Raw genomic sequence first — 109519 nt, forward strand, 5'->3', positions numbered from 1 at the left:
GTCTGGGTGACACTGACTTTCTTCAAAGGAAAAGACAGAGAAACAAACTGATTTAATGAAAGCCATGAAAGCTGCCTTTGCAAATCACGACTAGAGAAATGGAGGTATCAGTTTGGCAGAAAGCTAAATTTACTCCCAAGCTCCAAGATAAGTGACTTGTCTTTCTTTGAGAATTGCTTGTGCGCATGTATCGGTGTGTGCACCACTTCAAATGTTCATGAGACGGCATTTGTCACTGTGTGTTCCCTGCCCTGTCTCGCTGGGTAGTGGACACAGTGGAAGGGCTGCCACAGTCCATGTTTCACTTGAGGACAAGACTAAATATCCCAGTACAACACGCAAAACCAGACAGTGCATAAATTACTGATGTGCCCAATCTGCAGAAATCTACAAAGCAGCGTCCTTGAAACATTCTACATATTTTAACATTTTAATTAAATACGTGTTTTATACATTCATGCCATAAGTACTTTATGGTCACTGACTCTGCAATCTTCTGGACTTAAAACCTCTTAGAGGTACAATAGGGAATACCCTGCACATGGGAGAAGAGGACTCAATATCTTTCTGGTTTATTTTTAATTTTATAGACAGAGTAGATCAGGAATTCACAGACCAAATCATTAGGGCTTCAAATGGTTTAAATGCAAGCCACTTTGGCATTAGGAAAATACATAAGTACATACGCAGCATTTTCTGTTTTCAAGGTGCCACAAATGTTAATTAACAAATAAATCTTGCTTTCCTTAGCTAGAAAAGTCCCTCTGTCAGTCTTTGACTTTCCCCCAAAAGCCAACAGCAAAGGCCTTTATCATAACTGCTGGAGTAGCACTGAGCACAGATCATGTCTTGACTAACGGGATGTGATGCAATAAAAAGCTTTAGAGAGAATGAAACCATCTCTTAAAAGCAGTGCATTGAGAGGAGGCTGGTCTCCGTTACAGGAAATTATGCATCACTGTGCCCGTGCTCCCAGCAGGCAGGACCTTGTGAGCAGCTCTCTCTTCACCCCACCACAAACCCACCAGCTGAGAGCACTTTCCCGGCTGCTCACTGAAAAACTGTGTGTCACATGGGCCAAAAGTGATTTCAAGGCTTGGGCGCTCACCCCGCAGAAGGAAGGCTAGCGTGGATCTGTAGGTGGGAGCAGAAAGCTTTGTGTGCTGCTTATTTCATTGCCCCCAATCTGTTTACACAGGGTTATAAAGACATGAAGTGCCATAGGTGGCCCTTCCTTGGGGGATGTACAGCCTGGACGATTCATGGATAGAGCTGCCATGAGGGTAAGTTCTCAACAGAAAAGGAAAGATGCATTTTAACCAAAGAGGTTCAATACGTTTTAGCTTGTTTCGGCAATGTTACAGTTCCAAGGTTCCTGGGTTTCTAAACTATGTTTCATCCAGGAATTTGGAGGTAGCCCACGGGGAGAGCAAAGCAGAGGAATCGTGTCTTGAGAAGCAAAGAAAGCTGCAAGTCTCCTGATGTGGCAATGTATTGAAAGTACTAGAAGGAACAGGGGAGCACACAGAGGTGGGCATCAGGTACAAGCAAGAGAGGTCTGGCAAGGCGGTTGGAAGATGCAGCTATACAGAACTCAAAAGCAAGCTGCAGAGATGCATGACAAGGAATAGAGAAAATTATTTCAGTGGGACCAGTTTTGGTAAGACAGGATTGGCACACTGAAGGTGGGGCAGAGAAGAAAGAAGATGAAGAAACAGGTCACACTAAACTGGATCACAAGGTAACACGCCATAGGAAATTATTCTGGTTGCACTTTTATTTATATCTCCTTTATGATTCTCTGCTAACATGTCATATAGGTAAATCTTAACCTCGCTGGGGCTGAAGGCTTATTTTCCTAATTATCTCTGTTGGCTCTGCATCACTATAATTGAAGGGTTCTGCTCTTTTCACAGCATGAGCTCAACACCAAGTACAAATTGTTAAAGAGGAACTGATGTGCACACACATGCCAGGAGGATGACTTGACAGCTCATGGTGCAGCTCAGCCACTGGCACAAAACCACGACGCAGCAGCACAGCGAGCACACAAGCCATTTCTCTGATTATGTGGTTTCTTAATATAAATATCTCTAGAAGAAGAAAGATTAAAGTGTCTTTGGCATGACATTTCCTGAAATCCCCAGATCTCAAAGCACACTCCAGATGTGGTGGTAGATAGTCACAGTTAGAACTGGACACTGAGAAATTCAACAGTGTCTGTGCATCGATTTGTATCACTGCAAACTTTTCAGGAATGAGAAATGGGAAGAAGAGGGGATCAAAACACTATTGCCCATAGCATCAGCCAACAAATATGCTTCTTGATTTGACAGCTGCTTATCTGAGAAACCATATTAACACCTGTATGCTGCCTCATTGTATTGTGCAAAGCATTTCTAAGATTTAATTTCATGTACTATTCAGATTCATATCACTAACCTGCAATCATGCTGGTCAATAAGTTCTTTGATTTTCATGTTAACTTCCAGTATCCCACTAATTGGCTCTCCAGAGAATTGCAGTTAGCGCTCACTGTAGTGGAGGATTGAAGAACTGCAACTCTTGCAATCTTTTCACATCAAAATCACTTGAAAAAAATAAAATGTTTTAAGGACCTGAGACAAAGCACAAGATTCAAAGAACAAAATATTGACATTATTATAGACAGCATCCCCATTTTCAGCATCCTCATTTTCATTCTGACCGGTATGTTGCAATCAAACATAACATCTTGCATGTGCTGTACAACAAACATTTATTTTAAAGAAAAGTTCTACTGGTCAGGTAGGTACTACATTGAATTAAAACGTACCTCTCTGTTTCCTATACAATTTGAAATGAATAACCTAGGGAAAATAATTGCCTGACTGCTGAGAAATGATACATAAAGCACGGCCATAAATGAGTGTATGTTCTGTGTACGTATTTAAATGTTCCCTCGTTGCCCCTGATTACAGCTTGCCACATCAACAAAACATCTGGTCTGGTATTTTTCTTACATTGAAACCTCTTGGCCAAGCAGGAATTTTTATCTCAAAAGCAGCTGAAACCTTTGTTTACCATCTCATAGGACATGCTGTTAGACTCTCGTGCTGAAGATCTTTTTAATGACGTGCTTGATGGGACCAAACAGTGTACGTTCACCAGCTTTCACCTTCACTATTAATAACAGCACAGTTCCTATCTGAAATGTCTTCTATAATTGTGTAATTACACACCTCATTTATCCAATTGTTAAGCCAAGAGTCTGATTAAATATTAACAACTGCTTGGTTCTCCTAGTGCCATGAGTTGGAAAGCAACCCTGTAATCTCAGGTAACACATGATGGTAATTATCCTTCACAGTCACACTTAGCTGGAAATCCAGCACAATCAGAGCAGATAAGGTTGCCCAGCGGAAAACACATTACCTCTCTGTTCCTCCTTACCTTAATGCTGCCCGAGCCATGTACTTTCCACTATAGAAAAGCACAGACACTATGGAAAGTATGGACTTTCCACTGTAGAAAAGGAAACAGGTACCGAGCACTGCAGAGGAGGGCACTGGCTGGTTTTGCTCCTCTAGTCCCATGCTGCATGATGAGAAATTGCAGCCTGGCTTCCAAAATTATAACGTCAGTTTTTACTTCAAGTCAAAGAAGGGCCAGTTTGGTTTTGCCCAAACATCCCTTCCCATAGAAAGTGAGTGGGAGAGCGGGGCAGCTCGGTTTGCAGCCGGCAACACGAGAGCTGGGAACGATGCTCTTGTCATCTGGCCTCACATCAGAGGCCTCAGCTGAAATACATAAACCAGGACCAAACTGCACTTCTGCTGCACTCTGCATGGGAGTATCACCAGACTCCTAAAAATAAAATGTTGCAGAAGAGAGCATCAAAATGCTATAAACAACCCAAAGCGATGGCAAACAGATGTTGTGTTCAGCGGCAGCCCAGGCCCTCCAAGAAGCGCTGTGCAGCGCTGCCCACAGCCCTCACCGAAGACCTCGGGACCCCAGGGACCCTGAGCTGTGTGGGGAGACGACCAGGCACCCTCTGGCTCCACGAGCGGGACCACATCTGGGGGGATGTATGAATCAGAGACCCTGAGCCACAGGCATGGGGATACGTATGGGGGTGTGCATTGCGGAAACCCATCCGGCGGATCCCCCTTTCCCAGCTGCTGCAGCGGCATTAATAGAGGACCGCCTGGAGCAACGGGGCTTTCCCCCCGTTAACATCTTATTACGATGAAAGGAGCCGTTTATACTTCCCAGAGTTATTGCTTCCAGGCTGTCTGTAAACTCAGGTGAAACCTTGCATCTGGTTCAGGTTTTCAGCCTTTCCGTTGCCGTGGAGAGGAGGGGGACTATAATTCGTGTTGGGCTGGAGGCGGCCTGGGGCAGCGGCTTGCCACCCGCCGAGCTGGGGCCACCAAGCCACTGCCTGATGTCTGCTGTGCGCAGCTCCTCATCTCCCCTCTCCCGCAGAGCAGCACGGCATGGCACAGCCGGTGCTGGCACGCTGAAGTGTCCGGCACAGCCGTGCATGGGGCTGCGGGGGGGGCAGGTCAGGGTTTGCTCTGAGACCTCTCAGAGCATCAGAGTGGGCTGCTCCAGAGCAGGGGACACAGAGGGGCTTTGCAGCTGGTGGCAGGAGAAAGCCCACGAGAGAGCTCGCTCATCCATAATACGCTGTGGTTCAGCTCAGACTCTCAGCACAGCGCTGGCAGGTGATGAATTTGAAATAAGATTTGCAAGATCAGAGTCAGAAATCAATAAACTCCATCAGCTAGGATCTAGCAGCTGTCTGAAACAACAGGTTACAGCAGATGATGAATACTTTAAGGTGGGGGAAATTAATAAAAATAAGACCAAAATACAATCAGAAAGCATGCTTTACGGCTGCTAGCCCTATAGCAGAGCAAAACCCAAGAGAAATAACTACGTTCAGCTATATCCCTTAAAACACAACTAGAGCAACCTCTTCAAGGATGGATAGATAATACCTTCATCTGGTGGGCAGGTTATGCTGCATGGTACCAAATAGCTCCTCATTCAAGTTTTAGCTACCTGGTTTTGTGGGTCATAAAACTGAATTATCAATTGCTGTACTCTTTCTGAAATCCACTTAAAAAACCCCACATCCAATAATCTTTCCATGATACTTACACCAGTTGTGTAAATAAAGGCTTCGGTGAAATAGCATCATTACTCATGACTCTCAGCCCCAGCAGGGATTTTTTGGAAGCTGAGTAAATGCTTGAGCTCACCTCACCAGCATGCAGCTTGCAGGTGGGACATGCAATAGGACATGCTCCGGCCTGGGAAGCACGGGGGAACCCCCACGCAGTCTCTAGCGTATCAGCACGTGGCAGAGGGCTCCCTCTCCACCATTTTCCTTTCCAGCCAAAGCCACAAGAAATGGGACTTAAGCCAAAAGATGTTAAATACGGACAAGAAAGGCAGCAGAACACCATCAGCGTTTCTGGGAGGCAGGGATGGCCACTGAGGGGAAATCGGAGTAATCTCCATCCTCCAGGACCAGAGTGGGAGTTTCCCAACTCCTCCAGCATGGGCTGGGACGCAGCACTGGGACCTGCCGCTGCCAAACCAGGCTGGGTGGGGAAGCCACGGACTTCACTCTCACTGGAAGCATTGCCTCCAAGCCTGCGAGGGGGAGACCCAGCAGGCTGTGAGAAGAATTAATATGTCATGACTTTGTAACACCAGCCAGGTACCTGCGTGGCTGCATTTCCCCCCCCATGTTGCACAGGCCATGCACGGAGGGAAACCCTGCAGTCACCTGTGGACAGCAAATGTGGAGCTGCAAACTCATGTGCTTACTTCCCACCAGAGTCCCAGAGTGAGTCGGGGTGGATGGGCAAATGAAGTCTTTGTGGTCAATGGAGGAAAAGCATATGAGATACTGGCAAGGACACCTGTTTCCAGCTGTGCTCGATAGCTTTAATGGGCTCCTAATGACCAGAAAGATAATCTCAGGAAAGGAGGCACTGACGTGGCCACTGTTCCTGGAGAGATTTCTGGCTCATTACAATCTCTGTGTGTTACACTAAATAAACCACTTAAAATTATGTTGTTGCTATTTAAAGAGATTATAATAATTTATCACCACAAAACATCTAATAGGCCTCTGATGAAAAGTCAAAGACAATATACATAAAACTAGATTTTTGCAGCACATCACTTGCTATCTTCTGTATTGTTGCAAGAAGTTTCACTGAAAAATAAAACCACCTGGAGGAATAAATTTGTTCGGTTAAGGCTGACCTGAATACAAGGCTTTTTTTTTCCTTCCAGCCTTGCACAGATATTTTCCAAATAATTGTTTTCCAAAGCAGTATATCGATCTTCACCAATTACTGATACTGATGTTACTTGCCAAGAGCCTGCCCATCCTCCCGGTGATGCAGAGGATCTGAGAATGCTGCTCTGCAGCAAAATTGCCCATTTCCCCAGAAAGACGTGGCTAGCCATTCAGAAAGCCAAAGCACGGCTGAGGAGCCTTTCGGAGGAAGCACAGAAACACCACCCTGAGCGATAACTCGCGCTCCTGCTGCTGCCTTCACATCTGCACCACCAGTCCTAGCAAGGAGGCGATTCCAGCAAACGGAGACGTATGATCTCAGGGAGCCACCTGCAAAAGCCCACACAAAAGTGGTCCACAGAAACCTTCCGGCCTCGTAAACCTCTCATGGGCCCCCGAAGGCCATAAATTCTGCAGAGCCTCACAACTGTTTCAAAACACTTAATGTTTTCCTTCTGCTCTGCGGTTTCCCTGCCCACGGTGGGGATCTCTGCACCCACCTGATACTGCGCCCGGCTGAGTATTGCTCCATATGCCAAAAACCACTATGGAATTGAGCTAAATTGTCTTAGCTGATGTTCGTCTAGGTAAGATATTGATGCCACTCCCTTATGGTTTTACTTATTATAAAATAAAAAGGGGGGGGGGAGAGAAACTGAGGTAAGTATTTGAGTCAGATTTTTACTTTCTGATGGCAAGTTTTAAGAAATCAGTGAAACAAGTTAATGACATCAGCTGAACTGAAGAACTCGAGTGTAGGACAGGCATGACATTTCTCTCCATAAACATAAAAATGCTATTTAAAAACCAGCACCCCAAACAAGGAGAAAAAGCTTGTGAGGAAAACACCTTATCCTGTCATCTCCGAGAGGGTAGCAGGAGTAAGCACTGAATGAGTTACTGAAAACAAAACGGACCGGCAAAGCAAAGTTAATTCTTAGAGGTAAGAAGGTGTAGCGATGTGGAAACTACCAAATTACAAGCCCAAATGACAGACTCTGTAAAGGAAATTAAATGGGAATGCAGAGGTAAAACTGGAAGTGCCCATATCCCACCTGAAAAAGAGTTTGTTGCACAGAAACTGGCAATGGCCAGCCTGTCTCCACTGCAAAACATCTATCAAATGAAGAGCATCAATACGTGAGTTGTCAAAAATACATAATAAAGATGGGGAAAAAACAAACTCAACAATTATAGCCATTTCAGTGTGACCTCAATAGCGAACTATGATTTGGAAGCATTTATGTAGTCAAACGATAATGAAAGGCGTGAAGGTCTGTATATCCTCCCCCAAACTGCCTACCCTCAACCTTATTTCACGCCATTCTCCAGTAAGACAAGTGACCTTTCGCGCAGTGGGGTGCGCTGGGCATAACTACCTGTGCCTCAGTGAAGAGGTGCCATACAGAAACCAGTTATTGAACCAAGTGCTTTTGCCGTGGGCAGAAACTGGCCAAGAGGAAGACGTCTGTGGGCTGTGCTGAGATGGGGGCCGTCAGGTAAAGATGGGTACCACCATTTTTGAAGGCTCAGCATTTCATTTTATTTAAGGTTTTTTATTAACTGGGTAGGAGAATCCTAATGAAATCTGTGGATCTGGCAGTTAGTCGGTATTGTAAGTGTGATGGCAATATTGGAATATTATGTATGAGACTTAAATGACTTTGTAGGTTGGAATATTAGAAATGGATTAAATTTGATTGCACCAACTCCACATGATGCATCTGGAGACACCTAAGTGGAACTGTAGCTTTAGCATGGGGACTTGTTATTTGGTTTTGACAGAGAAAGAAGAGAACTATTAGCTCACGAGGCAATTACAAGCTACCAGAGCAATGAGGCAGTAAGGAAGGAGATCAAACTTTATGACCTGAGAAGTTTATTCCTATTACTCTGAGCCTCACCCACGATCACTCAGGCTTTCCTCTGCCAGGCGCTGAAACAGCCCCGTTTTTCCCCGCTGCCTGCGGCCCCCGCGGGAGCTGCCGTAACCCTCCCGCCCGGCAGCGGCAGAGCTGCGGGGGCTGTTTGCAGGGGAGCCGGTCTCTCCTCGAGCGCCAGGTCAGGGCACTCGCACCTAACGCGGAGACCGAGAGACAACAGAATAAAACCGCATGAACACTTGCGCTGTCTCCGAAGCTCGGCCGAGTCTGTAACCCACCCTCGCAGCACAGCAGTGAAAGCAATGGGCTGCTCTTCCCAACCTGCCACCGTCTCCAAAATCCTCCCCCCCTTAGCCAGCAACACCCCAGGGCTCAGGGGCAGAGGAGATGGCTGCGTGCTCCCGGCTCCTGCTCATTAACCATACCGCTTTGCGTGTTGAAATATCAAAGTGCAGCAAACTGAACTTCACATCGATTATTTTAACACTCAGCCTGCATCAGATTTCACCAGCAAAGCATTTCATATGGGATAAAAAGCATTCTGTTCCCAGCTACGAGTCACGTTTTTCTTATTCAGACACTGAAGGAGCCTGCAAGCGGCTCCGCTGGTGGTAACGCTGTCCCTGGGAAGGCTGCGGCTCCGCAGCGACGGGAAATGCTGAAGTGACAGCAGCAGGCTCAGCGCGCTTGTACCTCTCCCCTTCCCTGGGGAACACATCTCCCCAAAGGAAAAGGGATTCCACGCATGTCCATGGGTGCACTTCACGGTCAGCTTCACCACCTGGTAAAAAACCACCTGGGTTTTTCCTTGTTCATTTCCAATAGTTTTTTAAAGTTTCTTATACACTGAATGACTAAAAGGGATTTTGCTGGAAAGGACTGCTGCACACAGACGGGAGGGGGACACAGCTAGAAGCACAACAAAAAGTACTGTTTGCCACAGCACACCTGAAAACCAAACTGCTATTACATTTTGAAGTCTATTTGTCCAAGTATATTTCAATCTTTCTCTATTTGCAACCCCTGAAAATACTTCCAGACCTGCTTGTCTTAATTACTTTTCCCAGACAGTCCATAAAACACCAGTCAATAACCAATGCTACAGGTAGGAAAACTCTGCGAGGGAGAAAAACCCAAAGCAAACAATGTACTTTTTAAGTCTACGAAAAAGAAAGCAGTCTGTGGCCATCCATGGCCAGTCATTCTTCAATCAGTAATGTCTACTTAGCATTAGGTACTGCTATTCTTTTGCAGAGATTATCTGAGGCTACAGTGAAGAAAACAACAATAATGACAATAAAGAAAATGACAATAAGGGATTTTTCCTGCTTTCCACCCGAGCAGCCCAACCCCCGACGCAGTTGGCATAAGCACCTTAAGCCCGTGACTTGTGTACCTGTGCAGTCTTCGCACGGGGGATGCGACCATGTGCGAAAGAGCAAACAGGAGGGGAGGAAAAGCTCCCCAGTGAATTTAACCCAGGATGAGGAAACAAATACTCATTTTAATCCCTTGCAGTGACTTCAGCAGATATAAAAAAAAATATATACTTCTTCAGTTACCTTTATTTGCCTTTGTTCTTAACAAATATCCAGCTCTGGAAATACTTTCGAATTTCTTCAACTCCTCTCCAGCTTTTATTGCCCTGGTTCGGTACCTTCTGCAAACTGCAGTTTGGTAGGCAAATTCAGACCAATTTATTCTAACATGTATTGTAATTGCATACAAGCAATTAACCTCTTTCTCCATAACTACGTAAGTAAAACTACTCCTTGATTTTCCTCTGTCTCAGCTTAGGCTTCTTGACAGAACTTCACTCTTCAACCCATCATTACTAACACTTGCTGGATAATAACCTACCAGTGAGGACAGTCACTGAAGTCCAGGTAAGGTTCTTGTACTGGGATTTCTTGACCCGTCGTTCAGATCGCTGTCATCAACACAAGGAACAGGATTTTTCTTGTTATGCACACAATTTTCTCATTAATTAGAAGAGATAAGCTACGCTGCTCCATAATTCAAATTAATTCTCCCTTTTTATGCTAAGCTCATGTACACTGGCCCAGTGGCACAGCTGCTGGCTAACGGGCAACCACCACACCAGAAGGGGCCAGGTGTTGTCACAGACGTCGCATCACGGGCATCAGTCCTGCAGAGGCTTGCAACGAAAATACCATTAACTGCCAGAGAAATAAAGCGCCTAAAAATTAAGTCATCGCAGGATCTGCTGTAATCGCATGCCGGGTACCTGCTGCAGCGCGTCCCTCCGTAGGCAGCTCCTCCCAGAGGCCCCTCTGGCAGCACCACGGCCTCTGCCCACGCTGCGACCCGCCGCCGGCTGAACGGCGGAGTAACTGGAGTCCCGAGAGCTACAGCATTCCCGTTATTGGAGAAAGGCAGAGGCCGGGACACAGGACTCGACACGCCCGGCTCTGCGCTGGGCTTTCCTGGGAGCCCGCAAGCCGAGACGCATGGCGACCTTGGCCCCTCCTGAATGAATCTTGCTCCTGAGACACATTACCCTTTTGCGGTCTATGAAAATGTTTGCAATATATAATATTAATATTCCACCGCTTAAAATATGGAGCAGCTCAAAGTTCTCCCACCCAATTACAGTCCTGGCCATTAGTACGGCGAGCTATTAAAACCACGTTAAAGAAGGAAGGTGGCTGCATTTACCATGCTGCTTTATTTCTCAGAAGCTTGGCATTTAGAAATAAACTAATCATTTCAATTCGACAGCGAGCAAAGCAGTATTTGCTGTGTTGTCTGAAAGCCTTGAGAAGGATTTGGATACATTTAAAGGTTTATTAGAATAGTGACAGGGTTTGCCTGTACAGAGTAAGGATGCTGGATGGCTGTGCTGAATTGATACTGATGTGTATTAAATCTATCACTGATACAACGAGGGGCAGGAAACTTGAAAGGTGAATGGCAAGAGACTTAAGGCTTCATTATAATGGCTCTTACTAAAATTTTTTTTTGCTTTTTTAAACTGGAGACTTCTGTCACTGTAAAATGAAGATTCAATCGCTTTGCAGACTTAGCAGTGATTTAAAGTTCTGGTGTCTGTTCTCCACAGCAAAGCTCTACTATGGCGTTACACCAAAGAGAAGACTATTGCGAACAAATACCGCACAGAGAACTGAGCAACAATTCCTAGTGACAAACTTCGTACCTGCACCTCTCCCCTCAGGGAGAACTCCTCAATCCTCCAAAGCTAAAAGATCTATAATTCTCTTCCGGTTCGCAAGTTCTTCCTAGTTATATTGCTGTTTCATCCAAACAGCTGAACAGCAAGTCTGCTCTATCATGAATTTTATCTCAAAGAAGTTATTTACACTCAGACTGCATATATCAGAGATTTCTTGTTGATTTTGTTCTCGAGGCTCCATTACACTGTGTTTACAGTTCACTCTTTCTTTTCCATTTTTTTCAGCCTGGTGTTTTTCAAAACCACTGCCACATTTTAGGTACTCCAAAAAGATTTTGACTAAGAACAACCCCCTAAATTTTAAGTGAGAATGAATCCTAACAACATCATGAGCTACAAAGCCTTAAACCTGAGAACGCTTTCCCATGCCTCACAGCAGCCCTATTTCCTAGAACAAAACCTTATTCAATGCTGAGTAAACAATAACGCACTTCCCCCCTCTTAAATCTAACTCGTGGATTTATCATCTTACTTTCCTTGGACACAACTGCAAAAGGGGAATTATTTTTCACAGCTGACAGTGGGAATGTGGAGCCCAGGAGGCAGAGAGCCCCGGAGACCTGACAGGCTGCTTGAACCGTACCTGAAAAATGCGATTCATCTGAACGCAGCAGAGCCGGGGGGGGGGGGGGGGGGAAGGATGAGACTAATTGGTTCTGACTATAAAAGTCAGATCTCAGTTTTCTCTAGAGACGAGCATTGCAGGAAACACTATTAGTGAACCTAGATCCTTTTTAAAAGGGCTAATTCAAAAGCACAATAATTTAAGAATATGACACTGTTAGGAGATTTACATATAATACCTGATAGTAAAACTATCAAATGTTTGTCATTAAATGACACCGAATGAATAATTTGGGGGAAGAGTGTTAGCAATAGCCAAAGGGAGCGGTCTCCCATACAATAAAGCTTCAGAACAATTTGTTGAGCCCCGATTCAAACGCAGATCCTATTATGCACATAATGAAGACACGAGACAAAATCTCAAAGACTAAACGATGCCCACCATAAAGATATGGAATGATTTATTATCAAGTGCCGGACAAAATGAGTTTGGTGTCAAAATACCCTCTTGTGCTGCACATGATGCTGAATGCTTCTCAACGTGAACTCTCGGCTTGTGTTGAGCGGCGTCCCCAGGACGGCTGGCCGAGGCGCAGCCGGGAGCTCAGCCCACGCTTGAGGCGAGCAGGTAGGGAAACCGCACCGGATTTACCCCGCGTTGCTCTGCCCGCCTGTGGAGCTTTCAGACGGATCCTCTAAGGGCTTCAGGCGTCTCATTTTTTTCAATCTCTCACCTTACATAAGCACTTCATTTATCAGAAAGAAAGGGGAAAAATCCATTCTGCGTTGAAATAGACTGCCACCTGCATCGCTTCCTAATGTAAGCAAATCCCAGTGGAAAGGTTTAGCACCAGACGTTTCTGCTGGACCAATAAATCACTCTCAGAAATATCGTTTAAACCCTACATATGGTGCTAACCAGCAAGAGTAGCATGCTTTTTAAAAGAAATTCCAACAATTCAACAATTAATTCAATTTCCTGGAAGAACTCAGGTGCCCACTGTGTATTTCAGGATTCAGATCAGCCATAGATATATTAGCGATATAATAATGACACTGTTACTGAATTTTAATAAAAGAAAAATTACTGGAATACCTGTACAGTGTGACACTAACACACAAGTGAAAAATGTTCCACAGACTTAATCCTTTTAGAATGTTGTGTGTGATCCTGCGTGCATGCGTGTATAAAGACACTGGAAATGCTGCTCTTGAAAGACATGAGACTCTTAACCTGTGCAGACATCGCGGCTGTCTCCCGGCGTGCTGGTATCCCGTCCATTTATCAGCGCAGCTGTCTCACAAGGTAAAAATAAAATGGTGCTTTGAGTTTAACAGGAGGCAATCGACTTGGGAAGCATGGCTGGGCTCTGCCGTGCTGTCCTCAGGAGAGTCTAAAAAGTGGATTAGGAGAACAGCACATAAAAAAGCATGAAAAAACCACATTCTTCCCTGAAAAACTTCCTCTCCAATTATTCACAAAAGAGAATTAAAAATAAGTGAGCTTTCAAACAATCTGTACCACTTCTTTATAGTTCATTGCAATTGCTTTTAATTAACTCACACAATTTAAATGGCCCGCATTCTAGAGCCAGTTCCCTTTAAAAAACATCTTCTTGCAAACTTTGATTAGCTCCAGAGAAAAGACGGCAGATGACTTTAAATGGCATGAAGGTGGATTTATTGGCAAGAGTGTCAGGTTTGCACTTAGCAAGGAATTGGCAGATAGCAGGAAATGGCTGGACAGGATTCAAACACCAAGGACTCAGAGCTGAAAAAGGATTTATTTGAATAGCAAAGTATAGCAGTGTGTTTACTTCAGTTAAAATTAATAAAAGCTTTTAACTAAAAACATGAAGAAATTAAAACTTCCAGGGGAAAGCAACTGCATTGCTTCAAAGCTATGGTCACAGGGATATTTATTGCTTTCCTCCTTCACTGGGTCATTTATTGCTTCTAGCAATAGGAAGGTGTATCGATCTCCTTGATCAGGTCCACGTTCAAAAGTCAGATTAAACCCGAAGCTGCACAAAATTACTTAGCATACAGGAAATAAAATGCTTTATTTTTGTCCTAAGTCAACTGTAGACAAAAAGTAGTATATTCACTGCATATGAAAGGCACAGAGCCTGAAGTCCCAGAAAAAGCAGAGTAGTCAAAGGCGTGTAAGCTGCTTCGCGCAGGGAGCCAAGAGGCTTGGCCATGCTCTACAACACAGACACCAGGATTCTGTGCAAAAAGCAGTTCTCACAGCTGAAACCGTAACTTACTTTGGTTTGGGGGATTTTTTTTTGTCCCAAGTTTTGTGCTGTCTTTAGAAATATCATAAAACTACTTATGACAGTGCTTAAACTATCAGCTACCATACTGGGGTCTTGTTCATGGTCACGACTCCACCACTGGAGATGGACCAGCGGTAACAGCAACAGGAAAGGTTTCCAAAATGCCAGGCGTCGCTCTGCTCCCCGGCTGGTGCAATGCCCTGCTTTGGGCACAAGGCTGGCCTGGCTGACCTCCAGGGTCCCCCACAACCGATGTTTTTGTGAAACATTCTGCAAAACAGGGTTCACAACTACTCAATCCCAGGTATTTGGCTAGTGGCAAAGATGCCAGACACAATGCTGACTTTGTTGTATTAGACATTTATAAATTATGCTCAGCCACAACAGCTCACAGAAAATGCTGAAAAGATAGAGTGGCTAAGAAAAAGTAAACAGAAAAAGCAAAAGCAAAAAAGCAAAAAAAGGGAAGAGAGAAAAAGAGGGGAAAAAAATCTCAGTCACAGTGCTTCTGAATTGCTGCTTTACACCATCAGATCTGCATGAGACACTTCCATGGAACTTCCCTGATTCTAGTTTATGATTCTAACTTGGTGATGGGACATTGTGGTCTTTTCCAACAGCACATAACGACCTCAAATCACATTTAGCAGCTTCTTTTTCTTATAGCAACCATTCATTTTTTTTCCCTACTACTTACCAGTGTTGTATCTGCAGGAAACTGAGTGAGCCATTTTCCTATTTTGCTAAGTACTGATGCAGCATTTGATTTCACTTTTATGGACTAAAGCTAAAAGCAGCTTTCCTCAGAAAACTGAACGACTGCAAGTCAGGTCTGGTGGCAGCTGGTCTCAGCAGCCAGCACGTAGCTCACCTAACTTCAGGCAGGTAACTGAGACACAGAAAGAAAGAGAACATCACAAAGTCAGCTATGCCATTTGGAAGAGCTTGTGCCCAAGGAAGCTGATGTACCTCAAGTGGGAGCAGCCTCTGGAATGACGTAACCACAGGAAGGGAGAAGCTCAGACTAAGGCTATAGGACACTTCCACGTATACAGACCATCAAAGGCTAGTCATGCTAAAGCCTGGCCTTATATTCAATATATTGTGCCAACCTTCATCATCACTACTTCCTTCACATACTCCTTTTCCTCCACTGAACTATTCTTGAAGTCCCCTAGAAATTGTTTGAGTATCTACAGACCTTGGGCCATGATCTGGACTGGCACAACTGTAGAAATATTTAAGACAATTCAAGTCAAAGAGAAGGTATGGACATTTTTTAATTTTTACTTCCTTTGACCAATCTACATGACTCTGGATAAGAACAACCTGTTTGTACCTACCAGCACAAGACCTATCATCTATAAATTTCATCTACAGCCATGTAATTGTGCAGAGAAATCCACATATGAAGGACAGTTTGCTTACATTATCTCTTTCCAACAGAATTTTCTTTTCACTGGTTTTCATTTGTTATTCTAGATTAAATTGGGAATTACTGCAAAACAACCTCACAATAATGTTTCTGGGTTTGTCAGCAGCAGAAATCACAATTTATCCCATCATTCCTAATGCTTACACGGAAGAGTCAATAAAACGCAAAAAAAATGAACAGGAGAAAGCTTCCTTTGTACTCGACAGCACCAGACCTATCATATTTTAGAACACTACCAGTACTACTACATCAATAAAATTGTCAAACAAAGCACACATAGAGAAGTATGCTATTGTCATTTTTTTAAGATTTCTTGAAGTTTTGTCAATAAGGTATTAGAAATTCACTCAGGTCTGAAACCCAAGTTATTTTTACACTCAAATTTGCAGTTTCTGCTTTGGAACTGCAGAACAGTCAGCCACCTAAAGTCATATACCAGAGTCCAAATCTTGCATGTTGCCCCACACTGCGCATGTATACATACGTAAGGCCACCAAGACTATTTGGACTTCAAGGATGTCTCTGCCTGTGCGGAGAAAAGAAGTAAACACATTTTTTCCTGAAACTTGCTTGCAGGCTCAGGTCTTCTTCAGTATTCCTAACCAAGAAAAATTACAACAATTTAATAAAAAGTGGAGAAAATCCTACAATGTGACAGATCAGCTATAAAAGCACACACTGAAATGAGGACAACCTTTAAGCCATGAGAATTTTCTTCATGAGAGCAGATTTTTTTCTGTGTCGTACTCAGCACGCAGAGATTTTCATTTTCCAGAGCTGTAAGGAATTTGACAAGTAAACCTACTACAGTTAATAGCATTTTAATCTTTATGCATAATAATCACAAACCTACATTGTACAGGTTTGATAATAATAACTGACAGCTGAATTTGAAGTATACATTTCTTTCCAAAATAGATGCGCATGTAGGTGGATGTGTTGTAGAAATATAATATACTACATGGCTGAGCCTAGATAAGCTGGTGATTCTCAAACGTCAGCATCATCTGCACAAAGTTAGGGTTGAAATCTGCTCTCCTAAATACCTGTTCATCCTTCTTATGACACTTTCTCTAAAGAGCTCAGTGAATAGTAGATAAAATAAGTATCTAATGAGGTATGACAGAAACTCTGATGGAGCTAAACAGCAGACATCTAAATTCTAATACATAAATGAAGTAAAAAATTTACTGCCAGCAACTATGTCAAGTTAGCCATAGGAAACTGTAGGTCTGCAGCTGGAGAAGGGCAATACTCTGCAAGCCAGAGAACCGATGGAACTCCTCCAGCTTTGATTATTTATGGTGTGATGATGAAGGAACAACTTTCCATGTGAGGAACAGCTTTAAAGTTCAACAGTGAAGCTGAAACAGAGATTTAATGAAAAATCAGAGGAGAACAAAACTACAGCTACAAAAACAATAACATTCGTTTTAACAATTTAAAAATATAATTTATGTGCAAAACCAGATGTTAACTTGTCCAGCTTCAAGGTAAAGAGCAAACTGTATTCATAATAACCCTTCTGCTGAACAGCAAACATGCACCATTTAACGTTGCTGTAAATAGGGCTCACTTCATACCTCCAAATGTTATCAAAATGAATGCAAATGCAAAACAAACACATTTTAAACAAAGGACACATCTGTATTTAATGCAAAGCTGTTTTCAAAAATCCCAACCTTTCATAACCTACCATAATCGTAATAGCCTGAAACATAAGAATGCTTTCAGGCTCAGAAAAAAAGGCTTCTAATTTTAAACATTTACGAGGACACTGAGAAGTCGCTTAGAACCATACTTTAAAACGTGTTTTCAGGCTTCAAATTGCTGAAAGCTGAGACCCCTTTACCCATTTAGCCTGGACTAGAGAAAGAGAGAGAAGCACAAAAATATGATGAAAAGACTGTACGTGAAAATTTCCATTTAAAAAGAAATGAAACCCACTCCCTCGTCCCAAACCTCCTTCCTCCCATCGTCATTACAACCTCCCCCCCGCTTTTACACAAAATGAAAGGGAGTGACTCTTCTTGCCTGATAGCCACCACCAAACAACTCATCTACATCACTGATGTACCACCACTTTTAACAAATACTTTTTGAAGGACAACTCTGCCATCATTGGGGCTGTTCCTGAACAGGACAGACCCCGGGTCAGAGCTGCAGTCGTTTCAGCTCATTTCAAACTATACCACGGAATGGGTGATACTGCAAGAAACGTGATTTAATGTCCATTCTAAATAATGAACATGATCAAACCTTTTTAATGTTTTTGGTTTTTTCCCCCAACTCTTAAAATGCATGCTTTATGCTGGGAATGAACTGCCCTTTGATATATTATAACTATGTGAAGGAGGGACTGTTCTCACATTTCTGTTTCAGAGAAAACACCAAGCTGTTTGATTTTGAAAGTTTAAGGATTAAGATGGGGGGGAAAAATGCTTCTAAATGCAAACACACTCTAGTAAGTTAAATATAGTCTCAGTTTGATATGAAACACTGACTTTAAAATTAGCTATTCCTCTGCAAATACACCATGCATTCTCCTCCATCTACCCAGTGAAAATAAATATGAATATATTGCAGGCATTAAAAGATGGGTGTGCCATACCCAAAAGTAAGAACAAGTAGTATTTTTAAAGTAGTTCAGCATACAAAAATAATCTATGAAAGCAAAGCAACAACCACAAATACGTATTTATACCAACAGATAGTAGGAAGGAAGTTTTGAAAATCCACAGGGATTCTTCTGCCTTACCAGGCACCTGTACAGTTCTACGAGCATTTTCCTTTTGTCTTTTATTTTTCTTGGCTCCAGTCTTACAGTTCAACTCCAGGGCAAAGCACCATACAACAAGAAATTACATTCAAAACTATTAGCTCATCGAAACTGCCTTTACTTTCTAAAAACAAAACAAATACACAAAATATTGCAGCATCTTCTGGAATTCCACTCAGAAAACCCAACATTTTTAAATCTCTTCTCATGCTCTCATCACCACAGTTTTTGCAAAACAGTGAGAAGCCGCCCAGGACATTTTAGGAATGACTCCTTCATCATTGCAATCCCTCAATTACAGTTTGACCACAAAAAGAAATGGATATAGTGGTAGTGTAGAGACAGTATTGGTGTATTTTTCAGTTTGGCCTCTGACGTGCTCTGCCTTCTGTTGAACAGTGATATAGTGACTTCTTATGCTGCCTCCATTATTGCTCCCAAAATAATTCAGAGGTACATAAGGCTTTAAGTAGCAGCAGTTTAAACACCAATTTCAAACTAGATTAAATGGTTCAATGACCTTTTCATCAAAACTGAGCTCCAGAACTCGGTCTCCTTACAGCCTGAACTGACTTGCCCCCTTGAAGATGTGCTGAAATGGTCACTTACCATGCCAGCTCTGTAGCAGGGGCACAGCATGCACTCACTATTCCTGCATTACAGGCTGCTACAGCTCTGCATCCTGGTAAGGCAACTATTACTGGCTCCTGACACTGGAAGGTTACGGTGCTGCATGCAAATTTGTCTAGTAGAGTAAATCTTGCAACACAAGTGAAAAAAACTCATTACCTGTACCATAGACTTAGAAGTAAAGGAACAATTTCCCTTTAAAGTCACAGACTGGGTCAACTGCAGAGGTACAAAGCTATATACCGAGAGTGTTTAAGGCAGAGTGCTAACGGTGTTGGCAGCAGTAGTGCTGCTGTCACAGGAGGTGCAAGGAATATGCTAAAAGTTCACTGTGGATCATGCCATCTATGGCAGAGTATCAAACTTCCCAGGAGTAACAAACTCAGATTACTATTTTTAAAATAAACTTGTTGTTTGGTTGTTGGGGTTTTTTTTATAAAGCAGTCAAGCTTTGAGGGTTCCATCTTCACGGGTGGCAACTAACTCATCGTCAACCCAAAGACCTACAGGCAAAAAAATACAGGTAGATTTTTGGTTTTAAATAATCCAAAGAACCTTGCTGTTACCAGGACAGAATATAACACCTAAAAGACCTGTCAATAACAAACCTGCAAGCAATGAACAAGGTTGAAGACACTGAAATGAACAAGAATTAAAAGCTTTCAAATTATAGATTATAAAGCTCCTGAATGCAAGCTGCCTGTATGAACATTCTAATCATCCAGAGAACTGCATGGAATTATAGATATATCTACCATAAAATCTGGAAGCACAGTTGAGACTGAAATTACACTTTGTCTGGTTTGTCATTTCATTCAAGATTGAGATTACTTCATATAAACTGATTTATTTTTGTATGTATAGTATAATTTGAGAATCTATTTCCTTAACGTTAACCATTGGCATTGAGTATTAGTTCCTGCTAAGTTTCTTATGCATTAATTTTAAGTACAGTGTTTCATAACCAGCTTGCATGTACCCATGTGGAAAAATACCGGATGAATACATTTTCTATTTAACAAAATAAAGGTTAGCATAACTTAAAAAAACCTCCAACAAACCCACCAAACCTCTGAAGTGATACATCTCTTGAGTTAGTTTAGCAACATACCAAAAAAACATAAACAATTTGGTAATGTAGTTGATGTTTTTCACAGCATTGTAGAATTGAGCTTCAATATTCACCATTATTAGAAAGTTCAATAATTCCTTGTTTTGATAGCAAACTAAAAATTGTCCATAAAGTGGAAGGGTCTTCACAGTTATGATGACTCTGCCAATGATTACAAAGATCCTCCTTTCTTCCAAATAACTGTTTGCATAAAATGCAGTTATAGCCCGCTTTAGACCAAATTTCAATTTTTTTGCTTGGTGTACCAAAACCTACATTTTGCATCTCCTTGGCTGCTTCACCACTTCCTGACTGAGTCAGTTCACTTTTAGATAACATATCGACATTACTTTGATGGTGAAAATATACCTGTCTTTTCAGTTTTGGAAAAGTATAAAACTCCTCGTCATGGGCACTGCATTTTGCTAAATGTCTTCTCTCATTGCGCTGTTTCCAGAAGTGGGTTGCATGTTTGATCAGTTCTCCCTTAGCTCCTTTACTTCCTTGCAAAACCCCTTCCTTTACTCTTCCCTGGATCTCTTCTCCATGACAGCACAGTAAGTGAAACTTCATTTCACCAAAAGACTGTGCAATAAACTGGCATCGACCACATTTGATCTGTAATTTCACTTCTCCTGGGTTATGGAACAGGTCCTCAAAATTGCATTTATTTCCCCTGTTAAAAAAAAGAAATATGAACTATTTCAGTATTAGCCATGTACAGAATAGAGATGGCAACTTCTGTCCTTTTAAGTTCCAAGAAGAGATGACATTCATGAAACATTCTTTTAATTAAAAACAGGCACCATCGCTACAGTATCTAATTTATTTGGAACAGAAAAAAAAAAAGATAAATAATAATAAGGCTGATCAGGAAACAACTAAAACCAAATGTTACTCAACACTGCTGAGTTTAAGAATTGCCTCCAAAATTAGCCTTCCTAGAAATAATAGTTTAACAACACTAGTCTTTCAATAAAAGGTTAATATTGTTTTTTTAAGTTCCTGATTTAGTTAGGTCAATCCAAATACTCCTAGCTTTGTGCTAGAAAAGTGAAAATGAGTACTAGGTGTAGCATACTGCTAAGAGAAACTAACTTGTTTACACTGAGTGATTTAAGATCAATTTAAGGCAAAACCACATGTTCCACCTCCCACTCCAACATGGAAACTATGAAACTTCAAAGTTTTTTTTTCCCTAAAAGTTTGTAACAGTTTAAAAAAGTTTAAATACCTAATTTACAATTGGACAGCCCTCATTGATTTAGGACAGCTCTGTAGTATAAAGGCAACAGATACAGAGCTAGCAAGTCCCTGGTTTAAGTTAAGCCAATCAAAAGATCATCTCCACAGAAACCTTCTCACAATGTCTACAAAAAGGACTATGTAATACTGTGTAGTTACACACATTAGACATATCACCCAATAAAATAGAGAAACTAAATGATTCATTGTACGAAAGCTAGTAAGACTTAAAGAGAAGTGCTGGTGTTTCTCAGGTTCAATACCTTAAAAATTTTTAACTGATGCCCCAGAAAGTGGAGTGTAAAATGTGTAAAATTGAACTGTGGTGTTGTAGTGAGGAGTCAGGTTAAAGCCTTGAGCTTATTAAAGCGTATTTTAGTGAAAGTAAATGCAGAGTGGAAGAAACAAAAAAGCCAACATTTACACTGCATCAAGAAATTTCACCTCAAAATCCTAACACAGAGATAAAAGAATGTTCTACGCATCTTAAAATGGTAAATGTTAACTTTTCTACTTGGCTAAGCAATCGCATGAGCAGCAGTAACCAACACACAAGACAGATTAGCTCACAGCACTCCAGAGAAGGAAATGTGATAATGGTATTTAAGAGGGTAAACAAACTACAAGCTAATACTGAAATATGAATTGTTTTGCACTTACTGCAGTTGGTTCACTTATCTTCTGGGGAAAACCCAAAACGGGTAGTACACAGAAGACAGTGCAAATTAACAGAAAAAGCATTAGCCATGAGAAATCAACCGATCAAAACAGCTCTGAGGGCAGTATCTTGGGTATTACTAGAATATATGCAAAATTACTTTGGATATTCAAGTGTTGGTAATAATTTATATTCAATAAATCAGCTAAAATATACCGGATAGTCTAATGGATTGACTAGATTCTGTAACAAAGTATTTAAGCCATTAGGAATCTCATTGGTGGGGGGGGGGGAGATGAGGAAAAAGCAACAGTTTTCATAATGGTGATGTTTATAAACTTCCACTGACAACCCAAAATCCCATTTTCATTAGCATTTAATTAGTGAAAACACTCACCTCTCCGTTGCTTCTTCTCCTTCTTTTATATTCGTGTCCCTCTTCTTTAACGCATCTTGCAGCTGTTGCTCACTTGTAGAGGGCTCTGTGCTGATAACTACCCTGTGTACTTCTCTTAGGTGACCAAAATACACTTTTGCATGGCCAAAAACTTTAGCACAGAACTCACAACACACAAGTTTTTTGGGTTTGCCTTCATTGTGATGAAGTTTCATATGCGTGCTCAGGCTTCCAGAGTGAATATACGCTTTCCGGCAAATTCGACAGCTGTAAGGTCGTTTGTTTGTATGTGTGTTCATATGGTCCTGAAGATGGTGTTTAAATTGGAAGATATGGTTACAAATGTGACATTTATGCAATGGCTTAGGTACGGTTAAACATGCATTTCTACTTAAATCACTTGATTTAGCTGATGTAGCATCACTATGCTTGTAACTTAAATATTTATTGGGAAGTGAACTATTTAAAAAAGTATCTTGGTCTAAATGGTCAGAAGACGGTGTCTCTGCGACTGCTGCAGAAGTCAGTGGTGTAAAAGCCTGCACAACTACCACTGGTTTTGGTCTAATACTACGGTATTTTTTCACCGCCTCTGCTTTTTTGTTTTCAGGTGGCTGAAGATCAACTTTCGCCCTCTCTCTTCCTTCTCTAAACTTATTAATGATGCATTTCCTTCGCTTGGTCTGAAAAGCCAATAAATCATCTGGGGCTCTCCTTTTTCTGCCTCTTCTTTTAGAGGCTGCACTGTTCAATTTTTTAAGACTCTCAACATCCACTTTTTCTCGAATGGTTTGTTTGGGGACTTGTGTAAATGATACAGCTAATCGCTTATCGGATGCTTTAGTAGGAACATGAAAGGTTTTCGCCAAAGCTGGTATCTTTTCACATTCAGATCTTAGTGAAGGACCAGATACATTTGTAACATTAGTATTCTGCTTAGATTTACAGAACACCGGATTTTTCATCCTTGAGTAAGGCAAAATAGGAAGTTTTCCTTTTGGTGCTGATGGATTCATCTGTATTGTACTGCCAAAAACTGCTGGTGACAGGACCGCAACAGAATTTGCAGAATTTGTGGGTTTTTCCTTTAGTTTCTCAAATGTTATGAATGACTCTCTTGTGGTTTCTGATGCTGTCTTCACAGAGCGTAGACTTAGCTTCATGGGATTAATTGTATTTGCTGGCTTGGATGAAGAGTCTTTATCTACAGATGATCTAGAAACATTACCGTTAGCAATTCCAGTTTTGTTCACTAAAGGTGATCCAGATTCCACACACTTGCCTTTATTTACTAATGTGGCAACTGCAGTTTCAGCTGAGTCACGGTCTGTTAGCATCACTCGCTCTGCTGAGTCTGAACTAGAATGAGTTTCAGGGCAGTCTTCAGTTAAAGTAGTCATGGGGGAAGTCTGTGATGAGATCGATGCTTTGGTAGGAATCCTGTTATGTGCACCCAAACCAGAGATTTGTGCCATTTTTTTGTCACTCAGAAATTTATTTCTTACAGACTGGTACCTGGGGATAGGCAGCTTTAGGTTTTCAGAAGGGGCCGCATTTGACTGCTGGATTTGCTGTGTTAGCGCAGGGGCAACATACGGCAAGGCCACCAGAGAAAAAGTCCCCTCGTGACCAGCCACCTGCATGACTGCATAGTTTTGAGTTGGTACCACCAGTGGTTTAGAACCTGCAGCTGAAATCGGTGTATTTTGCTCAGGCAAAGATGACTGAAGACAAGAAACCACTCCGGATGTTAAAATTTTTGGTACCATTTTTGGAGCAATGGTCCTAAACTGACTTTTCTTCTGAAAACTTCGTATTATATCCGAAGGGGATTTGTGTTTATCTGTAATAATAACATAACAAACATGTAATATAATATATAGTATTTTTTTAAAAATTACTGTATCAAAAATAAAACTGCTTACAAAGGATATTATTACACAGAAACTTATTAAAAATATTTAGGTATTTAAATGACGACTAAATTAAGTTTAGAATTGCAAAAGTTTCATGGACAAAACAAAAATACTCTCTGAAACAATGTGCTTGAATACACATATGCAAAACCCCCCTCCTCTTAATCTAATCTTAAATGGGTGTTTCATTCTAGGTTAGAAACTACATGGCATTTCAGAACAAATACACTTATGAGCCTCTTCTGCCCTCGAAAAGCTGCACTAGCATGCTGGCAATATTCAGATGGAAGAACTAACAAGGACAGGATTTAAACTCCATGATGCAGAACTTTCCTTAGCACCTGCTCTGATCATATCTCTCAATCAGAGTCACGCTATCTTTCTGAGTTTCTGTAACATTTCGAATTTATGGGTTTTAGCAGATACAGACCAAAGATTACTTGATGAAGTCTTAAAAAAATTACCGCTATAAAATATGCAAATAACATGTAAGAAAATCAAAGAGGACTTGAGAGAAGATGTACTGTTGTTAAATACTATGTTATTCAAATGTTTTCTTGAAAGATGCAATTTATTAAGGTTGTATCACCGTTCCTTCCTGTTTCTACCTGCGTTGGGAAATGTCGCAAACATTTTCAGTAAAGAAGATGGTGAGGATAATTAAGTAAAACAAATAAAAGGGTAAAATGTGTAACATATAATCTGCATTGAGCAGCAGAGATATATGCTGACCTTTCAGACACTCCATAAAAAAAGATTTGATATACAGTTAACTGAAACACATTTCATGTACCAGCCTCATTATCCACTCTCAAATTCAAGTACTGATGCTTCCAGTTCTCAAAAACTGGGATAGAAAGAAAAAACTTTTTTCGTGAAGAAAAAAAAAATTCCCAACAATCTCAATCACTGAAAATTCAACTGCAAAGATCCCAAGAAAGGCAATTTGGGAAGGCAACAATGTAAGAAAAAATCATTTTGAGAGAGGAATCACATTTGAATATGTAAAAATATAATGTAAAAATAAATGGTGGGACCTTGAAAAATTGTCATAAGGTAATTCCATAGGGAAGTTTCCATTCCTTATCACTTTAAAGCCTTGTAATACAAACGCATTTATACATGGTTATGGACTTAAAGAGGTAACTGTGAATTACTACCAGCACTGGAAACTCTAGTAGTTTATCTTAATCCTGGATGTTCTTTTCAGACCTTACACACTTTGCAACATGCACTGTAAGTTACAGAGCTATCACATTTCATGACCAGAACTCCTGGACAGATATATGTGCATACTCATGGCATGCACATGTGCAGTAAATCTACTGCCTTCAGGACATGCTAGATTCACTGAGCAACCACATGTTAACTGTACATTCAGAGACAGTAGGTCTGATGCTTCTCAAAACGCTTTGACCTACAGCAGGTTCGCAGAGTATCTATGCAGGGCATAAAACTTTGATCCTTTTATTGCTATGTACAGCATCAAACCCCAAGTCTATTATGCACCTTCTTGATCCCCCAATTAAGTGAAACTACTCAGCACCACCATAACTTTCATTCTGCACAATATACGTAGAGATGTCCAGAATTTCTAGATATTCTGTACAGAGTGGACTACGGTACATGTGGAAATCCTGCCCAAAAATAGAGAGAGATCCCTATACATAGGGATTAAGTCCAGGCCTACAAAGTTTGTGCAGCCTGGAAAAAGTAGAAACACTGTAATTTTAAAATTAAGTTTCCCTACAGCCCTTTTTAGTCTCCAAAAGCTAGGAGCATGTACTATTTCTCACTAAGAACTTCCATTTTTGCCAATCTACAATCACTAAATATATAGAAAACGTTATCTTTTCAACCGCTAAGATTGCTAATACTACTCAGATTATTTTTTGTTTCCTGTTGCTGCTCTTGAAGAAATGCTTTTAAGAGCTTCTGAGAAGTACAATAAAATGATGTAAAATATTTTAATCATTAACCAAAGTAGCCCTGAACTTCAATGCTAATTACAGGTCAAATTGTACTGCTTAAATACAGTAGATGACAGAACAAGTCTATTTTGCTTTTAGGGGATAGAATCTGCTCTTATTTTCCAGATTATGCTTGCCATATACTGACATTGAAGACTTTTTCTTAATCAGCAGTTATTCAGCTTGCCACAATATTCAACATGAAGCAGTCTCCATTCTCTCTTCACGTTTGGCTTGCACCTCTCCCTTTTTATTTCAAAATCGCATTCATTGGTTTGCATAAAGTTTTTAGGAAAGCCAGCACTTCGGCAGACTGCTACCTGTGCTACTTTACACTTCAAGTTATAAGGCACCTGCTCTCCAACCAATGGTAAAAATGATGTGAGTTCAGGAAAAGATGGAAGTTTTGCTGTGGACATGCCATCTCTACAAAAGTGCAGAAATGGCAGCCAAAGCCCCTCAAGAGAATGTTTAATTTGATGTTAGGAGGAAATACTTGTAGAAATAGTGCATTACACTAGCTTTAAAAATAAGCATATGCTTCTCAAATACACTGACTTGCCTACTGCAAATTTAGGCAGCAAAATCACTTTTATTTAAATAAAGTCTCTCTACATATTTCCTCAGTACAAGAAAGTGCTATTCTGGAAGCCAAGACCTTCATGAATATCAACCACAAAATGCTCTTTGAAACAATGTCCACCTAGATCAACATTCTTCCTATGTAGTTAATAAAATGCTAAGCATTGATATAACTGAGAAATTATTTTTATACAAATGCTCTTTTTCTAACTAGTGTAATTTTATCATAAATATATCTTCCAGGCACCCCATGTTTGGTATCAGCCTTCAGTACAACTTTTTTTTTTTTTGGCCAAGTTTACATCAGACAGTTTAGCGCAGAAATATTCATTGCAGTGCCTCTGGTATGCAAAGGATACTCAGCTCTGTATTTCCCTCTCATCCAACACAGCTGCTGTAGTTAAGCAGCTTAGCCAGTGTCTAAATATAGAGATAGGCTAGATGCAGACTAGCTGTCTGATGATCTTTCAGACTCAGTTAAGATTTCGCTTGTGGACTGGGAAAGCTAATTGGAAGAACTGGTGGAAGATTATTTAGTATCTTGGATCAGGAAAAAGCAATCAGTTGATTCACAGACCAGAGGTCCTACAGACCCCACCGAGAGTGCCCATGTATCTTCAGTGACCAAAACTAGTTTCTCTTATACTTGCTGATGTTTTCAACAATTTCCTCTGTACACAATGATCGTTATAGTAATTCATGTCTTTGCCACCCCGACACTGAAGGACTTTAATATGCTCTGGCTGTCACTCTGCCAGAAGGCCACTCGGAAACTTAATATGCATCTTTCAGGGACATTCCACTTCTATTCCACACCACCTTCCAAATTATTTCTGTCTCTGATGCAGAAGACTCATTTTGACTTGTCAGTTGTGACCTGACAAAACACCTTCATTCTATGCAAACTCATGAAGTCTTGCATCTAAAAAGGGGACTTTTCAGTTAAGGGAGGCTCTGCAATGGCATTTTTGAGGATGGCCCTTGGTTTTAGACAACATTTTTTCTACAAGTTAGTCTACAAGTTCTTCAGTGGAAGGCAACAATTTTTATACTTTCTCCAAAATTTTCATCAAGAATAAAGAAAATGAATGAAAACATTAGATTTAATATCTGAAGCTCATTTTTAACTGCTGTGTTCTCGGTCTGTCAAATAGGCATGGAGTTGGGGCAACAGGTAGACACTTTTAAATAATTAAGCACAATGATAAATCAAATGCAATTCAATCCATTTAAAGTCTCTGTTAAAAGATTAATGGTTACCATGCTAGTATCTGCAAGTTATCAAATCACTTGAAAATTTGCAGGATGTCATAAGCTCTTCCCCCTTTTAAATAATCTTACAATTGTATAGGACTGTACAGTGATAGACCAATAAAACCAATGATGCATCAAAGTCTCTGATACAGTCATGATGGGAAGAGTCCTCTGGAGGAATGAGTCCTCTGCTGTTCATTCATGGTTCCCCTTGCTTCCTAAGTCACTCAGGTCTGGTCTACTACAGTCTGTTCTGCCTTCTTTCTGTACCTCCTTCAGTTTGTTCTCTATGTAAAGCATGTAACGTTGGTAAACACAGGCATTGCAGAAAACATGAGAAGATACTTCATTTTCCCCACTAATCTGGTCTGTCATGAACATTAAAATAAACCATCAAAATGCTAGAAACCACTGTGTAATAGTGTTAATTTTTTTAATAATCCTTGTAAGGCCACCTCACTTGTGCAGGTATGTATTTAATTTGTGTATGACTGGACAAGTGACAGAAAATAACAAAAAAAAAGGATCATCTTGTTTTGAAGGGAAAGGCAGAATACAGATGAAAAATATTAACGAAATATTTTATTAAATGCATGTTTATGTTGCTGAGTCTTTTGCTGACTTTGAAAGGAAGAATATCTGTTCTATGGGAAAGAAAAAAATGCACAACTTTCTAATAGACAATACTAGATTTATTTCTGTCAATGACAGTTAACCATTCATTTTGCCAAATCTCCATATACACTAAATACCTGTGGATACTGTCTTTCCAGCACAAGTTTCTTGTTTTTGCTGACCCAGCATACTTTGTTGGACACAATGTTTCTCTGCAGGATTAGCATGCAAAAAAACACCACCTGCAAAAGCGCTTCAGTCAGTTATAAATAGATCCCAGGACAAAAAAACCCCCACAAAACCAAAAACCACCAAACACCCAAACAATCCCCAAGCCCAACAAAAACCAGAAAAAGACAATATAAAACAACAATATAAGACATTAACTTCCAGTTAATGCATTAAGCTACTGTTTCTTGCTCTTTGCCATTTTTCTCTCCTCAAAAGATGTTTTAAAATGTAATACATTACACCCCAAATGCAAGGTGATAGCTTAATAACTGAGTAAAGCTGGTTAATGTGGTAAACAGATGGGATGCTTTAGCTTCAGTGTCATGGCAGACAGTCAACAGCACCAAAACAAAAAGCTCAGAAAAATGAAGGTTCAGTAGCTTCAGTGAGGCTTTTAAATACAGGGGCTAAATTCTATGCTGATTTACACTTTCTGGAATCTCATGTAAATCGATGGAACTGCAAATATTTTAGAAAATAGAATTTGGCCTTCTATGTTCAAAACTAGTTTTGCCACACACCTATATGAAGTAAGGTTGATCATAAAGCCTACAAATCAGGACTGCCCAACTCTATAACAATTAATTTGCAGTTGTTCCTATCTTTGCCTAATAATAAATATCTGGGTAAAATGCTGTTCTGGGTCAGATAATTTTCTAAAATTAATTCCAACAGAAAATGCCAGCCATCCCCAGGAATGTCTGCATTAAAAAAAAAAAAAAAAGAATCCAGTAACACATCTGTGCATTAAACAAAGACCTTGAGGTTTGACACAGGAATGTCTCTCGTCTTGTGAAAAGCTGCCCAAATTTCACAAAGTTGTAAGCTCTTGGCATGTGTTTAATAGATACTTTAAGGAGCTAACTTTTCCAATTATTACATTCTATTGAACATGCTCCTGCTTCAGGTTGGCCTGAATTTTTACTAAAACTATAGCTTTAGGTCCAAACACCCAAGCTGGAACAAGGGAATGGCCTCTCCTTCTCTCTCAACTGCTGAGCTGAGAGTGGGGGAGAGAAACTAGGGTAAGAACAGGGGAGGCAGGAAAAGGACAAGAGAACTAGAAATGAGACTTGGAAAGTGTCTAGGCCAAACAGTCAGGATGGGATATGGGAATTAAATGCAGAGTTAAGATGGGAAATGAACCAATTGCTATTGCATGTGATTTGAAAGAAGAAGCATTTAAGACACAGGGATAACCTCATATCTTGCATTTGTTACCTTATTAGTACCTGATTTTTTAAAGAGTAATATAATTATGTCTACATAGAAGCCCTTTTGTGCAATTTAAAATAGATTGGAAAAATAAAAAAATATAACTCGGTGTTCTAATGCAAGATTGGAAAATCACAGTATAGCATTCACACAAACGCTAATATACAGAATGTACAAATAAACTTAGAAAACATGTTCTGGTATACCACGGGTGGAATAGGATCAAAATAGTTTGTTAAAATTCTAAAAGGGAAAATTAGACCTCTTTAAAGCTATATATAATTAATTCTGAGTTGAGCATCAATGTGATTTGCCAGTTGTGCACTAAGCATTTTATCATTCAGAAAGGTCTTCTTTGCTTTAAAGTCTGTGCAAGTTTATTATTTTACGGGATTAGGATTATAGTGCATTTCAAGAAATTCTGTGAGCAGTGGGATACTTCCTGGATTCCTTGAACAGCCTCCAAAAGACTCTTCTTAGCAGGAGAGAGCATTACAACAACAAAGCTACACAAGCAAAATGTTTTTTTGACATTAACTGGACTCCATTAAAGCAGACGTTCAACCTTAACATTTCTAGTGACATTTTTCAGTGTGGGAATAAACTATTTGTGGCATAAACAGTCATTTTGGAGAGATAACTCATACAGTAATCCAAGATTATGGGTACACAGCTCATATTTAAGGAAGTTCTTCAGTTTCTTGTCTAGTTCAACCCTTCCCCCTCTCCGAAACATCCTGGTTGCACTATCAACCATACACTGATATATACCAAAGTTTATACAGATTCTCGGAAAATTAGTATCTAACATAACTTATGCAAAAAAACAACGAACCAACCAAAACCCCAAAAAAGGATGGAGGAAAAAATATTAATAATGTCTACTGTTAGATAACTCCACTTTCTCAATTTCCAGAATTGTTTTCCTCTGTTGTTTCAAAGTATACTTAGGAGTTGCTTCATTATCATGCTGTCATCTATCTGGACTTCTGTACAGCCTTTGACACAGTCCCCTACAACATCCTTCTCTCTAAATTGGAGAGAGAGATTTGATAGATGGGACTATCTGGTGGCTAAGGAATTGGCTGGATGGTCACATCCAGACAGTAGTGGTCAATGGCTCAATGTCTGGATGAAGATCAGTGACAAGCGGTGTCCCTTAGGGGCCTGTACCAGGACCAGTACTGTTTGATATCTTCATCAAAGACATAGTGGGATTGAGCGCACCCTCAGCAAATTTGCAGATGACCCCATGCTGAGTGGTGTGGTTGACACGTTTGAGGGATGGCATGCCATTCAGAAGGACCTGGACAAGCTCGAGAAGTCGGCCCCTGTGAACCTCATGAGGTTCAACAATGCCAAGTGCAAGGTCCTGCACATGGGTCAGGGCAAACCCTGGTATCAGTACAGGCTGGTGGATGAAGGAATTGAGAGCAGCCCTGCGGAGAAGGACTTGGGGATACTGGTAGATGAAAAGCTGGACATGAGCCAGCAACATGTGCTTGCAGCCCAGAAAGCCAACTACATCCTGGGCTGCACCAAAAGAGGTGTGACCAGCAGGTCAAGGGAGGTGATTCTGCCCCTCTACTCTGCTCTGGTGAGACATAATTTTGGATTTCTCATAGATTTAAATTTCTTGTCATAGGTTTTAAATAAACTCTGCAGCAGTACTGAACATTTACATCTCCATATTGTCCCAACACAAGTAACTTTTAAAATATGTACGAAAACCTATTTCGATAGGGAATAACAACTGGGCAACAGCTCTGAGGTAACCTTTTTGAGTTGTAATATCAAACGTATTAGCCACATGTGGGTAAATCAATATTCAAAAGCAACATCTTACATAAAATATGGGCAACACAAGGCTTAACACAACCTCCTATAAAAAAGCCATTTCTGTGCTACTGTAGAAAGGAAGAAAGTCTTGGAAGTCTTTCCTAAAAGTCAGAACATACATACCTAAGAGATTTTTAAACGCTCTTTTGCAATGAATTTAAAATACATTTATTAGCAGATCCACACGTTCTCTTAACACCTCTCATGCAGTGTTTGTGAACTTAAAAAGCTTTCCATTTTTTTGAAGGCACAGTCTTTCAAGTTATAAGCTACTCATTTCATATTAAGGTTAACATAATTAATAGGTTTTAAGCAGATCAAAATATTTTTGTATCAAGAAATGGAAACTGACATAAAGAGAGCTAGACATAAAGCATCTGTAATTATCAGTAACTTTTCCCACCTTTACAGCTGAAGAAATCACACACAAATTTTTCTCATTATGGCAGTAAGAGAATTTGAGAATAAGGTTTATGCAGATAAATCTATGGGCTCAAGATGGTGAAAACATTGGTTCTTTTATGTTTAAGCATGGAACTTCTGTCTGAGAGAAACTGTTAGATACATCATCAGACAGCGTGTTTCAGCTTCTACATGCATCTACTAATTTCAGCAACCAACCATGTCAAACTTGAAGTGGGCAATTATCTACAAACCACGTTGCTCCGACAGGACTCAATTGCATAGGAAGAAAATTTTTATATCACTGCAAATCCAGTGGTTTATCTTTGTCGGTTTTGCCCAGTCATTCTGTTCCGCAGAGGATACCATCCCTGGATATTTGCAAAGTAAGGCTTCAGTGACGCAGCCACTTGGGGGAACTAATTGTTCAGAAAACAGCTGAAGGGAGGTGATGCAAGCACTGGTCATAAACTCGTAACTTATAAACCTTCAATGGCACTGCAAATGTGAATTAGGTACTTTAGAAGATGGGGACAAATGGAAGATTCAAAAGAAAAGACTGCAATTGGATTTTTAAAAATTATTTTCTGGGAGAAGTGCCAGTTTAAATTTCTTTTAGTGAGCTTGAAGAAAGATATGGACCTAAACAGTAATTCAATCGCTGTAAAGTTGATGTCAACGTAAAGTCCTTTTTAAAAGGTCTATCAAGATCACATCGACCTAGACAAAATCTTGATACGCCTAACATAAGTGGTAATTAATAGACTTATTTTTTCGTTAAGTGCGGGAAACAATAATGACCAAGTCTGCTACAGAAATGAAGGCAGAATTCTTCAGAAACTATGCAGCACAAAAAGGTCAAGTAGAACCATTTTATGAATAAATCATGAAATATTTTTTGACTAGACTCTTGCTCCGCTTTCAAATAAGCTGAGAACAGAATCTATCTTTGTCTTACTGTAAGTTCAACCCTCCTTCCTTCCTTCCATGGGACAGAAAACACATATGTCTGATTGCAGTAAGGGAATTGTGCTTCTTGCAAAATTTATGTTTTGCAAATACTGATGTGCAAAAAGAGAGCACAACAGAAGAGCAAGACTGTTTTTCATATTATAGAGTATCACTTCTTTTGTGACAACCAGAGCACCTCTTTCTGAATAGATCCCACATGCAAGAGAAAACAATTAATTAATTCACCACTTTGGCTCAATAGAGCAAATATCTTTTACTTGAGGCATTAAAAGCATCGGTATGGTTACTTCTGTTCTACAAACCTCAGAAAATGCTCCCTCATTAAAGATGGATGGAGGACCAGAAGACTGTCACACCTGGCCTGGTCTATACTGTGTCTTCCACTAGGAACTATACACAGGGTTTATCATTCCTCAAAGAAAGGGCCAGAATATAGAACACATTGTTAAACTTAGATGGCTGTTGGAGAGTATTTTTCTCAGGGATTTTGTAAATAGCTCATTTCTTTTGAAAATCACCTAAGCAATCTAACTTTTGAATGGGGAATCTCTATCCAGGGTTTTTGTGTGCTCTAGCTGTCCCTCCTTTTCTTTCTTCATGACCCTAATTTCTTCAGGAAAAGACTATACAGCTCTGGGTGAGATATGCAAAACATTGGCACCTGTAGTCAACTCCACTAAGGATTAAAACAAAAATAAATATTAGAGGATCTCCACAGTACTTTAAACAGCTATGTATATTTTTTCAAAGATAGACACAGCACTATAAAGCATAGGGCAAGTAAAACATTTCAGAAAGACTATGGCCCTGGGTAGGAAGACATTAGTTTTCAGAACATGTAAAATTATCACTTGCTGCTGAACCTGATCACAGCTAGGCCTTTCTGACAGTAAGATGAAGCAGAAAATAATTTAAATTACAGTATCTGAATGCTTTTACCCGCCCTGTGCATAATTACAATTATTTGCAATGCTTATTGACATTGCTAAGCTTGCCCATGCTAGCCACTGTATTGTTTAAAGGCAGCACTGGTTCTCAAAAGAAGGTACTGGATGTTCTGTAAGGGAACTGATTGAATACACTGCTGATAAGTGATCATATATCAGCAAACACTTGTGATGGGTGCCCACGTACGAGGGAATTAAACCAGGAACGCAGTCAACAGGAATGTAGGGCGAAGATGATATCCTTCACTGGCCGTGCGCAGAAGTATCGTTATATTTCAAATTAAATTCACATGTATCTGGCCTGCTCCGGCAGACAAAGGAGCCCCTTGGCGCAGAGTCCAGCAGGGGGAGTCGGGCACCCATCACCGCCGCCTCTGGCCACCGCGGGCAAGCCCTGCTGCAGCCAGGAAGGCCACACCGGGGCACTTTCGGTTCCTTCGTCTACGTGCCAGCTCAGTTTAGACCTGCGACTCGCGTCAACTACCCTACAGAAAGGCTAAGGTACTGGTCTGATGATTTCACAACACTAAATACGACTTCTATTGAAAAATTCCCAAAGTCGTGAAATCTTTTACAGCACCGCACACACATTTGAACAACTTCACAAGTTACATTATTATTTCAAAATATTCTACCTTTGTAAACTTTACAGTCAATTCAATGTTTTGTATAAACTTGAGAACATCTTGAAGCAAAGCAGCTGAGCCTTCCTGTTAAAATTACTTCTATTAAACTATTTAGTATCTTCTATAACTGCACTACAATTTTTGTGCAAGGATTTTTTTTTTAAAAAATTACTGATACTGTGTTAATCTAGTTAATGTCCCAAATAACACATCCATGTTACTAAAAACGTCAGTATTAACAACAGATGTCCTTCTTTTGGTAGACATCTGAAAATGCAGCACTGTTACCAACATATTTTCCCATCCCAAGCAATACCCTGAAATCTTTGTCAAACTTTCTTGCTTTCATCATTGCTCAGCTCATCGCACAAACCATCTGCATAAATAAAGATGTAAGCATCTGCTGTATGGCAAACAGTCTCAGGGGCAGATGTTTTTATCCTTGCATTCATGTCACTGGCTTGGATACATTATTTGAACAGATGTACACAATCTGAAAGTGTCATGTCCCACAGTGAAATGTCTCCAACTGCTTTCTATCAAAGTACATAAATGCTATTTGCACCTGCATTTATGTTAATGATATAAAGGCAGCAGGGGTTCCAGCAAAGTGAGAGTTGATGCTAAGAAACACATTTACATGGCTAATTGAAGTTTGAGGTCTCCCAGCATCAAATGACCATACTTACATGGATACAAAATGTACTAAACTCTACAATGACTTTTTAAAAAACTGTTTTTTAAAAAAATAAAATAAAAATACCCAAGGATCAAAACTGTGATTTCAGTCTGTAATACTTTTCCAATGTATATTTTAAAGAGACAAAAATAAATCCCTAGATGAACCAAGACAGCCTTAGATTTTGCACAATAATTGTATAAGATACACAATTTTTTTCATGTTAAGAGTCGTTTAACAAAAACGTTTAATAAATCTGACAGTGCCACTCATCCAAAGGTATTTCAGTTCTCTAAGGCACACTGGTGTTTTATGTCATTATGGAGCACTAGAAAAAAACCCAGCACTTGCTCAACAGCAAATGCTAACATGAGTGTGAATGACAGAATATGATGTTTCAATGATAATTTCATAATTCCTAGGAAAAAATTTAAATCTTAGAAGTGAAATATTATTATTCAGAAAAGTGCATCTATTTGAAGATGGAGTTACAATTGCTTGTTATATAAATGATAATCACCTTTCTTATAAAATATTTTAAATTGAGAAAAATACAGATGCCCTGAAGGAGTAAGTATCAAATTACAGAACTTCTGCTATTACATGACAAATGGTAGCAGTGAAGGCTTTATGTTGTTACTCAAAGAACTTGCACTAACCTTTACTTCATACTCAACTGAAAAATAACAAGCACTTTCAAAGTATAAAAAGACTGACAAAAATGCTATACTGAATGTAACTGACGGATAGGTTCTACTTCCAATACCATTTATTTTCAAACCTTCTATTATTAAGAAATGTACCAATGTTATAGTTGTACATAAATCATTATAAATTGCTAATAGCCTCAACATTTTCTAAGTGCCGTGACACATTTAAGAAACAAAAGTAATGCTTGATACAAGAACAAAGAAGAGTGACAGTAAAAGAATAAATATATATACACACACACGGAAACTAGTGTATTTGTGGAATATCATGATTTCACACTGATATAGCTCTTGGTCAGGATCTGGTTATGATTTCTAACATAAACCCCCACTTCCAAATTTTACAACATGGCTCTTAAAATTCAAAAAAATCTCAAAGGAAATGCTTCACCAGTTTCAAATTTGCAAACAGCTTCACAGTCTGTATTCTCCTCCTGTGAGGAGGATACATTCAGAAGTGGCTTTAACATAAAGATAACACATTCAATTTGACTACAACAGTGGTCAAATTTCTATTATTTAAAGGAAAAAATAAATTAAGGCTTTTAAGTATTAGAATTAAGTATTTCAGTCATAAGCATGCAGACGTAGAGCATACTGCAGGGTGGATAGCTTTACACAACAGTGAGTACTGTCTCCCTTGAAAGAATAGTCCCATTAGACACAGAACTCATCAACTAAGATCAATTTGCATGACATCCTCTTGGAACAGTTTCCTCAGAATTATTACAGTATCATAAAAATACTCACTCTTCACAAAACAGGCAAAGTATAAACTTACATGACAGTAAAAGCTCAAGGCTTCAAGTTAAGTAATATATAGTGCTTTTCTTAATTAACATAAGTACTAACAATGGAAACTTAACTGACAACCTGCAATGGTTCTGAAAGGTCCGTTAGAGCTTATGTCATACCCATCAAACATTCACTCACATTTAAGAAGTATTATTAAAAATTACATTCAAGTTAAAAAATCACATTTAAACATTAGCATTGTGACACAGATCAAAAGGGAAAGGAAATTAAAGTTACGGCTGCACATTTAAAGGCTTGGGAATACACAACTGCAGCACAAATACCCTTACTAATAATGGAGAGAAAAATTCAAGATGCTAACACTACTGAAAACTAAATCAATGTAAGATGACTTCTGAAGAGACAAAACATAGAGGAAATATAGTTAAACACAAAAAATGTTAGTAAGGATAGGAATGTTGGAGAAAAGGCACTTAAAATCTAGAAGTCTAAATTTATATTTAAAAATATTGATTTTCTTGTTTGTGCCAGTCTTGTAGCATAACTTGTAAATAGATTTGACCCCCAATTATATGGGGATCAACTGTGACAATGATTTTGAGATATATGAAGATAAAAAAATTGCAATAAAGCCTGAATACTTATTTCTAGTGAATCAAATGAGAAGCCGATATATGTACTTGAGATTTCAACTATAGGTGGTAACAGTAATTAGCAATGTCCTAAAGAAGAAACCAATCTTAGCTATTGCTATTGTTTAAAGTGATAAATGCTGCAGTATAATGGCTTCTTTTTATTAAAACCATATTAGGGTAGCATAGTAGACAAGAGTTATACAGTGATTTATTAATGATGATGACATTTCTTCCACATTTTGAATCACAAGCATCTAATTTCTCAAAAAAAGTATAGAAAGTATACTGTACCTGCAGAAAATGTTAAAGGATTCTGCATTATGCCCTTTAATAGTTACAACAATGTTCCTGGAAAGAAGAAATACAGATACTTAGAAGCTCTGATAATTTTCCAATTTTCCATAAACTAAAAAAAAAAAAAAAAAAAAAGGACAATGGCAATAGTTTTCAAAAATTATATTTCAGAATGGATCCTTGTATGCCCATACCTCATGCAAAACACCACCGAAGTGTTAAACCAAGTCTTTCTCTGATCACACATACCCTTATATGCATATTTCAACACTGGGTACAACTAACTTAGACTTCTTGTAATTGAAAACACACGTTAAAGCCCGAGAAGACATGTCATGAATTCTAGTGTGACAATGCATTATGGAGAATCACAGACAATGCAGTGTTAAGTAATCATTTTCCTTCAAACATCTGACTGCATGGATCCCATATAACTGACTAACAAGCAGAATCTTCCATGGATGCTACAATGAAGATACTAGCTTGCATTTGTGGGGCCAACATTACACCGCCACCTCTCCTGAATTTGACATTGGTACTTATTGCAAAATCTGATGCATAACGTTTGACATAAAATAGCATTACATCAAGTAACTTAAGAGTTGGCTATTTCTTTCCAGTGCAGTCAGTGTGTTGCTTAAGCTTTGGTCAAGTGTGATTCAACAGTCAAGAAAGACATAGTGTAATATAATGACAATATAAAATTTTGTTATTATCCACTTGGATTTTCTTTATCATAAAATGATCTAGCTTTTCAAACAGCTGTGTAATAGTTCAGTTCGCCTGAACACCACTAACATGTTAAAAGTCACACAGGGTATAAAACTCTTGTTCTCCTGATGCAGTTGGAGGCTTTGGGAAGGTAACAGACAAGTCCGTTGATCAGCACAGATGGAACTCCAATGACTTGGGGGTTTACTTGGATCTAGGCTTTCATACCAGTGCATATCTATAACATTTCCCATGAGCAGAGCCAGCTGTGCAGATGTGGAGTTTGCTTACTTTCCTGGCCAATTTAACAGATGGTAGAATCTTACACAAAGAACATTCCAGATATGCACTCAAGAGCCCCCTTCTGGGAACATGAAGTACCAAAAGACTGGTTTTGGATAAATACAAAAGTAGTTAGGACAAATTCTGATGCAATTACCAACCACAAAAATAAGTCATGAGTATGTTTCTTTACTATCATGCAACTGACTCTCAAAAAGCAACGGAGAGGTTCCAGGAAGGAGATGATTCTGGGGGCAGCAGTAAAGTATAAAAGAGGCAAAACCAATTCCATTTCCGGGAAGTTCAATACCAAAGTGCAAAAGAAAATTGAGTGTGGCTGCTGTGAGGAGACCTCACACACTGCAAAGAGGTGAGGCTCTTTGGTACCTGTACCTTCTGTGCTGAGCCATATATAATAAGAAGCTCTTGTATGCAAACCAGCACCTCCTGGCACAGCTTTGCCGATGTGTATCAGCAGATCTCGGGCTGCCTCAAAGAGCCTCTGTCCGTGGTACTTAAGCAGTCAACCTCTGATCTGGCAGACCCAGTACACCAACGTATGTCGGCTCATCTAAACGTAGTTTTACGTTGTGGTAACATATAGACAACTCCCTCTTAATCTACAAGAATGGAACAGACCACAGTGATGTAATTTTGGAGTGGCACAACACTTCTAGGAACCAGTATGAATTTTCAACTTGTCACTGACAGTGTAAGACATCCTTCTTTAAGGCCGTATTGCTCAACAAAATCTTTTTACAGAAACAAAGTCTGAAGTTTTTCTTCCACTTTAGGATTTCCAACACTTGAAAACATATTGAAGTAGTTACAGCAATGCATATTCTTGTAAAAAACAATGTAAGAAATTATGTTCAAATGAAGGGTCTCAAAATTATTATTCAGAAGTCACATTTTTATAGGTTTTATGGTCCCTCCCAGTTGTAGGGAGCATTAAATAATTTAAAAGGGTGACCCACTTATGGTTACTACTTCCTCTTAGAATTATAGCAAACAAACCAGACTTCAGGATACAGATCAATAATTCTTAGAATACCATGTGGAAACACAAGCTCCACATCTTCTTCCAAGCATTCACAAACCCTAACAGTAGGACAGAAAATCAGACCATATAAATCCAAACATTTAGTACAGGCATCTCTGATCTTAATTCAACCCCAACTGCAGTAAGATAATGGTCCTGATATAGAAAATCCAGTGCTTATTTGACAGAGTAGTACATTGATCAGCTACTATCAATGAAAAAAAAGAAGTATAATTTCTCAAATTAAGTTTTCATCTTCTAGCCATTCATGAATTTTTTTTTACTGTTGTTATACCAAAGAACCTTTCACTGCCCTTTATTTTTGCAGATATTCATTCAAGTAACCTTCCTTTTTGGAAAAACTGAACAGCTCAAGATTTTGAAGTCAGGGCAAGCTTCTTATCATCCGTTCAATTTTCTCTATCCATCGTTATATGTAAGACTACATTAAAGCATGTTTTCTTTGAATACAAATTTAGTTTACAAAACAAACGACGTAACTATGTGTGTCTGTCCTGTCTGCATTTTACACTATTTTTAAATTTATCAACAGCGATACTGTCTTTTTGATCACTGCCTAGTGCTAGTCGTGGAACCAGTCCCACCACAACTTCACTACAAGTATAATGATTCACGTTCCTTTCTCACTGACAGTTTCTGACATCTCTCAGCCAACTTGTAACTTGTTTAACATATAGTTAATATCTACATATATTTGATGCATATCCTAGACATAAACTGCAGTCTTATCAAAAATTTCTGAAATTCTGAATCAATGCATAGCACAGAAGTTGAAATATATGACATCTGTACAGCTACCTACACCTGCCCCGAGCAGAATTGGGTTTTTTTTTTTCATTTGACTATAAATCTGGCTCAGTATGACTACTTCCCATAAAAAACCATGCTGATGTTCAAAAAAGAGCCAACCTTAGAAATAAAATTATTAACTAAATTTTGTACATGTTTTACACTCTTACATCCAGAACAAATTTTAGGTTGGACACCACTAATAGTTCAGTATGTCCTGTTGTTTTTATGAATACTGAGGAGGTAAACATTCTTAGAGTCATCGTTGGTTATATTTGAGTCCAATAATGGTTCATTTCAAATACAGGAGATGATATTGATTATTTCTATCTGGCATTATCATCAATTTTTCTCCACCTGAGAGCCTATCCCAATGATAAAATTTTTAAAATTCTATATAAACTTAAAATCTGTTTTGCTCAGGTTGCAACTCTGCCATAGGACAACAAATAAAATCATTCAAGTCATAGTACTTGAGAACTCAAAACAGTTCTCTTGAAATCTGCTGCTGACTGGTCAGAGATGAAAAGAAATCTATTACAACCATTTCAAGTGAAGTGGAGTTGATGCTGGACAGAATTAAAAAGTAAAATTTATCTTAATCTCACAAAATAAGGTCTATCATGCCTATACTACTCCTTAAGTTACCACAGAATAAAAGGATAAATGAATTTTCAACCAGAAGAAGCAAAAACATCAAATAAACTGGAAAAAAACTACACTGTAAATTGATCTTTAATAATCAAAGGAAGCAGAGCATCTACATGTAATAATTTTAAAGCAATTTTCACAGAAAGATATCCACTGGTCTTTTATATGAAATTGGTGTCCTGATAGACAGACTGAATCTGAGTATCAGGTGAACCCAATTAACCTAATTTGATGCTTGTCCATACTAAGACATTTATTTTAGATGTTACACAAAATCTTTTAGGATACTACACAGAAAACGATAAATAGGCTGTAAAGGTTATGACATTAATTTTACTGTCATTCTCATGCTTTAAGCAGGCATCAAAACTAAAAATCTCATCCTCTAGGAAGGAAGAACTATCTGAAAGTAATTATAGTACTCATTATCATAACAGTATTAAACTAAACCACAATGACCCTAACTGAATTTATTTTTGGTATCTTTTGTTAAAAGAACAAAGCTTCTCAATGACAACTGCACCTTCTAATGCAGTGAACATTATTTCGGGTACTGGAAGAAAGCATCAAATCAAATCTTATAATTTCATATTAAGCTTAATTATGAATTTTAATTTAAAGCTAGGCATGTAAAGAAGTGTTAGTTAACTATTATTATGTAATTTCATTTCAGAAGGAAAATACTCAGCCAGAAAGAAAAATTAAATATAGTACATTTTAGAAAAGACATTCTCCTAACAGAAGCCCATGAAATGTCAATTTATATTTCAAAAGCAATTCTGTTCACTTCATTTTTCACACCTGTTCTTTCACATACTGTGCCATCTTGTAAATGACAGTGCCATGCAACCACCATTTCCCAAAATTTATAAACTTTTCAACAGAAATGAAGTTCCCAAAAAGCATGAATGAATCGTATCAACATAACTTCCAGGAAAGTCAGCAAAATCCATTGGTATTTAAAGGCTGAGTTAAGACCTGAAACAAATGATTAAAATATTGAAGCTATGCAAAAATGCTGCGGAAGGTAAAAATGACAGACATAAAGATTGACTAGCGTAACACACACAAGCATTTGTTCAAGCAAGTGTATTTGCCAAAAGCCTGCAGTGCTTGGCTACTTTATAAAATCAAGCCCAAGGCATTAAGGTCAATTTGTTTTAAAAACAAAAAACCCTCCAAAACCCCAAACTCCAATAACTACGCAATAGCTGATTTGCATTTCTGAAAACGTGCAAAAATATTCTGCATTTCACTATCCAAATCTTCAGCTGCAGAAGTCCGATTTATTCAAAATTTTCTATTTAAAATCATATTTTCACACTAGGATTTCATCCTACATCAGTAGATCCTCATCCTCCTATTCTATATCCAGAGAGATACGCACGTAGTCATAAACAACAGCTTTCTTACAAGAGAAATTACACACTGCTTATGCTTCCCTACTTAGATAATTAATCAGGGAGAAATGTGTGTCCATGGCAGAATTCTTTTGGCTGAGCCCATTAGGTGACTTCAGCAGACAGCCAAAAAGAAACAGAAGCCTCATTGGAACTGGTCACTTTTGCCAGTACAAACCCAGCAAAACCTAAAACTCAAGCTATTTTTAAATTTTTGGTCATCCTATGAGATGGACCAGTCCGAGCGCATTTCCTGAACTTCAAGCCTTACATGCACTGAATGCCACAGGGGCAATCCTGGACAAAAATTCTTCCCTTCGCTCTTTGTTAGGTGATGTATAGAATGGTTGGCTGGCATGCCTACGCTATGCCCATCTGTCAGAGTGGAACTGTGCCTACATGACAGGTTCTAGGCTTCTTTCAATAACACGTTGCTGATAATAAAAGCTTGTTTATGAAACAACATAGAGCAACTTCAACATTTGACTTAAAACAAAAAGCAAGTAAAAAGTGATTGCTTTTCTTGAGGAGATAAATCTTTTGAAACCAGCTTCTAAGGTTTTTCAACTGTATGAATAAAAACTAGCACATACTCTGCAAGAAATGAGGATGTTCCACAAACTTTCTACTATTGCAGACAGTCCAGCATACAGTCTCAGTAATTCTTATTTTACACCTATAACTATCTCCAATAAAGCAAATTCAAGGACCCAAGAAAAAATTTATAAAAGCTAAGTTTCTCAAAAGGATGCTTGGGAGAAGAGAAGGCTAAAGAAGGAAGAATATCGATTCTTCATTTTATGAACTGTCTGAGTATTAAATAAATTGTAGTTTAACAGTTTTTACAGCTGTAAATAACCCCCACTATTTCCCATTTGAGACAACTCCATTCTGAAAAACTAAAAAAGAAAAGCAAGGAATACTACAGTTGCTATTATGCCTAATATTAGACAATTCATAGAATGCCAAAAAATAACATCTTTTTTTCCAAATTTCCAATTTAAAATGACAGATTGTCATTTTATGTTTTTCTTTAGTAAATGCCGTCTCAGTAGTACTACTTTGAATGCCATGAACTGGAGTCCTGTATAAGTTCCACATCTGTATTAGACATCTTTACCATTATTCTGTATTAAATGGTCAAAGCTTCTGATTTTAAAATACAGTCTTGGATCTTACTGTTGTGAAAGTAACTGTGAAATGAGGAATCAGTATAAATTGCTACATTTTGTTATTGATTCTGAGGGCAGCTGGAAACAATAGTTCTGGAAGATACAAACTACTAATTTCATTTTTATAAGATACTACATGAAATCCATGCTCTCAATAGTTCTTACAATTTAATTTCAAATTAATTTAGTATTTTTTAAAAAAAATCAACAGAAACACATAACACTTACTTGGCAATGACTACTCCAGAGTTTAAAATTCAAACCGTACAATTCCTGCTACTCCTGTTCCCCTCCTCACACACACATTATCTTAGTCTGAAACTAAGCATTAATTTATTGCTTGGATTTTGCCAGGATTCTCAATAATGCAGGTTCGTAAGACAGAATCTATGTATCTTACAGTTCTGTTAGCAATATGTAAAGTCATTCATAGTGGAATCGTAATAATCTATTAAGGTTTTCAGAATTAGCTAAAAAGGTACTCAAAAAAAACCTTCCTGCATTTCATGCTATGCTGAAGGATTAAAGAGAATTTGACTGAGTGGTAGAGAACACAGATATTTTATAATAAATTGGCATATATACTTTTTATTTACTTGCTCTTACACTACAGATAAACAGCTTATTTCAAAGAGTAGAATGAGGTTAATGTATGACAAAGGTACCAACCAAAATAATTAAAGATGACTAAAGGAAAGACCAAAAAAAAGTTACTTGAATATTACTTGCTTTTTTCCATCTTCCTCAACTTTTGACATTTGAATAATAAGCTATTACTGGTAATGTAACAACTATTTTCCAGTAAAAATGAAGTTTTAGGATTCTGTTAATTATCAATTTAGACTATGGAAATAACCAGTCAGGACTGCAATGCTGAAAGGAGAGTAAATGTTCTGTTTTCTTAATATGGTAGTCCTAACACATTTTAGAGATATTTGATACCTCAGAACTTACACAGAGTCAAAATGCATTTGAATGTCTCAGATAACAAAGCCCTTAAAATTCCATTAGTAATTTAAGGATTAAGACAAAAGTACGACACATTCACCCGCACAATCTGACTGACTTACACTTGAAATGTGGCACTAAAGTTTTCTCAGAATCATAGCTGGCCCTTAAATTATGTAAAGACTAAAAAAGAAACAATCAATCCCTTATCACTTCTATTTTGACTATGGTGGTTTGGGTTATTTGGCCACTAACCTGAATCCCTTAGGGGATGAAAATAAAATAAAACTTATTGTGTCATTCAGGAAGGATTTTGTATAGGATTTTTATTATTTTAATGAACTCTGGGCATGCTGTTAATGTTCTACTTAGAAGAAAGGTAACCAACAGCTGACAAATAGCAAAAAAACCACTCCAAACTTTGCAAAGTGAGTTGCCTTTGCCAATTCTGACTTAAATAATGGAATTATTCCTGACTTTACAGCTGCAAACTTGAGTGTAGTAGTAACTTTTGCCATGGTACTAAATAAGTAAGGTGCGCATCATCTGTAGTTGTTTCTGTAAGAATTCCCATTACGGAGTTTTTTAAAAAGTCAGCTAGACAGCTTTCAGTCAGAAAGCTACATTCTGACATTTGTGATGTTTGTGCAGCAATATCCCCATACAAAAAATACACTGCATTGTAAAAAGTCACTTCAATGTGTCTTATTCTCAGACTCAAGCAAAACAAGCATTCCAGAACTGGAAAAAAAAAAAAATAAAAGGACCTTACTATTACATGGCATAGAGGATAAAGTGAAAAGACAAACCTATGACTGTGATCAAACAATAAATAAGCTAGGCCACGTTGGTATGTATTTCCAAGATGTTAAAATTTAAATTGCCTACAACTAATGATTTTTAAGAGCATGTCCCCGGCCTCACCTGTAACGCACACATTTCTAAGGCAGAAGTTAAAGAAATAAAGAGAAAAAGGTTGTTAGTGCCAAAAAAAAAAAAAAAAAGTAACACTCACCATTGCTTAAGACCAATCACAGCATACTAGATTCTAAGGTCTAATTTCTTTCAGCCACAAAAGGTCTTAGTAAGAATTACACACTGAAATACTGAGTTTCTTATATTGACGGAAAAGGCCTATTTTCTTCAGCTGAACTCATAAATAACCTCCAAATTCTAGAGAAGAATAATAATTCACTTAAGAATGTGTAACTGTTCTGAGGCACAGCTGGTCCTTGCAGACTGCCCTGTACTGGAAAATATACCAGACAAGTAATCAGGTGGTACACTAAGAACTGTTTTGACTGGTTTTGTGCTACACTGATTGTACCTCTGAACTTTGGCTCTAACATTGCTAACCTAGACTGTGTTTCAGGGCTAAGGACCTTTTTCTGGATAGCTGAGTGCCCACTACTCTTTAAGAACACATACACTTTTAAAACAAAAATGTAAATATAATAGTTGGATTTTCCTAACAATGCTGAACATTAAAAACATCGCTCAACTATGAATAATATTGTTTCCCAAAGATGATCCTTCTCACCAGAAAGGCATACGTACTTAACAAATCACACTTAAAAAACCCATAAAAATCTAATGACTGGCTTAAGCAACTTAAATCCTGTATGTCTTCCACATTTACTGCCCCCTAAGCAAATGATAAACTGTCCTCCATTGGAAGAATCATCAAATATCAAGTTTACAAATTAAAACATAATCTCACTGAAACACTCTCATAAAACTCAGAGTTCCAAGTTTAGTGCAAAAAAATTAAAAGGTGACATTTTATACAAATTCTGTGACCGTTAAGTACCTTAAGTGTTAAAGAATATTGCATAAATTTTATACTTGTAGGTAAAAAGTCCCAACATACAATCAACGTGGTTATGTTGCAAAATTAAGGGCAGTTCAACTTTCACAGCTGAAGAAGTGGACTACAGCTGTAGAATCCTTACGAAAACTGCAGCACAAGAAGCAATTGCCCAGCTGTGTGCTGAGCTCATGCAGAGCAGGCAGCATCCTCCCTCCCTGCTGCTGTGCCCAAACTGTTTCATACAGATCCTAGCAGAGAAATTCAGCTGTTTGCCCGCATTCTTTGCTCAAACAGTTATATCCCTCTCATTTTCTCAGAAAGGACTGTCACCGCTTTGATGGATTCTCCTTCATGGAATGGCCCAATTCCCCCGTTGGGAGCTCCCAGACGTCTGACCCAATTGACAAAGGAACTGCTGGTCCAAAATGACTGATATATCATTTCGTTTAAGAACAATTAGCACATAACAGAGTACGTTGTCTAGTCAATCTAGTATAACCACATTTCTTAATACCAATCATAAAATTTAGATAGACAAAAATAGTCCACAGGCTTATCTAGACTTGGTGACATTGCTTGACTGATTACCATCCAGAAGCAACATAAAATAGCGGCTGTTGTTCAAACTGGTAAGCCACTCACCATGCAGTACCTAGGACATTTGCAAGACAAAGTGTACATCCATCCATATTCCGTGATATACTTAAATTATACCTTTTTTACAGGATTTATTACTGTCTGTCAGCACAATGTTACTGATGAAACATACCTATCACAAAAACCTTTGCATAGATAAACATACAAAAAAGAATAAATCAAAGTCTAACCTGTCCTAGTTCACTACCTTCACTCACTTATCTTGTGTTGTTTTCACTGTGCAAATAGTCCTTGCCAATATAATTTTCATTTTTGTATCCACCACCGTGTTTGTTGTTTGAAAAATGTTAAAGGCACAGAGCTTCAAAGACTATCAGACGTACTTAATGAAGTGTCCTCAAAACATATTCATGGAGAAAAAATGTGAAATAAACATGTCAAAATTATTCCTGGCCACTGTCCAGCAACCAGCTGTGGCGTGCAGACTATGCTAACCCTGGGAACATTCCTCTTTCTCTTTGGGCCTCCAGCTTTGCCTTCTGTTCCTAAGGATATTTGTATTCCTAATTCATTCAGTTAAATCTCAAACTAAGCAAGACCAAACTGAATTAGTACTTAAAGAGAAAAACAATTAAGCACGACCAAGCTTTTAAAGCAACTAGGCTTTTGTGGTTTGACACATAATACCTTTTCACTAATTTCCTCTAAAAACCATGCTGTGGGACACCTATACTACTTGAGTCACGTCATGTCTTCCAGTTTTAACACTGAAGTTCTGCTCACTTATGCCAATTAAATAACCAAACATCTATTTTTTTGATTAGTGGCACTAGGATCATAGAATCATACAAAGGTTTGGGTTGTAAAAGACCTTAAAGATCATCTAGTTCCAACCCCCCTGCCATGGGGGTCCACTATACCAGTCCAAAGCCCCATCTAACCTGGCCTTGAACACTTCCAGGGATGGGGCATCCACAACTTCTCTGGGCAACCTGTTCCAGTGCCTCACCACCCTCACAGTGAAGAATTTCTTCCTAATACCTAATCTAAATCTACCATTGCCCCTTGTCTTAAGACTTTATGAAGGTCTTTGACATGCTCTCCCATGGTATCCTCACAGCCAAATTGGTGAGATATGCATTGGAAAGTGGATATTAAGGTGCATGGAAAACCAGCTGGACTGTCAGGCTAAAGGGTGGTGGTGATCAGTGGTATAAAGTTCAACTGGCAACCAGTTACCAGTGGTACGCCTCTGGGATCAATCCTGGGGCCAGCAGTGTTAAATGCCATTACTAATAATCTGGATAGTGCAAGAGAGTGCACTCCCAGCATGTGTGCAACTAACATGAAATTGGGAGCTGGAGGGCAGGGCTTCTATTGAGAAGGACCTAGACAGGCTGGAGGAAAGAGCTATCAGGAATCTGTGAAATTCAGCAAGGGTGAAGGCAAATGCAAGCGCCTTCCCAGTAACCCCATGCAGCAGTACAAGCTGGGGGCTAACTCGTCCATTCTGATCAGCATTAATTATGCAATTCTTCTTTAAATCGTCACTGACAGCATACTACTATCTGCCTTTTCAAGGTGCTCATACTGTACTTTCCAAATGTGGGCACATCAATTCTCCTTCCCCTCCAGCCTTCTAGAATTTCTCCACTGTTCCATGATCTGTTAAAACTCAAAATTAGTAATTCATATAGCTTCTAAGCTTTTTTTAAAGTATCTGTAGGTGTCAGTGCAGCAGATTTAAAAAACATTTAACATTAATAGTTGCTGGTACAGTGATAATACGTTCTTTCCATCACTAATGATGGAGGAGGTGAGATGTAAAAGCAAAATCCAGCCTCTTTCTGAATACAGAACATAATATTTATTGAATATTTATGCCTTTTTCTGCACAGCAGAAATTTATCATCCCTGCCCGTTATTGGAATTCTATCATTACTAAGCCTTTGTATCCTTCAAGAACACCCTCTGTATTTAAAGAACTCTATTATACTCTACTGCCCACAGATTTTTATTAATATCTTTACCTCCTTAACCAACTGTCTCCAAGCCATGTAGTGCTTGCCATCATCAGCTCCCCATTCTTTAAACTGTATTGCTAACTTCACTCCCCTTCTTACCTTGTTTTAACCAAACAAATCATGTTTCCTAAGAGAAGAATTGCTCTGGGAGTATCTAAATGAGCAAGCAATTGTCAGGTTAGTCAGATTCTTATGCTTAAGTATTCCTTGCATTTAAAGTTTGCTCTTGTTCTGAAGATTGAAGTGGGACATATGTGCATGCAGAACTTGTTCTTGGCTCCAAACATGCAAAGCTAGGTCACAGTTCCTAACACATCTGCACTATTTATTCTACATGCATCAGAAAGAAAACCCATACAGGATTAACCAGAATAGTGTGGCTTTTATATGTTAGAAAACTGTCAGATATATATATATATGTATGTATGAACAAGTATTTGAGAAGCTTCAGAAACTGATCACTGGCCACTTGATTTATCAACACAAACTCCCCCTACATGCAACAGGCTGAATTCTCCTAATTTTTCTTTATTCAATACAGAATGAGCTTTAAGGAACTACTCATGTTTCTAGGATCTGAATTACATTTATAAAAAGCCTCCAATATATTTTGTCAGTTAAAACACTGGCACAGTACCACTCTACTTGTCTTCTGAATTGTGAAAACTCTTAAAGTACGCAATAAAATGTTTCATATACAAGACCATAGAAAATTCTATACCATTTTGTTGTGACATTTAAGTTTTCACAGAGGTTCTCCATCAAAGGCTAAGTAAAAAGGTTTTAACATACAAGTTATTTGGGTCCACTGTCATTACAAAGTTGTGATTTGTGTTTTTTTTCATTTATCATTTTGCTTTACCTCAAAAAATTAGCACTAAATAGCAGAAATATACAAGTCTCAACAGAGAACATGATATCCCAAAAAGATTCAGATAAGAGATTTAATATGCAAAGAACATTAGCGAATGCATTTCTGTTAAAATAAAAATTGATGCTTCCCTTGCAGCAAAGCAGAAACTCCTGCACATTATTTGTATCGCATTCACTTTCTCTCTGTAAATTCCATTTGCCTTTCACTAATGGTGAAACAACTTATGATCTGTGTTGTATTTTTTACACGCGCACTGGGCACATGTCAACAACCTGCATCTTCTTCTGCATCAAAATTCATTCATCCAGCCCAACTACTTTTTTTAGAGCACTGAAAGGGAGGAGGGGAAAAAAAATAATGGTGATAACTGCCAAAGATACTTCCTACCCTTCTTCTACAGATATTTCTGATCTGTGTGAATTCACTTACTGCATGCAGGCCTCATGATCCATAGCATGTAAATGTCAATGATCACGCTACAAGTCTGAACTGAATTAACCTTAAAAATGAAACATGCAATGGCAATGACAGAGTTCCATTCCAACACACAGTCCTTTGATTAATCTAAAAAACCAAGTATTTCCATTGATGACCATTATCTTTAAAGATAAATAGGTAATTAATGTTTTCAATATTTCAGCCTACATAAATGCATAATTTGTAAATATTTGCAAAACTGTCCTCTGCAATACCTGTAACACCTTCTGTTCTTAAAAATGATGAAAATCCACAGACTGGAAACCAAATCCATTTTATACAGATGGAAGAATGAGCTTTAAGTTTCTGAAATGCAGTTTCGGATAGGATTTTTAAAAGAAGCCTCCAATAAGTAACAAATTTAGATAATGTATATACATTTAGCAGATCACATAGAAAGCATAAAACTACTTTGGACATCAGACCAGACGGCAAGAATAGAACTCCTTCTACACAGGAGAAACACATGTATAATAAAGATGCTGTGTATTCTTGTTTCCTAACCCCTTTCAAATTATAAAGTATCTTTTAAAGTTCTCTATTTTCATGACTGTTCATCTAAAACCATACAAGTAAAAAGCCTTAAAAATACAGAGAGAACTTCAAAAAATTCTGGGGAGTACTTATCTCAAATGTTAAAAATGTCGTGATGCTTCATTTTCTCCTTGCACAGAAAAAACGCCAGCGTGTCCTATCACTATACTTAATCCACTTTTCTTCATTTGCTAAATAGTAGCCTGTAAATGTGGTAAACTGGGCAGTAAAGCTTAACATTAGCTAAGCCCATCAGGCATCTTTTATTCCTATATTTATCTATGGGGGACAGAAAATGTTTTAACTAGTCAGTAAGAGATGCAAATAAGCTATTTCCATCACTGAACTTGCATGCGTTCTATAAATGGTCAGAAATAACAGCCACTCGGGAGCTTGCTTGTTACACTACTGTAAACATGAATAAATTGCAAGGAGCAAGGGTGTTTACAGGGGTTTTTTTCTCCCCTTCAAAAATCACTGCCTATTTTATTTAGTAAAAATCCAGTGAATCAGTATAAGCTGGATACATGCTTTGTGAACTTTGAGAAGAGATACTTTCAAAAATATATGAATCATCCAGGAACAAAACCCAGAACTGTTAAATATTAAATATAAGTGGGAAAATTATCACCCCATTACCCCAATCTTTTTGTTTCCCATTCCAGAACAAGACAATGCCACCTGAAGTTCATTAACAAATATGAACACATGCACTGTTTTCAATTATTTCAGATAAAAAACAGTTTTTTTTTTCTCAATGAGTATGATTCAGAAACTAAAAGAGCTTGTGCAGATCACCAGTTCCAACAGTCCTCCAACTTACTTATTATAGTGGTAGAGATTCTCATCTAATCTGAAATTGCTGTTTTCAGTGCCAAGTCTTTTATGCCCCGTTGCTTTTGTTAGCTATTATCTAATTTTAAGCTACATAAATCATGCCCATTTCAGTTTTTAAACGAAAGATGGCAGTTTTACCCAGGATACCTGTTTTTTTCCCCTTAAAAGCAGTGCTCAAACCAAGACATTCTGAGTAGGCAGTGTAACAGAAGAGAGATTTTTGTCTCAAGTAGCAACTATACAGTCTGATAAACTGTTTTATTCCTCTCTTCTTCCTCATACACGTTTTCTACAAACCAAGAAATTTGTTTCCATTAACATTTCAATAACCTTTTCAAGCTTTTATGCCAAACATTTTCATCTTCAGGCAACTACAGGCAGGAGAGTATTTAATTCTTCTAACATTTGGGTCATAAAAACCTTATTTCCTACCAAGAACAGGAAACTGTAGTTGCATTGCCTAGTTTTTCAACATTACATCCTACTGTATGCTGCCAGTATTTTATAATAAGGCTTAAACATTTTCAGAGGGATAATATGGTGATGATTTAACACAGTCTTCCAAAATGACAGGGCAAGCTAAGGAAAGAACTGGTCAGGAACGTGAAAGTCAACGGCAACCTTCGCTGCAGGAGATGGTGAATCTTAAAATCCTGAGAAATGCAATCAAGACTGATAGCAAAATTGCAGTTCTGGACTTGAGGAAACATTTCTGTTTGTTCAGAAAGCTAGTTGGTGTGACCCCTTTGAAAGGATCACCCTGAAACATAAGGGAGCCCTGAAGAACTGGTTGATATTCAAGGACAACCTCTTCAAAGTATAAGAATGGTCCAGCACTTTGACATGCAGCAGGTGTGGAAGAAGCCAACACAGATGAACAGAGTACTCCTAACTGAGCTCCAAGACAAAAGAAGCATACGCAAGGTAAAAGAGGAAGAAGCTAACAGGAAGAACACAGAAACATTGCCTGTGGGCACATACACAGAATTAGCAAACCAAAGATCATTTGGAATTGCAACTAGCAAGGGATGTGAAAGACTTCCATACAAGAGCAAGCTGAGGGAACTGAATACTCCAGTCTATTCTGCACTTACAGGGCTGTGCTCATGTTTGGGATCCCCACAGACATACCTCAATTCAGTTGTAGGAAGAGAATGCCAAGGTGGGAATCTTACTGCTGTCTTGACCTACGTAAAACAGGAGAGTATATGGAAGATGAGGGCAGACTGTCCTTCAGGCTGCACAAGAGAAGGACGGGATGCTACAGACAAATTGCAGTGGTCAAACACTGGAAAAGTCCAGAGGTGGTGTAGTATCCATCCACAGAGATGATCAAGACTCAACTAGATAAGATCTTGGACTACCTCACCTAACTATGAAGGTAGCCCTGTTCTGAGCTGGGCATTTGAGCGGATGAGCTCCAGTGGTCCTTTCCAAATTAAATTTTTCTATGATTCCATAACATGTACACACAAGAGCACATTACTTCTGGCACATCATTTTTCAGCTTACTAATTTTGCTTTCCAATATATGTGTCTGTTAAATAATGAACCTTTCAAAATAAATGATTATTCAAATTAACTTTGATATTACTGATTTCTAAAATCTCTTACTGTGCTACCACAGTATCCTCATACCTTGTCCCCCTTCAACACTGGGATCCCTGCTCCGTGTTTCACCTCTCTTTCTCCCTACAGCATCAATATAGAACTCTAGGAATGAAAATATGTAAATAAATTAAAGAATAAATAATAGCAAAAATATGTGCATCAAGTCAGTAAGCATTATTAAATCTACAGGAAGCAGACAGATGGAATTAAAATGCAGTACATACATACTCAGTGTACAATGGACTGCCGGAATTTAAAGATCTTATGCATGCTTAACACTTATCCAAGAATGAAGACTACAGCCAATTTGTATAAAAACATGAGTGTTCATCTATTTACATATAAATATATATCTATGTAATGTGTGTGTAAATACAAAGAACCAAATATGAAATGTAGACCACAAAAAAGCTGATGCGCAACACAAATCTATTTTAAAGTCAATGTTGTGGAACTCTCAGGTAATTAGCCCATCAAATCCAGTATCTAGAAAAAAAGATCCTGAAAGACAGTTGCACGAAGAGCATGTGTTCTGAGATTCTCCCATCAGTGGATACACAGCATCTTTTGAACCAGGACAAATCCAAGAAAATTATAAAGTCAATCATTCTTTTTGACCATCAGTGGTAAATAACATAACTCTATCAGAGTGCTAATCAACATTTTAGCAATACTTAATACTTGTTATATATAGTTCAAGTCACTCAAAACCAGAGACATAAAAATTGCCCTTAAAAATCCAGTCAAGAGGTGCTCTGTGACTAAACTTCAGCTTGTGAATGTTGAAAGTGAGAAACCACTGCATTTAAAACAAAGTGTCTGCAGTTCTACGAAATGTGCTATTACACCTGATGTGTGTTAAATTTGTTTACATGTTACTTTTTATAGCCAGTTTCAAACTGAGGCACTTAATCTTGCCTTAGATAAATGAATTAATTACTATCAAATCCTAGACATATTTATGCATTTTGTCATAACAGTAATTTACATGTCTTCTCAAGGAGAGAACTGGTAGAACTCTCAATATAAAAATACAGTTGATTACATTGTCTGAAAGCTTAAAACTTCACCTAATTCAAATTACTCCTTAATTCTATAGTAGCTTGTTAAAACTAAACTGCTCCTTTCTCTGCACTAAATACACTTAAGATTAGGTCCCGTTCTTCCCTGCATCACAGCTACACACATCACCCTGCCTCCAGTACATTAGCAACATCTAAATCCGAAAGAGTTTTAAGTTAAACCACTAGAAGATCAACACGCACACACAAAGATCAACAGTACCAGCTTACATACTGTAATGCCCCTTCTACGCAAAAAGCACGAGATAATTTGTATAGGACTCTGAAACCACATATTTTTCATTGCAGAAAATTCATTACCACTCGGTATTTTCCACTGCAAAGGTGAAATTTATAATGGAGAGTCAGATCAGTTAGATGCTAAGCACTTTACAAAGTAAATTCAAAACAGGTTACCTTTAATTACAATATAACGTGTAATTCCTCACTGTCTTCATCTGAGCAGGAGCAAAATTAAACAGGAAAAGAAAAAGGAAAGATGATCTATACAATCTATTAGACAGAAAGCAGGCTTCAGTAAAGTTGTACTCACTTTCAACTAACTCTAAATTCATCAGTTTTTTCATAATATAAAGTCAAAAGTAAGCTGTTTTGAAAAAAAGCTTTAACCAAAGCACTGCCCCACTGCACTTTGTTGCATAGGAAGCACAGAATGCTTGCATGTGCTTAACGCATACCCAAGTGGATGTGTTTAGGTAAGCCCTCTTCAAATGAAGTTTCCTACAAAATCTCAGGTACATGGAGACCACAGACAGGCCATGATAAAACGACAAAGGAACAGTCTAATTTCAAGATATCAGCACCATCTTCTTTTGTCTGTTCAGTTATATTCGCTTGGGTGCTTCATGTTGGGGTTATTTTTTTTCACATGACTACTGTATAAATACTTTATGCCAGGACCAGTTTTCTGTGTGTTGAATAATATGCCAGCAAGAACCTCTGGGTTCAACAACAAAAATAGGCATATCTGACAGCCATGTTCCCAATCATATGATAGAGTATGCAATTAAGAACTGGGCAGCATACTGACCATATTCCAATTATAACTAAGCCATCAAATTCAAGAGGACTTCCTGATAGAAATTAAAAAGACATTCATTAAAATATATTCTTCCTATTCTTCACTAACATAGCAGCAGAGTCAACACGCACATCAACTGTTCTATCTTCTATTTATATAGTAAAGCACAGGCATTGGTATGCGTGAGAATTAAACTAAGAGAAGAGCTCAAACTGCTACAATTTATTACCTACATAACATTTTCTTCCAAGTATAATCCCGCTGAGCTCAAATACAGTTATGCATTCACAAGACTTCAGTCAGTCAGTTACTAGGAAGACCTCTGAGTATCTGAGTTGCAAGCACAATACCACAGCCAAACAAAACAGAATTACTTGCAGCCTGAGAATTTCACAAAGCAGCCAATTAAATGCATGAGGCAAAATGAGGATTATGACCCCTCAAAAACTACCTGTAACAGGATAAAAAAACTAATGAGATCACTCTTGAGAGGTATCAAGATTTGGGCTACTTCTTGAATCAAGGGTGCACAGAACCTCCAGCTACTTTCTCTGACATTGTCAGTAACAAAAAACACCACCCACCAATGTCAATATATCAGCACATTACAACTCCTCACATCCTAAAAAAACCCCTGCCATCACCATCTTGCATCTTTCTTGGCACTGCGAGAAAACGGCATAAAGGTCATGGAAAGCAAACTCCACTCGCATTCTTACAGGTGTCTCCTCCAGATTAAAGCTGAAGAGCAGCTGAGTGGTGGCATGTAGGACCTTTCAGTGCCTTTGCACAACAGAACACTTCAGTTCCCACACCTCTGAAGCCAACATTTTTCAGAAGTATGCAGTCACTTCTATTTAAAAACAAAATAATACCTTGTGTTTACTGCTTATATACTACAAATTCAAAAGCAGGAAAAACACAGGATAATTGAACTATGTGGGAAAGACAGAATTGAGTAATGTCCCCTGTCTTTTTTCTAAGATATACAGCTACTTCAAAGAATTAAAAAAAAAAAATCCTGAAGGTTCAACTAAGTAGTTCTACATTCAAGCAAGCTTAAAATGATTTGCCAATTATATGGTCAAAAGTAAGAAGCTACAGTCAAAATCTGTCTTTTTTATACCATAACCTATTTTCCAAATGTATAAAGAAAAAAAAAAATTTAATGTGAACTTGCAGTCATTCAACCAAGATTCAGCAAATTCTAAACCCACACACTTGATTTGTCATCCATTTGGCTGCTAAATCTGACTCAAAGAGTGATGTGTTACCTTATTATTATTTTTTAAAAGATTTCTCTTGGGACTGCACAGCAAAGGAAGGAGTATGTAGCCTATCTTACACAGGAAGGAGAGATTTTTATCCTTAAAAACAGGAGGTTCGCCCACATGATCACCTGGGACAAACTTGGCCAGTGCAAGCAGGCTAGAAGGTTATAGGAGCCTGGGAATGTTTAACATCAAGAAAGTAATTACAGCCCAGCAAGATCAGAAGGAATTACACAGGAAATGTGAACAGTAACCCTTTCATGCCAAAAAAATCATGAAAAAGTGAGCTCTCTGCTGCCAAACTATGAGGCTGTACAAACCAATTGCAAAATGCAGGAATGGAAAAAACACTATATATTACTAGGCTATAAATTCCCAACGATGTGATAAAGCTATACTTCCAAGAAAAGAACAAAACCTCTGATCTTTCTTCTTGCCATGTATATGCAGCATAATTAAAGCCCAGAAGAAACCGGAAAACATTTCAAACACCACGTAGGAATGGTCAGTTGTCTCTTCTGAATTTTTTCTTTTAATTTTATGCTGACCAAACAGTCTCCTCCCTAGAAGGTGGTCAAACATCTTGTTCTTATTTAGTCATGGGAAACTTCCTTCCAAAATAAATAGTACATTATCCAAGCAAGAATGCTAACTCTCTCAGTTATCTATTCTATAAAAATGAATCCCCCAAATTCTGAAATAAACCCCATAGCTGAACAGTACGGCCTCAAGCTACCCTATGTATTTGTTGGTAAAGCAATTTCTATTCTCCAGGGACATGAGGGAATTTGAGTAATCTGACTGTAGTTCAATCTAGCTACAAAGCCTTCAAATGCCATTTTGGAAAGCAAGCAGTGTTCATATATGCCTGCTCTTCATGCAGACCTGTGAACCATGTTAATGAAGGAAGAGACTTTTTTTAAGCTCCCCACTAAGGAAAACTGTATTCCTTTATATATACCAACAGATAATGCTGCCAAGTATTAGCACATAACCCTGATCAGACAAGAGATGAGCAATAAAGGAACCAAACACTACTGTTTTTCTTTTCTTTTTGTTGATTAAAACTGTGATGAATATATTCTCATTACAGTAAAGAAAAAAATAAGGTCCCCTAAAATGAGTATTAGTGTATATCTGATCTACCCAAAAATGAGATAGAAAGATACTTTTATGATTAAAAAATTCAATACATTTTCTTACTTATTTAAAAAACACACTGCTTTAGTTGTTCTTAAAATTACAAATCAGAAAAGTGTCATCACACATTGCATTTGCAGTGCATCTCCATACCAGCAATTTAGCTTCTCTTCTTCCACTTGCCACTCATGTCTTCCTCTCTACCTTCCCTTACTACCAAAGTCTTCCTTTTCTCATCTGTTCTGCTGTACTCTATTTTGTTTCCTTTTCCTTGCCTTCACATCCTAGGCGGGCCTTTGCCATCACTAATGCCTCCTGCACAACCAACTCCTGCATGACTTAAGTCCACTCAGCTACCTGCTCAGTGGAATCACTAAATAAATAAAATTGAGGAAAAAACCCAAAATAAAATAAAAAAGCAGCACATGAGAATTTCAAGCATGGGCATGCAAACAGGGCAGATATGGCGCAGTAAAGAAGTAACAATTAAGAAGCCCAAAAAATCATTGCTGACACATTATGGCCTGCACAAGTAACTGTAACTCCCATTCCTCAGGAGATAAAACTGAAATACGAAACAATTATATTTTCTATTCTTTTACTGAGATGGAGGCTAAAAAGAGACAAGCACCATGACCTCATTCTGGAGACAAAGGGAAAATTCCATTTTCTCCTGCACTAAACTTAATACGACTTCTAAGGGCTGGTGATTTGCAAAAACAAACTGAACTAACTCTCCCAGTCAATACATGCTCTTGTGAGATTAAATTCACTTCTGCTACATTTGTCTGTCTCCACAGCAGACTAAATATTCAGCAGTACAATATCCATACAAGATGTCATCCAAAAAAACTACAGTAGCAGATGAGCCACTAAATTTTCAATAGCGATAAACTTGACGCAAATCTATCCACAGCGCTCAAACACTGTGGAAGGGTCAGAAAAATATTTCCGTATTGTTGCAAGAGATTCTGTCTTCAAAAGACTTGTACATGTAAAGTAATAATACTTCCAGTGATACTGCTATTGCTTTTTCAGTGAGCTATGACAGCTCCAATGTGCACAAAAATTTCTTTCAGCAGTTCAGCAAGGTTAACTGACTGGTCTGAAGTCTGTTAGAAGCCACAAGCCAACTACAAGTACTCTTACCATGCAAATGAATTGATGGCAACAGCACTGGCAAGTGTTTCCTCCCAAGTGTAAGCAACACGTCAGAACCTGAGCATTCCTTTCAATACATAAATCTGTAACTGATTCATTTGCTGGACCCTGAAGCAGCACTGTGGCTCACAATAGTGTGCACCACTAATGCAAGATTCCTTTGCAAATCAACAAAACTTTCCACTTGACCACATCTGCTCTTTACAGAACCTCTTTAGAATTTATATCTGAAAATTAGTAATGTACCACTACTAGTATTTTTTTTTAATGGACAGGTACTAGCATTCATCTTATTACAATTAACTTTAAAAACTTGAAAGTAAAGAATGTCATATTCTGGGTCTATGAACCCACTTTATAATGAAAAAGTGAATTCCAAAGATACTAGTTTTGAAAATTATTAAGCTTCAAATACAATTATTTGTAACGCAACTAGATTTCAACAGAAATTTAAAACTTCCTCTTTTGGGGCCATCTACAGTCAGTCAACTTAACATGTGTTAATATTTCCACCCAGTCTCTTCCTAACTGCAAGTATATATGCTAAACATTTTTTCCTTGCCAATATAAAGCAACTTTCTAAATATAATTGCCAAAAACTGATTTATCAGATGATTACACCATTCACAGATGAGTCTTGGAGAGAGAGAGGCTGCTAAAGAAAACCTGAAACTCTTCTTTGTAAATATGCTCCAAGAAAGCATGCATGGTTATTCTGTGCCAACCAGTACTGACCTATACACATTTTTGAAATTTATCTATTAACTTTTAATTATGAATAAATATTTTGGAAATGGTCTTTCTATTTTTTCATGTATGAAATGTTATAAAGTCACAATTGAAGTAAACTGTTTCCATTATTCAACAGCACATACTTTAAAACATAATTCCACTTAGACAAAAAAAGGCTTATACTGCCCCAGATGATTATTTCTCCCACCACCGAAATCTCCCAGGGTGAAATGAGACCTGGAATACTCAGCCTGTCCTATTTCCCCAATAAGAGAGGGCAATTCCAATAGTATGTAGGTACAGATCACTAGTCAAATGATGACTCTTTTTTTACTTACGTTTTCTAGGGGGGAAGATGCTTTGCAAATTACCAGGTATCACCATCAAGACCTTACTCTGTTTCCTTGGCTTGCATTTTTGATGGTCAAATTAAAGCCCATTACTCCACAAATTCTATAATCAACATTTTATAGTTCTGGATTTTTTTGCTTTTTTCCAAAACAAACACCTTCCTGAAACAGGAAGAGCCATATGCAGAACAAACCAATTCTGTAGTCAGGAGTTTCCATCAACTTAGATAGCAGTATTCTTAGTCTAAGGAATTCTTCTGCTTCTCAAAAGTTGATCAGGTAAATCTTTCAAAGACATTTGCATTTCCATAACTGCAGTTTGATTTTAAAATAAAAAAAGAAAAATAAGAGAGTTTGCTCTACTTTAATCTTGCACATGAAAATAATTTTTTGTCTCAAATTAAAAAAAAAACAAAACTTTCCAATGAACATCAATATTATATACCATGTTTGAAGATTTTTTAGATTAAATAATACCTTCAAAAAGGTTTCAAAACTTTTACAGTAAATTAGATCAATTACACCTTAATAATATCTCAAACCAGCTCTCTCTGTAATACACACCTAACTTCACAGCATGCTAGTACATAAACGTAGGTTTAATACTTGCAAGAAATCATGAAAAACAAAACCAAAACAGGTATGATCCTTGCAGATCTTGATCTGGCCTAAATGGCATCTACAGTTTCACGCTGCTTTTAAAGTGAAATCTTACCATGTAAAAGGAACCTAACAAATACTTATGATTAAGTGATCTAGAATAAAGGCTTTAAATACAGAATCCATAAAGAATCCATAATTTATCATTTTTTCTAACATTTTTAATGTGGTCACAAAGTCTTCCAGACACTGCAGTAAACAAAGGAATTTGGCAGCCAGGTGAAAAATACCTAGAAGAAATTAAGTACAGGAAAGACATAAATGATGCTAATCAAACACACCAAACTCGGCTACAGCATCAGCATCTCACCTCAGCAAAAGAACATGCCTGAAACTGGTCAGAAGTGCAAAATCCTGCACTGGGTTGCACTTACTGTCTGAATAACCCTCACAGCAGCTGTTGATCAAACTTAGCTTCCTTTATATTTAAGAAATCAAAAAGGCATCACTCAATCCTCTTGGAGCAGCTCTGACCACAATTATTTCCAGGCCTGTCACTTTTGAGCTGCTGAAATTAGCTAGCTAACCAAGAAACTCAACATGCTACAACTAAGGGACAAGCTAGTTTGTCCTCTTTGCTTTTAGCAGTGCATCCACATTGTTCCTCAGCAAAAAATATGGGAAGATCAGTTCTCAAATTTGAACAGCATCCTTCTACTATGACTTTGTAAGGCCTGAGGAGAACAGAGCGTGTACATTACATATCTTACACATGCGATGCTTTTGACAACTCACCCCACTATACTAACTGCATTTTAAAAAAAAGTCACATTTTTTCATTATATTCTTATTGAGTACAGAATAAAAAAAAACATTCCTTCTACTTCAAATCCCATCTCTCCAGAAAATGATAAGAGCTACTACAATCACCACTAGAATATGAAGACCCAAAGCAGGAGGCAATGTGAATTTCTACAACGTTAACTCAAGATTAAGGAGCATCATCTCAAGGAAAATCAGATTTATTACTATTCTCCCCTTCAGATTATTGCATAAGTAACACTTTCCATCACAGGAAAAAAAAATTCCTCAGGCTCCACAAAGTATTAAATACATCATTATATACATTAGACAACAGAGAATTGGCAGAACTTTCACATACAGCAAACTGCAGTCAAAATTACTTCAAATTACATCACATTTATGTTTTTATAATCTATGAAATACAGTGTGGCAATATATACTCTTGAAGTACAGGTAGATGATGAGTGAAAAAAAAAAAGATGTGAGAAAGATAAGCAAAGAAGTAATCATTCTAACTAACAAATTACACGAGGTGTTTTCAGAAATGGACCCTTAATCAAGGCAAAGATAAAATACTTCTGGCCTTAACAAATAAAAAAGCAGCCACTAACTTTTGAAGCATTCTACTCATTACAAAAGTGAAAAGAAATAAACCAAAACAAGAAACATTTTCAGGATCCCACATACATCTGGCACCCACCTGCTTAGGCAAAGACTGGCAACACATACTGGTGGCTTTTGAATGTGTATTTCTGAAATAGAGACAATCCCCAAATAGCAAAGTTTACTCTTTAGATGTTCCAACTTCAAATAATATTTAAAAGTTAACCATTATTTTAGGCTTATCATCCCTGACAGAGTACCTCTCAGTTACTCAAGTTTTTCTACCTTGACAGGGGAATTCCATTTTTAAGACTCATACAGAGAAAATGTTTCAGTATAAAGCGTGGCTATTCCAAGCCAGGAAAACGTCCTGCAGATTACTAAGCTACCATCTTTCAGGCGAGTTCTCCACAATTAAGGTATCAATTATAATTTCACAGGCATATTTTATTTTATAAATAAACTCTGTTTCTACAATTTGAGCTGTGGGAAAGAATGCCTGCGTCAACGCACCAGCCCTTGCAGCACACTAAGTTTTGAACTGAATGCCAACTCGAAATGTTATAATATGGATTCTAGCAGGGAAAAAAATAGGAGGAAGATTTCCCTCTCACCCCCCAAATTCCCACAAGCCTTCTGAATCTTTTTATTCCTGTCACGGCACCTCCCTGACATCTGCTCTTTGCTGCTCTAGAGCCAAATACAACAAATTTAAGTCAATCTGTTGCTAAACACACCAAAAGTAAAAACTGCAGTCTCCATTAAATGGAGTGAAAAGGACATTTCAGTGGGAATGAGCTAAAGCTGATTCTATAGTCTTTTCCTGCCGAACACTGCTTTTGATGCTTTTATCACAGAGTTTTGTATTTGAGTTTGATAGAGACCGAAAGCAAACATAGTTTCTAGAACTTGAGCCATGCCAAGAGAAAAGACTGGCAGAGCGACAAGCATGCTCATTTAATTAAGACACCCCCACTGCTATTTTTTATGACTTTTTACATACTTGCTGGAAGTTGGCTGGATGACACAGAAGTCCAGCGTTAGCTCATCTCACCCTCCCTAAATATTCCATCACTCTAGGTACAGAACAAACTTGTGTACTGACTTGGATTAAACTACTGCAGGAACACCTACTTCATGCATGAGCCCAGGCAACACAAAAATCAAAGCTGAACAGAACAGTGCCTGATGAGTGGCGAGTCACAAAAACAACTGCCCTACATAATTTCTCTCCAAGTTGATGAGGACCCCGATGTTACTCCCCAAAACTTCTTCCTCAATGCCCCCACTTAAAAGAAAAACAAAGTAAATCCATGGATACTACCAACAGAACTAGACATAGTACCTAGTGGGTATTTCACCTAGATAGAACCTAACACAGGGATAGAGAGCAAACAGATTAGTGAGATTGTATAACCATTTCTCCTGTAAACAAACTAGGGACAAATTTAATTCCTTTACTCCCACCATCAATGCATAGTTTTTAGATGAGCTTTATTTTTACCATTATGATTTTTTTCTAATCTTACAAATGACAAAATGCTGAGGGGTTATATTCTTTCCGAAAAAAGGTAACCTGAGTCCGTATAAATATTCTTGCACTCTAAATTATTCAATTTCTATTACAATTATCCCTAGACTGCAGAGATCACTGTCTCATCCATTTCTTAAGAAAAACATCTTTTCTCAAGTTTTCTTTCTCAGTTTACCACCTTAATTTCACAGAATGTCCCCTTACTCTTATAACATGAACCAACAGAACAAAAGCTTTTGAATTACTTTTCTCAAACCATTCATCATTCTGTGTACTTGTGCTATACTTCATCATATTCATTGCCTTCCAAAGGCTAAACAATCCTTTTTTAAAAAAAATTCTCTTCATACAACCAAATTTCCATCCTCATAGTTCACTCTTTTAGCCTTTTCTCTGAACCTCTTCTCCTCTACACCTTCCTTTTTAGAGGAGGCATCCAGCACCACATACGCTGTGATGGCATGCTATATGACAGTAAGATACTGATTTTTACCATAGCATTTTATTCCCCATTCTATTTTCCACCACACTTTACTCACTCTGATTGCAAGTGCAAACACAGACATCAGAAGTTAACAGAGCTCTCAGAAACAAGATTCTTAACAGAGTCTCCTACTTTGAATACGTGACACTATGAACATGTGAAGACTTATCATTTCAGCCCAGATAGTCTTTTCATTTTTGTCCTTCGGCATAATTTCTTCCCCATCTCACCCACTGCAGTCCACAAATCTTTATCATATGCCCATCAGGATATCTTCCCAGAATGAAAATCACTGGTTTACAAGAGAACATAAACACAAACTAAACAAAGGTAACTTCCTTAAACTGCAGGTATGTGGACTTTTCACCTTTAGGCCTTCAGTAAGGCACCAAGTACGCTTCAGGGTAAGAGTAAGTCTATAATGTAATACAGCAGATCTGTATTATATGTATATGTAACACTTGTATAAATGGAAGACAAGAACATTCTACATCCCACTCACCCTGCAAGAACTATGGAAAACATGTAACATCCCTGAATTAACTTACTAAAACATCATAAAATATGTTAGATACTATATTGACTCTTAAGGGGTACATATTCAGCCAAAACTAGACAAAAATTTCCAAGAAAAAGGTGCATTTGAAGATCCGAAATCACATCTGCCTATGATTATTTTTCTCTGGAAGCGAAAAGAGCCAAGAGAATCAAAAACCTAAGCTTTTTTTTCTGTATCACAAACAGTATTGTAAAGTTTGTTTCATTTTGCCATTTAGGGAAAAACGTAATAGAGTGCTCAACACAACTCTCCATTCTTGAATGCCCCACTAAAAGAACAAACTATTTGTGAAAATAACAAAAACCAGCTGAAGGCATTTGGGTGGTCTCAGTTTCAGTCCTGTAATACAGAACAGTCCCTTCTTTCTAAATCCAATACCAATTCGTTTTCCTTCTTCAGTAAAGCCTCAAAATATGTTGATGACAAAAGCAATAAAATCCACTGAACATCCACATTATTCATTTAGGACATTTTACTAGTAGACTGGTAACTTGAAAGTGCTTGATACACAGAGCACACATATACACAACAGAACTATGCAGGTTTTTATAGACTGATCTTTTTTGACTCCCTAACAATATTTTGGGGGTTCACATATTTTTACCTTTATGACAGTGCATATCATTAGCAGTGACTGATGTTGGACTGAATGCCAATATTTAAACTTTACTGCCTTGCTTCCTAAACCCATGGATCTACCTTATTTCTTCACCACCTGTTCTGTTTTGACTGAGCTGAGCAAGACCAAGAACTGTCAGAAGCTCATGTCTTGGTGTATGTAGTACTACTTCATTGAAACAGCAGCCTGATATAAATCTGATATTACAGGCACTCACTGAAAATTGGCAGACTGTAACCTCACTTAGGGAGGCCAACCAGTCAAGGACAGCCAAAAAAACTATCAAAATTAAGTTTTGTACCGTTACTACTTAAAATCAATGACAGATGGCAGAAGACTGAAGTGTGCTCAAAACTACACAGCTCACTAACAGGAACATCCCTATTTTCTATGGTTCATCCAAAAGAACCACAAACATATATATTAAAAAAGTGAAGTGGCAAAGAAGCATGGGTACAACAGAAATTACATCAGTCTAAGCTGTAATTTGTCACCATGCATCATTTTCAGAGCCTTGTCCCTAGGGAAATGTCCTTAGAAGAGAAGAAAGAGTCCCTTGCAATTATCCCTTACAACAGATGAATGAAAAAAGTACGATGAACACACCTTTAAGGGTTTGTTTGGTTTGGTTTCTGCTTTTGGGTCAGGTAAAACCATTAAATACTTCCTACAGACATTTCAACCTTCAGTTACTGATAACATAGGGCTTCATATGGAAGACTGAGTATGGAAATGTTGCTCTGACTGATCTGCCAGCCAAACTCAAACAGCAAAAATTCCCCATGAAACTAGAACTTAGAAGACACTTAATATCCCAAACAAATTTCAGTGACAGGTCCTAGTAAGTCTGCCAGGAGGGGGATCTTTCCCCCACAACTCCTATACCTATCAAACAAATTTTCTGAGCTGCTTTTCCATCTCTTTTGCACCTGCTTCTCCTGGCAAATACACAAGCAAGCCACAAGACTACTCCTAGCTCCCTGCCTCCCCGGTGACTTACTGTGACAGAGGCATTTCAGCAGGGCTGGGATAGTCCAGCTGAAAAACAATAAATGGCTAAGCCACGGAATGAAGTTAGAGGACATATGCACAGAAATTAATATCCTATAGCAGCCTCTAAATGACCCACTTTAAAAAATACATATGTTCATTACTCAATACTGCATAATTTTACTCTTTATGTGATCCCATGAAGAAAACAACTCATAATTCTGAAAAAAATTAAAGCTTTTTAAAAAAGAAAATTAAAAAAGCTTAACCACAAATAAAGTGACCACAATGCATTACAAGTCTGAAAGATGCTTCAAGCTACTTATATTCTTTCCTCTCCATTTGTGCAATAGTTGAAAGCACACTTACAGCTTAATACTAAGCTCATTCTGGTATCAGGACACCAGCTATCCTCCCTTCAGGCAAGGCTTTCAGTATGCCCTTCAAAAAGATGCAAGAAAGAGACAACAATACAAAGAACAGTTCACAGTTAAGGTGAGGAAATAGTTCTTTCCTAAAATGGTAAAAGACTGAAGTGACAAACAAAAGACAGTCTCTCCTTAATTTATACACTTTCGTACCCTTGTTTAACACACAGTACAGTTCTACCACTGCCACGTTTACGGCACTTTGATTACATTTTTTATATTAATTAGGAAGAATTAGCAGATTAAGATGTATTACTTCACCAACCATGATAACATTTCCTACAACATTTAATTATGCTATAAATACCCATGGAATCAGTCCTTTAAAAAATAATGCTTGAATACTACTTACACTAGGTTTAATCAGCTTTTAAGAACAAACCAATACCTGCAAATATAGTACTATAAGAAGTGAAAGACACACTTAATTAAAAAATATCACATGAAGAACAGGATGGTTTGTACCCAGCTGTTCTGTGTGTTTTCATGAGGCGTGGCAAAACCAGTAGTAGTACAGAGCAAATATAATACAAAGATGACAGCATTCTCCAAATGCCATTTTAAGCTGATGGTAAGAACCTGTTTGTTACGTCAGCAAGAGAAAGCATGGAATCAAAACATTACCATAACTAAAAAAAATAAATCATTGAAGTTCTACACCATATATATTATTTTTAACTGTTACGTTGTGAAGAAGTTTGCATTTCATTCAACTTTGTTAACAACAACATGCAAATACACTTCACGACAAAGTCCTCAACTATTATTCAAGCATTGGTGTTCTGTTATTTGCCAATGTTAGTCTTGTAAAAATATATGTTCATGTTTTAAATTTTGTTTAAAAAAATCTTTTAAAGTAAAAACATGTTCTGGATCTCCATAAGACAACTATAACTCTAAGCAAATAAGGATAAAATCATAACTTGACTTCAGATGAGGATGAGCATTAAAACATCTTTTATGGCTGCTGAACCACAAATATCTTTTATGGAAATTCTGAAAACAATTAGTTTCATTGGAGTACACTCCCATTGGAGTACACCCTCAATGATGTTAAAAAATTTTAAAAACACAAAACAACAAACAGCAACTCAAACATAGAAACAAAAACTGTCTATGTAAGAAGGAAAGCACACAGATGGCGACTGAATCTTTTTCTTCTTTAATCACATTTAACCAGAATACTGAAAAGAAGATTCAAAAAAACTCTGTGGTATTTTCTCAGTTCAGTTTTACAAAAGAAAAAGCACATAAAGCCTAGGGAAAGGACACATTGAAAAATTTCTATTAAAGGATGCAAAATGAAAATGCATCAGCTACCTAAGGCTGTGTGCATCTACTCATGTAACCTGTGCTAGACATGTGGCAGCTTACCACAATCGAAAGCAGGTAAACTACCTACATCTACCGCTGCAAAGAACCCTAGCTTACCATATGTCATTTCTTTGCATTCAGGCAGACATAGAATCAGAAATTAAAACATTCTTCAAGGATATTAACCATATTCTTTCAAAATACCCACCTTATACATCCTGCTGCTGCTATGGCAAATAAAATTTTTCATCCATCTCAATTCCTGTTTCAAGGAAAACAAAAACCAGAAAGTCCAAATATCTCAGGAAATGTATTTAGCAAAGGACAGAAAATCATATTAAATAAAAACCAGAGGCATACCTTTTAGAAAGTGGTAAATAAACAAGAATTCTACTAAAACATTTGCTCTCAACAGATCAAATACAATGGCATATCCTCTGAGGCTTACTATACATTAATAGTACCTCCAATTAGAAATTGCAATCATAACTATTTTAATAAATATTGCTAAAATAACTGATAAAGTTCACACATTACTGATTTGACCACGTACATTCAAAGCTCAGTAAGTTTCTATAATTGTAACTGCAGTAATATTTTCAGCCAACTTCAGATCAAAGTTGTACTTTCACCATTTGACCATTTCACTTTGACCTGACATCATCTACCACATTAGGTGCAAATAAATACATGAAACCATCACTAGTTTCATACAGGTATTTAAATCATCAAACCACTTCCATAAATAGCATATTACCTCTCCACATAAAAATCCTCGAAACACCGCGTCACAGATGAACACTCCGGCTAATGCAGCCTAATCATTGAACCTGTACATCAAAAACATATGACAATCACTACATATATCTGAAGTTTCATGTGCGAAAGTCAGAAACACGTCATCATATGTTGTCATTATCGCTACTAGTTCTGATATTCTCACAAATGAGATGTAGAGGATACACAGAAAACTAGTATTTCCTTCATGAATGCTTTGAAAAACATTTTAATTACAAAATGTTAGTTCCCCCAAAGTCTATTACTTTAACGGCCTGCCCAAAAGGTAAAACCATTTGAACTATAACATAGTGCTAGTTTTCTTCTGATCCTCGTTATCATTACCCATGAATATTTTTAATTAAACACTAAGAACATTATATCAGATCATCATGAAAATATTGTAAACATACACCATAAGTGTCATAGGCTTTTTTCCTTCCTTTTCCTTTCTGATTTTTGACAAACTTTAAGTTTGAGAAAGTCCAATTCTTCTAGGTACCAAAGCAGAAAAAAATAGGTACTCATCCCTGAAACATATATTTTGCTTCGTATAAAAAGAACTTTTAAAAAAATAAACTACTATTAAAAATAAGTAGTTACAATAAGGTTAGGAATTAAAAAAGAAAAAAGCAGCAGCTCAGTATTTCAGTTGCTGAACGGTCATGTAAGAAAACAAAGAACTGCACACAAAAACTACTGTGATCCAAGGGAGCTGTGCATTTACCTTACGTTATCCTCCTCTTCCTTTTTTATTGTGGAACAATAATATGAAAGACCATTTTTAATAGTGTATTACAGGTTCAAATAAATCAGTACAAAAAAACTTCAAGACTGTAATTTTTAAACTAAGCCAGTTAAACTACACAGCATTTAAGAGCTAGACTGTTGACTGAGACCTCAACACACACACATTAAAAATCTTCAGTGAGATATAGTTAACATGGAGAAAAAGAAAGGAACTGAGCACAAAGCAGTATGAATTAAAGAGCAAAAGACTGCCAATGAAAGGTACAATGTATCACATCAATTTTAATTCTGGCATAGAACTAGGTAAAGTCTTTTAATAAAGCATGACTTTTTGACAAAATAAATTTAAACAAGACAATCTCTCACGTTGTTTCAAATCCACCACACTGCAGACATTACTGCAGTCCTTTCAAAAGCCTCTTACACTTCAAGCACTTCCCTCCTTATTTTGCCAATGCCAGCCACATCAGATCGCTTAGAACTTGGACTATATTCTTTATTTCATTATTATCAAAATAAAAAGTTCTGGCAGATTCATAAGCCGGCAGGCCTCAGCACCAGTTATGCACAAACACGCCACCCATTTATTGCATTCACTTCTGCAGCCACAGAACAAATGAAAATCCTTTGGTTCTCGGGTTCCTTCCAAAAACCTAAGGAGCCCAAGAACACTGCACGTAGTATTTGTACTTTTATGGAAGCAGCAGCAAGGTTTACGAAACAACGCTCAGGTCGAAGACCCAAGAGCTCTGTGCGCAGCTCTGGCTCGTGCTGGCAGGGGGATTTCACGCAAGCCAAATGCTTCCACATCCCAGCGTCACCAAACCTGCGGGCACCTACTGCCCCCCCTCATATACGTAACATTTTATGGCCACGTGTACAAAAAAAAAAGTCTAAGTGAACCGCAGAAGTAACTTTCGTGACTTGTAGACACCCGTTATATATAGCCTTTCTGCAGTCTTTATTATAACATCACATCTGATAATTACAGTCACAGCCTCTCCCTTCTTCTGTGCTCGCAGGGAGTAGACACCACCTAAAGCAGGAGTCTCAGCCGGCTGCGCTAGCACTGCGCTCACCCAGCGCCGGGCAGCCGCCGCGGCCGCCCCCCCGGCCCAGCCTGCAGACGCCCCGCAGGCCGCGCTCCGCCGCTCTCGGGCTCCGGCGGTGGGAGGCGAGCGGGCTCCGCACACACCCCGGCGGCCCCGCTGCTGGGGGCGAGTCCTTCCTCCGCCGGCCGGAGGCACGGCTGAACTGCGGACTCGGGACCCTCCTTCCCGTGACCGAGAGAGTCAAGGGCCCCAGAGGCGCGGAGGCCCAGTGACAAGGCCCAGCGAAGGACCCCTCGGGCTCGCCGGGGGCCGGCCCGGAGAAGGCGCCCACCTCCGCCAGGCGCTGCCACCGGGAACTGCTGCCCCCCCCCCCCGCCTCCTACTTCCCGGCTGCCAGTGGGGCGGCCTCCCCAGCACCACCCCGCGCCGCCACCCGGCTCCTCGGCCCGGGGGGAAGGAAACGGGTGCAGCCGCGCCCCGCGTCGTTCCCAGCACTGCCTACCGACCCACCCCGGGCCGCGGCCCCCACTGCCATGGGGGGAAGGGAACTTACAAGCGCGCCCTCTGCGTGCCTGCGTCACGCCGCCGCGACGTCACGGCGACGGCGTGGTGTGGCGTCACACCCGGCGGGAAGGCCGTGTGCGTGTGGGCGGCCTGCCCCGTCACCGCCCGCCGGTGGCGCAGGCGCACTGCCACCGCCGGGCGAGGGGTGTTGGCGGGAAAGCGGTGGCCGCTGCTGAGGGGATGGTGAAGGGAGGTGGGACCGCGGGCCACAGCCGGGGCCTCGGCCCCGATGCCCCTGGGGTACAGGGTTACATGACTGACTCCACAGGTACCACTGTGTTTGAAGTGCGGCCTTCACTTCACCTTCCCCCTGTTGGTGTGGGGGCAGCCAGGCTCCCAGCCAGCCCCAAAACAGACTGTCATCATGTAGGTTAGGGCCGGTGGGATTGGGCATTTCAGAGAGGCAGGTTGGAAGCAGGAGTCTCTGGGAAGTACAGTTGTTGTTTTGGGAGAGTATGAGGGACCTGCAGGGTCACAGGGGAGCACAGCTGGATTAACGTGAGCCAGCAGCCTGCCCAGGTGGCCAAGAAGACCAACAGCATCCTGGCTTGTATCAGAAATGGTGTGGCCAGCAGGACTACGGAAATGATCATCCCCCTGTACTTGGCACAGGTGAGGCCGCACCTCGAGTACTGTGTTCAGTTTTGAGCCCCTCACTACAAGAAAGACATTGAGGTGCTGGAGCATGTCCAGAGAAGGGTAATGAAGCTCGCGAAGGGTCTAGAGAGCAAGACCTATGAAGGAACTGGGGTTGTTTAGCCTGGAGAAAAGGAGGCTGAGGGGAGACCTTATGGCTCTCTTCCTGAAAGGAGGTTGTAGCCAGGTGGGTGTTCGTCTTTTCTCCCAAGTAACAAGTGATGAGAGGAAACAGCCTCAAGTTGCACCAATTTAAACCTCAAGATTTAAATTGGCTATTATGGAGCAAATCATCTTGAGTGACATCACATGGCATGTACAGGACAACCGGGTGATCAGACCTAGTCAGCATGGGTTTATGAAAGGCAGGTCCTGCTTGGCTGACCTGATCTCCTATGATCCACCCGCTTAGTGGATGAGGGAAAGGCTGTGGATGTTATTTCCTGGACTTTAGTAAAGCCTTTGACACCATTTCCCACAGCATTGTCCTGGAGAAACTGGCTGCCCATGGCTTGGACGGGTGAACACTTCACTGGGTAAAAACCTGGCTAGATGGCCAGGCCCAAAAAGTTGTGGTGAATGGAGTTACATCCAGTTGGTGGCTGGTCACAAGTGGTGTTCCCCAGGGCTCCGTGCCGGGGCCAGTTCTGTTTAGTATCTTCATCAACGATCTGGATGAGGGGATGGAGTGCACCATCAGTAAGTTTGCGGATGACACCAAGTTGTGCAGGAGTGTTGATCTGATTGAGGGCAGGAAGGCTCTACAGAGGAATCTGGACAGGCTGGATCGATGGGCTGAGGCAACTGTATGAGGTTCAACAAGGGTCAGTGCTGGGTCCTGCACTTGGGTCACAACAACCCCAGGCAATGCTACAGGCTTGGGGAAGGGTGGTTGGAAAGCTGCCTGGTGGAAAAGGACCTGGGGGTGTTGGTTGACAGCCGGCTGAATGTGAGCCAGCAGTGCGCCCAGGTGGATGTCGGTCTCTTCTCCCACATAACAAGTGATAGGACAAGCAGAAATGGCCTAAAGTTGTGCCAGGGGAGTTTTAGATTGGATAGTAGGAAAAAATTCTTCACAGGAAGGATTATCAAGCACTGGAACAGGCTGCCCAGGGGAGTGGTTGAGTCACCATCCCTGGAAGTATTTAAAAGACATGTAGATGTGGTGCTTAAGGACATGGTTTAGTGGTGGACTTGGCAGTGCTAGGTTAAGGGTTGGACTCTATCATCTTAAAGGTCTTTTCCAACCTAAATGATTCTATGATTCTCTGAAAGAGGAAAAATGAAAGTGTGACAGAAACAGGATAATACGAGATTTGAGGGAAGGCTGAAGGGAGAAATGAGTTGGACAGGAAGGAGGTGAGAAGGTGCAGAAGAAAGGAGGGAAGTGTAGAATATGTAGGTGAGAAAAGAGAAGGGAAACATAACATTCGGGGGGAAAAAGGATTTATTTTTTTTCCCTTCTAACCATCTGTTTTTCATCAAAGCTGATCCTTGTAGGCTAGAAAAGGACTTCTGCCTGCAGCACTTCGAAGATTAATGGGCATTGGGGCCACCTCCTTTCCCAGTATCATCCTGTGATGCAGGACTGTCTCCATCTTCACAACTTTCTCTCTCGCATGTGCTCTGCCAGGACACCCCCATCTCCTCTAAGCCCACTCTCAGCACAGCCATTCTGTTGTTCTGTAGCCCTTTGCTGGAAAAAGAGTTTTACAGGGAACCCCAGCCACTACTGGAATAAAGAATCTATGAAGTAGCATTGGCACAGCTCCTGGGAAGTGGCAGCAAGGGAAAGGGGGAAAATGGGGTTAGGCTAAGCATTTAATTCTGATGGGTTTTGCTATCATGTGCTTAGAATCATGATGCTGCTGTGATATTAAGTCCAAAAGCACCAAAAATAGGAGTCAGTGTGGGAGAAGATACAAGGAATATGGAATGCCTTCCAAATATCCACATTTCTCTAAATGTACCTAAGGCTGAAATTTGAACTGTGTAGGTTTACAGAGCATGCTAACAATTAGAAATATATTTTATTGCAGTTTTCTCAAAATCTATTTCTGCAGCTCACTGCAAAGTGGCAGCTAAGGAAGCAGATATCCTGAGTCTTTAGCCCTGAAAACTGTTTTTCCAGTGTAGCCAAACAATAAAAAGGAATTAAAACTTTTGGCTCTTTTTGAACTCAGATTTCACAAAAAGATATGTGAATTAGAATTAATTATTTTGAACATAAACACAATTTTATGAATACAGTAACTTCATCTTGGCACATGAAATGTGAGGTGATAAAACAGGCAGACTGGCTCAAAGTAATTTCAGAACCAAGGTACTTTTATGATACAATACTGTCCTTCAGTTGCATGTTCTACTTTGAGGCTCTGTATCTGAAATAACTGTTCCTGTGCTTCAGAGTACTTCATTTAAAAGTCAGTAACAATTTCAGCAGGAACTAAAGTTTAAAAATAAACATTCTTCACCTTTTTGTGCCTGAAAAAGCTGAAGTGGTTTGCAGTTACAGAACCTGTAAAACACAATGAATTTGAAGGTGAATCCTTCAAGTGGTCTTAAATAATAATTCCTTTTGAAGTCATACAAGTCTTAACTGTTGCTTAAGCAAAACCACTACTATATTCAGTATTTGTACTGCCTTTCTGAACCACAAATGAGGCATAATTAGCATACGATGGTTCTTGATATATCACATGCCACTTGGAGAGACACAAAATATTCATTCTGATGTGCAAATGTGTTTGTGCCTTTACCAGCTATTAGTTTTCATTTAAAAATATAAAATACTATGAGGAATTTATCTGTTGCTGGTGAAAAAGAAAAGAGATCTGACAACATTATAAACTGTTTTCTGTATTCACAGAAAAAATCAGTTATTTCTAATAGAGAGTATATTAATTTTTCTCAAACCTCACTTCATGATAAATTATAGAAACTTTGTAGCACCAGTAATTAATGTCAATCTGGAATATCAAGATTTAAAACAATACAGGGAAAAATAATTCATTGTAACTTGTTGAAGGTAATATTTTGTGTGGAGTAATGCCTCAACATCCCAGGTTATGATATTCTGAAGTACTGTTTCTTGAATATTTTACAGAAAAGTGTATCAGTGATTTCAATTCTATTTTACAGGCTTTTGTGAAGGAGTTTTTCTTAAAAGCAAAGTAATAGATTGATTTTATGCTTAGAATTGAAAGTAAACAGAACTTAGTAACCAATGAACAGTCAATACAACAGAAAAAAGCTATGATACCTGATGAAGTTATTACTCTCTCTTTTTACAACCTACAATGGACAAAGAGATACTGTATTAAAGATTGCGTTGCTAATGATTTAGAATAAACGTTATGTAAAGAACATTCGTCCTCCATCATCTGTAAATTATAAGAGTGGTAGTGCACTATCACATAGAATAAACTGAAGAGTATACCTACATGATTAAGAATTTTATGCACAGTATTAACGTGCACTACTTAGAAGAGTATTAGTAATTTAAGGTAATAAACTGGCTAAAAAACTTCATAGTTTTAAAGATGAGGTTTTTTCATATTTAGCAATGTAGTATATTTTCAGAACTGAATCAATAGAGATGCTTGCACAGTAATGCTTTTGCCGTATGTATCACCACAAATGGAAATGCCGATACATCGTAATGAAGGGGTGAACCACTGCCTTCTGTAGTGCTTTGCACTGAAGCCTTTATGGGCAGAGCAGCTTAAACAGTAATACTTCCCTCCCTCCCATAATCTGTGAAGTTTTAGAACATTAATCATTAGTCTGCTATTCTTACACTTTAGTGTACACAGGGGAATTTTATATCACATTTAGAGAAAATCCACCTACATGCAGTAAGGTATTACTGCATAGTACTAATTTGGTTTAGACCAGATAGAGAATGATTTAGGTTAGTTTTGGTTTAGATAGTTAAGTTTGGTGTACTACAGCAGCCTTTGAGAATACTGTGGGGTTTTAAAGATGATTAAGGTATTTAAATTCACTGCACTAGAGCAGGAATTCAAAGAGTTGGGAGAACTCGGACAACTCCAAACACAAGCTTTGCAAAACCTCTAAGTACCAGACTTCTGCTTCCCACAGACTAGGCCTCCTGCTGGCTATTTGTACCTGTTAAATATATAAGACAGTTAGGCTTTAATGTCTGCACCTCAGTTCCCCTAGCTTTGAAACAGCAGTGATAATTCTGACTTAAATATTGTGAAGATACATTAATAAATATGAGGAAAACTCTTTGAAGTTGAAAAATATAATGAGATTTAAGTATATTCCTTTTTGTCATCATTAACCTGTCAAACCTTTAAATGCTGAAACACTGCTCTTGGAAAAAAAAAAAAGGCGAAATGCCAATTAAGATAATAAAGAAGCTAAGATCCAGATCAACTAAGCAGAACAAGCAAGTAAAATAAATATGGGGAAAAAAATCCAAGGAACAGAGAAGATCTAAAAAGATATGTCTCAGAAAAATGAGAAGAAAATCTGAAACAAATGCTGCCAGCAATTGGAGGAGCAGTTGGTATGTTACTAAGAAACACCTTTGCATAAAATACAGCGTGAATGGGTGTTAAGACAACATGTCAGAAAAGTCTGGGCAGCAATTTGTCTCCCAAAGTCTCGAATGGATCAATGGTGCCCTGTAGGTTCCTGTTTCTTCTCTTCTGACTGAAGAGGAGCCTACCACAACTACCTCAAATAGATGAACCCCACCTCTTCAGAGTTCAGGTACCTCCTCTGTTACGGGATGGCCGGATGGAGGTTTTCAGATAACGATTTTGATCTTATTTTACAACCAACTGCACAAGAAGACTGAGGCTGGGCAGAGGTCCCTAACTGAGGTGGATGATTGTCTTCAATCTGCTGAAGTGGGAGAAGATAGACTTGCAGGAGTAGGTAGAAGGAGGAAGGATCAAATTTAGGGACCAGAAGCAGAATAGCCTCGCACACAAGAGCACATCCCATTCCCAATCCTGGAATGGATCCAAGATGCTTAATTTTCATATGTCACCTTATAATAAAATGTATTTGCAGACTAAAGGTCAAACCCGTATCACTCCATTTGCACAGAAGAGGAGAATCCATCACCGCTAGTGGTCAGCCCAGGAGCCAAAACAACAGAGGTCTGCATGGTGGATCACCCACCAACCTTAAAGACAAAGCAAATGCATGGTAATTGCTCACTAAAGTGAACATCTTGTTCTGTTTTAAAAAAGAAAGTTAGACATACATAATGAAGAACTGTATCATCATGCGTAAATGTACTAAAGCCAAAGTAATGCTGGTTGACATTTCCTGACTTCTCAGGATATGATTTCTCAACCTCTTAATATTCTTTCAACGTAGCTTTTGTGTTGTGATATGTGGAAGGCCAGAATTTATATCCATTATTATTGCTTCATAGAAGAGAGTAGGAACATATTTTAAGTATTTATTATCCTTCTTTTGAGGTGACACTTTCAAAAGCTTCTAAGAAATCATAAAGTAAGAAAAATCTCTCTTTGAACTGATTTTGTACCAGCTTAGGATGACTGATTTTTCAAAGACAGCAATAGATTTTAGCAACATGAAAGGCTTGACTGGTGATGCCACATAAAAATTATTTTTAAAAAAACAACAAACTGCTTGTTCTAAAGTTTTCATTTAATGCCCAACAAGTTGATCTCTGTCCTTCAAGGTAATAAAATACTGTGACAAGCCAAGAACACATAGTTCTTGTCTCTTTTTTTGTTTTTCTTAATGAGAAGCCAAGGAAACCCGCATGACTGAGAGGAAACCTGCAGGCTTGCAAGCAGGAGGAAGTAAACTCACTTCTCTTAGCATCACAAAATATTTTTTACTAGTGCTATAGACTAAAATGCCTCTACAAAGAACTATAGCAATGGGAAGAAAAAAAAAAAAACCCAGAACTTTTTGGAAATGGAAAGATAAGAGATATAAGTAAATAAATAAAAATATTTTAAAAATGGGAAGATAAAAAAATATTATATGATACTTAAAAATACGGGAAAAATAATCTTTAGTGAACAGAATAAAAGGGCAAAGGGAAGCTGAAAATAAGCATGAGATTAAATGGGAAGGACAGAAATTAATGATTCAGAAGTAGTAAAGAGACTGGTTTGTATTCATTTGGAAAGAAATTTCCATAAGGGTTGGACAATTTAGAAGTAACAAAAGGTTTATAAAAATAGCTGTTCCTAAAAAGCAGTTAAGGAAACATTTGAAAAATGTGCAGAGTTGTAAGTCCATCAGCCAGCCCAGCTGCTACACTTCCTAGGGGATAAAAGATATCTGCTGCAAAACTTCCTGTAGGACTGTCAATGAAGCCTGAAAAGAGGGACAAATACTACAAGACTGAAAAAAATCAAATATGGCTTCTTTTTCCGAAGAAAGCATAGAATGCGCTTTGTAGCTGCAGTCCAGGACATCATACTTTACCACTATATGTCTTTTTTCTAGAAATGTTGTATGGAGGATGCTGTGCTTCAGAGACTGAAGGTTTAAATTACTTTTGCTTAGAATTTTGAGTTAATTCATGAAGCCGTTATGCTGGCGATGAAGAGATGCTTCATAAAAATAAACCTTGGAATGAAGATTACAGCTCACAGAGACCCTTCAAGGCAGTGACTAGAACAGGAATCCTGCACAGCCCGCCCTCCTTTAACAGCTGATGATCTGTGGCAAGGATGCACTACTAGCTTTCTAGATGGTTAATTACATATTCTCATAAAAATCTTCGTTTATGTGTGGTTTTGCAATATGCCTGTGCTGTGATACAAGGATCTGTATCTCTGGTTCAGTTTCATAATGCAGGCAACTTGCTCGTTGGGTCTTCACTTCTTGCAGGTGCTTGTCCAGGGTGCAGTTTGCAGAGGATGTACTGGGAGTGCAAAGGTGGCATACATGCAGCACTGTCTAGTAGAGCTGCAGAGTTGACGGTGAGAGAATTGCTCTCGAATCACAAGATAAACAAATGATTTTAATGAAAATTGCAATGTCCCATGTTGCTTCTGGACTTTTTTATATCATCCTATAGGTCTCTGCTAAATGTATGGGAATGGGATTTGTGGGAGACTGGACTGCGAAGAATTTTCTTCATTTTAACCTCAAGAAATTTAAGATAGTTCTTTAAAACCTCTTAAAGCAGTTCTTACTTAGTATTTCCTTTCTTTCATGTTAAAGAAATATTTCAAATACTTTCTCTGTACCATACCCAGTGAGCAAGAAAACTATATTCTCCTTTTCTGCTTAGGCACTGAATTGAGGAAGCCTTAATGTTATTGCAAGGTTTCTGGGAGGACCCCAGCCAATCTGTTCTGCCCAGACTGTTAAATAAGATGGAGGCTCGTCTTAGAGGCAAACCAGATAGGAAAAGGATTCTGGTGTGGAAAAGCTGAGTGTCACCGAGCTATTGGCAGTCTTCTCTGGAAAGTATTTTTTTTCCTTGTCTGCTCTATATAATATATATTTAAAGTTGTGTTTGTTGTTGTTTTCTTTTACCATTACTGGCAATCTGTAATTTCTACATCCCTTGTCTTCAGAGTACTTCACTGCACAAGAGAGTTATAAATACGTCTAAATTTATTTGGTCGACTTCTGTGTTTGTACAGTTCCCACTGAAGTGAGGTCACTGAACTAGAGAACTGACTCTCCAACCAGTTCTCAAACCCCTGTAGCATCACACTGTCATTCTTGGCATGTGAAGTGTGACCTCTTGTCCCACAGTGGCCAGGCATATTACCAAGAGGTTTTATCATAGTCACTTACTCCACATTTAATTAGTAATATTTTTTTCACAGCAGTGCATCTACATGGCAGTTTTATTTTTCATTTCCATAAATAACTCTGTGGCCTACAGATAGAAGTGAGAAATCAAAGGTCCTCATAAATGCTTGCCTTTCTGGAAAAATATAACATGGAATAAAAACCTGGAAATTATATTTGGATTTTATGTACTGCTATTCCCCAACTGAATTAAAAAATCATGGGAACCAGCTTCAGTCACTATGAAGTATCATGTGCTGAAACCTCATCACATCGACACATCACCAGCTAAGTTTAGAGTAAACTTCTGGATGCAATCAAGTGACCCATGGCCTTGGCAAAGATCTAACTTGAAGTCTCATGGGGAAATAATTTCTGGCTCTTAATTTAAGACAAGGCCAAAGGAATTGAGCCCTGCACGTCCTACAGTTAAAACCCAGAAATCCCATTTTGATTTGAATAGTGAGCTTCTCTGTTGCTAGCAGGTATCTGTGAAAGAGTTAGTTAGTGAGGCACAGATCTCCTGCTACCTTACCCTTAATGTGGAGAAATCAATCACCCTTTTTAAACGACAGACTTCAGATAAAGCCTCAGACTTCAGACTTCAGCCTCAGTGGCTGTGCAAAAGGCTCTCTTTTTCCAAGACTTTGATAAGAAGAGGAAGTTAAACAGAATTTTAACCTTTACTGAGTACTTTTGAAGTGACTGAGGACCTGATTTTCATTTGCATCAAGGCTTCCGTATTAAGCTTAAAGAACCTTAAATGGGCATAAGCTGTAATTAGGCCCTAGTCCCCTGTCTCTCCTAGCTTAAGGTATGTAACGACTGAATCTTTAATGTTTATAGATGCAGCTCCAGGGGAGAGCCTCTGATGTCCAGAGATTCAGCTCTAGGGAATAGTGACAGCCTGGCAACAGCCCAGAAATACGACTAAACAAAAGTCTGCCCTCTGAAACCCCCAGAAAATCAGTATGTTTAAAAGCATTCAGAATTTTTTCTTTATACTTGCTCTTTTCAGGATTAATATCATACATATATATATGAAAGCATCTATTATAGTTTTTAATCAATGATGAAGAAGCTAAATAATTTTCGTAGCTTATTATCTGAGTATTTTACATAGTTGACACATTTACTGTTCTTTTATTTTTCATATGTATTATTTGTACATAGGTATATTGAAAAGGTATTCGTGAATAAGGTCCACCATGAAAAAGCTTGAGCTGTACTTTAAATGAGCAAAGCCAGTTCACATGTTTTACTCATTAATACAGTGAGTGCCTAATTTCAGAAGGCATGTGTGTGAAAATAATCTAATGCTCATATCAAGCATAAAAGTTATACAAACACAAAACCTGATTTTAGCTTTAAAATCATAAACAGTATGTTCTTAAAAGGAAAACATAAGACAAGAAAAGAAGTTGTTCCAATAGTCTGAAAATTCCTGAACCTTGATTTCCTATATATTTGTCCACCTCAGTCTCATTCAGGACCATCCTGATGCTCCCAGTTTTGCAAGGGGCGCCAGTACTACGGCTAGGATGTTCTGAGATTGCTGGCTCAGCAGCCAGCCACTGCCACCAAAAATACGTCACAATTTATGTCCAATAATCCACCACAATTTTAGCTCACTGTTCTCCCCTACCTGTTTATTGCTGCAAACCAAGTAACATTCTTTTCTTCGAGACTCTACCTGTTTCAGATGTAGACAAAGTTTCTAGGTAGATTCCTGTGTCACTACCAGGGCACTGGCAGGCAGAAAAAAGGGAAAAAGGAAAAAAAAAAAAAACCCAAAAAACAACAACAGATGAAAAACAGTGTTGCAAATATCTCATTTCCTTAGGCCGCCAGGTTAAGAAAAGAAGCTTCTAAGGCCTGTCACAGTCCAGCTCTTGGCCATGAGCAGTCTCGCAGTGAGAGGAAGGAAAAGACCGGTCATACTGAGCTGTGATTCTTCAGCACGAATCCTGTGCCAAGACATCTGTGTCCTGCATAGAAAGAAATGGAACCATTTTGGTAATTTGTCTCCTGGGTTAAGGGCAAAATATGTCACAAGAAGGATGCAGGATATCCTAGGGAATTCCTACGAATTATAGTCCATGTAGTAATGAGAACACAAATGAAGGGAGATTTAATGTAGTCACTGAATTACTTAGCAGATGTAAGATAGATGAAAGGAGATGCCTGGTCTCAGGAACCTCGTGGTATCTCTGGTACAGAGGACAGCAAAGGACTAAGATCCTGGTCATTATGTAGTAGATGCACCCGAGGGGTGAGAAGGATCCGTTCAGCTTGAAAGCTACTGGGATTGTTTCCCTGCTGAGGGCTTGCTGGGATCTTAAGTCTCCCGCGGTTGCTTCCCCCCACACCGGGTCCCAGAGCAGCACGGCTGGTTGCGAAATGAGTGAGGAAGGGCGCTTTTGTTTGGCACAAGCAATCTAGCTAGAATTTCCAGCTGGTGGAATAAAGCTAAAGAAAGGTGTTAGCCTAATAAAGATAAGTATACATATATCATATATAAAAATATTTATCATATTATATATTATAATAAAGTATATTGTAGCAATATAATGTAATCTATACTATATTTATATATACAATGATAATACAATAATATATAGAAAAGCATTAACTGTAGCTAAATTTCTCTGTAGAAGCATAAGGAGTGTGAGAAACAAACAGGAATGGAGTACTAAGTAGATCTAAAAGCTGATGTATTTTAATCATAAGGTATATAGAAGCAACCTTCTTTCAGTTAGTGTGCAAGGAAGGAGCGCAGAAAAGCAGCATCGGTTAAGAACTACAATCAACATGTAAAACAATCTTACCAACACCATTCAATGGGCTGCCAGTTCATTTGCCTCACTCGGTGTCTTCTGTGGATTATACTTTCAGATGCATTCAGATGTTTACCTGGCTTCAAAGAGCAAGTGGAAAAATTCTTGGTAGAAAAATCCATGGAGGGCTAGTACCTGTGAAAAAATGAGCTCTGGGTTAGGTAGCCCCAGGGCTGCAAATAATGGAAGGTGGGAGAGTATTCCAAAGTACTGAAATATGATTTTCTTGTAAGACTCTTCCCTACATATCTGCTAGGAGACAGGATACTGGAATAGATGAAACTTTGGTCAGAAAAGTGTTTTATTAGTCCATTTGTTCATACTTGAGTTAATGAGATTTAAAGTTGGATGTTTCATACTTTAGTCAAAGGAATAATTCAGTAAAGATCTCTTTGATAACAATGATAACATATACCTTGCTGTTTAATTCCTGTTAAAAAAGCAACAACTCTCTTTTAATTCATGAGCATGCATATTACATAATTTAAGTTATATGAAACTGAGAGGCAGAGCATCACATCTAGTGATGAAATGTAATGGGTATAAGTTACACATCTAAAAGACAGGTTGCGTGTGAGGGAGTCAAAGTTTGATTTACACCTGGAAGGAACAAGGAGAGAGTAAAAGTTTTGCTTTCACCAAGTTTTTCCCAAATGTCACACAAAAAGGTTATTTAAAGTGTCACCGATTAATTGATATTGACACTCAGTACAAGATTTTCAAGCCTTTAAGACGTAAGTGTAGTCCTAGATAGATTAAATGGGTGAATCTGAGAAGAAAGCAAAGGTTCTAATGTATCTGAATGTCTGTTTAATATTTTTATGAATTGTGTGCTTTAGACTTGAAAATGTAGTCAGAATTATGTTGAAATAAAAAAACCCTAGGAACAGGAGGTAAAAGCTGAAGTTTAGTAACTGTCACTAATGACTCTAGATCTGATGCTTTCATACATAGCGTACTATGCCAAATGAAGGTGCACAATGAAAAATGTCACTGAATTGAGAATGTTAATTTTTCAAGAGTTGTTGTTGAGTTGGTAGTTGTCTTTTTTATATATTTAGCTATGAACACATACCAAAGCATGTTCTATGTTATGTATAAATAACTACATCTTTCCCTCATGCAGAGAAATCATGTCTCTGAATTTGCATTGGTAAAATTAAAGATGCCAGAATACACACAATGCAAAACCAGAATATGGGAGAAGGGTTATTTTGATTTTTTAACATAAAAGCTTTTCTCACTGCAGAAGTGAGAATGAAACAAAGTTTCTGTAAGGGTACTCTTAATTGGAACAGGCTGAAGAATAAAGTGTACAAAATTAGAAGTCCATTTTACTAAACAATAGACAGGAAAGATGCAAAGAGTAGGTATGCCATGGAGGGCTTCAGGGGGAAATTTCTGGATATGTCTACTTGGGGTTGTTTCGTTGGATTAATTTATTCATTCACTGAAAATGCAGTAATTAAACTGTATTAAACAGAACTGCACCCATACCACCTTTCTTTTCCACAGTGCTTTTCTTGTTACTCATGTAGTCTTTACAGCTCTACGTCTATCTATATAAAACCTGGAGTATTCCATGAAGCTATTCCATAGTGTTTTTTCTAATGGTGAATTCTAGGATGCCTGCCAGAAACTACAGGAATTTGGAGATTGGACTTAAAACTAGCAACTCCCATGATTCTTCTGCTGGCATCTAATGATTTTGCTAGTGCCGCTTTTGACCTGCTGAGAGGCAGCGTAGGGGATGCTGCTGAGTGCCACGAGCACGTCTATCAGAGTATACATGCATTGGCAGGCGTGCAGGCAGGCGGATTTTGCAGTGTAGTTTCATAGGGCTTGTGAGGACATGGGAATATGCTTAATGGAGAAGGAGCAGGAAGATAAAGACTCTTCAGAGTCTTCAGGCTCTTCAGAGCTATTTTTCTGGAATCACTGCACATGACATGAGACATGCTTGTGGACTCAGCCAGCTAGCAGGGCTGCTGGGATAGGTGGTGAAGCAAAACTCAGATGACTGGGGCTCCTAGCAGATTGTCAGAAAGGTCAAGGACACTTCCTAGAAATCTATGTCCTAGAAGTCAGCTAAGAGTTGCAGCACCAGAGCAGTGGTGTGAAAGTTGTCCACAATGCAGAAGAAATAGGCTGCTCTCACTCTTTGGGAAGCAGGCTACCCCCACTTACTGCCTGCTAGTAGTTAACCAGGTTGGGGCTGGCAGATCAGCTTCTGGGCTCGTTGCCATGGAAGATTGAGATGTTTCTTTGAGCAGTGCTGCTCCACCAGGTGTATACACAGGAGGAACTGGCATCTCTTCAGAAAGCAGAGGGGAGATATTTGTGTCCACTGATTTTTGGGAGCACCTTTCCTGCTTCGTTTGCTCTGACAGTACCTGCTAGATGTTCATGTGCAGTGACTCCTAGATGGAACTAAACATACCACTTCTCAAGGACAGGACTGAGCCCAGGACCTCTGCAGCAGTCCGCACATGTGCATGGCAGGGCATTAATGATTACTGCCTAGCACCTAAGGCTAAATTTGCCTCAGACAGCAGTAGAGGTTTAAAAAAAGTAAAGGAGTTCCCATCTAGCTGTCTTACACAGATGCCACTTAGAAGCATTAAAATGCTGCCAGTCCTTTCAAGAGCCAAAAAGGAGTAGAAAACCTGTTCAGTCATATTCTAGGTGAGCAAGATAACATAAGAAAAGGCAGAACCTTCCTTGATCTTATGAGGCTTTTGGAAAAGAAACATAAGAATGGCATGTAACTATGAGGGCTGGCAGAGGCAGTGGCAACAGAAGCTGCTGCCTAGTACGTTGGACACTTTAGAGAACTCCACTGTAATCCTCCTTTCTCCCCACATCTACTCTTGTTTTTACATCCTTATTCAGCTGTGAATAAGAACCTTTAGTTTCATGCCTTCCACTGAAATGGGTGAAAAAAAATCTTTAGATAAACCCCGATCCAAATCCCATATATGTAAAACAAGATTAACTTGTTTGACTTTAATAGCTTTAGTTGGGACTTACGTTATGGAAATTCATCAACAGTTAGATCACTTGGCTTAAATCAAATGTATAAATAACAAAGGTATTTCCAATCCTTTCTCTGTAAGGTGATTTCATTTGGCCGTCCTTGAAGTCAGTCTTTGCCCTGAGTTCAAAAAGACCTGGATTTCACCCAGAGGTGTTCCATCAACATGAATCTGTCTTAAATGATACCAGAATAAGCTCAACCAACTTCTAATGAACTATGTGAGCATCCCTTAAATTGCAAGTTTGGGGCTTTCAGTATACCTGTCCAGTTCTCTGCTGAGGTTGAAAGGGAACACATTTCACCAGTGATGGTAAAACAAGAGAAGGGAAAAATATTCGCAATTCAAAAAGAACAAAATGGAAAAGCATTGCTTAGAAAAATAACCCACACATCCTTGTATAAATATCCTTTGTCTGTGGGTCAGGGCTAACTTGTACTGTACTCTTTGATGTGGGATTTTATTTTCATACCACTGCAGACACAGACTTTTTCAAAGCAACAACTGTACTATTTACTGCACGCCACAGCCATTTTTAGAGAGAATTGCCACAAAATGTAATTTTAAAAGAACTTCCATGTAAGACCCACAAATGTGTAAGTCTTCTTACCAAATAATACATAATTCTATCAAAAAATAAGCTATATTTCATTTTTCCTACTTAATAATACAAGTTATTACATAATTCCTTACCTCAGTAGACATCAATGCTCCATCCATTTCCTGTATGTTATGGGAGGGAACAAGAGGTTGCTTTGATTCTGCACTACCTTGTCTTTGTGTATTATACTTATGCAAAAGAGATGCAGGCTACTATCAGGTACTTGAGCAGCTTCCTATGCACAGTTTGCAACAGGTTTGCCCAGACAGCTGCATACGAAGCAATGCCTGGGAGAATTAGGGCCCCACACTCAACTGAAGAAATACCCAGACTGAGGGCCATACCCCTATATGATATAAGTCAGCATCATTCTGTGCTTAATGGAGCCAAATTTCAGTAGATGAGGAAGTGGCCATAGGGATCCTCAAACTGGTAAAGCTGAGAGATTGCAGATGGAAACTAGAATGGGGAAAAGAGTCTAATGCCCAACTTTTCATTTGATTATGCTGAAAATGGGGGTATTGATTGATGAGAAGCTCAACATGAGTCAGCAGTGTGCGCTTGCAGCCCAGAAAGCCAACTACCTCCTGGGCTGCATCAAAAGAGGTGTGACCAGCAGGTCGAGGGAGGTGATCCTGCCCCTCTACTCCGCTCTGGTGAGACCCCACCTGGAGTATTGCATCCAGCTCTGGGGGCCCCAGTACAGGAGAGACATGGAGCTGTTGGAGAGAGTCCAGAGGAGGGCCACGAAGCTGATCGGAGGGCTGGAGCACCTCTGCTATGAGGACAGGCTGAGAGAGTTGGGCTTGTTCAGCCTGGAGAGAAGGCAGCTCCGGGGAGATCTAATTGCAGCTTTCCAGTACCTGAAGGGGCCTACAGGAAAGATGGTGAGGGACTGTTTGTCAGGGAGTGTGGTGACAGGACAAGGGGTAATGGGTTTAAGCTGAAGGATGGTCGATTTAGATTAGATGTTAGAAAGACATTCTTTGCTGTTAAGAGTGGTGAGGCACTGGAACAGGTTGCCCAGAGAAGCTGCGGATGCCCCATCCCTGGAAGTGTTCAAGGCCAGGTTGGGTGGGACTTTGGGCAATGTGGTCTAGTGGAGGGTGTCCCTGCCCATGGCAGGGGGGTTGGAACTAGATGATCTTTAAGGTCCCTTCCAGCCCAAACCATTCTAGGATTCTGTGATTCTATGATTCTATGAAAATTAATTGCGTCCATTAAATGTGATTCTAAAAGGTAGAAGACAGCTGATATAAAATAATAATTGCTGTGTCCCTTTTTTCCTACTCATGATCATCCCTCTGTCCTGAATTCTGGGCTGGAATCTGTCTTTCCATAGAAAGTTCTGCATAAGGCATGCTTACCCGATCTTATAGCAAATCTGCCCTAGTCTCTGCACATGGACAAAATATACTTCTTGTTTTGGCCATAAAGAAAAAAAGAAATTATGCATTTAGACACACAACATCCATTTTGACCCTTCATCTAGCTGGTTCCCTGCTTATTCAATAACCTCATACATGTGCATACAGCTTCTAATGGGTAAATTTATACCACTGCTATACTGAGCAGCACTGCATTACTCGGATGAATAGCTCTGTCAATTTACAGCAGTTGAAAGGACAGCCTTTGAGGTCGAGCATTTTCAGTGTCTGCCTGTCTGGGATGCCCAGAACTATAAGTTTTTCTAATGTACTTTCCATGATGAAGTATGGGCAGGCCAGTGAGTGTAACAAAGTCCCCTAATTTTTCCTTCAGCAATGTTGTATCCAAATTAATGACAAAAACAGAGGACTGGAACTAGGTCAGATGCCCCTGCCCGTAGCTAATCAGTCAGAGCTGTAGTGTAGATAGGCCTTGCGAAGGGCCTAGAAGGGACTCCAGCATCTTGTCTGATCTCATTTTGTGCTGCTGTCCTTACCACCATTGAATAGACATGCATATTATCCACAATGTTATTTTATAAACTCAAGATTTACCTGCTATTTATATAATATATTTAAGCACAAGGCAAATTTTCTAGCAGAAAATTTAAGATGACAACTGAAAAGCTACTTCTAGGAGAAATCTAGGAGAACATCTTTAAAGATGCAAAAGCACTATCTGCTGAGGAGCAAAGCTCGAAGCAATGTATGTAATTTTCTCCCAGATTCCTTTCCCATTGTATGACCTCCTCTGCCTTTATTGATGCTACTGCACTATAAAAAAACAGTGCTCTAGGGTAGACCTCGGAGCCACAGTTTCTACCAACCTCTTCCTTTCTTATTCTCAGTAGCAGAAGGTACTGCGAGGTTACTTTACAAGGAAAGAAGTTCGTACAACGCCCTGACTCTGCAGCTTTCAACTGTTCCTCATTTTTCCAGATTAGTGCCTTAATTAAGTCCAAATGTTTTTCATTTTCTCCCTTATGGTCCCTACTCTGAAACCTGATGCTGGCCACGGACACTGTCCTCTTGTGACCTTTTCTCTTCCTGTTCCTGCTGCTGACTGGCTTTTAAATTGCGAGCAATAGTAGAAGGGTGACGGTTGCACGCTTTCTCAGTCTCTGCACACTCCTGGGGGGCTGTTCGCTGTGTTACTGAAGTCAGAACCAGCCAGAAATCGCTTTTTTCCCCTCTCTACAGGGCAGAAGTGAGGCAGAAGAGAAGAGATTTTTAGCTGGTGGATAAAGCAGTTCATACCATCTACCTGAGTCACTCTCAGTATAAACTCTTAATACAGTGCAGCAGTAATTTATCACATCACATAAAATGTATAAACCAGGTTTCTTAAGACCGGCCATTGGTTTCGAAGTGATTCTTTTTGGGCAGCTATCTTGCAAGTTGGGCCAGCAATTTCACAGAAATTATTTTAGCAAATCACATGGGTGCCCATGAGGGCAGGAAGAGAGCTCAAAATGTTCAGCCCAGAGGAAAGATTTTGGTAAAACAGAACAGCAGAAATTTTAACTGACTCATTTCAAAGTGAACTTGTAACAATGAAGGGCAAATTTTGCCAATACAGTAAGTCAACAGAGCCGCACTGAAGACAACAGAGAAAAATTAAATCAGCTGAGAATCTGACCCAAGAACTTTAGGAAAGAAAAACTAAAGGAAATAAAAAAGGGCTTGGTGCTTTTCTTATGGCGTGAGTAGCCCCAGTTACTGGAACTACACTGATGTAAAATTGGTTTATGTAGCAGAAAAATCAAATCATATGTCAATTGGAATTGCATGACTGATGGTAAACATAAAAATTAAGCATGAAAACCACGGTCAGTGGAGAAACTGTTACAATATGACAAAGATGGCAGTAGTATATTGAAGAACATTTGCATGACATTATGAATAAGTTATTTTTTATGTCTGCAGGACATAACAGAGAGAACTTGTAACACTTCTATATTTTATCTTAATACAGACAAACAACATGTCCTGCCTCTCAAATAAAACTTGGTATCACTAACCTCATTTCTCTATATGAGGTGTAATAGGATTTGTAGAAATCATGCAGATGTGTCCATAACAATTGCAAGTACCAGAAGATGAATGATGTACGGGAAAGGTAATTGTTTATTTTTTTTCCGTGCAGGGTTTGTTCATTGTTCCCCTCGGGGAGACAGATGTGCAGACAGTATGCGCTGAGTGAAATTAGTACCCCTTCCTTTTTGACACCTTTAAAATTATTAGAATTAAATCTATACTTTGCTAAGTTAAATGTTTCAATTTAATCAAACTGTGCTGTCATGACTATACTTACATTAAGAGTTTAAGAGCCCTACTTTGCCCTCAGCTAATCCCTCACATATGAGGTTTTCATGGTTAAATTGTCTCCTGTGTAAGTAATCAAGTACATATGAACTCTGCTGCTAGGGAAATTGAGCACAAGTCAAAATCCCTAGGAATAAATTGGTAAGAAGACTGGGGTTAAGGAAAAGAGGAGGAGCTGGCCTGTCACCAGGTCCTCCTGATTCTTTCTTACCTTCAACTTACCCCAGTGAAAATCTTAAAGATGAACAAAATCTGCCCTTGTACTGTGAATTTAGATTCAAGCTGTGTGCTCCTGCTGCCACCCTTCATTCTTCTAATCATTCTCCTCTTAATATTTTGAAGGGCAAACACCCATCATATTAAGATTTGGAATGTGCTTACCATTAATCTTGAAATACTCTTCTCTTTTTTTTTTTTTTTTTTTCAAATGCCTGTTCAGTATCATCTATCTCGGACTGATAGCATAGATAGGGGTAGAAACAGTGATCCAGTTCATCTTTCCCCATTTTATTTTCCACAGTTAGAATAGGTTTGACCATATTATGAAGACAGGCTGAGAGAGTTGGGCTTGTTCAGCCTGGAGAAGAGAAGGCTCCAGGGACACCTTACAGCAGCCTTCCAGTACCTGAAGGGGCCTACAGGAAAGCTGGAGAGGGACTGTTTACAAGGGCATGGAGTGATAGGACAAGGGGTAATGGGTTTAAAATGAAGAAGGGTAGATTTAGATTAGATGTTAGGAAGAAATTCTTTACTGTGAGGGTGGTGAGGCACTGGAACAGGTTGTCCAGAGAAGCTGTGGATGCCCCATCCCTGGAAGTGTTCAAGGCCAGGTTGGATGGGGCTTTGGGCAACCTGGTCTAGTGCAGGGTGGCCCTGGCCATGGCAGGGGGGTTGGAACTAGATGGTCTTTGAGGTCCCTTCCAACCCAAACTGTTCTAGGATTCTAGGAAAGGAATTACATAGTCTCAACTGATGCTAAGAATTAGCATCCCTCAGAACAGCCTTTGGAGCTGTATTCTGTGCAGACAACATAGGGAAAATAATGCTGATCCATGGAAAAAGATGCAAGACCCAAAGGGCAGCATCACTGTGTAGGAGTTTCCGAGTGGCAGGAAAGTGTGCCCAGCAGGAATGAAAAGGGCAATAACAGAACTTCCAGTTCAGAAGATTTTTTTGGTAGGATCACTGGAAAATGTTGTCAAAAAGGCAGGGACTATAAACTTGAAAGCAAGTGGGATAGTTCCAAATTTTAAGGAGGACAGAGGTATGCTAGCCAAAGAAGGACCATCATTAATTTTAACACTAAAAATCCACAGAAAGGAAGTGATAAGTAAGATTTAGGCCTCTAAGTAATGAACTCATCGCAAAGGGAGCATGTGAACAAATTGCAAAATTGAATGATAAATGGAGCACAGTTCCATAAATTTGAATATATGGCTAGAAAGATAGTCAAGAGATCATGTAGCCCATCTCTTTACCTAATAGGAAAAACTATTTCTAGGTTAATTTTGACAGCTGTCTCACCTGTTTCTAAAAACCTCCAGTGATAGAAATTCTCTGATTTCCCTAGTCAAACAATCTAATCTAGCTCTCTTCTATTTTACCACCAGCAAGTTTTACCTAATGCTGAAGTTAAAAATTTTGCTATAATCTATGCCCATGGTTTTGAAAACAAAAATGAAACGTTTTTTTTTTTAATGGGACCTTTTACATATTTGAGAATAGTTATCGTGTATATTTCCTTTTCCCTCTATCTTCTCTCTGTGTTGTTTAGGCTATGCAAGCGTGTTTCTCTCAGTCTTTCCTCCCAGGTCATGTTCCTACTGCTAATCATTCTTGTTGGTCTCTGTTGGATTGCTCTGAACTAGTTTCCATGCTTTTTGAAGGGCATTGGTTAAAACTGGGTATTGCCCAGCAATGCTGAGTAGAGTAGGTGAAAACCATCTCATGCCTTCTAACTTATTCTCCTGCTTACACAGTCCAGTATTGAGTCTGCCTTTTTGAAACAGCATGACTGTGTTGAGTCCTGCTCAGCTTGTGACCCACTGCAACTCCAGACTCTTATTTGAGGAGCTAACAGGTAGCCAGGTGCCCCCACAACCTATATTTGTTCAGGTGATCATTCTTGCCCAAGCTTAGTGCTTTGCACTTCTCCATATTCATTTTCATTCCGGTTTTGGCAGGTCATTTCTTCAATAAATTTCTTCAAGATAATTTGGAATTCTACTCCTGTTGTGCAGTCCATCTGCAGTCCCTCCAGCTCCATGTCATCTGCAAACTTATTAAATATATTGCATTATTCAGGTCCTCAGGAAAGACATCAAGCAGAAAATGATCCAGAACAGATTCCTATGGAAGCCCTCCAGAAATACACCTGTACTGTAACAGAGAACTGCTGATAGATTTTTCTTCTGCATACAGTTTTCTAACCGAGGTTTGTGCCATCCACAGATGGAGTTTATCAAGCAGGTGCAACTGATCTGAAAGCACCTAACCTTGTCTAAGAATTCCTTAACCTATTCTCTGTTCTAAGCCCTGTGATCATTAGTCTTAATTGTGCTAGACAGCTGGTTAGAGCTGATCATTTGAGTGAAAACTGATGCAAAATGATCTGCTTCAGCTTTCTTGGCTTTATAGCTTTCCTTCATTTTTAAGTAAAAACCATCACTTTTGTTGGATTCACCCTCATTACTGCTGAACTTGTTGGCCTTGTGTCTCTTGCTCTTTGCATCTAATTTTAGATCAGAAAAAACAGAATCAGGAAAGACAGCACAGATTTGGGTCCTACACAATCAGGCTACTTTTTATCACTGCCCTGAGTAATCATCTGACTTGGTTGCATTTTATTTCCTTTGGGCACATATTGTGAATGATCATAGCTTAACCACTTTGGTCTCTTTTTACACTGTCTGTAGTTTCTCTGATGTGGAATGAAGTATACTACTGTCCTTAGAAACATTTATTTGAGGAATTTATAGCTGTCTTTAATGCTTATGTGCACTTAGATACCAGCTATCTAGTGGTTTATTGAAGTCTCCACTCTTCTAGTCCATCACCTTTTTTAGCTCTTCTTCATTTCCTTTCCAAGGATTATACACCCTGTGACTCTAAGGTTACTCTTACACATGTTGTCTCTCACCTTCACACTCTCACATAATTCTTTACAGCTGAGCATCAAATCTAGAAAAGTCCGCTTTCTGACTCCTTCCTCCACTTCTATAAAAAACATTGCCAGTAATTCCAGGAACTTTCTGGACATCGGCGTTCTGTTGCATCCTTTCACCAATGAATACCTGGATTGTTAAAAATCCTTCATTAACAGAAAACCCTGTCCTTTGGCAGATTCTGCTTTTTGGACACAAAAAGCCTCATGTCTTCCTTGTCTGATGCTTTGCAATCCCCACAATCAAAGCCCTCGTATTCTTTTCTCCATTTACCTTCTCAGACACTGTAACTTCTTCCACATTCTGGATCTCCCAGCACACATATGTACCCTTGAATGCAGGGCAGTATATCTCATTCTGTCTAATCTTGCCTGTCCTTCCTGAGCAAGCTAATGCGTTGGTTATTAATATTCTAGTCATGCCACCACCTCAGCACAATTTGTGAGTACACCAGTGAAAGCAGTACCCATTAATGGGTTAAAAAAATCTTAGTGCCATTAAGAAGATGCATTTGTTGGAAAGTCCAAGGACTTTAAAAAACTGAAAAAAAAAAGAATTAGGGGAAGTCTTCTGGGGAAAAAGGAAACTCAGAAGCACAGGACAGAGCAGAGAGAGTGCGGCGTGACAGCAGTTCATACCACTCACCTTGAGGCAGGAGCTAAAATGGGACTGGATAAGTGCTCCAAGAGATCTGGGAAACCACGAGTGGCTGTGCTTCTTGGACACTGCAACAGGGAAGGACAGAAGCATTCACTTATATAGAGAGAAACAAAAAAATGAAATAAGTATGTTATAAAAGGAATATTTTCCACTACCTACAAGGAGAGAAATCTTTGGAGGCATAGCTTGTGCCAAATATTTTCCTATGCTTGATGCATCAGCAGGATTCTGGCAGGTGGCCTTGGGAAAACAGAGCACATGTTTGTGCACATACTGCACCTCCTCTGGGAGACACTGTTTCTGCAGACAGCAGTTTGGGTTGTGTTTGACACCCACAGTACCTCACAGGAAAACACAGAAAAAAAGCAATGATGATGGTGAGGGTACTAAAGTAATAGGTGATATCTTTACCTGGAGAACACAGTAGAAGAGCATGACCAAAAGCTCTGAGCGTCCAGAGCCAGTGCTGCTGGGCTTTACCTAAATACCAACAGTAAATTCTGTTTAGCAGAAATAACACACCTGGGAGAAACATTAGGCAGGATGCAGATGGGCCACTATCAGGCCATCCCCAACACGTTTACCTCAACAGACGCAAGGGTAAAGACTGAACTCCCCAGCTGTCCCTGGCAGGCAGGGGAAGCGCTGGCTGCTCAAGCCTCCAACCCCAAACCCGCAGGGTGTTCCTGGACAGAGATGTCCTATGACTGTGGCCACAGTGACTCACGAGGGGACAGCCCATGGTGGCTTATCAGGAGCTGTGGCAGCTTGCAGAGCTGGCTATCATTAAGTGGTGGCTTTGCTTGGAGCGCAGCGGAGACCAGCAACTTACACATGACGGCTACGCATAGAAACGGTGTCACTGCACTTACATAAAGAAGCAGGCTTCAGCCTATAAAAATAACTGTTCTGTAGAAAGCTGGGGCTGTGTTGGCTGACCGTAAGCCATTATCTGTAAGGACCTAGTAAACTTCCTGTAAGGATTTGAAACTTATTTTTACAGCTACAGATATCTGATTTAAAATCAAATGCAAAGCTGGGAAAGATTTATAGCTGCAGATACATTTTCTATACCACAAAAATGCAGAGAGCAAAAACCAGAAGTAAATTTCTCATAGGTCAGTCTGATAAAACAAAACAGTGCAGCCTTGGGCAAAATGATGACCAGAAGTTCACGTATATATTAGGAAGAGCATCTCTATACTTTTTTACACTCTAAGTAATCACAACTGATCTGTGCGGTGACAAGGTACTTGGCTAGGTAGACCTCTGGTCTGGCAGCTATTTTGTTCCTCCAAACCACTTGTGAGAACAGGGTGTATAGAAAGCAGTGAAATCCATGAGCAATAATGTGGCTGGTAGAGCTTATTTCCTTGCCCTGCTAAGTTGGAGTTCACATTGCTTGGAAGTGTTTCATTTAAAGGCGCCGAGTAGTGATTCCGAAGGCACCACCAAAAAAATGCGCTTAAAAGGATATGTGAAAGTCAACCGACGGACTGAAAAATCTAAGAGAAGGGCCAGGGATGTTTTATAATTGCCTTAAATAAACAGTGCCATTGTGGGAAGTTAAATATGGTAGCATCTGCCAAAAATACTACTCAAGCAAAAGAGCCTATGTTGGTAGCAAAAGAAATATCACCCCCTTCTCTCCTCCCCTGGCATGAAGCAGGCATAGGTTTGTTTATGTTGGCTATATAAACTTTGTTGCTCCAAGAGAATTATTCTCAATTCCTGAAATAGCCTCATTTGAAGATATTAGATTAAAAAAGAGGGTCCCGTGTAGCAACTTTGTTTCAGTGCAGTTGAATTTTCTCCATTATTGGGCGTTATGCTTAAGCTGACATAGGGATTTGGATGTGTGACTGACACAGAGCCGGGACTGAATCCGTCATATTTTTCAAGAGAGTCTTGTACAGTCAGTGACCTCAGGAGGGTGAGAAATCTGAGTCCCAGAACATAGTATAAGCAAAACAAAAAGGTTTACAACCAACCTGAGAATATGAGACCTGTGGAGCATGATTCGTCCCTCAACTGAGTAAACACAGTAGCGGCATTTTACAGCTCCAAATTCAAGAGGTCATTCCTGCCTGAAAAAGTACCAGCATGTACTTAATGTCCATTGAAAACCACTGTAATCTGAGCCATCGCCAGTCCAGTAGGCAGGTCACGGAGGAAAAATATCATCAAAACACACAGAGATTTACATGCAGAAAGACAACGCTCATGTGTCTAGAGAACCACAAAGGGCAGAAAAGGTACAAAGACTTTGCCTAATGCAACTGTATCTGAACAATGCTTGGGAATCTGCTTCTGACATGAAGCAAAACTGCACAAACCACAATTTCTTCTCTCTGGGAACTAAGAGAGCAGTTGAGCTAACCTCCTGCGTGCAGCCGAGTTAGTTAGCCATTTTCTGCAAGGAGAACTTTACATTTAATCCAGCAGGGAGGTCCCCATTCAAGTCTCTTCCAAATGCTGCCTTGAGTTTAATGTTTAATGATTCAAGCTGCCCTCATACCTTTATGAATATAATATGAAAGGGCTGGAAAAGAACTATTTGCCTCTAAGATTCATTACCATCAGATAAAACTATGATATTTATGTGGTGTATGATACTGAAGAAAATTACTCTACTGGGGCATAGCTCAGTGCTGGCAGGAATCATGAAAGAGACTTAATTTCTGGAACTGCTGTGAAAGACTGAAGAAATTTGTTATTTTAGTATCATAATAAACAATGTATACATTCAAATTTTATTCCATAAAAGACTATACACTAACATTCAAGTAATAAGAACTTTTGCTTCAGGTTTTTTTTTTTCCCCCAAGCACTTTATTCAGGTCACACCTCAGAAATGAACAATGAGAACATAAAATTTAAACTTTTACATTAAGTTACTCAAGAGCTGAGTATACTGAGTGCACGTGGAGAAAAATGCAAAGGATCTTCTTTTCTCCACTTAATCATGCCGGTTACATTTTTCTATTGTTCTGACTTGGAGATATGCAGGAAGCAAACAGTATTTATAGCGTAAAGTAAATTTCACTTGCCATCCTTTATGCTTTCGAATGGAAGATGTTGTGAAAATGCCATGGGCTGAGATTTTTATTCATGTAAATATGTATCGTTATGTTTCAAGTGTTTTTCATGCCAAGAGAGTATAAAGAATTGAATTTGACAGTTAATTTCTAATCCCTTCCTTTATCATCCATTGCAGTGCAGTAATAAATCCTACTTCACCTCTCTCTTGGACTCTTCATACTGGTCACTGCGTTTCCATGGCTGTTGTTTTCCTACCTCAACCTCCTTTTCTAGGCTCTAATGTGTGCTTCAGGATCTGTCATAAAAACTCCACTGTCTTGCAAAGCCCACAAGCACCTAACATTTAGAAATATTACATTAAAGAAGGGAAGGAGGTTTATAATTGAATTTTTCTCAATGTATTTAGTACATTTGCTGATGTATATCCTTTTAGCATGTCATCTTCTGGCATGATTCACATGAGAAAATGGTAAGCAACTAATAAGTTGGTGAGACCTTATCTGGAACACCATGTCCAGCAATAGCCCCTTGGGTCAAAGATGACCTGGGAACAAGGGCAGCAAAGAGGTACTGTGATGATGGGGAATGGAAAGCCTACTTTGCATAAGGAGGCCAGAAGAGCTTGACTTGTTTAGTGTAGCAAAACAGAAGCTGATATGGAATGTCATTGCTCTCTATAAATACACCAAGAAGCTAAACATCAAGGAAGGAAAAGATCTTTTGAAGATAAAGTACAGTGTTGGCACAAGAACAAATGGGCATAAGCTGCCCATGAATGCATTTTATCTGGAAACTGAAAGACGTTATCTAGCTAGTTGAGCAATCAACGCTGGAGAGAGCAGACTTCCAATGCAAGTATGGGGGCACAAAGGGGGTTGTAAGATGGAGTGCAAACAGCTGATGAAAGGCATTGTGTGATGTGGCCTGGGGCTAGCAGGGGACTGGGCAACGAGACACAGGGGGTCCCTTCCAGCCCTCTATTCCTTTGTTTTAATTTTCCTCAAAGGTATTTGGAGATTCTGCATGGTGATGTCTCACAGCTGGTAAAGGATATGGCTCAGAGAAGAAAAAGAAATAAGCAACATGTCTTAGCTCGCCAGATGTATGTTATTACTTTATTCCCAATTCACAGGAAATGAACAATCATTTAGTACTGACAGGTACATACTGGAACTTGCTATCTTTCTTTTAAACCTTAAAATAATGTACAACAGAAGTTTAGCATTAACCTTAAAGTAGACTTCACATTTTTGCCAAGGTTACTGTGATCTCTTGTGAAACCTTTTGAGGAAAACAGAAGAAGGAGGCAGCGGGCAGAAACTATATGAATTGCTGCCAGCACAGCCGAAATGTTAGCAAGGTTAAAAAAAAAAACATCATCCAAAGCTCTTGTGCTCGTACAGATACCTTAGTGAAAGGTCTCTTGGGAGCTGCAGAAGGTTAGGTATGTCTGACTTTAATTGGGGTGTAACCCAAATTACCTTCTTAATAGACAATTCAACTTAACACAAAAGTAATGGGGAAAGCAGCAAGTGTCTCTGAATCAAAAGACTACAGTTTGTTAACTGCATGAAATGGAGCGGGTTACAGCTATATAAGGGTAGGTCATTACAGGTCTAAGACAGGGTCAATATGTTTTGCATTTGTTTACTGGGATGGTTCAGTTTGGCTTTTTACATAACTTTTTAGTGTTCACCTCTGAAGAGGTGAAGGTCATGTATGATATCAACTAAAGAAAAAGTCAGGCCAATACTTTCTAATGTTGCTAGAGAGTTCAGCACACCTTTCTTTAAAAACAGAGAAACCCGTACTCTCAGAAACAGGCAAGTATCCAGCTCCATCAGCAGCCAGTTTGTCTAAAGGAGGAATCTGAATGGCATCTGAAACCCAGCAGGCTGCTGGTCAGGGTGCCATGGTCCCACTTGCTCTTTTTCCGCTGAGCAAGTAAATGCCAGAAGTGACACTGGAAAGACTTGGTTTCCCCACCCAGCTCTTGAACTGGCAAGTCAGGATGGTTTCTAAACAGCAAATAGAAAGAGAACCACTGTGGTTGAAAAGGTCTTCTGGAGGTCACCTTCTCCAATGTGCTCTTCAAAGCAGGGTTAACTTGTCCAGCTGATTCTTTAATATCTCTAAGGACGGAGTTATCACAGCCTCTCTGGGAAACCTGGCCACTGTTCAGCTGTTCTCACTGGGATTTGTTCTCCCTATGTCCAACTGGAATTTCGCGTTCTGATGCTTGTTTTACTTCTTATCTTTCTGCTGTGCAGCTTCAAGACGAGTCAGCCCCATCTTCTCTACAAGCACTCCTTGGGTAACTGAAGACAACAGTAAGATTTCTCCTTATCCTTCTCTTCGCCTGCTCAGCAAAGCCAGTTCTCACAGCCTTACCTTATGTGCCTTGTGCTCCAGCACCTTGAGCGTCTTGCTGGCCTTCTTCTGGACTCTCTACCATTTATCAATGTCTCTCTTATGTGAGGGGACCTCAAACTGGACACCAGATTTCATACAAGGTCTCATGAGTGTCAAGGGGAGAAGAATAGTCACTTCCTTTGACTTGCTGGCTTTAGTCTTCCTAATACAGCCCAGTATGCAGGTGGACCTTTGTTGCACAGGGCACAATACTGACGTGTTCAACGTGTTGGTCACCAGGACTGTCAGCTCCTTTCCTGGCGAGCCACCACCAAGCCAGATGACTCCAACCTGTTCTGCTGCATGGGGTTAATTCAGCCCAGATGCAGGACTTGTGTTTCCCTGCGTTGCACTTCAAGACTTTCCTCATGGCCCATTTCTCCAGCTTGTCAAGATCCTCCTGAATGGCAGCTCTGCCCTCTAGCATATTGACCGCTGTCCCCAATTTGATATCATCTGTAAATTGTCTGAGCGTACATTATAGATTATTGTCCAAGTAACTAAGGAAAATGTTAAACAGTATCAGTCCCACTGTTAAATCCAGAAAACCACTCAACTGGTCACCAGTTAGACTGTGAACCATTGGCTGCTATCCTTTGAGCCTGATGATTCAGCCAGTTTACCACACATCTTTGAGTCCAGTCATTCAATCCATATCTCCCCAGTTTGGCTACCAGGATGCTGTGGGAAATAATCTTCAAAGTCTTGCTAAAATTGAGGTAAATGCCATTGATTGTACTCCCCTCACGTACAGACCCAGTCATCTTTCTCATCACAGAAGGCAATCAGGCTGGTTCAGCACAATTTTCCTTAAACAGCAGCATTTATTTTCATTCTGAATTTCGTATTTAAGTTCTGAGATTATCACCTTTTCCAACACTCTCCGTCCAACACTACCTCACTATATATCACTTCCAGTATATCACTAGCATGATCAGTTTTCATTCTCAAGGCAGAATCAGCTACCCAAGAGTTTCAGATCTCTTTCACCAAGACGTACAAGCTGTCCTGACAATCGTTCTGATCTTACTTGGCTCATGAATCTGTGCAAACACCTTTAAAAAGAAGGCTAACCAGAGGCCCCAGCCCTTCCTTTATTAATTCATTTTAGGCAAGCCAGACTTAAAAGATAGAGATAGGAAAGCTAACTTCACTTTTCACTTTCCGTCTCTGTATTTTTCCCCTGTGTGTACTTACATTTGTTTGACTAGAATCTATAAAGTCTATTTTCCTCTTTTTATGTTGTGCTAGGAAGGATAAAAATGGACTAGCACCCTTTTTTAAGCTTATGCACGTTCTCATTTTCTTTTCAGGATTTTTTAATGGATATTCACGTGGCTTTGACCAAACTGAAGTCTTGCAAGTAACTGTAAGGCTGAACTACCTGCAGGTAATTTTTAGTACCCTCAGAGGAATGCAGTTAACTTCAACTCATCTCCAGACTGAGTTGGTGCTTTTTGAAGTAGGTCTTCATGGGGTGAACAGGAAGACTATGAGGGTTTTATTATAGTTGGCTTCCTTTACTGCATTAGCGTTTATATTTTCCCAGTAGAAATCCCCAAATTGAAAATATAGAGGTGTCAGCTAGCACCACTTTAGTTAAGGTTGTGTCAACATTTCCTATAAACGTTGTTTTTCTAGGGTTTATAACTAGACCGTAAAAATGTGCTCGGCACAGAAACTTGGCATAGAAGAATTCAGCCTGGAAGAGAATTTTCACAATTAAAAAATAAAAAGTCCATTCAGCTTTTTTTAAACTAATATCCATGTAATTAAATGGAAATTAGTTGATTTAAAGATGCATTTTTCTTCAGCATAATTCAAAACAAGCTTTTCTTTAAAAAAATAAATTCATCAAGGGATTATTCCATTAATGCTGTCTTGTTGCACTTGGTAATTTTGAAAAGTCAAAATTACTGAGCTATTGCACACTAGGAAATAGTGACTACATCTACAAATGCTAGTTTGTATAAAGCTCTTTGCTACACGTAAGGAAATATTTTTAATAGGCGGGGCTAATAGTGCATAATATGAAGTTTGCCCAATATTTCCTATTATAAAACCACATTTTGAGATTTTGTCAACCTTTAACCATTTGGGCTGATATTTTATATTCCAGGTGTATGCCTAAGGCTGAATTTTTGGAAAAATTATCATCAAAACATTTTAGCAGATTCTGGGAACAGGAATTGAGAAAACATTTTGTTTTGTTCATATTACAAAAAATGCTAACAAACTGCTTTTCAGAAAGGTCTAATTTCTCAGGGGTTTGTAGCAGTGACTGAAAATGCAGGAGTGGAGTCAAAGTGGTCTTTTCAGTTGTGAAATGCCTGTTGCTTTTTTTATAGAAGTCCCTCGTTTAGGTCCAGTTAGAAACTTTTGAAACAACACCTACTTTGCCCATGCTAAGTAGAGACATTTTTATTTTAGGAACTGGTATCTCCATACATCCCATCTTTAAGGCACACGTGCAGGTTTCTCAGGGCTGCTGGAGTGGACCAGAGAAGGTGCTGTTCATCCACACAGAGTGACTGCACATGTTCTGTCCCCTCGCAGCTCCTGCCTGGTGACCAAGCTAATGAGTGCACCATCTTCACCCCAGGATGAAGGTAATCCATCCAAAGGCAAAGAAAATGGATTTCTCCAGTAATGGTTTCTCCAGGTAAAAGTCAGGGATGGGAGCTCTCAGGATCATCCTTGCTGGCATCCAGGCAGTGTAAACAAGGAATTCTTCAAAGCAACTGGAACGGAGGCAAAAACTTGACTGAAGGAAAAACACAAATAAATGTTGGGACCAAGAAGTAGAAAATTATTAGGAATGGGAATTCACTGACCAAAGATGGAGGGAGGTGGCAGTGGCAGGATCTGCACTGCTTGGTTAAGATGACTGAGGTTCAGAGCCAGGATCTGGGACTGTGATGGATGTTGTGAGAGAACTGGGCAAGAAACAAATGTTCTTTCTTGAGAAGTCCTTTGTTCGTTCTGACACTTCCCTCATGCAACATCATTGTCATCTTTCCCAAGACTTTCTTTTCAGATGTCAAACCCTGTCCCCTGTCCAACTCAGTGGTGACAGAGTGTGGAGAGAACCATGCTGATCCACGGTCCTGCATTTGGCTTGTGCCCTAGCCATCTTATGAACCCTGCTCCATATGCAGCATCCAAGGGCATGGCATTGAGAGTAGACAACAATACCTCAAATGAGTTGGCTTCACCCCAAACCTGGATGCACCGTGTTTAGTATGTAGCACTTAACAGGCAAGGTTTCCCTCACTTTCTCTGAGATGAGAGCAGATCCTACTGCCTGAAAGACTTCCATTCTCTCTAACTGCTGCAGATGTCTCTTGAAAGAAGTATCCCTAAAGAAATCTCTCAGCTCTAATCCCAGGTTGAGGGTTTGAGCAGTTCAGATCCAGCTAGCATCCTTAAGACATAGCTTATATCTCCAACAGTCAGGCAAGGCCAAAGTTTTAGACACACATCTGAATTTCAGAGAATGAGTTGTGGAGCCAAGCACTGCTCCAGACTCTAGCAAGTCCAGAATGGTGGCTGGTAAAGCCTGTGTTGGTAATTCCCAGAATTCATTGTCTGGATGGTTTTCTGTTTCTCTAATACTTTAAAGACACCAAAACTGTATTATGGTGTATTGTTAGTGCCACTTTTTTACATGAGCAATTGATGTGGCTGAAGTAGTGATGTTAGTGCTGAAACAAGAGGAAATGGCCTCAAGTTGCCCTGAGGAGGTTTAGATTCAATAGTAGGAAATATTCCTTCACCGAAAGGGTTGTCAAGCATTGGAACAGGCTGCCCAGGAAATTGGTGGAGTCGCCATCCCTGGAGGTATTTAAAAGATGTGTAGATGTGGCGCTTAGGGACATGGTTTAGTGGTGGACTTGGCAGTGCTAGGTTAATGGCTGGACTGGATGATCTTAAGGGTCTCTTCCAACCTAAATGATTCTATGATTCTATGTTTAGCCACCACTGGGGAAGAGTTGCTCCATGAAGCTGTGAAGAGGAGAGGATGGTCTTCTGAGTGGAAACATCAGATGAGTACTCACAGGGCAGCCTCCTGTAAAACTCATGGTGATGATCTGGATAGTCCCAGAGTCCTTGTTTAACCAAAATTTGGTGTCCTAAATGTCTTTTTTCTGAGCAAATAGCAGAACAATGGCAGAGTGAAAGATCTAAGAGAAACCCTCTTTGGTGTTGAGCTCTCCAAGTTGGAAATAGTGTATTTCCCAATTAAATACAGCCAGGCTGTTTGAACTGCTGTGTTTTAGTAAGCAAGCAGTATATCACAGCAACACCTGAGGGTGCTGCTTTGATCACAGCCTGTCAGCATTTCCACTGTGAACTTTGTTTATTAGAGGTTGTCTGCAAAAGATCTCTCTGTGCTGAAATTTCAGCACGAAGCCAGTCACCAGGTAAGAGAATCAGGAGGATAGAAGCTCACATAATAGTGTTCTACTCCTATGTGGCATTTTCTTTTTAAATCTGAGGCTTTTTTTCTTTTCTGAAAACTAATGTTTCTATATCATCTCCAAAGTGCATTAATCCTTACTGCATACTGAAGAAGAAAATCAAACATCTGAATTATTGAGAGGTGCTCGAATGGCTGAAAAACTTCTCATCAAATTTTCATCCATTCATTTTGTACAGTTTTCAGGACACAAATGAAGCATTCCTCATCCTGTCTTCCTGTTGGACACCGAGGTGGTTAAACTACATCTAACTGGCGTAAAAGACGGGGTGGGGGAGAGAGGAGAAAGGAAGTGTCACATCCTCCGTTGTGAATAGCTAACACGCTTGCAGCCATGCTGAGCCAAATGCTGAAATCCTTCATCTGCCTGCTTTGGAGCAGGGCCCTGGGATCGGGTCCCTCCGCTGCATACCGTGATCTGTGGGTCTCACTGCCCGGGTCTCTCCCAGGCTCCCCTGCTGAAGCCGCTCCGCTTTGTATGAGCTGATTAAATATTCAGAGGATGGGAGTGAAAAGAGCTCTGCGGCTTGGGGTGGGGGTGCTCATCCAGGAGGCTGGCTCCTAGTCCCCGCGCCAATGAATATTTAATCGCTTTGTACAAAGTGGAAGAGTTTCAAAAGGAATCCCTGAAATCCGTAGCTTGGCAGCTCGGGTATTTAGCTGCGGAGAGTCTTGGGTCGGAGCCCCTTTTCAGTATTATGCAGAAGAAGGGATTTAGAAGTAAAACCCTGAGAAGTGCTTTGGCCACCTCAGTCTTCTGGACACAGCTTCATGGTCGGTGTGTGAGAGCTGGCTTAGGTACTCAGCTGAACAGAAGGAGCGATGTCCTTCCCACTCCAAATTAGCCATGCAGCTCATGGGCAGTGCGGTGCGTGCTTCGCTGGCCTCTGAGCACTGCGATCCCCTCCAGGCGACGTGCAAGGAAAGCAAGGCACCCACGTTGCACAGGCTGTGGCGGGGACCTAAAATTTCACCACTGCAATACTGCTACTGCTGAGTCCTTCTGTGACTTTTGCCTTGGGGCTGTCACTTAGCAATGTCGCTTTTCACCTGCCTGACAAGCATTTACCTATTTCCTTGGACAGCACTGATGTTGCGTGCTTGCTGCAGGTGAGGCACTGCCACCTGAGGAGGCAGAGTCTGAGTGGGTCCTCTCAGATGGGGGTGGAAACGTGGCGTTGGTCAGCACATACTGCTGTATTCTTGCACTTCTGTGCTTGTCCTTAGGAAAAGAGGAGACTTTAGAGAGCCCAGCAACATCTTCCATTGCTACGATATTCATGGAAAAGTGAAGGAGTCTAATTGTAGATGTTAGGCCTCCTGTTTTGTGATCGCAGCAACCATCCCTATATATTTTTATAACTGCATAGGAAAAGGTAACTATGTTATTGTAGGCTGGGTCAGATTGTATCTACACCTGTATCTATATAACCTATAGGTACAAGGATACGTACAAGTAACATATACATACAAGTATATATATACATCTGTATCAATAAAACTTTGGTGTTTGCACAGTCTGGAAGTGATCATTAACAAAGCTGTCCTCCCCACCTCTCTGCCAAACATTGCCATAGCTTATTGTATCACTTCAGCAATCAAACAACAACTTCGTTATGGATGAAACCCCAGCCTGGATTCAGAGAAATGCTTACAGATGTGCTTAACTTTCCATGAGTGAAATTCCACCCCTATTTAGTAACACGCTTTGCTTTCAGCAAGACCCAGCTGCTGAACCAGGACTCCCATCCCTGGACATGCTGGCCTTTCTCTGAAGCAGCCTGGGCACATCAGTATTACTTGCAGGTTATTGGGTTTTTATGGGAGCTTGATGACAAGCGGAGTAGTTATCCTGTGTCAGGTTTTGTGCTGTGGGAGATAGAAGCAGCAAGGACTGAATAAAGGACCCCAAAGGGGCTCCATCTGTCCTGCCCTGCCCAGCCCTGCCTGCCTGCAGCACTAACCCTTTGGGCCATGCTCTGCCTGTAGCCAGGGCGTCCATCAGCTGGAGCTACAGGTGGGTCCCTGTGGTCCCCGGGGGCTGCACTCGTGTCCTGCACCCCGGCTGAAGGGCCTGGCCTCGGTGCCTTCCTGCGGGGCTGCTTCCCCCCCCCCCCCCCGAAACATGACACTCAGGGAGCATCCTCATCTGCTTTCGCCCCATCTCCACCGGGTAACAATCTCAATGTGAGAAACTGCCCCGGCTTTCGAGTGAAATCGGACCCCGCACTCCCAGTGAAGTTGACCAGATGTCGCAGTTTCTCCAGCAGCCCTGGGAGGGGAATCATCAGGCCACTGAGACGCACCGCTCTGCCAGTCCCCCCTGTGCAGATGGCCAACTTGGAAATCCCGCCCCAGCGCCGTCGCGTGGGAGATGCCGATCGGCCAAATCTGCTGCCGTCAGCAAAAGACAAAACCTCTCGCAAGCCATGCGGCTGGCGATAAAAGGGAGCGGGCGCAGGAGCGGCCCCACGGAGGCCCCTCAGGAACAATGGCAATCCTTTCGGGAGCCAGCGACGGAAGGGCGGACAAAGGCGCACGCTGCCCCCAAACCCCAGCTGCTGCCTCAGCACAAAACAGGGGGGTGCAAATTTGGCTGCTTTCATCTAAATCCTCTTAGGCGGCACGAATGCAGAGAGCGGGTGCACACCCTCGCGTGTCACGCTCCCTCCCTCCGCCATCAATGCACGCAGCCTCGAGGGCCAGGCGACAATTTATTGTGGGTTTGTTTGACTTTATAGGAACGAGGTGCTTTCCGTGGTGGGAGCGGAGCAGGGAAACAGGCAGCGGAGGGGCATGGAGAGTATCGACCTGAGAAATTGTGCCTGCCCCGAACTGTTTTGCCTGGAAGAGGCTGAACTTTTCATGTTCTGAAAAGCCAGATGAGCAGCACAAGTCATTAGTCACCCAGGTATTTACAGTGTTTTTCCTATTTCCTTTCTCCCATGGCCTCTGTGGTCAGCAGTATAAAATTCTTAGGCACTCCCACCTAAACACAAGTTTCCTGTTTATGCTCTCAGTGGCTTTTATGTTTAGCTGTTAAAACCCCGTTGTCTAAAGTACCATAAAACAATATGAACAGAGACTGCAGGTGAGCAAGGAGGGGGAAAAAAAAAGCAGAGCCATGACCAGGCTGCGTAGAGGTTGGTCTGGGTGGGGAAGCGGGCTGGGGGGAACAAAGGAACAAAGATCGCCAGCAGCCAGCCTGCTGCCGGAGTGCTGCCGGATGCGCCGGCACCACCGCCTCTCTGCCACGGCCACCGCGGCCGAAGAGCTGGGGTGGCTGAGCTTCCTCATCTCAAATCAGCTGAAAGCACCTGATATTAAAAATTAAATGCGTCAATGGGCAGTATAAGTTAATTGAGGCTTGTGATATTAAATGATGTAGGGTTATGACACTTTCTTTAAAGCTTTTCATTACAGTAACCACTCATGCTGCTCCCGTTTGGTATCTGTCAGCATTTACGCTATCTAAGATCTTCTTCTTTTAAAGTCAGTAACGTCTGCTTCATCCTGAAACCTAGGATGAAAGTTGTTGGCAAGAGCAAGGCTGAGACTCTCTGGAGCTGCAGGAAGGGAGAAGCCCCCAGCTGATCATCAAACTTACCCCTGGAGCCAGCGCAAATTCCTGCTCTGCCGCAGGCTTTCGTGCGCCTTGGTCAGACTGCATGAATATTTTCAAGTCATGCTGACATCAGGAACATCCAGTTTAAGACAGTTCATTGTGATCACATGAGGTCAAAATTGCTGAATACACGAACCTTGGTAGGAATCACACTACAGATTTAAATAGCTCTTTCCAGAGCCTTTGGGTAACATATCTATAGCTGTATCTATATCTATATCTATATCAAACAAGATGATATTATACATTGATCAACTCAGTTTAACCCCCCCCCCTCAAATATGCCAGCTGTTCAATATAACATTCTCATGGGCTTTTATTACCATAAAAATAAAAATGAATAATCATTAAAATACAAAATAAACCTTAATCTACCAGAAAATTCATAATTAAAACTAACATGATTTCTGTGACAAACTTTTATTCACAAGACCATGATGTAAGGGCCTTTGTCAATATTGTCTTTGAATTTTTTGGTTGATTTGGTTTAGCCAGATACTTACAGCTATTTAAACATAGTTTTGTGTATTTAATTATATCATACATTATGTCATTTTTTACTACAGATGCCCTTGACATTTAATTTATTTCAGTCAGTAATTAGTAAAGAATAATTAAGCTTTCACTACTATAACTGCTTTTCATGATCCTTGTATCCTGTAGAGCAAGATACAGCAGCAGCAGCAAAGTTTATGTTTCAGATATTAAGATTTATTTGCTTTCAGGTTATACATCAGTAATTTTACAGAGTTTCTGTATACAAAGGAAGGACTGGAACAAAACAGTGTGTTAAAGAACCTATGTATTCCCTTACAGAGATTAGCATGAGTGAAGAATAGATCCACTGTGTTGAAAATCACAACATAGTCAGGGAGACTATTTTATGTGTGTATATATAAAAATATTTAAAAATACTTATTATCGATATGTTACATAGATATTAATATATATGTTTTCAGGGAGACTAGAGGTTTCTAAAATGTGTAGAAGGGCTTCATATACAGTATACATACCATCTTTTAGACATCTCTGTACTGATAACTGTCTCATGAGTGATCTGTCACTTCACAAACATTTTTCTAAACACGATTATTGGCCATAGATGATCTTACCCCCAAATATTGTCAGATTTTCTGTGTATGATGCACAATGGAGCAGTGGCCACAGTTCCTTTGTTCCCGTTAAAGGTCTGTTTTTTTATTATTCTAAGCCTAAAATTGAGGCCCCTCAGCAGCTGCCCCATGGGGACGACGCGCTACCTGAAGCGTGGCATGGACTGAAAATGCGTTTGTACATAGAGTGCACCAGGTGGGCTCCTGGACCGTGTATTCAAGCCTGCGTTCATCTGAAAGGGATTGTGTTCATCTCTTCCAGGTCTGCTCCACAAGACAAAAGGAAGCACAGTAAGTGGGGACAACTGGGAGTCTGGCTTTGAAAGTTGGCTCCTGGTCCAAACTAAGATGTTGATGTAGATGCCCCAGAGCGTTCAAGTTTGGACCTTACTGTCACGGTTCCTTTGGGTCTTCATTTAAGTGCACAGACTTTACAACAGCATGTTTCCAAACCTTGTCTTTTGATAACCTCTTTGTAGACTTGATGAAATGAGCTCCTTCCCTGTCTTCCCTGCAGCAGTTTGAATATAGTCCTCCTGGTCCCCAGCTGACATCACTCTTTCCCACTGCAGAGAGAGGAAAAAAAATCTATTTGAAAGCACCTCTCTTTGGTCTGGCAGT

The 109519-nt window shown here is 39.5% G+C and overlaps 1 protein-coding gene across 8 annotated transcripts; it reads right to left on the reverse strand.

Annotated features, from left to right (window-relative positions):
- Positions 1 to 18566: 18566 nt before the first annotated feature.
- Positions 18567 to 94231, reverse strand: ZNF438 (zinc finger protein 438). Of its 8 annotated transcripts, XM_075746503.1 has the most exons (9): positions 71137 to 71741; positions 69378 to 69450; positions 68829 to 68882; positions 55407 to 55447; positions 53956 to 54030; positions 38146 to 38202; positions 28980 to 29084; positions 22506 to 24348; positions 18567 to 20881 (listed from the first exon to the last, which is right to left on the reverse strand). In XM_075746503.1, the coding sequence occupies exons 6-9, from the start codon at positions 38171 to 38173 to the stop codon at positions 20269 to 20271; spliced, it is 2589 nt and encodes an 862-aa protein (XP_075602618.1). In that variant the 5' UTR covers positions 38174 to 38202; positions 53956 to 54030; positions 55407 to 55447; positions 68829 to 68882; positions 69378 to 69450; positions 71137 to 71741; the 3' UTR covers positions 18567 to 20268. The 8 variants fall into 8 exon arrangements, with proteins under 8 accessions (XP_075602618.1, XP_075602619.1, XP_075602617.1 ...); XM_075746504.1 differs by lacking the exon at positions 55407 to 55447; XM_075746502.1 differs by lacking the exons at positions 53956 to 54030; positions 55407 to 55447; positions 71137 to 71741 and adding an exon at positions 94213 to 94231.
- Positions 94232 to 109519: the final 15288 nt, after the last annotated feature.

Source organism: Balearica regulorum, chromosome 2 (genome assembly GCF_011004875.1).
Source record: "Balearica regulorum gibbericeps isolate bBalReg1 chromosome 2, bBalReg1.pri, whole genome shotgun sequence".
Lineage (NCBI taxonomy): Eukaryota > Metazoa > Chordata > Aves > Gruiformes > Gruidae > Balearica > Balearica regulorum.

Excerpts from the sequence above, each read along its gene's own strand:
- ZNF438 (XM_075746502.1), bottom strand. The coding sequence starts at position 38,173 with ATGCAGAATCCTTTAACATTTTCTGCAG. Across the intron at positions 24,349-28,979 it reads TGGAAAGACAGTATCCACAG|ATAAACACAAATCCCCTTCG; the intron begins GTATTTAGTGTA and ends TTATTATTACAG. Across the intron at positions 20,882-22,505 it reads GGAGAAGAAGCAACGGAGAG|GGGAAATAAATGCAATTTTG; the intron begins GTGAGTGTTTTC and ends TTTTTTTAACAG.